This window comes from Cherax quadricarinatus, chromosome 52 (assembly GCF_038502225.1).
Source record: "Cherax quadricarinatus isolate ZL_2023a chromosome 52, ASM3850222v1, whole genome shotgun sequence".
NCBI classification, from domain to species: Eukaryota; Metazoa; Arthropoda; class Malacostraca; order Decapoda; family Parastacidae; genus Cherax; species Cherax quadricarinatus.
In genome coordinates this window covers 13,296,973-13,441,151 of record NC_091343.1, presented here as the reverse complement: position 1 = coordinate 13,441,151, position 144,179 = coordinate 13,296,973, and the positions used below count along the sequence as shown (strand labels likewise).

At 41.2% G+C, this 144,179-nt stretch overlaps 1 protein-coding gene and 1 long non-coding RNA gene across 2 annotated transcripts; one reads left to right on the top strand and one right to left on the bottom strand.

The window, feature by feature from the left end:
* Positions 1-38,523: 38,523 nt before the first annotated feature.
* Positions 38,524-127,043, top strand: LOC138854212 (uncharacterized). The gene is made up of 3 exons (XR_011393434.1): positions 38,524-39,180; positions 109,756-109,859; positions 126,849-127,043. It is a non-coding gene; the product is annotated as an uncharacterized lncRNA (long non-coding RNA).
* Positions 43,371-115,645, bottom strand: LOC128696825 (uncharacterized). The gene is made up of 3 exons (XM_053788210.2): positions 115,322-115,645; positions 95,840-96,596; positions 43,371-43,559 (listed from the first exon to the last, which is right to left on the bottom strand). The coding sequence occupies exons 1-3, from the start codon at positions 115,329-115,331 to the stop codon at positions 43,391-43,393; spliced, it is 936 nt and encodes a 311-aa protein (XP_053644185.2). The 5' UTR covers positions 115,332-115,645; the 3' UTR covers positions 43,371-43,390.
* Positions 127,044-144,179: the final 17,136 nt, after the last annotated feature.

The window sequence follows — 144,179 nt, the reverse complement described above, 5'->3', positions numbered from 1 at the left end:
TGTCAGCCAGTTTCCTGCGTGTTCCGTCAGCCAGTTTCCTGAATGTTCTGTCAGCAAATTTCCTGAGTGTTCTGTCAGCCAGTTTCCTCGGTGTTCTGTCAGCCTGAGTCGTTTTCTTTAACAAGTCAATATTAAAATACTTTTCTAAAGAAATTAAAAGTGTCATGAAATTAAGCCGCCTCATAATTTTGCCTTTGCGAGAGTGAATAAATTAACCTTTCTTTCGTTGCTCGGTGCTCCACACATTTCAATTTATCCAAACCTTAATGCAACAGTCCATAAGAGCGTCCTCACTGACGATTCCTGTGCAGGATAACTCAGCTCTAAACTTAAAGGTATAATAATCCTTTAATTCAGCTGGCATTTGTACTGCCTCAGTACACTACATAATTCACTTAAAAATATCTGACCCTCTCTCTCTCTCTCTCTCTCTCTCTCTCTCTCTCTCTCTCTCTCTCTCACGCACATCTGCTAACAATCTTCACTCCACCCTTAGGCTAGCTTCATTTCCTTTATATAAAAGTATCTTAATTTCTGGAGCGAAATTTTTGTTCTCGTCGTCGAGCGTTTTGAAAGCCGCGCAGGTCGCCAGACACACTTGGCTAGCATATTAAAACTTAAGAGGGATACACAAGGAAGGATGAAAGAATATTTTGCTATAGTCTTCTATTAGTTCAGCCAGTTAAGTTTGTTCTCAGAGGATTCTTTACTCTAGTGAGCCTTCAAGTCGCTCAACTAGTTGCTTCGTTACCACCAGCTTACACTGATAAGGTCTCTTAATGCAATTTTGCAGTGCTTTCAGAGCTAGGATCTTTTAGTGTCAGGATCTTTTCGTGCCAGGATCTTTCACTACTAGGATCTTTCAGTTTAAGGACCTTTCGGTGCCAAAATAATTTAGTGCCAGGAACTTTCAGTGCCAGGATTTGTGTGTCACTTTTAGTGCCAGGATCTTACAGTGTAATGGTTGTGACATGCCAACGACCGGTGTTGTGGGTTCTATCCTCCTGAGAGCCAGGCCTCCCTGTTCACTATCTAGTCAACAAGGCTGTTGGTGCTAGCAACCCTCAAGTCCACACAGCCATCACAACCAGATTGATCTTGCCCTTGTAAGAGATATTGGTCCAGTTTTATCTTGAAAACTTGTAATCCTTCACTTATCCACATATATATATATATATATATATATATATATATGTCGTGCCGAATAGGCAGAACTTGCGATCTTGGCTTAAACAGCAACGCTCATCTTGGCATATAGGACAAGTGAAAATTTGTGTATGCAATAATTTCGCCAAAATCATTCTGAACCTAACGAAAAAAATATATTTGATTGTGTTTGTTTAGTACTAAATTATTGTAAACGTATTTAAAATATATTTAGTTGGGTTAGGCTAAAATAAATTGTTCTTGTTATAATAAGGTTAGGTAAGTTTTCTAAGATTCTTTTGGTGCAAAATTAAAAATTTTTACATTAACGTTAATGAAAAAAATATATCTTTAAAAGTATAAGAGAAAATTTCAGAAAGGACTTAATTCTAATTGAGTTCTTGCTAATTGACCAGTTTTGCATATTCGGCACGACATATATATATATATATATATATATATATATATATATATATATATATATATATATATAATGTTGTACCGAATAGGTAAAATTTGCGATCTTGGCTTAAATAGCAATGCTCTTGCGGAATAAGGCAAGTGAAAATTTGTGTATGCAAAAATTTCGCAAAAATTATGCTGAACCTAACGAAAAAAAAATGTTTCATCGTGTTTATTATTACATTATTGTAAACTTCTTTAAAATATATTTAGGTGAATTAGGATAAATTAAATTTCGTTTATGAGGTTATGTAAGTTTTCTAAGGTTCTCTTGATAAGAAATTATTAAGTTTTACATTAATATAGATGAAAAAAAAATATATCTTTAAACGTATAAGAGAAACATTTTAGAAAGTACTTAATTTTAAATTTTTACCTATTCGGCATGACATTATATATATATATAAATATATATATATATATATATATATATATATATATATATATATATATATATATATATATATATATATATATATATATATATATATGCAATAAGATCACAGTAAACAGGTGATTTCAGAATATGCAAAACAACCACTCTGAAAGAATAGAGAAATTCCAAGCGCTTTCGTGACTACTCACATTATCAAGGAACTATGAAAGTAAAGCATCCAAGGAAGCTATATAAGGGGTCTGGCCAACACCTCACTATCAGATCCCACAACGGTTTAAACACCTGACGCGCGCCGACCCAACTTGGATAGGTCCTTTGCACAACTCACCCCACAAACTATTCTACCCAAGAAATAAGAAAATTTAAAGATCATTTGTCCAGTGTATTATTAAATTCTTCCCAAATTCTATTAATTATAAATGGATCTAATTTATATGAACCAGAGGAAATATTCATATTATTGTCAAAACTGCTTTTTATGAAACAAGATTCAATTATACTCCTGTCGACCATGGACTTGCTTGATACTACTTTCTCAACTTTTTGAAAATCAATTGGATGGTTAAAATCTCTTACATGAATAAATAGAGCATTGGAATCTTGTCCAGTTCTAATGCTATATTTATGTTGTTTTAATCTTAGTTCGAGATTTTTACCAGTTTGACCGTAATAAACTTTATCGCAAATTTTACAAGGAATCTTATAGACACATCCATCAGCATTTTGGGGGGAATTCTTTATCAAAAGTTTTTTTACTGTATCAATATTTTTAAATACAACTTTAATATTAAAAGTCTTAAGAAGAGAAGGCATATCAACCAGGTTTTCATGGTAAGGGAGAGCCAACATATTTTTAGTTGAATAAGGCTGGTTGTCCCTTTTTGGATTGTAAAAAGTATTTTTAGCAACTTTAAAAGATTTATCAATTACATTTCTTGGGTATTTTAAATCATTACCTATTTCATAAATTTTGGATATTTCCTCATCTATGAACTCAGGACTACAAATTCGTAAAGCTCTCAAAAACATTGATGAGAAAACAGACAGTTTGACTCTATCTTGATGCAAGGAATAGTAGTGGACATAGGAACAGTTCCTATGTCCACTATATATATATATATATATATATATATATATATATATATATATATATATATATATATATATATATATATGCAAAACAATCACGGAAGGTGTAGAATGATAGCTCTAGGCCTTTGTGTTGCAATCATCAGAAGCTTGCAAAATTGCAGAAAAGAGAAGGATGTCCAAGCAAGTACGTTCCCAAAGGGCGTCTTCACATGGAGTGAGTGAGAGTGTGAGTGTGTGTGTGTGTGTGTGTGTGTGTGTGTGTGTGTGTGTGTGTGTGTGTGTGTGTGTGTGTGTGTGTGTGTGTGTGTGTGTGTGTGTGTGTGTGCGCGTGTGTGTGTGTGTGTGTGTGTGTGTGTGTGTGTGTGTGTGTGTGTGTGTGTGTGTGTGTGTGTGTGTGTGTGTGTGTGTGTGTGTGTGTGTGAGAGAGAGAGAGAGAGGGAGGGAGAGAGAGAAGGATACCGGAAGTGCCCCCAGGCACACCAGCACCCACAGCCACTCACTCCATGTGAAGACGTCCTTCGGGAACGTACTGGCTTGGACATCCTCCTCTTTTCTGCAATTCTGCAAGCTCCTGATGTGTTGATTGCAACACGAAAGGCCAAGAGCTATCATTCTACTCTCTCCGTGGTTGTTTTGCATAATGTATCGCTTGGTTTGCGATATTTGCATAATATATATACACACACACACACACACACACACATATATATATATATATATATATATATATATATATATATATATATATATATATATATATATATATATATATATGGGTGTGAAGCTTGGGTGGTAAATGCAGCAGCGAGGAGACGGTTGGAGGCAGTGGAGATGTCCTGTTTAAGGGCAATGTGTGGTGTAAATATTATGCAGAAAATTCGGAGTGTGGAAATTAGGAGAAGGTGTGGAGTTAATAAAAGCATTAGTCAGAGGGCAGAAGAGGGGTTGTTGAGGTGGTTTGGTCATTTAGAGAGAATGGATCAAAGTAGAATGACATGGAAAGCATATAAATCTATAGGGGAAGGAAGGCGGGGTAGGGGTCGTCCTCGAAAGGGTTGGAGAGAGGGGGTAAAGGAGGTTTTGTGGGCAAGGGGCTTGGACTTCCAGCAAGCGTGCGTGAGCGTGTTAGATAGGAGTGAATGGAGACGAATGGTACTTGGGACCTGACGATCTGTTGGAGTGTGAGCAGGGTAATATTTAGTGAAGGGATTCAGGGAAACCGGTTATTTTCATATAGTCGGACTTGAGTCCTGGAAATGGGAAGTACAATGCCTGCACTTTAAAGGAGGGGTTTGGGATATTGGCAGTTTGGAGGGATATGTTGTGTATCTTTATATGTGTATACTTCTAAACTGTTGTATTCTGAGCACCTCTGCAAAAACAGTGATAATGTGCGAGTGTGGTGAAAGTGTTGAATGATGATGAAAGTATTTTCTTTTTGGGGATTTTCTTTCTTTTTTGGGTCACCCTGCCTCGGTGGGAGACGGCCGACTTGTTGAAAAAACAAAACAATATATATATATATATATATATATATATATATATATATATATATATATATATATATATATATATATCTTATCTGCTCCAGAGAGAAGAATGAGGTGCTGTGTGCGAGGGGGAGGGGGTCCAATAGTTTAGATAATTATTGATTCTATGCAGGCAGTATACGACCTATATATTTTCCCGCCCTGCTGTCCTCCCTGCCTTGAAACAACCAACAGTATTCAAGTCATGAGAGCAAAAGAGATTTGAAAAATACCTTCATTGGCGACGCATCTGTTTTGAAAATGTTTTTAACCTGTTTCTTACGTACTATATGGTCTGACAACACACTCCTACCCTTTCCCTGACAAAACTCCACACCTGACTACACTTCAACAGTCTCCCAACACACATCTCCCTTTCCCTTGACAACACCCACCCCTTACACCCCCGTTCTAACCTCCCACTCACATTCACCACTGGTGCCACAAGCACTTAAGGTGAGGAAAAATTCACGAATTATTTGTTTTACAGAAGTATCTAAAATCCAGCAAATCCTGATGTCAAAACTCAAAAATAAAGACATCAATAAAAGCGTCCTGGAGCAACCTGTTCTCTGATTAGTACGTTATTATTTAAATTAACGAAATAAGCTGAACTGCAACACGTGTATAAGTCACAGTGCAACATACTAGTTTCGCTACCAGACATAAGTCACATACGTAATTATAACATCATAATCAAGTGGCGGAGAGGGAAGGAAAACAGGTTTGATACACGGAGAGGGGAAATTTTTTTTTATTACTGAACGTAGAGACCGTCACCAGAATTAGGACATCCTCAGCATTCTTTGAAGAATGTCAGTCAAGAACTTTAATCAAACGTAAGTCATTCCCGGCGGCTACCTGTGCTATATTCACTCCTTCCTTGGATCAAACCTACTTTATATATTAACGTTTGTACGTATTCTTACATATATGACACAGATCAACTTTCTCTGCCCATCTTATCCTACTATACGGTATATAATGTTTTGTTTCTCCTCTTTGTCATGATGGAAATATCTTCCTAAAAATTCCATTTCTCCTGTGTGTGGGATAGGCCATCCTGAGACATGGTAATTCCCAAGTAATAGTAACTCCAGCTCTGCTGGAAGGAAACATTTGAAGCTGCCGCAGCTGATGAACCTTCACTGGAATACTTGACGATATTCTCATTGCCCTACTGAAGTCTACCAGTTCTGGATGGTAGATTTCAACACTATACATGTAAATCATCTTGTGTGAAATATGACAGGGAAACATGAATAACTTTTCTGACCACTATGTAACTATCAAACAGAATAGGTTAGCAGCACAATGGTGAAGTATCCAATTTTGCCAAATAAAATGACTATCTCCCATTCTCTTTCCTATAGTAGTTCCGCTTCTAGCGTTAAGCCAAACGGTTTAGCGCTGTCTGTGGCTATACTAATATTAACATAGCCAACGTCTGAGCAGTAGCGGGTGTCCAGCGCTGTGGCACTCATCACAGGGAAGTTGAACCTACAAAACAGGAGGAGATACTCAAAGTGACTTGTTCTCTCTAGACAGGAATACCGCTGTACACTAACAGCCATTTTTAAGACTAGCAAAATCACAGATTTGTTGAATGTACAGAGAACCTTTACTGCCAGTATAAATTCAATCAAGGAATGACTAATTCCTTGACCTGTAGGCGAGAAAGATAAATCATAATGTACAAATAGAAAATTCTGAAAGGAATGATTTACAAATCTGCACAACGAATTCACTTCCTACGAAAGCAAGAGTCTCGGCAGACGGTGCAAATACCTAAAATAAAAAAGAAGGGTTTAATGAATACACTGAGATAACTCAATAAATGTAAAGGGAGCAAGATTTTCCAACACCTTCCTTTCATACATAAGGGGAATTATCAAGACCCGTAGCTAGCTTCAAGAGCGAGATTAATACGTTCCTGATCAGCCGGGTTGGGGTACCTACGTTGGAATGCGCGCGGCCAGCACCAACAGCCTGACTGATAAGCCGTCAGCTGGGAGGTCTGGTCTGGGACCTGTCCACGGGGACAGTGACCTACCCCCTGGAATTGTATATAAGTAAACTACAAGTTAACCTGTTAAAACAGTCTCATTTCACAAAATTGTAGTCAGGAGTCATCCCGCATCCCATCACTGACAACTATCTGTGAGTCTACAAATTCACACTCCATCGCTCTGCAACCGCAACACTCTCAAGGCATAATTATTCCTGAAACACAGCACCTCAAATATCTACACAATTATTCGATATCTACTTTAAAAATTGAACATAAACAAGGAGAGTTTTGAGGTTTCTCTTTTTCAGGGTGGTTATGGCGCGTGTCCGCGCGTGCGAGGTGGGTGAGGTGTAAAACCTGAACACTTGGTGAGGTGGCTGACGGAGTCGATGACGGGAGGATGCACGTGCGGGAACTCAACCACTGCAACACCAATCACTGATCAAGCAGTCTCCTCCCCGTCACCACCACTATTCAGAATTCTCTTAAAATTCAACAACTCTGTTCCTTCCTTATTTTATACTCATGTATACTAATTGAAAGTATTTTTTCGGTGATAAAATTACTTGCAAATCATCTTTCAATGTTATTTGGACTTATAACTCATCTACACAAATATAACCGAACTTATAAATGACCTTCAATCACCGCTAAAAAATTATAGATTATCACTGTAAATTAAATTACTGCAATTACTGGAAAACAGTGAGTTCCTGTAATCACAATAATAATCCGGGAGTTCTATGATCCACTGTCTAGTGCTGCTTCACCAAATCACAAGCGCACATTCAAGGTACAGAAATGACGACTGCCACTCGGCCTCTCAAGATGGACGGCAGGACGATACTGACAGTGGACAAGTGGTTGAAGACGGGGTGACAGGGATAGTGCGGGTCCCTGTCAACTAGCGGAGGGGACGCAACAGTGTGGTCCTGGTGTATGCCAGGCGGATAGTGTCCAACTGGTGCCTGGTGCTGCTGCTGGCGCGCTCACAACACTCACACCACCGCCCCCACTGGATCATCTTACAATACTACACCCTCCTACACTATAACGTACTGCTCCAATCCCCCTCCCTCTGACTCTAATATCCCGCTGCTTACAGTTTACCACACACCACTACACCTGTTGCGTATACCCACTCCACTACCCTTATTACCCTCACTCACACCTGTTGCTCACATCCACATGCTGCCACTGTCTTCCCATCACTCTTGTGAGCTTGATGTGATTTCATAGCTTTTTTCATGGATGCATCTCATAACTAACCCACACTGTCAAGAGAAAACTATAGACGACGTTTCGGCCCGTCCTTGATCATTATCGAGTCGATGACTTGATAATGTTCCAGGACGTCCATAATTTTCTCTCAAAAGTGTGAGTGTGGGCTATTTGTGAACTGTTCCAGTCACTGCACTGTGACTATCATTCCTCTTTTTTTTATGGACAAGATACCTGTAACGTGATGGGTAGTCGAAGGACTAGATGCTCGTAAATGGTAATGGCTACAGGAACTAGCTCGAAGTCATTTTTCGCTAAGCAAATTATAATGACAACTATTATAATAGGAACTTGGATATGTGAAAAAAGTTTTTTCGTAATGTACAGAATTTTCCCGAACAGGCTATATCACATACAAACTTGTCAGATAATTATTACACATGATAAAAACGAAATAACTTAAGCTACTGTCGAGAAGTACAGACGAAGCGGCGAGTGAAGATAACAGCGGTCAGGAAAATACAATGTACAATTCACAACTGCTATTTGGAGAAGAAACTTTTGATGACGTATCCGTCAGTCCTGGATCAGTATCAAGATCATTATCATTAGTGACTTGATAATAGTCTAGAACGGACAAAAGAAAACTTCGTCTGAAGTTTCTTATCCAAACTCTGGGCTATTTGTTAATTGCTGCAGTCACAGTATTGTGACTTCTATTCTTCACAACAGTGTGGTAGTTTGTTCCACACACTGGCAAACTGAGCCCTCACAGTTATGTATTCTAACTTTAGCAGAAAAAAAAACCAATAATGAGAGGTGACTGCTACACGTACAACTGAACATACATGACACCCAGTCTCTCACCACAAGTGTTACCCTGGAATGATACACGTAAATGTAATATGCGATCCTTTATTCAATTAATTTCGCCCACACACCGGGTTTCTCTCACACCACAAACAAATCATTTTTTTGTGACTCGATAAAGCCCAGTGCGTGGGAGAAATGTCGTCAATAAAGGATATCATTCTGTACCGTGTCACCTTTTCCATCGTGTTGATATTTTTCTCCACCCGTGACACGCGTGTAAATATGAACATTTCTAGATGTTGCTTAGCCACCATACTGCCAGACGTGTACAGTCGTCTTATTAAAATTTGTTAGGTTTATGCAACATAACTTAACCTGGCCTAACCTACCTTAAAATAAAGAAAAGAACATTTATAAATTTACAAGGAATGTTCAGAAATTGACACTAAGAATCGAGTAGTAAAATGGACATAATGAAACAGAAGACAAGTTGAAATATGACGATAAAACTGAGACTTCACAGTGTTGCATTGAAGACTTAGCAACATACACAATCAGTGAGTGGTGCTGGCACAGGTCACCATATATGACAATGAGTATATATAACACATGATCTGAAGTGCCAGACACTCAGACCACCACTGAGTGCACCACGGGTAAGTCGGTGGTCACTGTTGTCGTAGTCCGCTATAGTGAATGTTTTCTGACAACACGTCCACCTAGTACATGTCTGCTGACACACAACACGTCCATCTAATACATGCTTTCTGACACACATGTCCACCTAGTACATGCTTTCTGACACACAACATGTCCACCTAGTACATGCTTTCTGACACACATGTCCACCTAGTACATGCTTTCTGACACACAACATGTCCACCTAGTACATGCTTTCTGACACACATGTCCACCTAGTACATGCTTTCTGACACACAACATGTCCATCTAGTACATGCTTTCTGACACACAACATGTCCACCTAGTACATGCTTTCTGACACACAACATGTCCACCTAGTACATGCTTTCTGACACACAACATGTCCATCTAGTACATGCTTTCTGACACACAACATGTCCACCTAGTACATGCTTTCTGACACACAACATGTCCACCTAGTACATGCTTTCTGACACACATGTCCACCTAGTACATGCTTTCTGACACACAACATGTCCATCTAGTACATGCTTTCTGACACACAACATGTCCACCTAGTACATGCTTTCTGACACACAACATGTCCATCTAGTACATGCTTTCTGACACACAACATGTCCATCTAGTACATGCTTTCTGACACACAACATGTCCACCTAGTACATGCTTTCTGACACACAACATGTCCATCTAGTACATGCTTTCTGACACACAACATGTCCACCTAGTACATGTTTTCTGACACACAACATGTCCATCTAGTACATGTCTGCTGACACACATGTCTATCTAGTACATGTCTGCTGACACATGTCCATCTAGTACATGTCTGCTGACACACATGTCCACCTAGTACATGTTTTCTGACACACATGTCCACCTAGTACATGTTTTCTGACACACATGTCCACCTATTACATGTTTTCTGACACACAACATGTCCATCTAGTACATGTCTGCTGACACACATGTCCACCTAGTACATGTCTGCTGACACACATGTCCACCTAGTACATGTTTTCTGACACACATGTCCAACTAGTACATGTTTTTTGACACACATATCCACCTAGTACATGTTTTCTGACACACATGTCCATCTAGTACATGTCTGCTGACACACATGTCCACCTAGTACATGTTTGGTGAAACATGAACGTGAGTAAATTTCTGAATGATTTTTACACAGACCAAAATTCAGTAATAGTTATTTACGGTTAGGTTAATTTTCTTTAGCCACAATTATCTTAAATTTACCTAAAGTTATCCACCAATTAACATATTAAATAAAAGTGAAGGCAAGTCTGGCAGTAAGAAAAACATCATTATCACTTATTTTAACTTAAAACAAGAGCTAAATCCATGCGAATCAACAGTATTATTGCTTAAATTGTTGGTAAATGTATGTTCGTTTTCTACTATGCGCCAATAAAATTATTTTTGATATGCTAAAAATAATTATTCTCTGTGGGCTAAGAAATCAGATATTTTCTATACCAGTAATCCCCAACCTTTTGGTATGAAAGGGCCAATTTGAAAAGTCAAATTTAAAGGAAGGCCGCAGTTGCCAGTTACATCCACATTAATCATGCGCACCTGAAGTGAAAGGTGGTTGTTAGAGGCGGCGATAAGGTTTTGATATAAAATGGCTTTAAATATTTTGTAATTGTTGCCACTGTACAGTGTGGAACCTACATAAAAGTGAATTCATAATTTCATGTGAGGGCCACATTCATTTCCTAGAAGGGTCACAAGTGGCCCTCGGGCCTCAGGTTGGGGATCCGTGCTCTATACGATCAAAGCAAATATTTGTGACATAAGTGTGACCGGTTTCTAGATTTATCGTACCCTGTCAGCCCAGCCTGGGGCGAGAGCTTCTCTGCTGATTTCCTGTTCAACCAGAATGGTGATGATACAAGTACAACTGTGACAATATCGACAAATGTGATAATGACGCATGCAACATTTAAAACAATTAGGAGATCCTAATTAATGTCTTGCTTCGTATGCGTCTTTATTCCACAGGTTGCTGGCGCTGGCAGCGCGCTAGTCTATGTACTGGCGGAGGTTACGTTAGGTAAGGTACGTCTGGAAACAGGACTAGTGTTTACTGACGCGGGTCTTAGTCATATGATGACCCACAGAATGGTGTAATTGGATGGTGATATCAACAAGTTGAAGGTAAAACACACACACACACACACACACACACACACACACACACACACACACACACACACACACACACACACACACACACACACACACACACATACATACACATACACACACACTGTACACCGTGTATGTCAGGCCCATACTGGAGTATGCAGCACCTGTTTGGAACCCGCACTTGATAAAGCACGTCAAGAAACTAGAGAAAGTACAAAGGTTTGCAACAAGGTTAGTTCCAGAGCTAAGGGGAATGTCCTATGAAGAAAGATTAAGGGAAATCGGCCTGACGACACTGGAGGACAGGAGGGTCAGGGGAGACATGATAACGACATATAAAATACTGCGTGGAATAGACAAGGTGGACAAGGACAGGATGTTCCAGGGAGGGGACACAGAAACAAGAGGCCACAATTGGAAGTTGAAGACACAAATGAGTCAGAGAGATAGTAGGAAGTATTTCTTCAGTCATAGAGTTGTAAGGCAGTGGAATAGCCTAGAAAATGACGTAGTGGAGGCAGGAACCATACACAGTTTTAAGACGAGGTTTGATAAAGCTCATGGAGCGGGGAGAGAGAGGGTCTAGTAGCAACCGGTGAAGAGGCGGGGCCAGGAGCTAGGACTCGACCCCTGCAACCACAAATAGGTGAGTACATGCACACACACACACGTCAAGAAATTAGAGAAAGTGCAAAGGTTTGCAACAAGACTAGTCCCAGAGCTACGGGGATTGTCCTACGAAGAAAGGTTGAGGGAAATCGGCCTGACGACACTGGAGGCCAGGAGGGTCAGGGGAGACATGATAACATATAAAATACTGCGCGGAATAGATGAGGTGGACAAAGACGGGAAGTTCCAGAGATGGGACACAGACACAAGAGGTCACAATTGGAAGTTGAAGACTCAGATGAATCAAAGGGATGTTAGGAAGTATTTCTTCAGTCATAGAGTAGTCAAGCCGTGGAATAGCCTGGAAAGTGAAGTAGTGGAGGCGGGAACCATACATAGTTTTAAGGCGAGGTATGATAAAGCTCATGGAGCAGGAAGAGAGAGGACCTAGTAGCAATCAGCGAAGAGGCGGGGCCAGGAGCTATGACTCGACCCCTGCAACCACAAATAGGTGAGTACAAATAGATGAGTACACACACACACACACACACACACACCTACACACCTACACACACACAACAGGCCTAGTGTCTAATCGACATGTGCCTAGGACAAAATGGTAACTAACTAACACACACACACACACACACACACACACACACACACACACACACACACACACACACACACACACACACACACTGATCAACGACATTTATTAAAGAAACGTTTCGTCACAAGTGACTTCAGTTTTCTTTTATTATTCCGTCAAAACTGAAGAAGCCAATGATGGCGAAACGTTTCCTTAATGTCTTGATCGGTGATGCGTGTCTTTTACCAATATAGTTCATTCATCACAACCTGGTTGATCAGGTACATAGCAGAGAAGTTTCTACCTGAAAACTTTTACACTTGTTCCGGCAGTATTTCTCATGTCTGCTGGTAGCAAGTTGAACAGTCTAGGCCCAGGGATGTTGATACATTGTTCTTTTAATGTGCTCATGGTCCCTCTACTTTTCATTCTTTTACACTTCAACTGTTCCCGACATCATATATGAAAGACAAAAATTGTAATAGTTTTCTGCCCCTGACAAAACAAGAACAACCCTTGAAGTAGTACTGTGAAATATAACTTACCAAACAGGTTTTGATGATACAATCTCTCAGTTATCTGCTGCAGTAATTATTCTTTGCTGTTTGTGATGTACAATAAGTCTTCACCAGCACATGTTGCAACTAATAACACTACCTAAAGGTTTATTATGATTTATATTCACGGGAAAACGCTAAACTTGTACGGGTCATACAACGCAAGGGGAAGATAATAATAGCTTTTTTTTTCTTTCGATCAAGAGACTTAAATATGAACATCAAAATGGTATACAATACCGACAGGTTGGTAGGTAAGACACATATGCAACAGTTAGGCAACTTTATTCTGAAACGTTTCGCCTACACAGTAGGCTTCTTCAGTCGAATACAGAAAGTAGGCAGGAACAGTAGAGATGTGAAGACGATGTAATCAGTCCATCACCCTTGAAGTCGTAGAATTTGAGGTTGTCAGTCCCTCGGCCTGGAGAATTTCAGTTCCATAGTCAGGAACTATCTGAATATCAAGCGACAGTGCGGAGACTTAAATACTGTCGGAAGGAGAGGTGCAGAGTAGTAGTAGTAGTAGTGAGAATGTAGCCACTGAGAGGTCATGTCCCTCTCACATCCAACAATTCTCACTTGAAAAACTTGTCCAAGGTGCTTTCTGTACCAAGATGCCATGTGTTTAAGTCTCCGCACTGTCGCTTGATCTTCAGATAGTTCCTGACTATGGAACTGAACTTCTCCAGGCTGAGGGACTGACAACCTCAAATTCTACGACTTCAAGGGTGATGGACTGATTACATCGTCTTCACATCTCTACTGTTCCTGCCTACTTTCTGTATTCGACTGAAGAAGCCTACTGTGTAGGCGAAACGTTTCGGAATAAAGTTGTCTAACTGTTGCATATGTGTCTTACCTAACAGACTTAAGTATCATAACGGCCTTCTTCGCTTTCCCCTCTCCCAGACATGGCTGGAGAGGGGAAAGATTAATGTGATAATAGTTGGGTGTGAGTAGGCCTTGCTTAACGTGCTCCATTTAGTCTGCTGTAGTGCTCCTTTATTCTCAGTTCTTGTAACCTTCCCTGAAAATGGTTCTCTTCTGCTGACCCAGCGAGGGAAATTGATGTATACGGAGGAAGGGGAGGCAAGAACAAGGGCAATGGAGTGCCACAAACAGGATCTGGATGAGATGTGCCAGGGAGGTGGCACCACACTCCCCCCGTCCCCAACATATCCATGGCCTCGATTCAGTGCAGACTCTCCTTACACTTGACCCTACCCACTTAACCCCTTACACACACACACACACACACACACACACACACACACACACACACACACAGGCCAGGAGCTCGGACTCGACCCCTGCAACCTCAACTAGGTGAGTACACACACACACACACACACACACACACACACACACCAGACACCTCCAACCCCCCTTAGTGCAAGTACTGTATTCATAGGCATATAACGTAGTTTTAAAATGTTGAGAGGATATTTGCAATAATAAAACTGCATAGTTTCCATACTAATGTATGTGTGACTTCTTAAGATACACGCGGGCAGATCGAAGTCTTTGCGTCCATTATTTTTCATAACAAAACTGCTATTACAGCCCCGATCTTGCCCTCAGAGATTTCCATGTGTTCGGGTCCCTGAAGAAGTTCACAGGAGGACGGTGTATCCACACAATGATGTCATGACGGCAGTTCATCGATGGTGACGTAATTGACCGACAGAATTTTATGGGGAAGGCATAAAGAAACTGACAAGTTGGGATAAATGCCTCGATAGGTTTGGTGATCATGTAGAGAAGCAACCAAAGAAGGATATTCAATATGGCTACACTGTATTTTTGTCAAGAAAAAAGTAATGAAGGCAAAAATGTTCAGGGTCAGGTGTTGTATGTTGAACCGCAGCTATCCTGAGAGTTGTAGCCCAAACAACAAGATTATAGTCATACTGGGTGTCTTCGTCAAACTTCACTGGACATATATTACTTACATCATGAAGATATTACAGTTATTTCATATATTACTTTATCTCCACTTAAAACAATTACTGAGTTAATTTTGTTAACCTGGCTACTGACTGGAAGGAAACTAGAGACGAAACGATACCAAAATTTCTGCCGATACCGATAAATGATATTCAATTTTAGATCGATACTGATACCATCAATATTAGCTGATATCCACCGATATCGATACCTTGTCACAACCCTAAAGGAAATACATTTGAATGACTAATTCTTGACATGGTTAACTATATAAACACAACCTGCAGTGTGCCAACAAATGGACTCAATTGTAGCGTTAAGAATTACCATCGTGACTTTTTTGTACATTAAGATGACACTTTCCTATTCATACCGCAGTCAAATATGACGAGGAACCTTTTTTTTAATTATTTAAAGCACAGAAGAGTTAAGATTGAAATTTCATCACCAAATTAAGGTCGAAATTTTGGGATCACTCCCCCCACCCCCACCCCCGTGACCGGGTCTCAGACCAGGCATTTAAAATTTAAAATTGATAACACAGGAAAGCAAAGTTAAGTGTATACTAAATGTAAATAGAAGCTTGTAAGATATAGACTCAGGGAAAAGAGATACGAGAACACTGAAAATACTCGTGATCCGAGACTACGCAACATGCTATCAACCGATAAAGTACTAGCAATATTTTCAGAGTGCAAAACATTTAACAAGCTTCCATTTCACACTCATGGAAGGGTGTTGTCTACTAACGTAGTACAAAAGCCTATGACACCATAGCAATTTCAAACAGACACTCAGAGGCTAAAAACAGAGAAAACTTTACAAATAAAATAGGAACTTTGTCTTAGCACTAGTACAGTAGAGCACAACAGTGCCTCCAAGCACCACGATTGCCCCTCCTCACACACACAAAACTCCACCCGTCTGCTTTCCCCGGCACCTCTGGCTATCACCTATCATCGTTAAGCACTCTCACTCGTCCAACAATCAGACACACCCTGGAGAATTAAACCCAACCCACAACCACTACTAAGACGCAATCGCCACCACTTCCACTGCCACCTCAACAGCCAACTCATCCCACCACTATTACAACCACAACCTCTCAAAACGATGTACAAAATATTATAGCTACGTAACTCTTTCGAAGGCACTTTTGCCAATAGCTGTACCCAGCATCAACATTAATAGACTTACTCCCATAATTCTTACATTCTCCAGTGTCTCCTTCCCTTTTACAGGAGCTATGAATGTTCTGTCAATCCCTAGGTGCCTTACTTTATGTCACACGTACAGTGGTTAGCGCGCTCGGTTCACAACCAAAGAAGCATGGAGTTAACCCCCCAAACGAGGCGGGACGTATTGGCAAGTCTCTTAGCACACACTGCACGTATTACCTAATAGTATACAGATACTTGGGAATGATTCAACTATTATGAGTCGCATACTCTTGGAAGACCTAAACCTATATTCCTACCTGCATTCCCTATCTCAGTCTTTCCTCACTACCCACACATGAAATTTCTAATTCCATTACCTACGTTTAGCAAATCAAAACACTCCTCCCTCTCCCCAGTCTCTCTCTCTTATCCATCATTTTCACTCATCAGACAAGAATATTTTTGTTCCTAAGTTTATTAACATTACCTGCTTCTCATTCCTAGCAAACCATACCACGGGTGGGGATAGAAACCGCGATCAGAGAGTCTCAAAACTCCAGACCGTCGCGTTAGCCACTGGACCAGCTAGTCACAATAAGATTCGTCCAACTAGGTATATTTCTACACCATTGGAAGGTTAGCATATATACCTAGTTGGACGAATCTTATTGTGGCTAGCTGGTCCAGTGGCTAACGCGACGGTCCAGAGTTTTGAGACTCTCTGATTGCGGGTTCTATCCCCACCCGTGGTATGGTTTGTTTGCAATCGTGTCATTACGATTTCGTGAGTCATTCCTAGCAAAATTTTAAGTCACACCCATTCTTTTCGTTTTGTTTCATCTCCCCTTTTCTCTATATACTTCACTCTCCTTGTGTCATTTTCACATTGTAAATATCTTTAGTGTGCTAACCTGTTCTTTTTTCTTAACTACCATATCCAGCTGGTCACTCCAACTTATCTTTCCACCCGCAACAACCAACTTGTGCATCATTCACTGACACCGCATCCTGAAATCCACGCCACATATCTTCTACATCCTCCTCATGACTAGCTCTACCAATACTTTCTTCTAAGAGTTCAACAACGATTCTCTCAAAGAGCTCGGAATTAAAAAAGTGAGTAATACCTGCCAAAAATCTCTCCTCTAAACACCTCTCACCACACATAAAATAATCATGAGTATTACCAACATTCACATCTTACTTTCATAAAGAAATTTTTTTTTAGTTCTCTAATACATCTAATTACTTAAAATTCTCAGTCAAATTCTCCCAAGCCTTTTAACTCAGAGCTAAGACATCCATCTTACTTTCATTCATAGAATCAATCAATAGTTTTTACAGTCATTAGTTTATTAACATTAGTACTACATGCACACACCTTCAATCAATAGTTTATTAATTAACATTAGTACTACTGTATATCCATACACACTCATACAATCCCATCTCAATATTTTTTTTTTTTTTGCTAATTTCACGGAGGAACAGGGATAAGCAGCTCCTGTTCCAGGGATTTTAATCATAAAGAAGTATGGCAACGGGAGGAGGATTCTAACTCATATTCAAAAGTATAAGCAGAAAGTAAACAATACGGGAATAAGAAATATTAAAAATAAACACACGTTCAAAATAATTTCATTACTTGCTATATATATATATATATATATATATATATATATATATATATATATATATATATATATATATATATATATATATATGCAATAAGATCACAGTAAACAGGTGATTTCAGAATATGCAAAACAACCACTCTGATAATGTGAGTAGTCACGAAAGCGCTTGGAATTTCTCCATTCTTTCAGAGTGGTTGTTTTGCGCATATATATATATATATATATATATATATATATATATATATATATATATATATATATATATATATATATATATATATATATATATATATATATATATATATATGTCGTGCTGAATAGGTAAAATTGGTCAATTAGCAAGAACTCATTTAAAATTAAGTCCTTTCTAAAATTTTCTCCTATACGTTTAAAGATATATTTATTTCGTTTATGCTAATGTAAAAAATAATTTTGTACCAAAAGGACCTTAGAAAACTTACCTAACCTTATTATAACAAGCGCAATTTACTTTAGCCTTATCCAACTAAATATATTTTATACAAATTTACAATAATTCGGCTCTTCTTCATAAATGGTTTAAGCAGTGTATACAGGGTTATATAAACACTGCTGCACATCAATACAAATATACTTTAAAGTGACCAACAGCCAAGTTTAACCAGTCCGGAATGTGACTCTGGCCAACACCTGATACTGGTGTTACTGGAGCTGCTCCGCCCAGCCTAGCCTTGCACAACTTAGCACATCTTTTACCAGACCATAATAATAGTTAAGCTGATTTTAATGTACACTGACTCGGCTGAAGCCTTCCCAGTTGATCCCTCTACCTGCATCCTTGCCTGCTAATGCTGATTTAATTGTTATAAATGTATTCAGGTAATGCCTGTGCAACTAATTCCTCAAAATACGATCTTTGGATGACTTACAAATGTTTATTTGGAATGAAATTACATGGGTTCATCAAAATCAGCTACTATGAAGTCATAAGAGAAGCTAGTTGGTGCCCTTACTTTCTGAAGTGTCACATGGTCAAGTCTTACCTTTTTAAATATCCACAATTATTCTCTTTCAATTAACCTGACTCACGAAATCGTAATGACACGATTGCAAACAAACCATACTTGATAATTTAGTCGGTTAACGACACACTATGATGCCGCGAGTTGTGGGAATCCAGTTAATGTGGTCCATCACTGGGACCCAGTTATATGATACTTGCGTGGACTATACAAGATCAAGTTGAGACAGTAGAGGCAAAACAAAGAGGAAAGCCGAAATTATATGTAAGCGAGTGCTTCAGTGATATTTCACCGACTTGCATAACCTCCTGCTACACTCACAACAAAGTATATCTGCCTTATTTAAAAACTTTTTCTATTATATATATATATATATATATATATATATATATATATATATATATATATATATATATATATATATATATATATATGTCGTGCCGAATAGGCAGAACTTGCGATCTTGGCTTAAATAGCAACGCTCACCTTGCCATATAGGACAAGCGAAAATTTATGTATGCAATAACTTCGCCAAAATCCTTCTGAATCTAACGAAAAAAATATATTTCGTTGTGTTTAATATTAAATTATTGTAAACTTATATAAAATATATTTAGTTGAGTTAGGGTAAAATAAATTGTTCTTATAATAAGGTTAGGCAAGTTTTCAAAGATTCTTTTGGTGCAAAATCATAAATTTTTACATCAATATTAATGAAAAAAAATATATCTTTAAACGAATAAGAAAAATTTTTAGAAAAGACTTTTTTTAAATGAGTTCTTGCTAACTGACCAGTTTTACATATTCGGCACGACATATATATATATATATATATATATATATATATATATATATATATATATATATATATATATACACATTATAGGATGGGGTCCACCTCTGGTGTAAATTGTGGGACCCATAATATATATATACATATATACATATATATACATATATATATATATATATATATATATATATATATATATATATATATATATATGCAATAAGATCACAGTAAACAGGTGATTTCAGAATATGCAAAACAACCACTCTGAAAGAATAGAGAAATTCCAAGCGCTTTCGTGACTACTCACATTATCAAGGAACTATGAAAGTAAAGCATCCAAGGAAGCTATATAAGGGGTCTGGCCAGCACCTCACTATCAGATCCCACAACGGTTAAACACCTGACGCGCGCCGACCCAACTTGGATAGGTCCTTTGCACAACTCACCCCACAAACTATTCTACCCAAGAAAATTTAAAAATTATTTGTCCAGTGTATTATTAAATTCTTCCCAAATTCTATTAATTATAAATGGATCTAATTTATATAAACCAAAGGAAATATTCATATTATTGTCAAAACTGCTTTTTATGAAACAAGATTCAATTATATTCCTGTCGACCATGGACTTGCTTGATACTACTTTCTCAACTTTTTGAAAATCAATTGGATGGTTAAAATCTCTTACATGAATAAATAGAGCATTGGAATCTTGTCCAGTTCTAATGCTATATTTATGTTGTTTTAATCTTAGTTCGAGATTTTTACCAGTTTGACCGTAATAAACTTTATCGCAAATTTTACAAGGAATCTTATAGACACATCCATCAGCATTTTGGGGGGAATTCTTTATCAAAAGTTTTTTTACTGTATCAAGATTTTTGAATACAACTTTAATATTAAAAGTCTTAAGAAGAGAAGGCATATCAACCAAGTTTTCATGGTAAGGGAGAACCAACATATTTTTCGTTGAATAAGGCTGGTTGTCCCTTTTTGGATTGTAAAAAGTATTTCTAGCAACTTTAAAAGATTTATCAATTACATTTCTTTAGGTAATGATTTAAAATACCCAAGAAATATAATTGATAAATCTTTTAAAGTTGCTAGAAATACTTTTTACAATCCAAAAAGGGACAACCAGCCTTATTCAACGAAAAATATGTTGGTTCTCCCTTACCATGAAAACTTGGTTGATATGCCTTCTCTTCTTAAGACTTTTAATATTAAAGTTGTATTCAAAAATCTTGATACAGTAAAAAAAACTTTTGATAAAGAATTCCCCCCAAAATGCTGATGGATGTGTCTATAAGATTCCTTGTAAAATTTGCGATAAAGTTTATTACGGTCAAACTGGTAAAAATCTCGAACTAAGATTAAAACAACATAAATATAGCATTAGAACTGGACAAGATTCCAATGCTCTATTTATTCATGTAAGAGATTTTAACCATCCAATTGATTTTCAAAAAGTTGAGAAAGTAGGATCAAGCAAGTCCATGGTCCACAGGAATATAATTGAATCTTGTTTCATAAAAAGCAGTTTAGACAATAATATGAATATTTCCTTTGGTTTATATAAATAAGATCCATTTATAATTAATAGAATTTGGGAAGAATTTAATAATACACTGGACAAATAATTTTTAAATTTTCTTGGGTAGAATAGTTTGTGGGGTGAGTTGTGCAAAGGACCTATCCAAGTTGGGTCGGCGCGCGTCAGGTGTTTAACCGTTGTGGGATCTGATAATGAGGTGCTGGCCAGATCCCTTATATACCTTCCTTGGATGCTTTACTTTCATAGTTCCTTGATAATGTGAGTAGTCACGAAAGCGCTTGGAATTTCTCTATTCTTTCAGAGTGGTTGTTTTGCATATATATATATATATATATATATATATATATATATATATATATATATATATATATATATATATATATATATATATATATATATATATTATATATATATATATATATATATATATATATATATATATATATATATATATATATATATATATATATATATATATATATATATATATATATATATATATATATGTGTGTGTATATATATGTCGTGCCGAATAGGCAGAACTTGCGATCTTGGCTTAAATAGCAACGCTCATCTTGCCATATAGGACAAGTGAAAATTTGTGTATGCAATAATTTCGCCGAAATCATTCTGAACCTAACGAAAAAAATATATTTCACTGTGTTTGTTTAGTATTAAATTACTGTAAACAAATCTAAAATATATTTAGTTGGGTTAGGCTAAAATAAATTGCGCTTGTTATAGTAAGGTTAGGTAAGTTTTCTAAGTTCCTTTTGGTGCAAAATTATAAATTTTTACATCAACATTAATGAAAAAAATATATCTTTAAACGTATAAGAGTAAATTTTCGAAAGGACTTAATTTTAAATGAGTTCTTGCTAATTGACCAGTTTTACATATTCGGCACGACATTTTATATATATATATATATATATATATATATATATATATATATATATATATATATATATATATATATATTATAGGATGGGGTCAACCTCTAGTGTAAATTGTGGGACCCATAGTTATATATATATATATATATATATATATATATATATATATATATATATATATATATATATATATATATATATATATATATATATATATATATATATATATAATATATATATAATATATATATTATATATATTATATATATTTATATATATATATATATATTTATATTATAGGATGGGGTCCACCTCTGGTGTAAATTGTGGGACCCATATATAATATATATATATATATATATATATATATATATATATATATATATATATATATATATATATATATATATATATATATATATATATTATGGGTCCCACAATTTATACCAGAGGTGGACCCCATCCTATAATATATATATATATATATATATATATATATATATATATATATATATATATATATATATATATATATATATATATATATATATATATATTATAGGATGGGGTCCACCTCTGGTATAAATTGTGGGACCCATAATATATATATATATATATATATATATATATATATATATATATATATATATATATATATATATATATATATATATATATTTCAACAAGCCGGCCGTCTCCCACCGAGGCAGGGTGACCGAAAAAAGAAAGAAAATCCCCAAAAAGAAAATACTTTCATCATCATTCAACACTTTCACCACACTCACACATTATCACTGCTTTTGCAGAGGTGCTCAGAATACAATAGCTTAGAAGCATATACATATAAAGATACACAACATATCCCTCCAAACTGCCAATATCCCAAACCCCTCCTTTAAAGTGCAGGCATTGTACTTCCCATTTCTAGGACTCAAGTCCGACTATATGAACAAAACCGGTTTCTCTGAATCCCTTCACTAAATATTACTCTGCTCACACTCCAACAGATTGTCAGGTCCCAAGTATCATTCGCCTCCATTCACTCCTAACACGCTCATGCACGCTTGCTGGAAGTCCAAGCCCCTAGCCCACAAAACCTCCTTTACCCCTTCTTTCCAACCCTTTCGAGGACGATCCCTACCCCTCCTTCCTTCCCCTATAGATTTATATGCTTTCCATGTCATTCTACTTTGATCCATTCTCTCTAAATGACCAAACCACCTCAACAACCCCTCTTCTGCCCTCTGACCAATACTTTTATTAACTCCACACCTTCTCCTAATTTCCACACTCCGAATTTTCTGCATAATATTTACACCACACATTGCCCTTAGACAGGACATCTCCACTGCCTCCAACCGTCTCCTCGCTGCTGCATTTACCACCCAAGCTTCACATCCATATAAGAGTGTTGGTACTACTATACTCTCATACATTCCCTTCTTTGCCTCCATAGATAACGTTTTTTGACTCCACATATACCTCAACGCACCACTCACCTTTTTTCCCTCATCAATTCTATGATTAACCTCATCCTTCATAAATCCATCCGCCGACACGTCAACTCCCAAGTATCTGGAAACATTCACTTCTTCCATACTCCTCCTCCCCAATTTGATATCCAATTTTTCTTTATCTAAATCATTTGATACCCTCATCACCTTACTCTTTTCTATGCTCACTTTCAACTTTCTATCTTTACACACATTCTCAAACTCATATATACGTACGTCATGCCGAATACGTAAAACTTGCGATTATGGCTTAAATAGCAACGAACTTCTTGCCGTACAGGGCAAACGAAAATCTGTGTATGCAATAATTTCGCAAAAAAAATCATTATTAAATATATTTAAATATCCCAACACCTGCTTCATCCAACACCCCACTACAAATCGAATCCTTGGTCCAATCTTTATCCAAAAATTTGCTCTAAACCCCACTTGAAGTCCTAAAATCTCTACTTCAACCCCAAATCCTACTCGTAACACCATTATTAGTCACTACCTCAACCCCTGTACTAAATGAGAACCATATATACCACTTTTAGTTACTACCTCAACCCCCCTGCTGCAACCCCTATTCACATCTACCCCATCTCACTATTTCAATTTATGTTGCAATGCTTACCTCACTTCCTGATACAATCAGAACCTACACCTCTACTCCCCCCCTAACCCCATACTCACAAACACTGAATACTTGCATTACAAATCCATATCAGAGGGCACCTCCCACCCAGGGCTGCTCAACTTACACTGCCGCCCCAGCACCCACCACTACACCTACAAAAACACTCACTAAAACACCGGGCCGCCAGGGCGATGATCACCCACCAAAATACACCCAATAAAAAACCACATTATATTTCCGCAAAAAGATATACTTTATTTCCAGATTACTTATACGCACACACACACACACACACACACACACACACACACACACACACACACACACACACACACACACACACACACACACACACACACACACACACACACACAAAAAAAAAAGTCGACTAAACATGCCTTCTCTTATTAAGACTTTTAATATCGAAGTTGTATTTGAAAATATTGATACAGTAAAAAAAAAATTGTGATAAAGAATTCCCCCCAAAATGCTGATGGATGTGTCTATAAGATTCCTTGTAAAATATGCGATAAAGTTTATTACGGTCAAACTGGTAAAAATCTCGAACTAAGATTAAAACAACATAAATATAGCATCAGAACCGGACAAGATTCTAATGCTCTATTTATTCATATAAGAGATTTTAACCATCCAATTGATTTTCAAAAAGTTGAGAAAGTAGTATCAAGCAAGTCCATGGTCGACAGGAATATAATTGAATCTTGTTTCATAAAAAGCAGTTTTGAAAATAATGTGAATATTTCCTTTGGGTTATATAAATTGGATTCATTTATAATTAATAAAATATGAGAAGAATTTAATGATACATTAAACAAGTAATTAACCTTAATTCTTGGGTAGAGCATTAGGGGTGTACATGAATGGTTCAGAGAACCGATAAGTTGATAAATTAGACAGAGTCGGGCGTCGTCGAGCGTGTGTGAGGTGTTGCTTTGTTGTGGGATGTGATGGTGAGGTGTAGTTATGACCCTTTATATGCCTTCCTTTGATGTATTGTTTTTATAGTTCCTTGATAACGTCAGAAGTCATGAAAGCGCTTAGACTTTCACTATTCTTTCACAGTGGTTGTTTTGCATATATATATATATATATATATATATATATATATATATATATATATATATATATATATATATATATATATATATATATATATATATATATATCGTGCCGAATAGGTTAAACTGGTCAATAAGCAAGCACAATACATTGACATACATCATACACTGACAAACCCCATACAATGACATACACCATACAATGGCAAACACCAAGCACTGACAAACAGCAAACACTGACAAACACCACACACTGACAAACACCATAACACCACACACTGACAAACAGCACACACTGACAAACACCATAACACCACACACTGACAAACACCACACATTGATAAACACCATAACACCACACACTGACAAACACCATAACACCACACACTGACAAACACCACACATTGACAAACACCACACACTGACAAACACAACACACCGACAAACACCAAACACTGACAAACTTCCTGAAGTGAATTTCGGAACATAAAACTCAACAAATAGCTAACGAAGTTAATACTTTATTTCCGCGTGTTAGGTCAAATATTTGGTTGAGTTTGGTTGGTGGAGCTGCCACAACACGTACAAGGGCTCCCACTAATTAACTTGTGCTCTCTTTCTTTCATCACTATACATTTTTCCACCATCCATTAATTAACAAAAGTTGCAATTAAATGTTTACCGGTATCAGATACGTACAGTAGATTCTCTTATAAAGCTCCTCTGTGATTTTGTATAAATGTGATCGAAAAAACTGAGTCCAATTTTTGAGTAGTGTGTTCCATGAAGGCCTTCCCATGTGCTTTTCAATTTTCAATATATTATTTACAATCGAATTTAAAGAGAAATCACATTATACAGAGGAGATTATAAGAGGGTATGGTACATGAGACACTTGTACAACATTCGGGTATCTTTATTCTAGACTAAAGATACCCAAATGTTTCACAGATGTCTCATTTATCAGTTTGTCAACTTTCTAAACCACATATACACATAAATATACTGTATTAAATGAAGAATAGTTGAAAATTTCCAGACACAATACCCTGAAGACTTCGGTATCAGTAGTCTGGTCACAGCCACTGACCCTCAAATGCAATCTTACTCCCAGTATACTACTGTATTATTGTCATACATTTAGGCAAGTACAAATAGGAAGCAAATCTGTCAGCCGCTCAGCAGACGGAGGATCAAGTCTCCACCACGTCATGAGTTTAACGCTTAATATGAATTATATAAAATGTATTATTGAATATCATGAAGCCTTAAAGCAGTGTGTGTAACGCAGCACCCTTCACTCACTAACAGCAGGCCGGGTTCTGATCAGTCAGATTGTTTACTTAGCTCAAGGAACAGCATGACTTCTTTTTGGTGCACCACAAATCATATTTAAATTACACCGTTTTGTCTGGTGTGAGGGAGAGAGAGCAGGGACTTAACTCGTTGAAAACTATAAGCTTGATATATGTGTAGTGAGTATGAGTTGTGTGATGACAGTAACGTAATGATATTGTTGGTATGAGGAGGTGTAAATGATGTGGTAGTAATGATGGAAGAGGTGGCAGTAGTGAAGTGGTGGCAGTAGTGAAGTGGTGGCAATAGTGAATTGGTGACAGTAGTGAAGTGGTGACAGTAGTGAAGTGGTGACAGTAGTGAAGTGGTGGCAGTAGTGAAGGGGTGGCAGTAGTGAAGTGGCGGTTGTAGTGGTGGCAATAGTGAAGTGGTGTCAATAGTGAAGTGGTGACAGTAGTGAAGTAGTGGCAGTAGTGAAGTGGTGACAGTAGTGAAGTAGTGGCAGTAGTGAAGTGGTGGCAGTAGTGAATTGGTGACAGTAGTGAAGTGGTGGCAGTAGTGAAGTAGTGGCAGTAGTGAAGTGGTAGCAGTAGTGAAGTGGTGGCAGTAGTGAAGTGGTGGTGATAGTAGTGAAGTGGTGGTGATAGTAGTGAAGTGGTAGCAGTAAAGTGGTGGTAGTAGTGAAGTGGTTGTAGTAGTGAAGTGGTTGTAGTAGTGAAGTGGTGGCAGTAGTGAAGTGGTGGTGGTAGTAGTGAAGTGGTTGTAGTAGTGAAGTGGTTGTAGTAGTGAAGTGGTGGCAGTAGTGGTGGTGGTAGTAGTGAAGTGGTTGTAGTGAAGTGGTGGTGGTAGTAGTGAAGTGGTGGCAGTAGTGAAGTGGTGGTGGTAGTAGTGAAGTGGTGGTGGAAGTAGTGAAGTAGTGGCAGTAGTGAAGTGGTGGTGGCAGTAAAGTGGTGGCAGTAGTGAAGTGGTGGCAGTGGTGAAGTGGTGACAGTTGTGAAGATGTGGAGGTAGTGAAGTGGTGGCAAAAGTAAATGGTTGGGTGAAAAAGATGTTGGAAGTACTTAGTTATGATGGTGAAAAGTGATGATGAGAGATTCTGAATGGTAGTGGAGTCGGCGATGATGAAAGTGATGAGGTGAGGGTAGCGGTGGTGGAAATGGTAATGGTGAGTAGGTCGTGATGGTGGAAATTGAGTTGGTTTTGGTAGAAATTGTTTCAGTATGAGCGGCTGCTAGTAACATGTGAGCATACAATATATCACAGGTGGTGCTATCATGCACCCATTTATTGACATGCAGAAAGAGGTAAAAAAAAGAGGTAGTAAAAGAAATAAGGTAGTGACCAGCGGTTGGCGGTCACTGCCACCACCCATCGTTGGCACTGCCACCACCCATCGTTGGCACTGCCACCACCCATCGTTGGCACTGCCACCACCCATCGTTGGCACTGCCATCACCCATCGTTGGCACTGCCACCACCCATCGTTGGCACTGCCATCACCCATCGTTGGCACTGCCACCACCCATCGTTGGCACTGCCATCACCCATCGTTGGCACTGCCACCACCCATCGTTGGCACTGCCATCACCCATCGTTGGCACTGCCACCACCCATCGTTGGCACTGCCATCACCCATCGTTGGCACTGCCACCACCCATCGTTGGCACTGCCATCACCCATCGTTGGCACTGCCACCACCCATCGTTGGCACTGCCATCACCCATCGTTGGCACTGCCACCACCCATCGTTGGCACTGCCATCACCCATCGTTGGCACTGCCACCACCCATCGTTGGCACTGCCACCACCCATCGTTGGCACTGCCACCACCCATCGTTGGCACTGCCACCACCCATCATTGGCACTGCCACCACCCATCGTTGGCACTGCCACCACCCATCGTTGGCACTGCCACCACCCATCGTTGGCACTGCCACCACCCATCATTGGCACTGCCATCACCCATCGTTGGCACTGCCACCACCCATCGTTGGCACTGCCACCACCCATCGTTGGCACTGCCATCACCCATCGTTGGCACTGCCACCACCCATCGTTGGCACTGCCACCACCCATCGTTGGCACTGCCACCACCCATCGTTGGCACTGCCACCACCCATCGTTGGCACTGCCACCACCCATCGTTGGCACTGCCACCACCCATCGTTGGCACTGCCACCACCCATCGTTGGCACTGCCACCACCCATCGTTGGCACTGCCACCACCCATCATTGGCACTGCCACCACCCATCGTTGGCACTGCCACCACCCATCGTTGGCACTGCCATCACCCATCGTTGGCACTGCCACCACCCATCGTTGGCACTGCCACCACCCATCGTTGGCACTGCCACCACCCATCGTTGGCACTGCCACCACCCATCGTTGGCACTGCCACCACCCATCGTTGGCACTGCCACCACCCATCGTTGGCACTGCCACCACCCATCATTGGCACTGCCATCACCCATCGTTGGCACTGCCACCACCCATCGTTGGCACTGCCATCACCCATCGTTGGCACTGCCACCACCCATCGTTGGCACTGCCACCACCCATCGTTGGCACTGCCACCACCCATCATTGGCACTGCCACCACCCATCGTTGGCACTGCCACCACCCATCGTTGGCACTGCCATCACCCATCGTTGGCACTGCCACCACCCATCATTGGCACTGCCATCACCCATCGTTGGCACTGCCACCACCCATCGTTGGCACTGCCATCACCCATCGTTGGCACTGCCACCACCCATCGTTGGCACTGCCACCACCCATCGTTGGCACTGCCACCACCCATCGTTGGCGCCCACCACTACCTTTGATATACCTTTGAAGAGTTTCGAGAGTTTGTCTACTCTCTGAGCTCAGCTCGTCTGGTGCTTGCCTAGTCAAACAGGCTGTTGCTGCTGGAGGCCCGCTGCCCCACATATCCATCACAGCCTGGTTGATCTGGCACCTTTTGAAGATACTTGTCCAGTTTCCTCTTGAAGGCTTCTACACTTGTTCCAGCAGTGTTTCTGATATCTTCTGGTAAGATGTTGAATAGTCTGGGACCCCGGATGTTGATACAGTGTTCCCTTATTGTCCCCACCGCACCCCTGCTCCTCACTGGGTTTATTTTACACTTCCTCCCATACCTCTCACTCCAGTATGTTGTTATGGCAGTGTGCAGATTTGGGACCAAGCCCTCGAGTACTTTCCAGGTATATATTATCATGTACCTCTCCCCCCTCCGCTCCAATGAGTACAAGTTCAAGACTTGCAGACGTTCCCAGTAGTTTAGGTTCTTTACTGGCTCAATGTGAGCCGTAAACAATCTCTGTATTTGTTCCAGCTCCGATATTTCTCCTGCCTTGAATGGGGCCGTCAGCACTGAGCAATATTCTAAGTGAGAGAGCACTAGCGATTTGAAGTGTCACCATCGGCATTATTTCCCTCGTTTTGAAAGTTCTCAACACCCACACAGTCATCTTCCTGGCTGTCGTGATCTTTGTCTTGTTATGGTCTTTAACCCTTAAACTGTCCAAGCAGATCTACGTTCACATGCGTAGTGCTCCAAAAGTAGATCTACATTTTTTTTTTACATATTTTCAAATACTATAACAAAAAAAAAGTTGATCAAAGTTTTTTACATGTTTTGAAATGTAAAAAAAAAAAAAAGATGATCTACTTTTTTTACATACTTTCAAATGTTGAAAAAACGTAGATCTACGTTTGGACAGTTTAAGGGTTAAAAGAAAGGTCCACTGACATAATTATTCCCAGGTCTTTTACGTGTTCCTTACGTTCTATTTGGTGACCCTCTTGAGTTTTGTATATAGTGCTCCTTTTGAGTTCTTCATTCTTTCCATACCTAAGCAGCTGGAACTTATCACCATTGAACGTCATGTTGTTCTCCACTGTCCACTGGAAAACCCTGTTTATGTCTTCCTGTACTTTTTCAGTGTCCTCTACCATACTGACTTTCATGCTTATTTTAGTGTCATCTGCAAATGATGATACAAAAGTGTGCCGGGTGTTTTTGCCTATGTCTGCTATGAGGATGAGGAACAGCAGAGATGCCAGGACAGTGCCTTGGGGCACTGAGCTTTTGACCTCACTAATGCTGGACCTTGCCTTGTTCACTACTACTTTTTGTGTTCTGTGTGTTAGGAAACAGAAAATCCATCTGCCTACCTTCCCCGTAATGCCCATGGCCTTCATTTTGTGCGCTATCAATCCATGATCGCATTTGTCAAACGCCTTTGCTAAATTTGTGTAAATCACATCTGCATTTTGGTCGTTTTCCAGTGCCTCCGCAATTCTGTCATAATGGTTCAGCAGCTGTGACAGACATGATCGTCCTGCTCTAAAACCATGTTGGTTCGGGTTATGTTGGTTGTGCTGGTCCATGAAATTTGTAACCTGCCATCTCATCACTCTTTCGAAGATTTTTATGATGTGAGAGGTTAGGGCTACTGGTCTAATTTTTAGCTAGTGCTCTACTACCTCCCTTATGTAAAGGAGCTATGTCTGCACTCTTTAAGGCCTCCGGTATTTCACCTAGATATAAGCTCTTTCTCCAAAGAATGCTGAGGGCTCGTGCTAGTGGTACTTTGCACTTCTTTATAAATAGAGCATTCCATGAATCTGGTCCAGGTGCTGAGTGAGTGGGCATGTTTTCCATTTCTTTTTCAAAATCTATGGGATTTGTACTAATGTCAGTTAGATGGTCTGTGCGGCCTTCTTCTGGAGTGAAAAACATTTCTGCATTTTCTACCTTGCTGTCATTCAGTGGGTCGCTGAACACCGACTTATACTGTTCTTTTAGTTTTTCACTCATTTCCTGTTTGTCGTCAGTATACGAGTCTCCTCTCAGTAGTGGTCCAATTCTACAGGAAGTTCTTAGCTTGAATTTTGCGTAGGAATAGAAATAATTTGGGTTTCTTGCAATAACCTGTATGGCCCTTTGTTCCCTTTGTCCTTCTGTGAGGTATGACATCCTAAGTTTTTGCTCTAATTCAGTGATCTCTCTGCTAAGTCTATCTTTCCTCTGTTGTAGCATATTTGTGTTTTTAAGCAGTTCAGTAACCCATTTTCTTCTTCTGTACCATCTCCTATACTCTCTCTCTATATCTGATCTTCCTCTGGGTTTCCTCAATGGTACATGTTTCATACATACTGTGTATGCTTCTGTATTCAGCTTCTCTAGGCACTGGTGGGAATTTAGGTCGCTCATGTCTGATTCCCAGGGTATGTCTGATAGCTCTTGGTTTATTTTTTCCCAGTCAATTCTATGGTTGTTAAAATTAAACTTACTGAACATCCCGTCTCTAACTTTAGCGATGCAGTTTCCTACCCCTGAGTTAATACTAGTTTGAACCTCTATGATGTTATGATCAGAGTAAATAGTTTTGGAAACTGTTATGTCTCTGATCAGTTCCTCGTTGTTTGTGAATATCAAATCCAGGATATTTTCATTTCTAGTGGGATCAATTACCTGTAGGTTTAAAGAGTACTTTTCACAAAGCCTCATTAGTTCCCTGTTATGTACCTGTTGAGCCAGAGTGCTTCCCGGAGATATTTCTGGTATAACATTACGTTGCACCATCTTCCATTTTACATGAACATAAGAACATATGAACGAAGGAACACTGCAGAAGGCCTACTGGCCCATGCGAGGCAGGTCCAAGTCTCCTACCGGCTTAAGCCAATGCACCCAACCTAGTCAGGTCAGGTCACATTGACTTAAGGGAGGAACACAGCAACCGACCTGGTAGCACAAGCTATCAGGTCCAACTCACACCCACCCACATCCACTCATGTATTTATCCAATCTATTTTTAAAGCTACACAACGTTCTGGCCTCTATAACTGTACTTGGGAGTTTGTTCCACTCATCCACAACTCTATTACCAAACCAGTACTTTCCTATATCCTTCCTGAATCTGAATTTTTCCAACTTAAAACCATTGCTGCGAGTCCTGTCTAGGCTAGATATTTTCAGCACACTATTTACATCCCCTTTATTTATTCTTGTCTTCCATTTATACACCTCAATCATATCCCCCCTAATTCTACGTCTTTCTAGAGAGTGCAGTTTCAGGGCCCTTAGTCTATCCTCATAGGGAAGGTTTCTGGTACATGGGATCAACTTTGTCATCCTCCTTTGTACATTTTCCAGAGCATTTATATCCATTCTGTAATACGGTGACCAAAACTGTGCAGCATAATCTAAATGAGGCCTAACCAAGGATGTATAGAGTTGAAGAACAACCTGAGGACTCCTATTATTTATGCTTCTTGATATGAAGCCAAGGATTCTATTAGCTTTATTGCGAACAATTATGCACTGTTGTCTTGGTTTCAGATTACTGCTAACCAGAACTCCTAAATCTTTTTCGCAATCTGTAATATTAAGATCTACATTATTTAGTTTATATGTGGCATGGTTATTGTCCTGTCCAACATTTAGAACTTTGCATTTGTCTATATTAAACTGCATCTGCCACTTCTCCGACCACTGCATCAGTCTATTCAAATCTTCCTGGAGTGCTCGAAAGTCCTCGTCAGAATGAATTCGACGGCCTATTTTGGTGTCATCGGCAAACTTGCCGATGTCGCTCTTTATGCCCTCATCTATGTCGTTTATGTAGATTGTGAACAGCAGGGGGCCCAACACTGACCCCTGTGGAACACCGCTCGTGACGCTTCCCCACTCTGATTTCTCCCCATTTATGCAAGCTCTCTGCTGCCTATTTGTCAACCATGCCTCTATCCAGGAAAAAATTTCTCCTCCTATTCCATGTGCCTTAATTTTCCTCAATAGTCTCTGATGTGGGACCCTGTCAAAAGCCTTACTGAAGTCCATATACACAATATCATATTCATTACCATGATCTACCTCCTCAAATATCTTAGTGAAAAAAGTTAATAAATTCGTAAGGCAGGAACGCCCCTTTGTAAAACCATACTGAGATTCGTTGATTAATTTATGCTTTTCAAGGTGGCTACGAACTGCCTCGGCAATTATTGATTCCATAAATTTTCCCACTATGGAGGTTAGGCTTATTGGTCTATAGTTCGAAGCTAAGGACCTGTCACCTGCTTTGAAAATAGGTATCACATTTGCCATTTTCCACTTATCTGGCACCATGCCAGTTTGTAGTGATATGTTGAAAAAATTAGCCAAAGGTTTGCTAAGCTCCTCTTTACATTCCTTTAGAACCCTTGCATACAGTTCATCAGGGCCTGGGGATTTGTTAGGTTTTAATTTATCTATTTGCCTAAGGACCATGTTACTTGTGACCCTAATCGTGCACAGTTTATTATCGTCCTGTTCTACATAATTTATCATTACTGGAATATCGCTGGTATCCTCCTGTGTAAAAACTGAGAGGAAGTATGTGTTAAAAATTCTACACATTTCTTTATCACTGTCAGTGAGCTGACCCGAGGAACTTTTGAGTGGGCCTATCTTGTCCCTGATCTTACTTCTGTATACCTGAAAGAATCCTTTTGGGTTAGTCTTCGATTCTCTTGCAACTTTAACCTCATAATCTCTTTTTGCTTTTCTAATTCCCTTTTTTATTTCTCTCTTTAACTGAATATATCGATTTCTTAATTGCCCCTCTCCTCTTTTGATTTGCCTATATATGCCTCTCTTTTGACCAATCAGATATTTTAATCTATTGTTCATCCATTTAGGATCATTTTTGTTTGATCTGATTTCCCTATTTGGAACATAATTTGACTGAGCAGCTAGAACTATGCCCTGGAAAGCATCATATCGGCAACCATCACCACCTACCTGACATTCCAGTTCAGCCCACCTAAGTAATTTTTCAGTCCTATGAAATCAGCCAAGCGAAAGTCAGGGACGGAGACTTGATTGCCATTATTAGGGGAATTCCATGATATATTAAAACTGAGTGATTTGTGATCACTTTCCCCAAGCTCATCATTAACCTCAAGATTATTAATTAGTGTTTCCCTACTGGCAAGAACCAAGTCAAGGAGGTTATTTCCCCTAGTTGGCTCTGTCACAAACTGTTTTAAAAAACAATCCTGGATCGTATCAAGAAAGTCACCTGACTCTAAATTTCCTGTCAAATTGCTCCAGTCAGTCTGTCTATAGTTGAAATCTCCCATTAGCACAACATTTTCGTATGTAGATGCCTTACGAATTTCGTCCCATAGAAGTTTACTGCACTCCCTATCAAGATTTGGGGCCCTGTAAATCACACCCAAAATTAGTTTTTCTCGGCCCTCGAGAAGCTGTAACCAAACAGATTCAGTGGCTGATGCTTCTACTTTTACATCTTGTCTAACACAACAATTTAAATTGTCTCTGACATACATCGCTACTCCACCACCATTCCTGTTGACCCTGTCAGTGTGGAATAATTTATAGCCTTGTATGTGACATTCAGAGGGCATCTCTCTATCTTTCAGATTGAGCCAGGTCTCTGTTATAGCAATAATATCTATGTTTCCTGCACTTGCAATTAATCTTAGCTTATCTATCTTATTTCTTACACTCCTGCTATTAGTATAGTAAACCTTAAGGGAGCTAGTCCCTTGCTGTCCTCTGCTGTCCCCCTTTGTTTGCTGACCTGATTTTCTAGCCTTTCCAGATAGCTATCTATCTTACTTAAATGATCTGTGAATTCCTCAGCAGTTGTCGATGGTGGTCTGTATACTAGGATAATTACCAAATTCCCATTTTCAACTTTAATGCCTAGAATTTCTACTAGTCTATCATTCGTAGAATTCAGCACTTCTGTGAAACAGAAAGTATCCTTTACATAGATTCCTACTCCTCACTGTGACCTATTGACACTCACTGCCAATTACCCAATGTTGGCATTCACTGCCACCACCCATCGTTGGCACTCACTGCCACCACCCATCGTTGGCATTCACTGCCACCACCCATCGTTAGCAGTCACTGCCAACCACCCACCGTTGGCACTCACTGCTACCATCCATCGTTGGCACTTACTGCCACCACCCATCATTGGCACTCACTGCCACCACCCATCGTTGGCATTCACTGCCACCACCCATCGTTAGCAGTCACTGCCAACCACCCATCGTTGGCACTCACTGCTACCATCCATCGTTGGCACTTACTGCCACCATCCATCATTGGCACTCACTGCCACCACCCACTAATCCTCCACAACACAATCGACTCCACTACTTTCCTCTAATCATAGACATTATTCCACTCTTGTAAAGGCAATCAAATGTTTAGACTGAAAAAGGCACCTTACAAAAACCTGACTTCAAAAGACGATACTTTGATGAAATGAGGTAATTTCTAAGCAGAGTGCCAAGGAAAAGGAAGCTAGACTGAAAGACAGCTAATGAAATGATGGATTATGTAGCTGGAAAGTGCCAGGAGGCAGAGAATTTCATACTCAAAGATAGAAGCAGCAAAGTCAAAAATAAAATGAGCCCCTGATTCACCCAGAGGTGCAGGGAGGCAAAAGCTAAGAGTACAAAAACATGGAAGAAATATAGGAAGCAAAGGACACCACAGAATAGGGAAGCAAGCAGAAGAGCCAGAATGGAACATGCAAGAGGAAGAGAGGCTGAATGGCAGTTTAAGAATGACAGCATCAAATCAACTGAAACAAGGCAGCTGCTAGAAGTCTGGAAAACAGTGAATGTAGTCCCAATATTCCAAAATAGGGACAGACAGGTGGCACTGAATTACATATGGGCTAGTGTCACTAACATGCATATATAAGGTTATGGAGAAAATTGTAAGAAGAGTGGTGGAGCTCTTGGAAAAGAGTGGTTTTGTAAGCATCCAATACAGTTTTCAAGATGGTAAATCCTGTCTCACAAATCTCCTAGAGTTCTTTGATAAGGTAATGAAAATTAGGCAGGAGAGATAGAGGGATGGGTGTACTTTATATTTTTAGATTGCAAGAAGGCATTTGACATAGAACCCCACAAGAGACTGGCACAAAAGCTAGGGTAGTAGGCAGGAATTATAGGAAAAGCACTACAGAGGATCAGGAAATACTTAATGCGAAGGAAACAACTAGTTACTATCAGGGTGATGTAGAAATAGGGGAGTGTGACAGGTGGGGTTCTGTAAGGGTCAATATTTGGACTAAAACTGCTTCCTCTGTATGCAAATGACATGACAGAGGAAACCAAGTCAGAGGTGTCCTTGTTTGCAGATGAAGTGAAACTAATGAGTACAATACAAATCAATCTGGACAAGCTGCAGGACTGGTCTGACAAGTAGCTATCATAATTTAACTGCAGCAAGTGTAAAGTTATAAAAATTTGAGAAGGGCAAAAAAATCCAGAAACAGAGTACAAGCTCATGGGACAAATTCTGTAAACCTCCCTGAAAGAGAGGGACCTTGGGGCAAGCATAATTCCTAGCATTTTGCCTGATTTCACATCAGAGGAATAACTGCTGCAGCAAATGCAAGACTGGCAAATTGAAAGAAAGCTTTCAGAAACATCAACAAATAGGCATTCATGACTCTACACATCTTGGAATATGCAGTTCCAGTATGGAACCCACATCCAATTAAGCAAGTAAGAAGCTGGAAAAAGTGACAAGGCTTGCAATGAAACTAGTCCCAGAGCTGAGGTGGCATGACCTATGAGAAAAGGCTCTTAAGGAGTTAACCTGATGACACTAAAGGAGAGAAGGACCAGAGGTAACATGATTATGACATACAAAATACTCAAGAGGAATTGACATGTAGAGTCTGTTTGAGAGGCGGGTCTCAGGTACATGAGGTCACAGCTGAAGTTAAAGGTACAAATGAGTCACGGAAATGTTAGGAAATGCTTCTTTAGTTTTAGTGGTCAGGAAGTGAAACAAACTAGAGAGTGAAGTGGAAGAGACAGAACCCATACATAGCTTTAAGAATAGGTATGATAGGGCTCATGCAGCCAGAACAATGTGAAACCAGAGAGAGCCAGCAGAGGCAAAGGACCAGAAGAAAGGGGAAGGGAAATCGGCCTCGTGACACTGGAGGACAGGAGGGTTAGGGGAGACATGATAGCGACATACAAAATACTGCGAGGAATTGACAAGGTGGACAGAGACAGGATGTTCCAGAGGTGGGACACAGAAACAAGGAGTCACAATTGAAAGTTGAAGACTCAGATGAGTCAAAGGGATGTTAGGAAATATTTCTTCAGTCATAGAGTTACCAGGAAGCAGAATAGTCTGGAAAGTGAGGTAGTGGAGGCAGAAACCCCACACAGTTTTAAAACAAGATTTGATAAAGCTCATGGAGCAGGGAGAGAGAGGACCTAGTAGTAATCAGTGAAGAGGTGGGGCCAGGAGTTATGAATTGACCCCTGCAACCACAAATAGGCAAGTACACTGTCTAATTCACTCTCACTATAACTAACCCACTATAACTAATCTCACTATAACTCACACTCTCATTCCAACTCTCTATCACTTAAACTCATCTAATTCTCTCTCTCTCTCTCTGACATGCTCACTCTTACTCTTACACATTACCTCACACACACCATTCTCCACATTCTCTTCTATTTTTTCTATTGCCTCTTTCTATTCATTCTCTCTCCCCTTACTCTCTTCTCTCTAACTGCTTTTCTCTTCTCTTTGTTTTCCTCTCACCTCCTAATATGGGGCTAGTTTCCTTATCTTATCATTTGTATCCTCTCTTACAAAGTTGCTGGCCTTAAAGTTCATCTGCAACGAGTATACTGAAGACCTTCAACCTTATGTGACGCGAGTTTCCTACTCAGTGCAGTGACAGTCTTACTCAGTGACAGTCCCAAGATAAAGTGCCTGCTGAACTAACATTCAAATACCCAACAAATAAGTCTTAAAAATGTAAGATATTCTGTTAAACTGATAAAAAAAATATTAGATTTTATTAAAATAGTATATTTACAAAGATAGTTCTTGTTGAGGTGTAACAATCACAAAATATAATATAGCAAACTAGAATATTGCTATGTTCGAGGGAAAGTGCTCAACCTGCAAAAGTCATGCAGCACCTGGGATATGGCAGGTAATAAAGTCTGAGCAGAATAGGGGAGGGTAGCCTAAGTTACTTTCATCACAAGCCTTTCACTAGCATCAAGGCAATCCTCCCCTCCCTCCTCCTAGAAAGTTCAAAATAAAACATGTAAGTACTAGACTAAACTAGACTTATATAATGGAAAGACTCTTGTGGGGGTGAGGTTGGAAGATGAGATGAAGAAAGAAAAGATTTTGTGAGAAGAGTGTCACTAGGACAGACAGAGCAAGGACTTAATGCATCTGCTGGGATTTATTACAAAGCTGGGTACCACAAGGTTGAACTTCAAACCTGAAACTACTTAAAAAATCTGCAACATTTTTGCCAGATGGTTCAAGAGCAGAAATTGAGGAGCAGTTTATGAGATCCTTGTCATTTTGGAAATGAAGGTGAGTACCTATTAAGACAAAAATATTCAGGAGGAAAGCAGAGATGCTTTGGGCTCAGAAATGTATGTTGAATAATGTACCTTACATAATCGATACTACATGTATGCAAAATTTCACTGTACAATACTGTAATACCATACCTATAATACAGCACTCACCAACCTCTTTGTGTAACCTATCTTTATCTAACTAATGTGAATTTTCTGAAGAGGTTAGCAGTGCCAATTCTTACAATTCATAAAACACTACGAAGACTATTTTATTTATTTTAAGTTATTAGATTGGGTTGGGTTACATAAACCTAAAAATCATACTGAACTATAATTAAACAGCCATGACACATCTAGCAGCCAATGCAGTGACTGAGTAACATGAAAATGTTCAAATCTGCACAAATATTACTGATTGTACAAGAATGGGTTGCTCTTTGAGGTACATTATAATGTACCAGATCCATCCTAAATAACAACAGAAAAAAAAGATTAGCTCAATGAAAAATATATTTCAATCCAGAACTGTATAATTAATGTTTTATATTGTACAGTATATATTACATATAAAACAATTCATTATACAGTTCTGGATTGAAATATATTTTTCACTAAGCTAATCTTCTTTTCGGTTGTTATTTAGGATGGATCTGGTACATTATAATGTACCTCAATAAGCAACTCATTCTTGTAAAATCAGTAATACAGTGGTATCCCGAGTTTTGGCCACCTCCCAACTCGAACAGTTATGTAAGTGTATTATTGTAAGTGCTTTTGAAAGTGTATTTTTGGGGGTTTGAAATGGACTAATATAATTTACATTATTCCTTATAGGAACAAATTTGTTTGGTAACAGCACTTGAACAGCGTTCTGGAACGAATTATGGCCGAAACTCGGGGTTCCACTGCATCTGTGCAGAATTGAACATTTTCTTGTTACACTCAGTCACTGTATTGGCTGGTTGATGTGTCATGGCTGTTCAATTGTGGTTCAGCATGATTTTTAGGTTTACGTAACAAAGCTCAGCTATATGCATTGTTAATAAATATAGCTAAGCTTTGTTGACACTTTTGACGAAGAGAATAATAAAATGCAATACAGATGAACCTTGAACAATATGGGTTTGAACTGTGTGGGTTCACTTATAAGTGAATTTTTTTTTGATAAATATGTATACTGGAAAATTTTTGCAGATTTGCGACAATTTGAAAAGTTCTGAAGATGTACTGTGTAGCCAAGAAACATTGAAAAAAATAAGAACAAGTTAGGTATGTCATGAATGCATTAAATATATGTACAAAAGCAAAAGACTCAGCAGGCGGTGCAACATCCCTCCAACAAAAAGCAGGGCCACCATGAATACACTAAGAGCTCAAATTTCAAGCTACTTCCAGTCCTGAAACCAATCAAAATTATCTCTATTTCAGTAATATGTCTTCCATTCTATCAAACAATAACCAAGAAACAGCCAATAAGATCATAAAAAAACATCCAAAAATACATGCAAAGTCACTAATTTAAACCATACACACAGTCAGTTTTTGTTTGTCCCATCTTGCACTGTGTGGCGCAGGATTTTTTTTTATATATAGACGCACACTAACTGCACAGACCCATTCTCTCTCAGCTAGGACAAAATTTACCACTCACTGCTTATCTGAGTGAGCTGAGCTCAAGTCACAGAACCATGCAGGGACCCTGGCCTCAATGACATAGTTCTATGTGACAGATAGCAAAAGAGTTAAGAAGACCTTGGTTATTCATTGCACAAGCTTGTGCAATGAATAACCAAGGTTATGACCTGAAAAGAATGACTAAAACATCAGAACAGCTAAATAAACGTAAAAGTTGTCAAACAAAAAACAGAAAGGTGCAATTAATTTCACCTTAACAAGGAAAAAATCCTACAATAAAATAGTGTGTGATGAGGAAAGAAAGTCTGAACAAGAGTGCTTGTTTAGTACAGGTTCGTTCCACAAGTTCAAATTGTGCAGTCGGTTGCATAATACGTAAATAAATTTTTGAGTGAAAGTGCTTCTACTGATAACACTGCTACATGGAATTTCCTTGCTGAGTTACAGGAAATTATTTCTGAGGGTGGCTATAAGTCACAGCAAATGTTTGATGCTGCATATACTTTCTCAGATTTTCCCTCAGTTGAGAGCTAGGTCCAAGTTGTTGTTCAGCTGGCAAGGAGAGTGCCAGGTGAGGGCTTTAAAGATATGCAGAAAGATGTGAATGAACTGTCAGAAGAAAGAAGTGCAGAGGAAATCTTGGCAGAACTAATGCCCATATACAAGGGAGACAGATAACAGAGAAAGATGAGGAAGAAGAATCTCTAGAAAAGCAGTTAACAGTGTCACATTTATGTGACCAGTTCCATGTCGCTGCTAAACATCAGACTTTTTCACTGAAGAGGGCCCTGATAAGTCTAAAAGCACTGCTCTGAAATGGGGATCTAAAGCAGCTGATGATGCCTTACCATCTGCTGTTTACAGTACTGCAGGGTAAGAGAGACCACAGGCCCATTACAGAATCCTTCAAAACTCTAGAACAGCCATCAACATTAGTGCAAGAACATCAATCATCCACCTCAGCTAACAATCCACAACCTTCCACCTCAGCTAATGATCCCCTGCCTTCCACTTCAGCTAATGAGCCACAACCTACCACCTCAGCATAGTAAGGCCATACCATCCCTCTCCACTCCTATCAAAATTATCGACATGTGCCAGCAACCAGAATTTAAGGCAAGAAGTAATATTTATGTAATCTTTGAAGGAACAAATATTTTATTAAATGTAACATTTCAATACATCCCTACACAATTACATTATCATTGTTTTTTACAATTTCCATTCCTATAAAAATTTGGTGATGGGGGGAGGGGTATTAACCCTTTGAGGGTCGACAGGCCCTCTCCGAGACTCATTCTCAGGGTCGGCCAAATTTAAAAAAAAAAAAAAAAAAATCTTATGAAAAGATAGAGAATCTTTTCCCGATCATAATGACACCAAAATTATGAAATTTTATGGAAAACTTACGGAATTATGCTCTCACAAAGATAGCGGTCTCGGCGATGTTTACGCATCGGCGATTTTGCCCACTTTGAGCCCCATTTTCGGCCAATTCCACTGTACTAGTCAACAAAAAAAACATGAATATTTCACTAGAACTCCATTTTTTCTATCGAATGAGTGCAAGAAACCACCCATTTACCAATTTCAACTACCCAGTACAGTGGTCAGAATTTAGCAATTTTGCCAATTTCACACAAATTTCAAAAGATGCCAATTTCCGAATAGGATCCAGAATAAACAAGAAAGACATTCCTGGCACTAAAATGACATTTCCTCTGTTCATTAGTCACGTCTCAAGGCCCCTCTTACATTCTTTTGGTTTCCACTTTGAATTTTTATTCTCACAAAAAATAGAAGATTTACTGTTATGCAGACTACTGCATTAGTGTAAAAAATGGTATAAATAATATTGGCGCACTTGCAGAAGAATATTAGACTCACCAGTTGATGTGTATTGGACGCTTGGCATGATTTGTTTACTTTTGAACTTAGGTAAAAATCAAACATTTCTGCTACTTTGAGCTCAATTTCAAGGTACTTTTCATTGTAAAACCAGTCAAAATCATCTCAATTTCTGTAATATGTCTTCCATTCTATAATATGAGACCAAGAAAACTAGAATACAACAATAAATACCACACGAAAATACAGTGCAAAGTTGCTGTTTTATTCCAAAAAAACGGTCTAAGTTTTTTTTTCTCATTATGCACTGTGTGCTGCAAGATTTTTTTATACTGTGCACACTGACCACACAGACCCATTCTTTCATATGTAGGCCTACCAGCTTTCTCCCAATAGATTTGAGGGCACTAGAATTTAGGTGTACTAATATGTCAAAAACCCTGGGTTGTAAGCCGTACTAGTACGGCCGAAACCCTCAAAGGGTTAAGAGTCAAATAAATATAACCTTATTTCCCACTATGTTCTTCACTTTAGTTTACACACATTTTTTATTACAAGTCGTTTCTGGGAATGCAATGGCCTTGTTATCCAACAGTCAACAGCAGTAAATCTTTGATATAAAGAACTAATAGAGGGGCCTACTGCAGTCTTACATTCTGTTGCTATGTAGGGAAACCAATCTAGATGCTTCCTAACAAGATTCAGAAACTATAACAACCACTTAATCAATTTCATGGTCACATGATTTGTTGCCAAAGACACAGAGAATTTACAAATACATTGAGAAAGACAAGAGTACTCACCTCTTCCTCTACGGGGTCGGTAAACATCTCTGTCAAACCGGAGTAGTCTGCTGTGCTGCCAATGCTTCCATACAGTCCAGACATTCGATTCATCTCCATCTCCCTAAAGCAAAGGCAGAATAAATGTAGTAGTGGTTACAATAGATAAGTAATGCAATATGCAGAAGTACCATTTATTAAAACATAATTAAACTACTGTTTGTACTATACAAACTTGTCAAGTACATTTCTTTATATTGTAGATAGTAGGTTGTAGACAGCAACCACCTAGGGAGGTACTACCGTCCTGCCAAGTGAGTGTAAAACGAAAGCCTGTATTTGTTTTACATGATGGTAGGAATGCTGGTGTCTTTTTTCGTCTCATAAGCATGCAAGATTTCAGGTACGTCTTGCTACTTCTACTTACACTTAGGTCACACTACACATACATGTACAAGCATATATATATACGCACCCCTCTGGGTTTTCTGCTATTTCCTTTCTAGTTCTTGTTCTTGTTTATTTCCTCTAATCTCCATGGGGAAGTGAAACAGAATTCTTCCTCCATAAGCCATGCGTGTTGTAGGAGGCGACTAAAATGCCGGGGGCAAGGGGCTGGTAACCCCTTCTCTTGTATAAATTACTAAATTTAAAAAGAGAAACTTTCATTTTTCTTTTTGGGCCACCCTGCCTAGGTGGGATACGGCCGGTTTGTTGAAAAAAAAAAACTTTATATACAATATCATAAACATGCTGTTGATGTTCATGCTCTTCTGACAAGATAGCTATTGAATGAGTGATGGTGAATGTGTTTCTTTCATTGGGTCACTATCTTAGTGAGAAAGTCATTGTGATAAAAATAAAATAATTAATATTATCTTGATCATAATGACATTGAAATTTCTATCATATATGGAGTATCCTGAAAAATTCAATACCGTACAAAAATTACCATAAATAATCTCTTGGATAGCAAATTCATGCTTTCGAGACATATTGCTTAAAAATGGAGATCATCACAAAATAGTACTGATATTCTTCTTTCAACAAACTGGCCGCATCCCACCGACGCAGGGTGGCCCAAAAAGAAAAACAAAAGTTTCTCTTTTTAACTTTAGTAATGTATACAGGAGGAGGAGTTACTAGTCACTTGCTCCCAGCATGTTAGTCACCTCTTACAACATGCATGGCTTATGGAGGAAGTAGTCTTTAGTCATTTTGAAAATAAAATGTTGCTTTCACTAAATACTTATTAATTTTTTGCTGATTCAGTAGGTTAGAAAAATATAACAAAGACTTGATCTGTAGGTTAGTAAAATATAACAGATTTGATTGTTAGGTAAGACACATATGCAACAGTTATGTATCTTTATTTTGAAATGTTTCACCTACACAGTAGACTTATTCAGTCAAGTACAGAAAAGTTAGAAGAAGCAGAAGTGATGTGAAGACGTTGTAATCAGTCCATCACCCTTGAAGACTATGGAACAAATACTTTTCTCCAGGCTGAGGGACTGACCACCTTAAAACTACATCTTCAAGGGTGATGGACTGATTACATTGTCTTCACATCTCTTCTGCTTCTACCAACTTTTCTGTACTCAACTGAAGAAGCTTACTGTATAGGTGAAATATTTCGAAATAAAGATACCTAACATTACTTTATATTACACCTCTATTTTTGTATTAAATTTATATTACTTTATATTACACCTTTCTTTCTTCTTCTTTCAACAAACCGGCCGTATCCCACAAAGGCAGGGTGGCCCAAAAAGAAAAACGAAAGTTTTTCTTTTTAAATTTAGTAATTTGAACAAGAGAAGGGGTTACTAGCCCCTTGCTCCCGGCATATTAGTCGCCTCTTACAACAAGCATGGCTTACGGAGGAAGAATTCTATTCCACTTCCCCATGGAGATAAGGGGAAATAAACAAGAACAAGCACTAGAAAGAAAATAGAAGAAAACCCAGAGGGGTGTGTGTATATATATATATGCTTGTATACATGTATGTGTAGTGTGACGTAAGTGTAAGAAGCAGCAAGATGTACCTGAAATCTTGCATGTTTATGAGACAGAAAAAGACACCAGCAATCCTACCATCATGTAAAACAATTACAGGCTTTCATTTTACACTCATTTGGCAGGACGGTAGTACTGCCAAATGACTACGGTGCTCTTCGCATCTACTCCAAGGTTGAGGGACTGATTACCTCATCTTCTGTACATAGTTCTACTGTCTTCAAGTTATGTCCTAGAATTTGTATTGATAAAGCCACTGCATGGCGAAACGTCTACAATAAAGATACCCAGATGTTGCACATGTGTCTTAATTTCATCAATATAAAGTAATATAAATTTAATACAAAAATAGAGGTGTAATATAAAGTAATATAAATTTAATACAAAAATAGAGGTGTACATCTAGTGTTTTTCAAATATAAATACACCTACCATCCGACTTACGACTGAGTTCAGTTCCGAGAAACCGGTCATAAGTCGAAATGGTCGTAAGTCAAACTTTACTACTGAATATCAACAAAACATTTTTGTAATGACTTTATTTTATTGTTTAACCCTTTGACTGTTTCAGGCCCCTCTCTGAAACTGTCATTCTATGTCGCTCAATTTTTGAAAAAAAAAAAAATTATTTTTTCTTATGAAATGATAGAGAATCTTTTCCCGATGGTAATGACACCAAAAGTTCGAAATTTGGTCGAAAACTCGTGGAATTATGCTCCCGCGAAGTTAGCGGTCTCGGCGACATATGCGTATCGGCGATTTCGCCGACTTTGAGCCCAATTTTCAGCCAATTCCGTTGTTCCAGTTGACTAAACTCATAGCTATTTCTTTAGAACTCCATTTTATCTATCAGCAGAGTACAAGAAACCTCCCATTTACTAATTTGGACTACCCAATATGGTGGTCAGAAATTGGCAATTTGGCCAATTTCACGCAAAATAAAAAAGATGCCAATTTCAAAATAGGGTCCAGAATAAACAAGGTAGACATTCGTGGCACTAAAATAACATATGCTCTGTTCATTAGTCACATCTCTAGGCCCCTCTTATATTATTATTGCTTTCTATTTTGATTTTTTATTCATACAAAAAAATACAAAATTTACTGTTATGCAGACGACTGCATTATTGTAAAAATGGTATAAATAATATCAGTGCACTAGTGAAAGAATATTAGACTCCCCAGTTGACGTGTATTGGACGTGTGGTGTGATTTATTTACTCTTGAACATTGGTAAAAATCGAACATTTCCGCTACTTTGAGCTCAGTTTCAAGGTCGTTTTCATCGTAAAAGTAATTAAAATCATCTCTATTTCTGTAATATGTTTTCCATTTTATCACCTAAGACCCTGAAAACGCGAATACAACGATAAATACTATACGAAAATACACCTCAAAGTCGGCGTTTTATTCCAAAAAAACGATCAGAGTTTTTTTTTTCTCATTACGCAATGTGTGCTGCAGGATTTTTTTTATGTGGTGCACACTGACCACACAGACCCATTCTCTCACATGTGGGCCTACCAGCTTTCTCCCACTTGATTTGAAGCTGCTAGAATTATTGAGTATATATACGTCAGAAACATTGGCTCGTAAGACGTATTTATACGTCGAAAACAGTCAAAGGGTTAATTTTGGTATTTCATGTTTTAGTTTACTTTTTTTTGCTGTTAGTACTGTATTTTATACTGAAAGGTTTAGGATAAACACTGTGTACAACACAAATAGTTGTTTATTTCCCAGAAATTTGGCATAAAAAACACGGTCGTAAGTCGAGTGGTCGTAAGTCGAGCAGGTCATAAGTCGGATGGTAGGTGTATGTACAGTATATTTAAAGGTGAAGACCTGAGCAATTATCCAAATTGTATGGATCAACCACCTGTCAAAATAGTCACATTTATTGCAGAAAACAGTTTATCCAGTACTGATTCATGACATAAGAACCTGAACCTTGTAAAGCCTTCTTTAACTGTGATTAATGTGTACAGTGGACCCTCGACCAACGATGGCATCGTCTAATAATAAAATAGCCAAACGATGCGTTTGAGTGTAAAAATTTTGGCCCAACCAACGATATTATTATTATTATTATAATCAAATAGAAGCGCTAAGCCACAAGGGCTATACAGCGCTGCAGGGTAGGGAAGGAAGCGAGGGTATTGGGCGGCAAAAGGGGGGAGGGATGATCAGTAGGTTACAGAAAACAGCGGGGCAGGGGATAGTGTGGGGGTAGAGGGTAGCAAGAGATTGAGGTAGAAAGGGCTAAAGGTATCATCAGAGTTTGTGAAGTAAGTCAGTTGTTGTCAAAAAGTCAATGAGAGAGTTCGGATGAAAGGTGGGTCCATCAGTGAGAAGGGAAGGTAAAGAGAGAGCAGTGGAGCGAAGATGACGTTGGGGGTATATTCTGCATGCTCGTTGATAAAGTGGGTAGTCTAGTAGAATGTGGCTAACCGATAATGGAACCTGACAATTCTCACAGAGGGGAGCAGGGCGCCTCTCCATGAGATAACCATGAGTAAGACGAGTACGGCCAATGCGAAGACGGGAGAGAGTAGTCTCCCAACCTCGACACTGGTGACAAGAAGACGGCCAGTAACCTATACTCGGTTTAATAGATTGAAGTTTGTTACTGAGCAGAGTAGACCAACGTTGTTGCCAACAGGTGTGAAGGTGGGTAGCTATTGCAGCAAAATAGTCCGTAAATGGAACACCTCGATATGAAACTGGTAGGTCATGTACTGCTGACTGCGCAGCAGTGTCTGCCTGTTCATTGCCCTGTACGTCAACATGACCAGGGACCCAACAAAAAAAATATCTTTATGCTTGGAAGAGATGTGGCATAACTAAAGTTGGATACAGAGGACTAAGGGGTGAGGCGTATCAAATTTCTGTATAGCCTGTAAAGCACTAAGGGAGTCTGAGACAACCACAAATGATGACACAGGCATAGATGCAATACGGATAAGTGCTGCAAGAACGGCATACAATTCAGCAGTAAAGATACTAGCCGAAGATAGTAAATGCCCTCGTATGATGCTGTCCGGAAATACTGCTGCGAATCCTACTCCGTCAGGAGACTTGGAGCCATCTGTGTACACTGCAACGGCATGAGAATGAGAGTGGAAGTGGTCAAGAAAAAGATAGCGGGAAGCTACCATAGACAGTTGGGCTTTCGAGCAAGGGAGTGAGAAAGAACAGACTCCAACAGCTGGAATTTCCCAGGGGGGTAGGGAAAAGTGAGATGCAACATGAACATAGAAAGGTGGTAATTGAAGAGAAGACAAGAGCGAATGTAGGCGAAGGGAGAAGGGACGGGGCAAACAGGGGCGGCGAACAAATAAAGAATGTCTACTAATATCAGTGACCATTCTATAAATGGAAGAATTGCGGAGATCATGAGAGTGTACATAGTTGCGAAAGCAATGGGCATCACGGCGATCGGATAAGTATGGAATGTTCGCTTCTGCATAGAGGCTCTCGACAGGGGAAGAACGAAAAGCACCAAGGCATAAACGTAATCCTTGGTGATGAATGGGGTTAATGCTAGAGAGAGTAGCAGGAGAGGCCGCTGAATAGATCTGGTCACCATAATCAAGTTTCGATAAAATGAGGGCGGAATGTAGGCGAAGGAGAGATCGACGATCAGCTCCCCATGAAAGATGAGCAAGGGTTTTAAGAAGGTTCAGCCGGCTGTGACAAGTTGCCTTCAGAGAGGTAATGTGAGATTTCCAGGATAACCTACGGTCAAAGAGGAGGCCTAGAAACCTGACTGTATCACGTTCAGGGATACGGGAGCCATAGAGGTACAAAGGATGATCGGAGATGACAGAGCGTCTAGTGAAAGTAATTTGGTGAGTTTTGGTACTGGAAAATTTAAACCCATGTGTGGTGGCCCAATTGGAAACACAGTCGACCGCATGTTGGAGAGAAACTGTAATGAGGTGACAGTCAGTGCATGCACATGCAATAGCAAAGTCATCAACATAGAGTGATGACCAAATATTGAATGGAAGACTAGAGGCCAAATGATTTATAGCAAGGAGAAAAAGTGTTGTGCTCAGAACACATCCCTGGGGGACACCTTCAGCTTGGATAAAGTCCCAGGAGAGCACATTATTAACCCGAACTTGGAAATGTCTCTCAGGTAAAAAGTTCTTAAGGAAGGATGGTAGATTGCCTCGAAGGCCTAAGGAGTGGGCTTGGGCTAAAATATTATACCTCCAAGTTGTGTCATATGCCTTCTCAAGGTCAAAAAATAAGGCAATAACTGAGTGGTTATTCGCAAAGGCATTACGAACATATGTATCCCAGCGTAGTAAGGGGTCTATGGTAGAACGGCCCTTACGAAAGCCATACTGATGAGTGGAGAGACTGTTGTGTGTCTCTAAATACCACACTAAACGTCTATTTAGCAGGCGTTCCATCACTTTGCAAACTGCACTGGTAAGAGCAATGGGACGATAGTGGGAGGCTTCATGTCCCATAGTACCTGGTTTGCGGAAAGGAAGAACAATGGCAGACTTCCACAGCTGTGGAAGAACTCCCTGTGACCAAATAAGACTGAAAAGGTGCAATAGGACTGCAAGGGCTGACTGATGTAAATGTTGTAGCATCCGAAAATGAATGTCATCGGGCCCAGCTGCCAATGATCGGCAAGCTGAGTGTTGCCTCCAGTTCCTGAAGTGTAAAAGGCACATTATACTGCTCTTCTCTGAGAGAAGAAAAGTCCAAGGGTGCTAACTCTCTGGCAGACTTTGAGGAAAGAAACGAGGGGCATAGATGGAGCCCCTGAGAAATACGGACCAGATGATTGCCAATTTCACTGTCAACATCCAGTGGGTTTGCTATATCAACACCAGCAACCCGCAGAACAGGAGCCAGGTCAGGAGAATATTTACCACTCAGTTTTCGTACTTTTTTCCAGAATGCACTCATAGAGGAAGCAGAGGTGATGGTGGAGACATAATCTCGCCAGCAAGTGCATTTAGCGTCACGGATGACACGGCGAGCGATCACACGCTTCTGCTTAAAATCAAGAAGTCTCTCCATGGTTCTATTGTACCAGTACCTGCCCCACGCAGAGCGTTTCAAACGTACTGCACGAGCACAAGCAGGAGACCACCAAGGCATGCATTTCTCAGAATGCCTGAATGAAGTTTGGGGTATAGAATGAGAAGCTGCGGTTAAAACGGAGGACGAGAAGAGGTGTAAAAGCTAATCAATGGAGGACAAAGAAGGAACCTCACTAAAAACAGTTAGTTGTTACGAAGAGGTGGTGAATATGAAGGGGAAGTAAGAATGATTGGGAAATGATCGCTGTCATATAAATCCGGGAGAACAGACCAGGTGAAGTCTAATGCGGCGGAGGAAGAGCAGACTGAGAGATCGATGCAAGAGAGAGTATGAGTCCGAGGATCAAAATGGGTGCGAGTACCTGTATTTAAAACATGGAAGGGGTGGGTAGCAAGAAAAGCCTCTAACTGAATGCCACGGGAATCACAGTGAGACCTTCCCCAGAGGAAATGATGGGCATTAAAATCGCCAAGTAACAGAAGTGGTGGCGGTAATGACGAAACAAGAAAGGCAATATCTGGGATAGATAATGCCCGAGAAGGAGAGAGATACAAAGAACGGAGTGCATACCACCTATGCAAGTGGATACAGGCTGCTGTGTAATGCAGCGAAGTATGAACAAATAGCTGATGGTACGGAATATCAGTGCGTAGAAGAAGGGCACTTTCATTAAAGGTCCCATCAGGAAAAGGATCTGAAGAATACAATAAATTATAGCCTCATCTTCACTAACAATGATGATCTGATAAGAAATGTCACCATATCAAAAACAATATACTCAGATCACAACATAATCGAGGTTCAGACATGTATGCGTGGAGCCCCAGACCAACATAATGAGACTAGTCACGAGGGAGCATTCACCAAGTTCAACTTCAATAACAAAAACATAAAGTGGGACCAAGTAAACCAAGTCCTAACCGATATAAGCTGGGAAGATATACTAAGCAACACAGACCCCAACTTATGCCTAGAACAGATTAACTTGGTGGCACTCAATGTATGCACAAGGCTTATTCCTCTAAGAAAAAGGAGGAGTAGATGTAAAATAGAAAGAGACAGGCGCTCCCTTTACAGGCGACGGAAAAGAATAACAGAGCGGCTAAAAGAGGTCAATATATCTGAAATGCGCAGGGAGACACTGGTCAGAGAAATAGCAAGCATCGAACTTAAGCTAAAGGAATCTTATAGGAGTCAGGAATCGCGGGAAGAACTAAAAGCCATAAATGAAATCGAAAGAAACCCAAAGTATTTCTTCTCCTATGCCAAATCAAAGTCGAGAACAACGTCCAGTATTGGGCCCCTACTTAAACAAGATGGGTCCTACACAGATGACAGCAAGGAAATGAGTGAGCTACTCAAGTCCCAATATGACTCAGTTTTTAGCAAGCCGCTAACCAGACTGAGAGTCGAAGATCAAAATGAATTTTTTATGAGAGAGCCACAAAATTTGATTAACACAAGCCTATCCGATGTTATCCTGACGCCAAATGACTTCGAACAGGCGATAAATGACATGCCCATGCACTCTGCCCCAGGGCCAGACTCATGGAACTCCGTGTTCATCAAGAACTGCAAGAAGCCCCTATCACGAGCCTTTTCCATCCTATGGAGAGGGAGCATGGACACGGGGGTCGTCCCACAGTTACTAAAAACAACAGACATAGCCCCACTCCACAAAGGGGGCAGTAAAGCAACAGCAAAGAACTACAGACCAATAGCACTAACATCCCATATCATAAAAATCTTTGAAAGGGTCCTAAGAAGCAAGATCACCACCCATCTAGAAACCCATCAGTTACACAACCCAGGACAACATGGGTTTAGAACAGGTCGCTCCTGTCTGTCTCAACTATTGGATCACTACGACAAGGTCCTAAATGCACTAGAAGACAAAAAGAATGCAGATGTAATATATACAGACTTTGCAAAAGCCTTCGACAAGTGTGACCATGGCGTAATAGCGCACAAAATGCGTGCTAAAGGAATAACAGGAAAAGTCGGTCGATGGATCTATAATTTCCTCACTAACAGAACACAGAGAGTAGTCGTCAACAGAGTAAAGTCCGAGGCAGCTACGGTGAAAAGCTCTGTTCCACAAGGCACAGTACTCGCTCCCATCTTGTTCCTCATCCTCATATCCGACATAGACAAGGATGTCAGCCACAGCACCGTGTCTTCCTTTGCAGATGACACCCGAATCTGCATGACAGTGTCTTCCATTGCAGACACTGCAAGGCTCCAGGCGGACATCAACCAAATCTTTCAGTGGGCTGCAGAAAACAATATGAAGTTCAACGATGAGAAATTTCAATTACTCAGATATGGTAAACACGAGGAAATTAAATCTTCATCAGAATACAAAACAAATTCTGGCCACAAAATAGAGCGAAACACCAACATCAAAGACCTGGGAGTGATCATGTCGGAGGATCTCACCTTCAAGGACCATAACATTGTATCAATCACATCTGCTAGAAAAATGACAGGATGGATAATGAGAACCTTCAAAACTAGGGAGGCCAAGCCCATGATGACACTCTTCAGGTCACTTGTTCTATCTAGGCTGGAATACTGCTGCACACTAACAGCACCTTTCAAGGCAGGTGAAATTGCTGACCTAGAAAATGTACAGAGAACTTTCACGGCGCGCATAACGAAGATAAAACACCTCAATTACTGGGAGCGCTTGAGGTTCCTAAACCTGTATTCCCTGGAATGCAGGCGGGAGAGATACATGATTATATACACCTGGAAAATCCTTGAGGGACTAGTACCGAACTTGCACACGAAAATCACTCACTACGAAAGCAAAAGACTTGGCAGACGATGCACCATCCCCCCAATGAAAAGCAGGGGTGTCACTAGCACGTTAAGAGACCATACAATAAGTGTCAGGGGCCCGAGACTGTTCAACTGCCTCCCAGCATACATAAGGGGGATTACCAACAGACCCCTGGCAGTCTTCAAGCTGGCACTGGACAAGCACCTAAAGTCGGTTCCTGACCAGCAGGGCTGTGGCTCGTACATTGGTTTGCATGCAGCCAGCAGCAACAGCCTGGTTGATCAGGCTCTGATCCACCAGGAGGCCTGGTCCCCGACCGGGCCGCGGGGGCGTTGACCCCCGGAACTCTCTCCAGGTAAACTCCAGGTAAACAAGAATTATTATTATAATAAAAAAGAAGCACTAAGCCACAAGGGCTATACAGCGCTGCAGGGTAGGGAAGGAAGCGAGGGTATTAGGCGGCAGAAGGGGGCAGGGATGATTAGTAGGTTACAGAAAACAGCGGGGCAGGGGATAGTGCGGGGGTAGAGGGCAGCAAGAGATTGAGGTAGAAAGGGGTGAAGGCATCAGAGTTTGTGAAGTCAGTCAGTTGTTGTCAAAAAGTCAATGAGAGAGTCCGGATGAAAGGTGGGTCCATCAGCGAGAAGGGAAGGTAAAGAGAGAGCAGCAGAGCGAAGACGACTACGGAGGTAAATTCTGCGTGCTCGTTGATAAAGTGGGCAGTCCAACAGAATGTGGCTGACTGATAATGGAATTTGGCAATTCTCACAGAGAGGAGCAGGGCGCCTCTCCATGAGATATCCATGAGTAAGACGAGTATGGCCAATGCGAAGACGGGAGAGAGTAGTCTCCCAACCTCGACACTGGTGATAAGAAGACGGCCAGTAACCTATACTCGGTTTAATAGATTGAAGTTTGTTGCCGAGCATAGTAGACCAATGTTGTTGCCAACGGGTGTGAAGTTGGGAAGATATTGCAGCAAAATAGTCCGTAAATGGAATACCTCTACATGAAACTGGTAGGTCATGTACTGCTGACCGCGCAGCATTGTCTGCCTGTTCATTGCCCTGTACGTCAACATGACCAGGGACCCAACAAAAAACAATATCTTTATGCTTGGTAAAGATGCGGCATAGCCAAAGTTGGATACGGAGGACTAAGGGGTGAGGTGTATCAAATTTCTGTATAGCCTGCAAAGCACTAAGGGAGTCTGAAACAACCACAAATGATGACACAGGCATAGATGCAATACGGATAAGTGCTGTAAGGATGGCATACAATTCAGCAGTAAAAATACTAGCCGAAGATAGTAAATGCCCTTGTACAACGCTGTCCGGAAACACTGCTGCGAATCCTACGCCGTCAGAAGACTTAGAGCCATCTGTGTACACAGCAATGGCATGAGAATGAGAGTGAAAGTGGTCAAGAAAAAGAGAGCGGGAAGCGACCGTAGACAGTTGGGCTTTCGAGCAAGGGAGAGAGAAAGAACAGACTCGAACAGCTGGAACTTCCCAGGGGGGTAGGGAAAAGTGAGATGCTACATGTAAGAAAGGTGGTATTTGAAGAGAAGACAAAAGCGAATGAAGGCGAAGAGAGAAGGGACAGAGTAAACAGGGGCGGCGAACAAATAAAGAATGTCTACTAATATCAGTGACCATTCTATAAATGGAAGGATTGCGGAGATCATGAGAGCGTACATAGTAGCGAAGGCAATGGGCATCACGGCGATCGGATAAGCATGGAACGTTCGCTTCTGCATAGAGGCTCTCGACAGGGGAAGAGCGAAAAGCACCAAGGCATAAACGTAATCCTTGGTGATGAATGGGGTTAAGGCTAGAGAGAGTAGCAGGAGATGCCGCTGAATAGATCTGGTCACCATAATCAAGTTTCGATAAGATAAGGGTGGAATGTAGGCGAAGGAGGGTTCGACAATCAGCTCCCCATGAAAGATGAGCAAGGGTTTTAAGAAGGTTCAGCCAGCTGTGACAAGTTGCCTTCAGAGAGGTAATGTGAGGTTTCCAGGATAACCTACGATCAAAGAGGAGGCCCAGAAACTTGACTGTATCACGTTCAGGGATACGGGAGCCATAGAGGTACAAAGGATGATCGGAGATGACAGAGCGTCTAGTGAAAGTAATTTGGTGGGTTTTAGTGCTGGAAAATTTAAACCCACGTGTGGTGGCCCAATTGGAAACACGGTCGACTGCATGCTGGATAGAAACTGTAATAAGGTGATAGTCAGCGCCTGCACAGGCAATAGCGAAGTCATCAACATAGAGTGATGACCAAATATTTGATGGAAGACTAGAGGCCAAATCATTAATAGCAAGGAGAAAAAGTGTTGTGCTCAGAACACATCCCTGGGGGACACCTTCAGCTTGGATAAAGTCCGGGGAGAGCACATTATTAACCCGAACACGGAAATGCCTGTCAGTTAAAGTTCTTAAGGAAGGATGGTAGATTGCCTCGAAGGCCTAAGGAGTGGGCTTGGGCTAAAATATTATACCTCCAAGTTGTGTCATATGCCTTCTCAAGGTCAAAAAATATGGCAATAACTGAGTGGTTATTCGCAAAGGCATTACGAACATACGTATCCAAGCGTAGTAAGGGGTCTATGGTAGAACGTCCCTTACGAAAGCCATATTGACGAGTGGAGAGACTGTTGTGTGTCTCTAAATACCACACTAAACGTCTATTTACTAGGCATTCCATCACTTTGCAAACTGCACTGGTAAGAGCAATGGGACGATAGTGGGAGGTTTCATGTCCCGTAGTGCCTGGTTTGCGGAAAGGGAGAACAATGGCGGATTCCACAGCTGTGGAAGAACTCCTTGTGACCAAATAAGATTGTAAAGGCGTAATAGGACTGCAAGGGCTGACTGATGTAAATGTTGTAGCATACGAATATGAATGTCGTCGGGCCCAGCTGCCGATGATCGACAAGCTGAGAGTGTTGCCTCCAGTTCTTGAGAGAAGAAAAGTCCAAGGGTGCTAACTCTCTGGCAGACTTTGAGGAAAGAAATGAGGGGCATAGATGGTGTCCCTGAGAAATACGGAGCAGATGATTGCCAATTTCATTGGCAACATCTAGTGGGTTTGCTATATCAACACCGGCAACCCGCAGAACAGGAGCCAAGTCAGGAGAATATTTACCACTCAGTTTTCGTACTTTTTTCCAGACTGCACTCATAGAGGAAGCAGAGGTGATGGTGGAGACATAATCTCGCCAGCAAGTGCGTTTAGCGTCATGGATGACACGGCGAGCGATCGCACACTTCTGCTTAAAATCAAGAAGTCTCTCTGTGGTTCTATTGTACCGGTACCTGCCCCATGCAGCGCGTTTCAAACGTACTGCACGAGCATAAGCAGGAGACCACCAAGGCACGCATTTCAGAGAATGCCTGCCCGAAGTTTGGGGTACAGAATGAGAAGCTGCGGTTAAAACGGAAGACGAGAAGAGGTGTAAAAGCTCATCGATGGAGGACGAAGAAGGAACCTCTTTAAAAACAGTTAGGTGTGAGTAAAGGTTCCAATTTGCCTGATCAAATTGCCAGCGTGGGATGTGAAGAGGTGGTGAATATGAAGGGGAAGTAAGAATGATTGGGAAATGATCGCTGTCATGTAAGTCCGGAAGAACAGACCAAGTGAAGTCTAATGCGGCGCAGGAAGAGCAGACTGAGAGATCGATGCAAGAGAGAGTGTGAGTCTGAGGATCAAAATGGGTGTGAGTACCTGTATTTAAAACATGGAGGGGGTGAGTGGCAAGAAAAGCCTCCAACTGAATGCCACGGGAATCACAGTGAGGCCCCCCCAGAGGAAATGGTGGGCATTAAAATCACCAAGTAACAGAATCGGTGGTGGTAATGACGAAACAAGAAAGGCAATATCCGGAATAGATAATGCCCGAGAAGGAGAGAGATATAAAGAACAGAGCGTATACCACCTATGCAAGTGGATACGGGCTGCTGTGTAATGCAGTGAAGTACGAACAAATAGCTGATGGTACGGAATATCAGTGCGTAGAAGAAGGGCACTTTCATTAAAGGTCCCATCAGGAAAAGGATCTGAAGAATACAATAAATTATAGCCTGAGATGGGAGAGATAACAGCAGAGTGTAATTTTGGTTCCTGTAAGCAAACACCAACAGGGGAAAACTGGGAGTGTAACATCTGAAGCTCACCCCGATTACCCCTGAGGCCGCGTATATTCCATTGTAAATAGGCCATGATTGGCAATGATAAAGATACCTGAAATCCGCAGGTAAGGGTTCCTACAGACTAGAGGGGTTAGAAAAGTCCACATGCGGAGGCAGTGGAAAACGTTCAAGCAGCGAAGGAACGGTGCGCTGTGAAGAAAGGAGTTGCGCAGATGGAGTAGAGGAGAGAGAAGGAGCGGAGGGTGGATCAGTGTCCATTGATGGTTTGGTCTCTGCAATATATTCAGAGATTGCGTCAAGTGTTTCAGAATTCAGAGACGTCGTATGGGAGACAATATTGGAAATGGTAGGGGGAGGATGAGTAAAGATTGGGTCTGTAATGGACTGTACCAAGGTAGGGGGGGGCGAAAGGGTGGAGGGAACTGAAGAAGCGTGGAAGGGGACAGAAGAGGCAGAAACCTGGGAGGTGGCAGAAGAGGAAGAAACTTGGGAGGGAACAGGGGAGGAAGGTACAGTACGAGGAGGGTGAACCTCTACACTTGTAACAGAGCCAGTGAGAGGGGACAAACCAGGTACAGAGACAGGGGAGGGAAAATGAGGAGGTGGAAGATGGGTAGGAGGTGTTAACGGACCTTTTTTTGACTTTTGAGAAGTAGAGGGACGATTGGGAGGAGGTGTCATACGAGATCTCGTCGCTACTGAGGCTTGTGAGAGAGAACACGAAGAAGCAAGATCAGACTGAGACGTTGAAGTAGGGACGTCTGAGCTGAGGACAGCAAAAGAATTAGCTACAGGAGTGACTATGGGAGAGGTAACCACAGAGATGGGTGCAGAAGATGGGATACCAGAAGTGGGGGGACGTTTTGAAACACGGGAATAAGAAACACGAGGTAGTCTCCCTTGGAGGCGGAGATGAGAAACTGCCATGGCATAAGGGAGACCTTCTGCCTCTTTGAGGTAACGGATTTCCCGCTCGTTTAAGTAGACCTGACAACGGCGAGAGTACGAAGGGTGAGCCTCATGACAATTAAGGCAAGAGGGAGGTCGATTGCAAGATGTATTAGAATGGTCATCGGCACCACAGACTGGGCATTCGGCGATAGATCTGCAATATTTCGCTGGATGGCCAAATCGCCAGCAATTTCTACACTGTTGCGGTGTAGAGATCACCTTTCGAACTTGTAACCGATGTCCTGCTACATAAACTGAGGATGGGAGTTCACGGCTGTCGAAAGTTAAACGAGCCACATTGCTAGGGTATAGTTACAGGAACAGTATCGATATGGGAAAGACGAGAAAGCTCATGAGCCTGGGTAGCATTCTGTACGGTGACGATGAGCGTACCGCTCTTAAGAGCATGAAAAGAAATATCTTTACCAACATGGCGTAGGAGTGCCTTGCCAATACTGTGGTCAGAAAGATAGGCAGTAGAGGAAGTCGGTCGTGAAGTGAAGAATTTAGTCCATTGTGCAGTCTGAAACTGAACGTGGAAAGGTAGTGAAGGACGTGTCGATCTTTTCTGAGAAGAATGAGAAGGTGGAGAAGTATCATCAGCAGGTAATTGTCGTTGTCGTTTAGGCGTGGGACCAGAGTTGGTCCGACGTGGAACAGGCCGGCGATTCGAAAATTGCCGCACCGTAGAGGGAGAGGCCAGAAGCATAGTCAGAGGAGAGCGAAGGTCAGATAAATCGAAGGAGTCAGTCGAGGCCTCAGTACCTGAAGCGGGTGAGGAAACAGCACCAGCAAGAGGTACAGAGGCATGAGGAGCGTCCAAAGAGTGTTCCAAAGACGAGGCGGGGTCAGAACGGGGTGCGGTATCAAGAAGGGGCCCGAGGGTAGCAGGTTCATGGACTAGGGCTGCCATGGTTAGGTTACTTCTTTCTTTAAGAAAAAAAAAGAAAGAAGAAAACAAAATAAAAATAAAAAAAAAATAAAAAGAGGGGGGACCGGGGAGGGATAGTTCCTAGGAGGAATGAAAGGGCCAGAAATCTCCCTCCGCGCCCAAGAGGACCTCAGCACCGCAAGTAGCGCAGATGCAGCATGGAACCCGTGCCATACCCTACCCATCATGCCAGTAAACCGGCAATCCGGGATAGCAACCTCACATCTGCCGAGCTACCTCGGTGGACAAAAGAGAGGGCGGCCGGAAATCCGCCACAAAGCATACCTCCTTCGGCCACCACCCCCGGAATCCAAAAGGTGGCTTCCAGAGATACACCCGTCGCCCGAGAGACTCCCAAAGCCACCCTCTGGGATACCAGAGAGGGATCAGGACATCCCCAGGCACTCCAGATTCCACAGCAAACTACACCACCGCCAAAAACCTCAACAGAATGGGATGGACCCCGGTACCCTTTTCCCTGCCTAGGAACTAGCGTGCCTGTGGAGAAAAAAAAAAAAAAAAAAGGAAGGGCAAAAGGGAGGGGTGGGGAGGAGGAGGAGGAAAGGAAAAAGGGGAGGATGGGATAGGGAACGGGGGATTGGGGGGTAATTAGGTTCGGTCTGAGGAAGTAGACTGACAGGTCTAATTCCTCAGACCAAGAGCCTCTTCACCATGCCAAGGAGCCCCCCTTGAAGAGATACATGAACATAGAAAGGTGGTAATTGAAGAGAAGACAAGAGTGAATGTAGGTGAAGAGAGAAGGGACGGACTAAACAGGGGCGGCGAACAAATGAAGAATGTCTACTAATATCAGTGACCATTCTATAAATGGAAGGACTGCGGAGATCATGAGAGCGTACATAGTAGCGAAGGCAATGGGCATCACGGCGATCGGATAAGTATGGAATGTTCACTTCTTCATAGAGGCTCTCAACAGGGGAAGAGTGAAAAGCACCAAGGCATAAACGTAATCCTTGGTGATACACTGGTAAGAGCAATGGAACAATAGTGGGAGGCAGCATGTCCCATAATTCCCGGTTTGCGGAAAGGGAGAACAATGGCAGATTTCCACAGCTAGGGAAGAACTCCTTGTGACCAAATAAGATTAAAGAGTTGTAAGAGGACTGCAAAGGCTGATGTAAATGTTGTAACATCCAAATATGAATGCTGTCAGGCCCAGCTGCCAATGATCGGCAAGCTGAGAGTGTTGCCTCCAGTTCCTGAAGTGTAAAAGGCACATTATAAGATTCTTCTTTGAGAGAAGAAAAGTCGAAGGGTGCTAACTCTCTCGCAGACTTTGAGGAAAGAAACGAGGGGCACAGATGGAGCCCCTGAGAAATATGGTCCAGATGATTACCAATTTCAATGGCAACGTCAAGAGGATTTGCTATATCAACACCAGCAACCCGCAGAACAGGAGCCGTGTCAGGAGAGTATTTACCACTCAGTTTCCATACTTTTTCCAGACTGCACTCATAGAGGAAGCAGAGATGATGGTGGAAACATAATCTCACCAGCAAGTGTGTTTAGCGTCACGGATGACACGGCAAGCGACCGCTCGCTTCTGCTTAAAATCAAGAAGTCTCTCTGTGGTTCTATTGTACTGGTACCTGCCCCATGCAGCACGTTTCAAATGTACTGCCCAAGCACAAGCAGGAGATCACCAAGGCACGCACTTCTGAAAATGCCTGCCTGAGGTTTGGGGTATAGAATGAAAAGCTGCAGTTAAAACTGAGGTCAAGAAGAGGTGTAAAAGCCCATCAACAGAGGACAAAGAAGGAGCCTCACTAAAAGCAGTTAGTTGTGAATAAAGGTCCTAATTTGCTCAATCAAATTGCCAGCGTGGGCTACGAAGAGGTGGTGAATATGAAGGAGTAAGAATGATTGAAAAATGATAGCTATCATGTAAGTTCGGGAGGACAGACCAGGTGAAGTCTAGTGCAGTGGAGGAAGAGCAGACCGAGAAATCGGTGCAAGAGAGAGTATGAATACGAGGATCAAAATGGGTGGGAGCACCCATATTTAAAACATGGAAGGGGTGAAAAGCGAGAAAAGCCTCTAACTGAATGCCACGGGAGTCACAGTGAGACCCCCAGAGGAAATGGTGGGCATTAAAATTGCCAAGTAATGGAAGTGGTGGCAGTAAGGACGAAACAAGAAAGGCAACATCCAGGGTAGATAATGCCCAAGAAGGAGAAAGATACAAAGAACAGATTGTATACCACTTATTCAAGTGGATACAGGCTGCAGTGTAATGAACTGAAGTATGAACAAATAGCTGACAGTACGGAACATTTGTGCATATAAGAAGGGCACTTTCATTAAAGGTTCCATCAGAAAAAGGATCCGAAGAATACAATAAATCATAGCCTGAGATGGGATGGATAACAGCAGAGTGCAATTTTGGTTCTTGTAAGCAAACACCAACAAGGGAAAACCAGGAGAGCAACATCTGAATCTCACCCTGATTACCTCTGAGGCTGTGGATATTCCACTGTAAATAGGCCATGATTGGGAACAAGAAAGTTACAAGAAATCTGCAGATAAAGGTACCTATGGACTAGAGGGGTTAGAAAAGTCCACGTGGCGGCAGCGGAAAACGTTCAAGTAGCGAAGGAATGGGATGCTGCGAAGATAGGAGTTGTGCAGATGGAGGAGAGAGAATATAAGAAAGAAGGAACACTGCAGCAGGCCTACTGACCTATGCGAGGCAGCTCCAATTCTCCCACTGGTTTAAGCCAACGCCTTGACCTAGTGAGGTCAGACACGTCACTTAAGGGAGGAGCAGTGCATCCGACCTAGTAGCACAAGCTAATCAGGTCCAACTCACACCCACCCACACCCACTCATGTATTTGTCCAACCTATTTTTAAAACTACATGACGTCTTAGCGTCTATGACGGTACTCAGGAGTTGGTTACATTTATCCACAACTCTTTTACCAAACCAGTGCTTTCCTATCAGTGTCCATTGATGGTTTAGTCTCTTCAATATATTCTGAGATAGCTTCAAGTGTTTCAGAAGACTAAGACACTGTAAGAGAGACAATATTGGAGATGGAAGGGGAAGGGTGAGTATAGATTGGGACAGCAATGGACTGTACCAAAGTAGGGGGGGATGAAAGGGTAGAGGGAACTGGAGAAGAAGTGTGGGAGGAGACAAATGAGAAAGAAACCTGGGAGGGGGCAGAAGAGGAAGAAACTTGGGAGGGGACAGGGAAAGAAGGTACAGTATGAGGAGGAGGGTGAACCTCCACACTTGTAACAGAGTCAGTGATAGGTGAAGTACCAGGTACAGAGACTGGAAAGGTAAAAGTGGAGGTAGAAGAAGGGAAGGAGGGGCTAAAGAAGATTTGAGCAATGGGGATTTTTTAGACTTCTGAGAAGTAGAGGGCTGATTGGGAGGAGGTGTACGAGGTCTTGTTGATACTGGAACTTGTGAGTGAGAACATGAAGAAGTGAGAACAGACTGAGGTGTTGAGGTAGGGACTTCTGAGTCCAGGACAGCAAAAGAATTAGACAGGAGTGACTATGGAAGGGGTAATTCCAGAGGAGGCTGCAGAAGATGGGTCCCCAGAGATGGGGGGACGTTAAGAGACCTGAGAATAAGAAATACAGGGTAGTCTCCCTTGGAGGCGTAGATGAGAAACTGCCATAGCGTAAGGGAAACCTTCTGCCTCTTTGAGGCAACAGATTTCTTGCTCATTAAAGTAAACTTGGCAATGGCAAGAGTAAGATGGGTAAGCCTCATGACAATTAAGGCAAGAGGGAGGTAGACTACAAGACGTATTGGAATGGTCATCGGCACCACAGACTGGGCATTTGGCCATAGACCTGCAATATTTCGCTGGATGAACAAAACTCCAGCAATTTCTACACTGCCGAGGTGTAGGGATCACCTTTCAAACTTTTAAACAATGTCCCGTCTCTGCCCGCAGGCAGGAAGGACATTAGTGTCTACTTTGAGGATTGGGAGGTCTTGGAGTTCCAACTATTCTAGAATGTCATCGCCACATGTCTGGAAATTCTGTTGGACAATGGTATGGGGCAGAAAGACAGTGCCACTACAAGAATTGAGGGAATGATGTTTTTCGATAGTGACAGAAATACAGTGGACCCCCGCATAACGATTACCTCCGAATGCGACCAATTATGTAAGTGTATTTATGTAAGTGCGTTTGTACGTGTATGTTTGGGGGTCTGAAATGGACTAATCTACTTCACAATATTCCTTATGGGAAAAAATTCGGTCAGTACTGGCACCTGAACATACTACTGGAATGAAAAAAGTTCGTTAACCGGGGGTCCACTGTAGTATCGATATTTGAAAGAAGAGAAAGGTCATGAGCTTGGTTAGCATTCCGGACTGTGATGATGCATGTACCACTCTTGAGAGCGTGAAAGGATATATCTCTACCAACATGGCATAGGAGCACCCTGCCAATACATGTACTATGGTCGCAAAGATAGGCAGTAGAGGAAGTCGGTTGTAAAGTAAAGAATTTAGTCCACTGTGCATTCCGAAACTGGGCGTGGAAAGGGAGTGCGTGACGTGTTGGTCTTTTCTGAGTAGAACGAGAAGGAAGAGGAGAAGCATCATCAGGCAACTGTCGTGGACGTTTAGGAGTGGGACCGGAATTAGTTTGACGTGGAACGGGCTGGCGATTTGAAAATTGCCGCATCGTAGAGGGAGAGGCTGGAAGCCACGCATCGAAGGAGTCATTCGAGACCCCGGTACCTGAAGTGGGTGATGAAACAGCACCAGCAAGAGGTACAGGGGCATTAAAAGTGTCCAAAGAGTGGTCAAAAAACGAGGCAGAGTCACAATGGGGTGCAGTATCAAGAAGGGGCCCAGGGGGAGCAGGTTCATGGATTTGGGACTCCATGGTAAGATCACTTCTTTCTGTTTGTTTTTTTAGAAAAAAAAAACAAAGAAAGAAGGAAAGAAAAAAAGGGGGGGTGGGGAAATATGGAGGAATAGCTCCTAGGAGGCAAAAAGGGCCATAAATCCTCTTCCACGTGCAAGAGGACCTCAGCACCGCAAGTAGTGCAGATGCGGCATGGAACCTGTGCCATACTCTACCCTTCATGCCAGTAAACCAGCAATCCAGGATAGCAACCTCATATCTACTGAGCCACCTTGGTGGACAAAAGAGTGGGCAGCCAGACACCCGCCACAAAGCATACCTCCTTTGGCTACCACCCTCTGGAATCTGATAGGCAGCCTCCAGAGATACACTCATCACCTGAAAGACACCCAAAGCCACCCCCCTGGAGACTGGAGAAGGATTGGGACATCCCTAGGTGATCCAGATTCCACGGCAAACTACACCACGGCCAAGGACCTCAATGGAATGAATGGAATGGGATGGACCCTGGTACCCTTCCCCCTACCTAGGACCTAGATTGCTTGTGGGAAGAATCCCAAAGACCGAAAAGAGGAAGGGAATTGGAGAGGGATGGGGAGGAGAAGGAAGAAAGGGAAAAAGGAAGTATGGGATACGGTAGGGGGGATTGGGAGGTAATTAGGTTTGGTCTGAGGAAGGAGATCAAAAGGTCTAATTCCTCAGACCAAGAGCCTCTTCACCATGCCAAGGAACCCCCCCCCTTGAAGAGGAAGGAGACCAAAAAGTCTAATTTCTCAAACCAAGAGCCTCTTCACTGCAGCATGGAGCCCCCCCCCCCTTGAAGAGGCAATTCATGTGTAAAGCCTGGGAATATTACTAATAAACAGAGGAAATGTTATTTTAGTGCCAGGGATGCCTGCATTGTTTATTCTAAACCCTATTTTGAAATTGGAATATTTTGATATTTGTGTGAAATTGACCAAATTACCAATTTCTAATCACTTTATTGGGTAGTTGAAATAGTTAATTGGGTGATGACTTATATTCAGTCTATAAAATGGAAGACATACTAGTGAAGTAGTGGAACCTCAAATATAGAACTTTCTTCGGTCCAGAAGGCTGTTCAAGTGTCGCTACCGAACGAATTTATTCCCATCAGGAATAATGTAAATTAGATTAGTCCATTTCAGACCCTCAAAAATACACTTATAAAAGCACTTACAAAAATACACTTACATAATTGGTTGAGTTGGGAGCAGTTCGATTTTTGAGGTTCCACTGTAGTTAAGAATTTGGTTGACTGGAACAATGTAATTAACACAATATAGGACTCAAGTTGGGTAAAATCACCAATGCATAAATATCACTGACCCAGGAAAATTCACAAAAGCAAAATTTCGTCAGTTTTCCATCAAATTTCATACTTTTTGTTTTATTACCTTCAGAAAAAGATTCCCTACCATCTCATAAGAAAAACAAACAACAAAAATTTTGTTTTGAAAATTCTTGGGCAGTGTGGACAAGATTCAGATCAGGGGTCTGGACAGTGAAAGAGTTAAGTCGCTGAGCTGCATTTGGTTGGGCAATAATGTAAATAAGTGGTTCTAGGACCCTGCCTTGCAATACCCCTAAGTTGAGGGATTGAGTTGTTGCATTCATAGTCCCACATTGGAGCCTGTCTTAGAGATATGATTTACACACAAGATTCAATTATCCAATGCTTTTACTGATTTGCAACCTACAAACAGATTTTATCACATGTTTTTTTCTGTGGAATCTTTGGTCAGAAGAAAGTTACTGTACAGTGAATGGATGCTGATGAGGAACCAGGTGATCCTAAAAGCTCCTGATCTATTATTATTATTATAATCAAAAAGAAGCGCTAAGCCACAAGGGCTATACAGCGCTGCAGGGTAGGGAAGGAAGCAAGGGAATTGGATGGCAGGAGGGAGGGGGGATGATCAGCAGGTTACAGAAAACAGCGGGGCAAGGGATAGTACGGGGGTAGAGGGTAGCAAGAGATACAAGTAGAAAGGGCTGAAAGTATCAGAATTTGTGAAGTAAGTCAGTCGTTGTCAAAAAGTCAATAAGAGAGTCCGGATGAAAGGTGGGTCCATCAGCGAGAAGGGAAGGTAAAGAGAGAGCAGCGGGGCGAAGACGACGACAGAGGTAAATTCTGCGTGCTCGTTGATAAAGTGGGCAGTCCAACAGAATGTGGCTGACTGATAATGGAGCTTGGCAATTCTCACAGAGAGGAGCAAGACGCCTCTCCATGAGATATCCATGAGTAAGACGAGTATGGCCAATGCGAAGACGGGAGAGAGTAGTCTCCCAACCTCGACACTGGTGATAAGAAGACGGCCAGTAACCTATACTCGGTTTAATAGACTGAAGTTTGTTGCCGAGCATAGTAGACCAACGTTGTTGCCAACGGGTGTGAAGGTGGGAAGATATTACAGCAAAATAGTCCGTACATGGAATACCTCTGTAAGAAACTGGTAGGTCATGTACTGCTGACCGCGCAGCAGTGTCTGCCTGTTCATTGCCCTGTACGTCAACATGACCAGGGACCCAACAAAAAACAATATCTTTATGCTTAGTAAAGATGCGGCGTAGCCAAAGTTGGATACGGAGGACTAAGGGGTGAGGTGTATCAAATTTTTGTATAGCCTGTAAAGCACTAAGGGAGTCTGAGACAACCACAAATGATGACACAGGCATAGATGCAATACGGATAAGTGCTGTAAGGATGGCATATAATTCAGCAGTAAAAATACTAGCTGAAGATAGTAAATGCCCTTGTACGACGCTGTCCGGAAACACTGCTGCGAATCCTACGCCGTCAGAAGACTTAGAGCCATCTGTGTACACAGCAATGGCATGAGAATGAGAGTGAAAGTGGTCAAGAAAAAGAGAGCGGGAAGCGACCGTAGACAGTTGGGCTTTCGAGCAAGGGAGGGAGAAAGAACAGACTCGAACAGCTGGGACCTCCCAGGGGGGTAGGGAAAAGTGAGATGCTACATGTACATAGAAAGGTGGTAGTTGAAGAGAAGACAAGAGCGAATGAAGGCGAAGAGAGAAGGGACGGAGTAAGCAGGGGCGGCGAACAAATAAAGAATGTCTACTAATATCAGTGACCATTCTATAAATGGAAGGATTGCGGAGATCATGAGAGCGTACATAGTAGCGCAGGCAATGGGCATCACGGCGATCGGATAAGGATGGAACGTTCGCTTCTGCATAGAGGCTTTCGACAGGGGAAGAGCGAAAAGCACCAAGGCATAAACGTAATCCTTGGTGATGAATGGGGTTAAGGCTAGAGAGAGTAGCAGGAGATGCCGCTGAATAGATCTGGTCACCATAATCAAGTTTCGATAAAATAAGGGTGGAATGTAGGTGAAGGAGGGTTCGACGATCAGCTCCCCACGAAAGATGAGCAAGGGTTTTAAGAAGGTTCAGCCGGCTGTGACAAGTTGCCTTCAGAGAGGTAATGTGAGGTTTCCAGGATAACCTACGATCAAAGAGGAGGCCCAGAAACTTGACTGTATCACGTTCAGGGATACGTGAGCCATAGAGGTACAAAGGATGATCAGAGATGACAGAGCGTCTAGTGAAAGTGATTTGGTGGGTTTTAGTGCTGGAAAATTTAAACCCATGTGTGGTGGCCCAATTGGAAACACGGTCGACTGCATGCTGGAGAGAAACTGTAAGGAGGTGACAGTCAGCGCCTGCACAGGCAATAGCGAAGTCATCAACATAGAGTGATGACCAAATATTTGATGGAAGACTAGAGGCCAAATCATTAATAGCAAGGAGAAAAAGTGTTGTGCTCAGAACACATCCCTGGGGGACACCTTCAGCTTGGACAAAGTCCGGGGAGAGCACATTATTAACCCGAACACGGAAATGCCTGTCAGTTAAAAAGTTCTTAAGGAAGGATGGTAGATTGCCTCGAAGGCCTAAGGAGTGGGCTTGGGCTAAAATATTATACCTCCAAGTTGTGTCATATGCCTTCTCAAGGTCAAAAAATATGGCAATAACTGAGTGGTTATTCGCAAAGGCATTACGAACATACGTATCCAAGCGCAGTAAGGGGTCTATGGTAGAACGTCCCTTACGAAAGCCATATTGACGAGTGGAGAGACTGTTGTGTGTCTCTAAATACCACACTAAACGTCTATTTACTAGACGTTCCATTACTTTGCAAACTGCACTGGTAAGAGCAATGGGACGATAGTGGGAGGTTTCATGTCCCGTAGTGCCTGGTTTGCGGAAAGGGAGAACAATGGCGGATTTCCACAGCTGTGGAAGAACTCCTTGTGACCAAATAAGATTGTAAAGGTGTAATAGGACTGCAAGGGCTGACTGATGTAAATGTTGTAGCATACGAATATGAATGTCGTCGGGCCCAGCTGCCGATGATCGACAAGCTGAGAGTGTTGCCTCCAGTTCTTGAAGTGTAAAAGGCACATTATACTGTTCTTCTCTGAGAGAAGAAAAGTCCAAGGGTGCTAACTCTCTGGCAGACTTTGAGGAAAGAAATGAGGGGCATAGATGGAGTCCCTGAGAAATACGGACCAGATGATTGCCAATTTCATTGGCAACATCTAGTGGGTTTGCTATATCAACACCGGCAACCCGCAGAACAGGAGCCGGGTCAGGAGAATATTTACCACTCAGTTTTCGTACTTTTTTCCAGACTGCACTCATAGAGGAAGCAGAGGTGATGGTGGAGACATAATCTCGCCAGCAAGTGCGTTTAGCGTCACGGCTGACACGGCGAGCGATCGCACGCTTCTGTTTAAAATCAAGGAGTCGCTCTGTGGTTCTATTGTACCGGTACCTGCCCCATGCAGCGCGTTTCAAACGTACTGCACGAGCACAAGCAGGAGACCACCAAGGCACGCATTTCTGAGAATGCCTGCCCGAAGTTTGGGGTATAGAATGAGAAGCTGCGGTGAAAACGGAGGACGAGAAGAGGTGTAAAAGCTCATCGATGGAGGACGAAGAAGGAACCTCTTTAAAAACAGTCAGGTGTGAGTAAAGGTTCCAATTTGCCCGATTAAATTGCCAGCGTGGGGTGCGAAGAGGTGGCGAATATGAAGGGGAAGTAAGAATGATTGGGAAATGATCACTGTCATGTAAGTCCGGGAGAACAGACCAAGTAAAGTCTAATGCAGCGGAGGAAGAGCAAACTGAGAGATCGATGCAAGAGAGAGTATGAGTCCGAGGATCAAAATGGGTGTGAGTACCTGTATTTAAAACATGGAGGGGGTGGGTGGCAAGAAAAGCCTCTAACTGAATTCCACGGGAATCACAGTGAGACCCTCCCCAGAGGAAATGGTGGGCATTAAAATCACCAAGTAACAGAATCGGTGGCGGTAATGACGAAACAAGGAAGGCAAAATCCGGAATAGATAATGCCCGAGAAGGAGAGAGATATAAAGAACAGAGCGTATACCACCTATGTAAGTGGATACGGGCTGCTGTGTAATGCAGCGAAGTATGAACAAATAGCTGATGGTACGGAATATCAGTGCGGAGAAGAAGGGCACTTTCATTAAAGGTCCCATCAGGAAAAGGATCTGAAGAATACAATAAATTATAGCCTGAGATGTGAGAAATAACAGCAGAGTGTAATTTTGGTTCCTGTAAGCAAACACCAACAGGGGCAAACTGGGAGAGTAACATCTGAAGCTCACCCCGATTACCCCTGAGGCCGCGTATATTCCACTGTAAAAAGGCCATGATTGGCAATGATAAAGATACTTGAAATCCGCAGGTAAGGGTTCCTACGGACTAGAAGGGTTAGAAAAGTCCACATGCGGAGGCAGTGGAAAATGTTCAAGCAGCGAAGGAACGGTGCGCTGTGAAGAAAGGAGTTGCGCAGATGGAGCAGAGGAGAGAGGAAGAGCGGAAGGTGGATCAGTGTCCATTGATGGTTTGGTCTCTGCAATATATTCAGAGATTGCTTCAAGTGTTTCGGAATTCAGAGATGTCGTATGGGAGACAATATTGGGAATGGTAGGGGGAGGATGAGTAAAGATTGGAACTGTATTGGACTGTACCAAGGTAGGGGGGGGCGAAAGGGTGGAGGGAACTGGAGAAGCGTGGCAGGGGACAGAAGAGACAAGAACCTGGGAGGTGGCAGAAGAGGAAGAAACTTGGGAGGGAACAGGGGAGGAAGGTACATTACGAGGAGGAGGGTGAACCTCTGCACTTGTAACTGAGCCAGTGAGAGGGGAAGAACTAGGGACAGAGACAGGGAGGGTAAAATGAGGAGGTGGAAGATGGGTAGGAGGTGTTACCGGACCTTTTTTTGACTTTTGAGAAGTAGAGGGACGATTGGGAAGAGGTGTCGTACGAGGTCTCGTCGATACTGAGGCTTGTAAGAGAGAACTCGAAGAAGCGAGATTAGACTGAGGCGTTGAAGTAGGGACGTCTGAGCCGAGGACAGCAAAAGGATTAGATACAGGAGTGATTATGGGAGAGGTAACCACAGAGGTGGGTGTAGAAGATGGGATACCAGAAGTGGGGGGACGTTTTGAAACACGGGAATAAGAAACACGTGGGAGTCTCCCTTGGAGGCGGAGATGAGAAACTGCCATGGCATAAGGGAGACCTTCTGTCTCTTTGAGGTAACGGATTTCCCGCTCGTTTAAATAGACCTGACAACGGCGAGAGTACGAAGGGTGAGCCTCATGACAGTTAAGGCAAGAGGGAGATCGATTGCAAGACGTATTAGAATGGTCATCGGCACCACAGACTGGGCATTCGGCGATAGATCTGCAATATTTCGCTGGATGGCCAAATCGCCAGCAATTTCTACACTGTTGTGGTGTAGGGATCACCTTTCGAACTTGTAACCGATGTCCTGCTATATAAACGGAGGATGGGAGTTCTCGGCTGTCAAAAGTTAAACGAGCCACATTGCTAGGGTATCGTCTCCGCCCACGGGCAGGAAGAACGTAAGTGTCTACCTTGAGGATTGGGAGATCTTGGAGTTCCAGCTGTTCTAGAATGTCGGTGCCACATGTCTGGAAATTTTGTTGAACTATGGTATGGGGCAGAATAACGGTACCACTACAAGAATTGAGGGAATGATGTTTTTCAAGGGTGACAGGAACAGTATCTATATGGGTAAGACGAGAGAGCTCACGAGCCTGGGTAGCATTCTGTACGGTAATGATGCGCGTACCGCTCTTAAGAGCATGAAAAGAAATATCTTTACCAACATGGCGTAGGAGTGCCTTGCCAATACTATGGTCAGAAAGATAGGCAGTAGAGGAAGTTGGTCGTAAAGTGAAGAATTTAGTCCACTGTTCAGTCTGAAACTGAGCGTGGAAAGGTAGTGAAGGACGTGTCGATCGTTTCTGAGAAGAACGAGAAGGTGAAGGTGGAGAAGTATCATCAGCAGGTAATTGTCGTTGACGTTTAGGCGTGGGACCAGAGTTGGTCCGACGTGGAACGGGTCGGCGATTTGAAAATTGCCGCACCGTAGAGGGAGAGGCCGGAAGCATAGTCAGAGGAGAGCGAAGGTCTGATAAATCGAAGGAGTCAGTCGAGGCCTCAGTACCTGAAGCGGGTGAGGAAACAGCACCGGCAATAGGTACAGAGGCATGAGGAATGTCTGAAGAGTGGTCCAAAGACGAGGCGGGGTCAGAACGGGGTGCGGTATCAAGAAGGGGCCCGGGGGTACCAGGTTCATGGACTAGGGCTGCCATGGTTAGGTTACTTCTTTCTTTTTGTTTTTAAGAAAAAAAAGAAAGAAGAAAAGAAAATAAAAATAAAAAAAAGAAAAAAAAAGGGGGGACCGGGGAGGGATAGTTCCTAGGAGGGATGAAAGGGCCAGAAATCTCCCTCCGCGCCCAAGAGGACTCGACACCGCTAGTAGCGCAGATGCAGCATGGAACCCGTGCCATACCCTACCCTTCATGCCAGTAAACCAGCAATCTGGGATAGCAACCTCACATCTGCCGAGCTACCTCGGTGGACAAAAGAGAGGGCGGCCGGATATCCGCCACAAAGCATACCTCCTTCAGCCACCACCCCCGGAATCCGAAAGGTGGCTTCCAGAGCTACACCCGTCGCCCAAAAGACACCCAAAGCTACTCCGGGATACCGGAGAGGGATCGGGACATCCCTAGGCAATCCAGATTCCACGGCAAACTACGCCACCGCCAAGAAACCTCAACGGAATGGGATGGACCCCGGTGTCCTTTCTCCTACCTAGGAACTAGCGCGCCTGTGGGAGAAATCCCAAAGGACAAAAAGAGGAAGGGCAAAAGGGAGGAGTGGGGAGGAGGAGGAGGAAAGGAAAAAGGGGAGGATGGGGAGGATGGGATAGGGGAGGGGAGATTGGGGGGTAATTAGGTTCGGTCTGAGGAAGAAGACCGATAGGTCTAATTCCTCAGACCAAGAGCCTCTTCACCACGCCAAGGAGCCCCCCTTGAAGAGGCTCCTGATCTAACTCACTCAATTTATACCAAGTAATGATTTCAGAGACATGAATAAATACTCATCTTCTATTTTGCGGAATATTGCTTGTAACACTCTTTCTGACATATATGATTGAACACAAGCTTATTAATAATCATACAGGTTTTTTTTTTTACCTCAGAAAATGCTGAATGTCCATATGAATTTTTTTTTTTTAACTTTTAGTTGTGTCATTTATGGTATGAAAAAACTGGAAAGCAGTGTATAATGAAGAGGCATATGAGAAAGGTTTTGTTATGTGTTGTGCTGAATTCACCCCATTTCTTTTCAGGAAAGATGGTACAGGAAATATATTAAGAAGTTTTGGAATTCATCTAGTATGGAACTGGGCATAAACCAATATTGAAAACAGTGCTGACAGAAGCCATTCACACATAAATCATGAATCTAATGATGTAGCCGTGTATCTACAGCACCACCTTTGATATACCTTTGAAGAATTTCGAGGGTATATCTACTCTCTGAGCCCGGCCATGGGCCAGGGTCGTCTGGTGCTCGCCTGGTCAACCAGGCTGTTGCTACTGGAGGCCTGCTGCCCCACATATCCATCACAGCCTGGTTGATCTGGCAGTGACAAAAGCAACAACAGCTACTGTACATATACCAAGATTTGAGTACTAGTGAGCTACAGACTCTTGTTCACGTCCTTTTCCCTGCTGCTTCTCTCTACCATCTGTTACTTTTTTCACTTAACTACCTCGATTAGTTTTTAAGCCTGCCATTCAGGCTAAGATTGGAACCACTTAATGAGGCTTGGGATAATACATTGTCAAGAGTTTAATGACATACAGTAGTTGCTTGGAAACATCCGTTTGAGCCAAGGGTCAAAGAATCTTGGGAGGCAAAAGGGGGCAACTGTTTCCTTCCTTTTTCCTAGAATTTTGAGGCAAAATACAATTTACCTGGCTACACTCGGTTTAAAGCTTTCTTCTACATACTGGTTTACCATATCTGCCTCCCATGAGAATTTACCCAGGCTACAGGCCTGGAACCATTCTTATTACATGTTCCAAACTTTTTTTACCTCTGGTAGGCCAGATTTTGTACCTTTTACACATACCAGTACCTTTCAATTTAGTCTTGCATGAACCTTTTATTTATTTATTTATTTTTATTTATTTATTTAATAATTTGAACATACATACAGAGGTACAAAAAAATACAGGTAAGAGCAGCATGCCAAAGCCATTTGTATGCACAGCATTAAGGGCAGGCTTAAAATTAACTTAAGATTAACTAAGCAATGATGTAATCAGTGATAAAACATTATTGTAAACAGATAACAATAAAGCACACATGAGTATTACAAAGACAGGTCATATGGTTGCATGCATTGCTGTGCATTCAGTAGAATGGAGTATTCTGTTAGGTAGTGTATTTAAAAAATAACAAAGTTAGATTGGGTCTTAGGTTTAACATTTATGTGATATAATTGTGAGAAACATTTAAGATACACAATTTATAAGGTTCAGTTATTCAGTATTTATTTGGTTTTGGGTGAGTAAGTGATCTTTGAGAAGAGACTTGAATTTATAAACAGGTAGTGCTTCTTTTATATTTACAGGTAATGAATTCCAGATTTTAGGGCCTTTTATGTGCATTGAGTTTTTGCATAGCGTGAGATGGACACGAGGAACATCAAAGAGTGATCTGTGCCTTGTGTTATGGTCATGTGTTCTGTTGAGGTTGGCAAGGAGATGTTTGAGGGGAGGGTTAATATCAGAGTTAAGTGTTCTATGTATGTAATAGGTGCAGTAATAAGTATGGATGTTTTGTATGGTGAATAGGTTTAGTGTTTTGAATATTGGTGGAGTGTGCTGCCTGTAGTGGGAATTTGTTATCATTCTGACTGCAGCCTTTTGTTGGGTAATTAGTGGTCTGAGATGGTTAATTGTTGTTAAGCCCCATGCACAAATTCCATAGGTGAGATAGGGGCAAACAAGAGTGATATAGGGCCAGGAGGGCTGACTGTGGAACATAGTACCGTATCTTCGATAGTATGCCTATGGTCTTGGAAATTTTCTTAGAAATTTGTTGTATATGTGTATGAAATTTGAGTTTATTATCAAGGTGAATTCCTAAGAATTTTCCCTCTGTTAGCTTTGTGATAGGTGATCCATTTATCATTATGTTAAGAGGGACATCTGTAGCTCTGTTACCAAACTGAATGAAGTAGGTTTTGTCAATGTTTAGTGTAAGTTTGTTAGTCCTCATCCAGGTAGATATTTTCTGTAATTCGGTATTTACAGTATTGGCTAGCATGACTGGGCTCGGGTGAGAGAAGACGTATGTAATGTCATCTGCAAACAGTGTGGGTTTGAGCAATTGCGAAGCATTTGGTAGGTCATTTATGTATAGGAGAAAGAGAAGAGGGCCAAGGACACTTCCCTGTGGGACACCAACTGTAATTGGTTGTGCAGAAGAGTTTGCCCCATTTGAGTACACATATTGGCTTCTGTTGCTGAGGTATGACTTGAGGTAGTTGAGGGAGTGCCCTCTTATACCATATTATTATTATTATAATCAAAAAGAAGCGCTAAGCCACAAGGGCTATACAGCGCTGCAGGGTAGGGAAGGAAGCAAGGGAATTGGATGGCAGAAGGGAGGGGGGATGATCAGCAGGTTACAGAAAACAGCGGGGCAGGGGATAGTACGGGGGTAGAGGGTAGCGAGAGATTGAAGTAGAAAGGGCTGAAGGTATCAGAATTTGTGAAGTAAGTCAGTCGTTGTCAAAAAGTCAATGAGAGAGTCCGGATGAAAGGTGGGTCCATCAGCGAGAAGGGAAGGTAAAGAGAGAGCAGCGGAGCGAAGACGACGACAGAGGTAAATTCTGCGTGCTCGTTGATAAAGTGGGCAGTCCAACAGAATGTGGCTGACTGATAATGGAGCTTGGCAATTCTCACAGAGAGGAGCAAGACGCCTCTCCATGAGATATCCATGAGTAAGACGAGTATGGCCAATGCGAAGACGGGAGAGAGTAGTCTCCCAACCTCGACACTGGTGATAAGAAGACGGCCAGTAACCTATACTCGGTTTAATAGACTGAAGTTTGTTGCCGAGCATAGTAGACCAACGTTGTTGCCAACGGGTGTGAAGGTGGGAAGATATTGCAGCAAAATAGTCCGTAAATGGAATACCTCTATAAGAAACTGGTAGGTCATGTACTGCTGACCGCGCAGCAGTGTCTGCCTGTTCATTGCCCTGTACGTCAACATGACCAGGGACCCAACAAAAAACAATATCTTTATGCTTGGTAAAGATGCGGCGTAGCCAAAGTTGGATACGGAGGACTAAGGGGTGAGGTGTATCAAATTTTTGTATAGCCTGTAAAGCACTAAGGGAGTCTGAGACAACCACAAATGATGACACAGGCATAGATGCAATACGGATAAGTGCTGTAAGGATGGCATATAATTCAGCAGTAAAAATACTAGCCGAAGATAGTAAATGCCCTTGTACGACGCTGTCCGGAAACACTGCTGCGAATCCTACGCCGTCAGAAGACTTAGAGCCATCTGTGTACACAGCAATGGCATGAGAATGAGAGTGAAAGTGGTCAAGAAAAAGAGAGCGGGAAGCGACCGTAGACAGTTGGGCTTTCGAGCAAGGGAGGGAGAAAGAACAGACTCGAACAGCTGGAACTTCCCAGGGGGGTAGGGAAAAGTGAGATGCTACATGTACATAGAAAGGTGGTAGTTGAAGAGAAGACAAGAGCGAATGAAGGCGAAGAGAGAAGGGACGGAGTAAACAGGGGCGGCGAACAAATAAAGAATGTCTACTAATATCAGTGACCATTCTATAAATGGAAGGATTGCGGAGATCATGAGAGCGTACATAGTAGCGCAGGCAATGGGCATCACGGCGATCGGATAAGGATGGAACGTTCGCTTCTGCATAGAGGCTCTCGACAGGGGAAGAGCGAAAAGCACCAAGGCATAAACGTAATCCTTGGTGATGAATGGGGTTAAGGCTAGAGAGAGTAGCAGGAGATGCCGCTGAATAGATCTGGTCACCATAATCAAGTTTCGATAAAATAAGGGTGGAATGTAGGCGAAGGAGGGTTCGACGATCAGCTCCCCACGAAAGATGAGCAAGGGTTTTAAGAAGGTTCAGCCGGCTGTGACAAGTTGCCTTCAGAGAGGTAATGTGAGGTTTCCAGGATAACCTACGATCAAAGAGGAGGCCCAGAAACTTGACTGTATCATGTTCAGGGATACGGGAGCCATAGAGGTACAAAGGATGATCGGAGATGACAGAGCGTCTAGTGAAAGTGATTTGGTGGGTTTTAGTGCTGGAAAATTTAAACCCACGTGTGGTGGCCCAATTGGAAACACGGTCGACTGCATGTTGGAGAGAAACTGTAAGGAGGTGACAGTCAGCGCCTGCACAGGCAATAGCGAAGTCATCAACATAGAGTGATGACCAAATATTTGATGGAAGACTAGAGGCCAAATCATTAATAGCAAGGAGAAAAAGTGTTGTGCTCAGAACACATCCCTGGGGGACACCTTCAGCTTGGATAAAGTCCGGGGAGAGCACATTATTAACCCGAACACGGAAATGCCTGTCAGTTAAAAAGTTCTTAAGGAAGGATGGTAGATTGCCTCGAAGGCCTAAGGAGTGGGCTTGGGCTAAAATATTATACCTCCAAGTTGTGTCATATGCCTTCTCAAGGTCAAAAAATATGGCAATTACTGAGTGGTTATTCGCAAAGGCATTACGAACATACGTATCCAAGCGTAGTAAGGGGTCTATGGTAGAACGTCCCTTACGAAAGCCATATTGACGAGTGGAGAGACTGTTGTGTGTCTCTAAATACCACACTAAACGTCTATTTACTAGGCGTTCCATTACTTTGCAAACTGCACTGGTAAGAGCAATGGGACGATAGTGGGAGGTTTCATGTCCCGTAGTGCCTGGTTTGCGGAAAGGGAGAACAATGGCGGATTTCCACAGCTGTGGAAGAACTCCTTGTGACCAAATAAGATTGTAAAGGCGTAATAGGACTGCAAGGGCTGACTGATGTAAATGTTGTAGCATACGAATATGAATGTCGTCGGGCCCAGCTGCCGATGATCGACAAGCTGAGAGTGTTGCCTCCAGTTCTTGAAGTGTAAAAGGCACATTATACTGTTCTTCTCTGAGAGAAGAAAAGTCCAAGGGTGCTAACTCTCTGGCAGACTTTGAGGAAAGAAATGAGGAGCATAGATGGAGTCCCTGAGAAATACGGACCAGATGATTGCCAATTTCATTGGCAACATCTAGTGGGTTTGCTATATCAACACCGGCAACCCGCAGAACAGGAGCCGGGTCAGGAGAATATTTACCACTCAGTTTTCGTACTTTTTTCCAGACTGCACTCATAGAGGAAGCAGAGGTGATGGTGGAGACATAATCTCGCCAGCAAGTGCGTTTAGCATCACGGATGACACGGCGAGCGATCGCACGCTTCTGTTTAAAATCAAGGAGTCGCTCTGTGGTTCTATTGTACCGGTACCTGCCCCATGCAGCGCGTTTCAAACGTACTGCACGAGCACAAGCAGGAGACCACCAAGGCACGCATTTCTGAGAATGTCTGCCCGAAGTTTGGGGTATAGAATGAGAAGCTGCGGTGAAAACGGAGGACGAGAAGAGGTGTAAAAGCTCATCGATGGAGGACGAAGAAGGAACCTCTTTAAAAACAGTTAGGTGTGAGTAAAGGTTCCAATTTGCCCGATTAAATTGCCAGCGTGGGGTGCGAAGAGGTGGCGAATATGAAGGGGAAGTAAGAATGATTGGGAAATGATCACTGTCATGTAAGTCCGGGAGAACAGACCAAGTGAAGTCTAATGCGGCGGAGGAAGAGCAGACTGAGAGATCGATGCAAGAGAGAGTATGAGTCCAAGGATCAAAATGGGTGTGAGTACCTGTATTTAAAACATGGAGGGGGTGGGTGGCAAGAAAAGCCTCTAACTGAATTCCACGGGAATCACAGTGAGACCCCCCCCAGAGGAAATGGTGGGCATTAAAATCACTAAGTAACAGAATCGGTGGCGGTAATGACGAAACAAGGAAGGCAAAATCCGGAATAGATAATGCCCGAGAAGGAGAGAGATATAAAGAACAGAGCGTATACCACCTATGTAAGTGGATACGGGCTGCTGTGTAATGCAGCGAAGTATGAACAAATAGCTGATGGTACGGAATATCAGTGCGGAGAAGAAGGGCACTTTCATTAAAGGTCCCATCAGGAAAAGGATCTGAAGAATACAATAAATTATAGCCTGAGATGTGAGAAATAACAGCAGAGTGTAATTTTGGTTCCTGTAAGCAAACACCAACAGGGGCAAACTGGGAGAGTAACATCTGAAGCTCACCCCGATTACCCCTGAGGCCGCGTATATTCCACTGTAAATAGGCCATGATTGGCAATGATAAAGATACTTGAAATCCGCAGGTAAGGGTTCCTACGGACTAGAAGGGTTAGAAAAGTCCACATGCGGAGGCAGTGGAAAACGTTCAAGCAGCGAAGGAACGGTGCGCTGTGAAGAAAGGAGTTGCGCAGATGGAGCAGAGGAGAGAGAAAGAGCGGAAGGTGGATCAGTGTCCATTGATGGTTTGGTCTCTGCAATATATTCAGAGATTGCTTCAAGTGTTTCGGAATTCAGAGATGTCGTATGGGAGACAATATTGGGAATGGTAGGGGGAGGATGAGTAAAGATTGGAACTGTATTGGACTGTACCAAGGTAGGGGGGGGCGAAAGGGTGGAGGGAACTGGAGAAGCGTGGCAGGGGACAGAAGAGGCAGGAACCTGGGAGGTGGCAGAAGAGGAAGAAACTTGGGAGGGAACAGGGGAGGAAGGTACATTACGAGGAGGAGGGTGAACCTCTGCACTTGTAACTGAGCCAGTGAGAGGGGAAGAACCAGGGACAGAGACAGGGAGGGTAAAATGAGGAGGTGGAAGATGGGTAGGAGGTGTTACCGGACCTTTTTTTGACTTTTGAGAAGTAGAGGGACGATTGGGAGGAGGTGTCGTACGAGGTCTCGTCGATACTGAGGCTTGTGAGAGAGAACTCGAAGAAGCGAGATTAGACTGAGGCGTTGAAGTAGGGACGTCTGAGCCGAGGACAGCAAAAGGATTAGATACAGGAGTGATTATGGGAGAGGTAACCACAGAGGTGGGTGTAGAAGATGGGATACCAGAAGTGGGGGGACGTTTTGAAACACGGGAATAAGAAACACGTGGGAGTCTCCCTTGGAGGCTGAGATGAGAAACTGCCATGGCATAAGGGAGACCTTCTGTCTCTTTGAGGTAACGGATTTCCCGCTCGTTTAAATAGACCTGACAACGGCGAGAGTACGAAGGGTGAGCCTCATGACAGTTAAGGCAAGAGGGAGATCGATTGCAAGACGTATTAGAATGGTCATCGGCACCACAGACTGGGCATTCGGCGATAGATCTGCAATATTTCGCTGGATGGCCAAATCGCCAGCAATTTCTACACTGTTGTGGTGTAGGGATCACCTTTCGAACTTGTAACCGATGTCCTGCTATATAAACTGAGGATGGGAGTTCTCGGCTGTCAAAAGTTAAACGAGCCACATTGCTAGGGTATCGTCTCCGCCCACGGGCAGGAAGAACGTAAGTGTCTACCTTGAGGATTGGGAGATCTTGGAGTTCCAGCTGTTCTAGAATGTCAGTGCCACATGTCTGGAAATTTTGTTGAACTATGGTATGGGGCAGAATGACGGTACCACTACAAGAATTGAGGGAATGATGTTTTTCAAGAGTGACAGGAACAGTATCGATATGGGAAAGACGAGAGAGCTCATGAGCCTGGGTAGCATTCTGTACGGTAATGATGCGAGTACCGCTCTTAAGAGCATGAAAAGAAATATCTTTACCAACATGGCATAGGAGTGCCTTGCCAATACTATGGTCAGAATGATAGGCAGTAGAGGAAGTTGGTCGTAAAGTGAAGAATTTAGTCCACTGTTCAGTCTGAAACTGAGCGTGGAAAGGTAGTGAAGGACGTGTCGATCGTTTCTGAGAAGAACGAGAAGGTGGAGAAGTATCATCAGCAGGTAATTGTCGTTGTCGTTTAGGCGTGGGACCAGAGTTGGTCCGACGTGGAACGGGTCGGCGATTTGAAAATTGCCGCACCATAGAGGGAGAGGCCGGAAGCATAGTCAGAGGAGAGCGAAGGTCCGATAAATCGAAGGAGTCAGTCGAGGCCTCAGTACCTGAAGCGGGTGAGGAAACAGCACCGGCAATAGGTACAGAGGCATGAGGAATGTCTGAAGAGTGGTCCAAAGACGAGGCGGGGTCAGAACGGGGTGCGGTATCAAGAAGGGGCCCGGGGGTACCAGGTTCATGGACTAGGGCTGCCATGGTTAGGTTACTTCTTTCTTTTTGTTTTTAAGAAAAAAAAAAGAAAGAAGAAAAGAAAATAAAAATAAAAAAAAGAAAAAAAAAGGGGGGACCGGGGAGGGATAGGTCCTAGGAGGAATGAAAGGGCCAGAAATCTCCCTCCGCACCCAAGAGGACCTCAGCACCGCAAGTAGCGCAGATGCAGCATGGAACCCGTGCCATACCCTACCCATCATGCTAGTAAACTAACAATCCGGGATAGCAACCTCACATCTGCCGAGCTACCTCGGTGGACAAAAGAGAGGGCGGCCGGATATCCGCCACAAAGCATACCTCCTTCGGCCACCACCCCCGGAATCCGAAAGGTGGCTTCCAGAGATACACTCGTCGCCCGAAAGACACCCAAAGCTACTCCGGGATACCGGAGAGGGATCGGGACATCCCCAGGCGATCCAGATTCCACGGCAAACTACGCCACCGCTAAGAACCTCAACAGAATGGGATGGACCCCGGTATCCTTTCCCCTACCTAGGAACTAGCGCGCCTGTGGGAGAAATCCCAAAGGACAAAAAGAGGAAGGGCAAAAGGGAGGGGTGGGGAGGAGGAGGAGGAAAGGAAAAAGGGGAGGATGGGGAGGATGGGATAGGGGAGGGGAGATTGGGGGGTAATTAGGTTCGGTCTGAGGAAGAAGACCGATAGGTCTAATTCCTCAGACCAAGAGCCTCTTCACCACACCAAGGAGCCCCCCTTGAAGAGGTCTTATACCATAGTGTGACAATTTTATGTGGAGCAAGTCATGGTCAACTGTATCAAAAGCTTTACGTAAGTCAATGAAGATCCCCAGTGGGACTTCTTTTTTCTCTATTGCAGTGTATATATGTTTTAGCATGTGTATAATAGCATCATTAGTATTTTTATTAGGCCTGAATCCAAATTGGCAGGGGTTGAGCATGTTTTGGGAGATGAGGTAGGAGTAGATTCGTTTATGAATTAATTTTTCGAAGATTTTTGAGAGAGGGTGTAAGTTGGATATTGGCCTATATTTATTCAACTCTGTTTGGTCTCCTCCTTTATGGATCGAGGTGACCCTTGCTATTTTGAGAACTGTAGGGAAGGTAGAGGATTCAATGGATTTGTTAAAGTGTGTTGCAATGATTGGTGATAGCACTTGTGACAATTTTTTGTATATAAAGGGTGGTAAGGTATTTAAATCTCCTGCCTTGTTTTTTAGTGTGTTGATAATAAGGGAGACTTCGTATGGGTTAGTCGGAGCTAGGAACAGTGTGTTCGGGTAGTTGCCAGTGAGGTAGTCATTTGGTGGGGTATCTGAGCTTGGGATTTTATTGGCAAGGTTTTGTCCTATAGTGGAGAAGAAATCATTGAGTCTGTTTGCTGTTTCTGTTGGTGGGAGTTGGGGTTCATCTGATTTTGCTAATTTTATTTCGCTATTTCGTGATATCTTTTTTGTTCCTAGAATTTCTGATAGGGTTTTCCAGGTCTTTTTTATATCACCTCGTAAGTTGGATAATCTGTTCTCATAATACAATTTTTTTGCCCTTCTTATCAGGCTGGTTAGGATTGACGAGTAACGTTTTGTTTGGTCTCTGGTTATGTGACCCATTCTGTACTGTTTTTCATATAGGTGTTTTGTATTTATGGATTTGAGAATGCTGGGTGTTAGCCAGGGACTGTTCAGTCTCTTAGCTGTCATCTGTTTAGTTTTTTTAGGGCAGTGCTTGTTATAGAGGTATTGGGTCTTTTTTAGAAAATTATTAATACATTCGTCAATATCTGTATAGATTTCTAGCTCAGTGTGCCAGTCAATGTTTGTTACTGCTGTTGTGAAGTTATTAATGGCTGCCTCATTGTGAAGTCTGAAGGTGACTTTAGTAGTGTCTTGGGGTAATTTACCAAGAGTTGTTATGAGGAAAGTAGGGTAGTGGTCTGTGGTATTATCTGTGATTATGCCTGATTTTAAAGGGGATATGGTGTTGGTCCAGATGTGGTCAAGTAGGGAAACACTAGTCTCTGTAACTCTTGTAGGTTTTGTTACTGTTGGTAGCAACATGCAGTTACTCATTGTGTTTGTGAATTCAGTAACGTGTGGGTCCTGGTCTTGCAGGAGATTTATATTGAAGTCACCTGAGAGTAGTAAGTGATCTTTGTTCATGCGTGCATCAGTTATCATACTTCCTAGGTTTTGACTAAATTGGCTAATGTTTGACTGTGGAACTCTGTAGATGTTTATCAATGTGAGAGGTTTTTGTAGGTATTTGGATTTGAATTTAGCTATTATATATTCCCCATGTTCATCCCTTGTGCAAGTATTAGTGATACATTCTAGTTGGTCTGAGTAGTATATAGCTGTGCCACCCCCTTGTTGGTCTGGCCTACAGTTGTGTATGGCTGTGTAACCAGGAATGGCATAGACATCAGTAGTATCAGGCTTTAGCCAGGTTTCAGTTAGTGTAATGATGGACATATTGGCATGCAAGGAATTTAGTAATGCTATGAGGTCATCGTAATGCTTGCTTAAAGATCTGATATTGTAGTTAAAGACAGTTATGTTGTTGTTGGCTCTGAGGAGTGCCTTTGATTGTTCTGCTGTGTAGTAATTACAGTAACTGTTTGATTCATTTAAGTCATTAAATAAGAGGTTGGTATCAGGATCAATGCTTGTAATCATAAGATTTGTAGTGAATCTATAGTTAGAATTAAGTATAAAACAAAGTAAATATTCTAAAGCTAAAAAATAGCACCTGAATTATTTAACAAATGTAAAAATAATGAGCTAAGGTAGTTTTTTAAAGCTAAAATAAAGGAGACAATATAAAAGGGACTAAAATAATTTGTGGTGAACAAATAAAGTGATGATCAAATAATGGAGCTTGGGAATATGATAGTAGGTAGTACTTTAAAGGTAATTCTTTAAAGTTAGAATTAGGGAAAACAATATAAAAGGGACTAATATAAGTTGTGGTGAACAATAAAGTGGTAATCAAATAAATGAGCTTTGGAATATAATGGCAAAATAGTGAACTTATTACACTTTAGCACCTGAGAATAGCACCTTGATTATTTTAACAATTGTGAATATATGAACTAGGGTAGTTATATAAAGCTAAAATAAAGGAGAAAATATATAAGGGACTAAATTAAGTAATGGTAAACAAAGTTAAATGGACAGATAGTCACTATGAAATAATATTGGTTTAGGAGTAAGATCTGATTTGTAATATTAAATAAGTTGAGCAGTTTATTGCACAATAAAAAGTAAAAAAATATGAGGTAGTTGGTACTAGCTAGCAAAAGATAGTTTTGGGACTTGCAAAAAAGTAATTGGAATATACACTAATTGCACACACAATAAAAAGTGACTAAAACAAGTAGTGGTAAACAAAATTAAATGGACAGGTAAGAACAATGAATAATATTAATTTGGAGTAAGATTTGACTTGTAACACAAAATTATGAGCAATTAATAGCAGTAAGAAAGAAGTATAAAGTATTGGAGGTAGTTGGCATTAGCTAGTGATGAAAAATAAAAAAATAATAATGCACAATATAATAGTAACGTACACTATATGCACCACACGTATATATGTATTAAGGGCACTTATCTAATCTGTTACAGAAATGTCAGCTTTTCTAAGGAAGGTAGAGAAATCATGTTCATTTGAGATGGTATATTGTTGTCCTGTTGATGTTTTCCTTACTAGTATTTTCCCATCTCGCGTGAAACACTGATGTATTTTGTTTTCCTGTTTAAGTTTTCTCAGCCTGAACAGAAGGTTTTGACGTTTTCTTGTTAGACACTCATTTATGTACACTCCATTTTTCATTGTAATTGCTGATTTAATTAGGTCCTTTCTTTTATCATATGAATGAAGTCTGATCATTATACTGTGTTTACTACCTGGTTTTCCTAGCAAACGTGTTTCTTTGATTTCATTGTTTTGCACGATGACTTGTACGTGGTCCTGTATTATCCTGATAGCAGTTTCTTTGCACTGTGCTTGGGTTATGTCACTAGGAATGTGTGGACTGTTTATTATAACTGCATCAGACAACTTGTCTTGTTCAGTTTTGTCGTCCTGGAAATCAAGGTCTTCATTTAGTCGAGTGTGCATGTTCTGATTCCAGTCCTTGATTGCTTCTTCAACCTTCATATTTATTGTTGTTATTTGTTCAGTGTGACTGGCTATAGCTGCTTTCAGAGTATTTTCTGTGTCAACACTTCCCGATGTAATCTTCTCTTCAAGGTTTTGGATCTTGTTCTCGAGGTTGGTTATCTTGGATTCTCGTCGCGCGAGTGTTGCTTTGATATCTTTGATTTCGTTTTCTAGAGCAACGATGTAGTCCTTGATATTGTCAGGAATAATCATACCTGAGTTATCATGGGTGAATCCTTTGAAGGGAGTGGAGTTGGAGGGGGAGTCAGCCATGTTTGTTGTTGTTGTTCCCTGGGTGGCAGTGGTGAGGGGGGTTGATGATACACCGGCGTCCTGCTGGGTAGACAAGTTGAGTTCTAGGGTCCTTGCTGTTATTCTTTTATTACTGATGTTGTTTCTTCTGTGATATCCTTTCATAGTATCACTGAAATAGATACTGTGTAGCTATGGAGGAGAAGGCTTGTTTTCTCAGAGCTTGGGTTAAGTGGTTGTCTGGCAGCGGAGGCAGTGTTTGGGTTAGCAGGGCTGTCTTCCTTAGATCTTCTAATTTTGTCAAGATTTGGGTTACATTCTTAGTATCCTTGGGTCATTTTGTGGTCTACGTGGGTTCAAGTAGTTGTACTTTCACTTAGGCCATCACAAGTTTTGATGAGCGATGGTTTCTTGAAGAAGAAGAGCTGGTAGGATGCCGCTGCTGCTGCCACAATTTCTAAGAGTATCCAGGTCTCGTGATAATTATAATCTACAATATTCTTAAATTCACAAAGCTTTATACACTCCACTGAATTATTAGGTACCTCTGATACACCTTTGAAGAGTTTCGAGAGTTTTGCTATTCTTGGAGCCTGGCCATGGGCCAGGCTCATCTGGTGCTTGCCTGGTCAAACAGGCTGTTGCTGCTGGAGGCCTGCTGCCCCCACATATCCATCACAGCCTGATTGATCTGGCACCTGGTGAAGATACTTGTCCTGTTTCCTCTTGAAGGTTTCTACACTTGTTCCAGCCATGTTTTTGATGTCTTCTGGTAAGAAGTTGAATAGTCTGGGACCCCAAATGTTGATACAGTGTTTCCTTATTGTCCCCAATGCACCCCTGCTCCTCACTGGGTTTATTTTGCACCTCGTCCCATCTCTCTCACTCCAGTATGGTGTTACAGTAGTGTGCAGATTTGGGACCAGGCCCTCGAGTACTTTCCAGGTATATATTACCGTGTATCTTTCTCTCCTTCACTCCAATGAGTACATGTTCAAGACTTGAAGGTGTTTCCAGTAATCTAGGTGCTTTACTGGCTCAATGTGAGCCGTAAACGATCTCTGTAATTGTTCCAGCTCTGATATTTCTCCTGCTCTGAACAGGGCCATCAGCACTGAGCAATTTTCTAAATGAGGGAGCACTAGCGATTTGAAGAGTGTCACCACTGGCACTATTTCCCTTGTTTTGAAAGTTCTCAATACTCACCCCGCCATCTTCCTGGCTGTCACGATCTTTGTGTTGTATGGTCTTTAAAAGGAAGTTCAGCTGACATAATTATTCCCAGGTCTTTTACATGTTCCTTTCATTCTATTTGGTGACCCTCTTGAATTTTGTATAGTGTTCCTTTTGAGTTCTTTCTTTCCATACCTAAACAGCTGGAACTTATCACCACTGAACGTCATGTTGTTCTCCACTGCCCATTTTTAAGTGTCCTCTACCGTAGTGACTTTCATGCTTATTTTAGTGTCATCTGCAAATGATAATACAAAAGTGTGATGGGTGTATTAAAAACCATTTGTCTCCATTCACTCCATTCATCTGCAAATGATAATACAAAAGTGTGATGGGTGTTTTTATCGATGTTTGCTAATGAGGATGAGAAACAGCAAAGGTGCCAGGACAATGCCTTGGGGCATTGAGCTTTTCACCTCATTGATGCTGCATCTTGCTCTGTTCACTAATACTTTTTGTGTTCTGTGTGTTAGGAACTCAAAAATCCATCTGCCTACCTTCCCCGTAATGCCCATGGCCCTCATTTTGTGCGTTATCACTCCATGATCGCATTTGTCAAATGCCTTTGCAAAATCTGTGTAAATCACATCTGCATTTAGGTCATCTTCCAACACCTCTGTAATTCTGTAGTAATGATTCAGCAGCTGTGACAGGCATGGTTGTATATCTCTAAAACCATGTTGGTTCAGATTATGCTGGTTGTGCTGGTCCGTGAAATTTGTAATCCGCCGTCTCATCACTCTTTCAAAGACTTTTATGATGTGAGAAGTTAGTGCTACTAGTATACGTGTATGTAGTAGCTAGCAGCAACTTTCTTTAGAGTGCCACAGAAAGTGCTTTTAGCAAAATTCTCAAGATTTCTCTCTTGTCCGAAAGTATCTCATAGTATCTTGTTGGTACCCCACTACTGCCATGCTCCTTATCTATATAATGCATATACAGTGGACCCCCGAGTTTCGGCAGCATCGACTTTCGGCAATTTTTTTCGGCAAAATTTGGCCTCGTGATTTGGCGACCGTCTGGTATCCGTCCGCCCATCACAGCGCACGAAAAGCCAGTCTCCCACGCCATTCATGCTCAGTGTGCCATTGTTTACCAACACGTGACCATCACCCCACGGGTTCATACGTAATAATCCATTGTTTTTTGTGATTGCAACTGCTAAATAAGTCGCCATGGGCCCAAGGAAAGCTAGTGCAAGCCCTTTGGTAATGAAAGCGAAGAACATGATCCAGAGGGATTTTGAAGGGTTTGAGGCAGACCCTGACCCTGCCGACCCTCTGCCTTTTGTGGAAGGTGTTGTGGCATTGGGCAACTCCATGGGGTTGGAGGTGAGTGATGGGGATGTGGAAGAGTTGGTGGAGGACCACAGGGAAGAGCTAACCACTGACGAACTGCAAGAGCTTCAACTGGAACAGCATCAGACCACAGCTGAGGAACTTGCTTCAGAGGAGGAGGAAAAGAGAGTGAAGGAGGTGCCTTCTTCAGTGATTAAGGACATGTGTTCAAAGTGGAATGAGTTGCAAAGTTTTGTTGAAAAGTATCACCCTGACCAAGCTGAAACAAGCCATATCTGCAACACGTTCAGTGGCAAAACCTTGTCCCACTTCAGGCAAATCATAAAGAAATGCCAGAAACAGACCTCTCTGGACAGATATTTTGTGCAAGTTGTTCCCAGTGGCATTAAAAGAAGAAGGGAAGTAACCCCAGAAAAGGACTTGCTAGCTGAAGTCCTAATGGAAGGAGATTCTCCTACCAAACAATAGTGTACACCTTCCTCCTATCCCCTCCTCCCATCTTCCATCCACCCAGAAGTCTTCAGTAAAGGTAAGTGTAATGTCATTATTATTTTTTATATGCATGTACTTGATTTCTGATTGTTTTCAGTATGTAAATCTTTATTTAATTTGAAAAAAAAAAAAAAATTATTTTAATATTTTTGGGTGTCTGGAATGGATTAATTTTATTTCCATTATTTCTTATGGGGAAAATGGTTTCGAGTTTCGTGAATTTCGACTTTCGGCAAGCTCGGAATAGATTAATCACGAAACTCGGGGGTCCACTGTACAGTGGACCCCGCCTTACGAACGCATCATGTTACGTTAAATCCGCCATACGAAGCATTTGAATGCAAAAATTTTGCCTCGCCTTTCGTGATTCGTCCAGGACGTGTCCCACGTGTGGCCTCAGCGCCAGTGTTTACAAGCCAGCCAGTGCGGTCGCATCTACACATACATTCGGCACATTTCACATTATCCCAGTGTTTTTAGTACTTGTAACTGCAAAATAAGTCACCATGGACCCCAAGAAAGCTTCTAGTGCCATCCCTGTGGTAAAAAGGGCGAGAATTAGTATGGAATTGAAAAAAAGAGATTAAGGAAATGTGTGCAAAGTGGGTTGAACTGCAAACCTTTACGGATGAAAATCACCCTGACACAGCTACTGCAAACCGAGTTGGCAACCTGTACAATGACAATGTTATGGCCCATTTTAGGAAAGTTTTAAAGGAACGGGAGGTACAGAGCTCTATGGACAGATTTGTTGTGCGACAGAGGTCCAGCGACTCTCAAGCTGGTCCTAGTGGCATTAAAAGAAGAAGGGAAGCAACCCCGGAAAAGGACTTGCTACCTAAAGTCCTAATGGAAGGGGATTCCCCTTCTAAACAATAACTTCCACACTCTCCCCTCCTCCCATCCCATCAATCATCACCAGATCTTCAATAAAGGTAAGTGTCATCTATTTTATTCTTAGTAGAGTAGTAATTGTGCATGTCTTCTTCAGTTTGTGTGTTTTTTTTTTATTTATCACACCGGCCGATTCCCACCAAGGCAGGGTGGCCCGAAAAAGAAAAACTTTCACCATCATTCACTCCATCACTGTCTTGCCAGAAGGGTGCTTTACACTACAGTTTTTAAACTGCAACATTAACACCCCTCCTTCAGAGTGCAGGCACTGTACTTCCCATCTCCAGGACTCAAGTCCGGCCTGCCGGTTTCCCTGAATCCCTTCATAAATGTTACTTTGCTCACACTCCAACAGCACGTCAAGTATTAAAAACCATTTGTCTCCATTCACTCCTATCAAACACGCTCACGCATGCCTGCTGGAAGTCCAAGCCCCTCGCACACAAAACCTCCTTTACCCCCTCCCTCCAACCCTTCCTAGGCCGACCCCTACCCCGCCTTCCTTCCACTACAGACTGATACACTCTTGAAGTCATTCTGTTTCGCTCCATTCTCTCTACATGTCCGAACCACCTCAACAACCCTTCCTCAGCCCTCTGGACAACAGTTTTGGTAATCCCGCACCTCCTCCTAACTTCCAAACTACGAATTCTCTGCATTATATTCACACCACACATTGCCCTCAGACATGACATCTCCACTGCCTCCAGCCTTCTCCTCGCTGCAACATTCATCACCCACGCTTCACACCCATATAAGAGCGTTGGTAAAACTATACTCTCATACATTCCCCTCTTTGCCTCCAAGGACAAAGTTCTTTGTCTCCACAGACTCCTAAGTGCACCACTCACTCTTTTTCCCTCATCAATTCTATGATTCACCTCATCTTTCATAGACCCATCCGCTGACACGTCCACTCCCAAATATCTGAATACGTTCACCTCCTCCATACTCTCTCCCTCCAATCTGATATTCAATCTTTCATCACCTAATCTTTTTGTTATCCTCATAACCTTACTCTTTCCTGTATTCACCTTTAATTTTCTTCTTTTGCACACCCTACCAAATTCATCCACCAATCTCTGCAACTTCTCTTCAGAATCTCCCAAGAGCACAGTGTCATCGGCAAAGAGCAGCTGTGACAACTCCCACTTTGTGTGTGATTCTTTATCTTTTAACTCCACGCCTCTTGCCAAGACCCTCGCATTTACTTCTCTTACAACCCCATCTATAAATATATTAAACAACCACGGTGACATCACACATCCTTGTCTAAGGCCTACTTTTACTGGGAAAAAATTTCCCTCTTTCCTACATACTCTAACTTGAGCCTCACTATCCTCGTAAAAACTCTTCACTGCTTTCAGTAACCTACCTCCTACACCATACACTTGCAACATCTGCCACATTGCCCCCCTATCCACCCTGTCATACGCCTTTTCCAAATCCATAAATGCCACAAAGACCTCTTTAGCCTTATCTAAATACTGTTCACTTATATGTTTCACTGTAAACACCTGGTCCACACACCCCCTACCTTTCCTAAAGCCTCCTTGTTCATCTGCTATCCTATTCTCCGTCTTACTCTTAATTCTTTCAATTATAACTCTACCATACACTTTACCAGGTACACTCAACAGACTTATCCCCCTATAATTTTTGCACTCTCTTTTATCCCCTTTGCCTTTATACAAAGGAACTATGCATGCTCTCTGCCAATCCCTAGGTACCTTACCCTCTTCCATACATTTATTAAATAATTGCACCAACCACTCCAAAACTATATCCCCACCTGCTTTTAACATTTCTATCTTTATCCCATCAATCCCGGCTGCCTTACCCCCTTTCATTTTACCTACTGCCTCACGAACTTCCCCCACACTCACAACTGGCTCTTCCTCACTCCTACAAGATGTTATTCCTCCTTGCCCTATACACGAAATCACAGCTTCCCTATCTTCATCAACATTTAACAATTCCTCAAAATATTCCTTCCATCTTCCCAATACCTCTACCTCTCCATTTAATAACTCTCCTCTCCTATTTTTAACTGACAAATCCATTTGTTCTCTAGGCTTTCTTAACTTGTTAATCTCACTCCAAAACTTTTTCTTATTTTCAACAAAATTTGTTGATAACATCTCACCCACTCTCTCATTTGCTCTCTTTTTACATTGCTTCACCACTCTCTTAACTTCTCTCTTTTTCTCCATATACTCTTCCCTCCTTGCATCACTTCTACTTTGTAAAAACTTCTCATATGCTAACTTTTTCTCCCTTACTACTCTCTTTACATCATCATTCCACCAATCGCTCCTCTTCCCTCCTGCACCCACTTTCCTGTAACCACAAACTTCTGCTGAACACTCTAACACTACATTTTTAAACCTACCCCATACCTCTTCGACCCCATTGCCTATGCTCTCATTAGCCCATCTATCCTCCAATAGCTGTTTATATCTTACCCTAACTGCCTCCTCTTTTAGTTTATAAACCTTCACCTCTCTCTTCCCTGATGCTTCTATTCTCCTTGTATCCCATCTACCTTTTACTCTCAGTGTAGCTACAACTAGAAAGTGATCTGATATATCTGTGGCCCCTCTATAAACATGTACATCCTGAAGTCTACTCAACAGTCTTTTATCTACCAATACATAATCCAACAAACTACTGTCATTTCGCCCTACATCATATCGTGTATACTTATTTATCCTCTTTTTCTTAAAATATGTATTACCTATAACTAAACCCCTTTCTATACAAAGTTCAATCAAAGGGCTCCCATTATCATTTACACCTGGCACCCCAAACTTACCTACCACACCCTCTCTAAAAGTTTCTCCTACTTTAGCATTCAAGTCCCCTACCACAATTACTCTCTCACTTGGTTCAAAGGCTCCTATACATTCACTTAACATCTCCCAAAATCTCTCTCTCTCCTCTGCATTCCTCTCTTCTCCAGGTGCATACACGCTTATTATGACCCACTTCTCGCATCCAACCTTTACTTTAATCCACATAATTCTTGAATTTACACATTCATATTCTCTTTTCTCCTTCCATAACTGATCATTTAACATTACTGCTACCCCTTCCTTTGCTCTAACTCTCTCAGATACTCCAGATTTAATCCCATTTATTTCCCCCCACTGAAACTCTCCTACCCCCTTCAGCTTTGTTTCGCTTAGGGCCAGGACATCCAACTTCTTTTCATTCATAACATCAGCAATCATCTGTTTCTTGTCATCCGCACTACATCCACGCACATTTAAGCAACCCAGTTTTATAAAGTTTTTCTTCTTCTCTTTTTTAGTAATTGTATACAGGAGAAGGGGTTACTAGCCCATTGCTCCCGGCATTTTAGTCGCCTCATACGACACGCATGGCTTACGGAGGAAAGATTCTTTTCCACTTCCCCATGGACAATAGAAGAAATAAAAAAGAACAAGAGCTATTTAGAAAAAGGAGAAAAACAGTACAGGCAGACCCCATTTATACAGCAGGTTAGATTCCAAGTTACTGCTGTAAAGCAAAAATTGCTATAAAATGAAACAGCCTTTTTCACTTTCAAATGCATATAAAAGCCTGATAATATGTTTACACTATCATATATTTAGTAAGTAACAGAACTAGGCCTAAAAAAAAATGCATATACAGTACAAACATTACTTACCTTAACCCTTTACCAGGCCTCGAGAGGGGTAATTACCCTTTTCCACTCTTGATAAAGGGTTAATTACCCTTTACCAGGCCTGGTAAAGGGTATTAAAATACTTTCATCTTTAGCTTACAGTGAGTGGTGAACATATTTATTGTATTAAGTATGAATAAGTATGGATATAACTGAAAACAGCTGTATTACCAAAATGCCACAAAGTGAAGCACTGTAAAACTGAGCCCTCCTGTAATTCAACTACGGTGTATTTCTGGCCATAAGTTGCAATTAGCTGTAAGGCATGGGGGTACACTATTTTAAGGCCTTGCAGATGGGAGTAAATTGAGGTTTTCTGCATTAATAGTCAATACATGCAATGTTTTAATATTCTGTGAGCTCAGCAGTAAGCCTACTGGCCTATGCTATGCAGATTCTAATCAGATCCAACCCTCTCCATTCATAAATTTATTCCACTAATCTACAATATTGTAGATTAAATAGTACCATTTTATAGTTATATTTATGATACCATTTTATAGTTTATAGGTAGTAGGTTGGTAGGCAGCAACCACCCAGGGAGGTACTACCGTCCTGCCAAGTGAGTGTAAAATGGAAACCTGTCATTGTTTCACATAATGGTAGGATTGCTGGTGTCTTTTTTTTCTGTCTCATAAACATGCAAGATTTCAGGTACGTCTTGCTACTTCTACTTGCACTTAGGTCACACTACACATACATGTACAAGCATATATACTATATATATACAGACACCCCTCTGGGTTTTCTGCTATTTTCTTTCTAGTTCTTGCTCTTGTTTATTTCCTCTTACCTCCATGGGTAAGTGGAACAGAATTCTTCCTCCGTAAGCCATGCGTGTTGTAAGAGGAGACTGAAATGCCGGGAGCAAGGGGCTAGTAACCCCTTCTCCTGTATATATTACTAAATGTAAAAGGAGAAACTTTCGTTTTTCCTTTTGGGCCACCCTGCCTTGGTGGGATATGGCCAGTGTGTTGAAAGAAGAAAGATTTTATAGTTAGATTTATATTTATGACTGGAGGAGCACTGCACTTGCATAGTGATCAATGCTAGGCAAGACCTCAAATTCAACATTTTTCACCTATATAGTAGATAAGAATATAAGGCAGTGTCACAACAGTGATAATACCTATATTCTGCCGAATATGGGCAAGCAGGTATACTACAGTGCTCCTTCATTCTTAACCCCTTGACTGTCACAACCCCCAATCCTGAGGTGTCTCCTGGTGTCGCAAAATTTCAAAAAAAAAAAAATTATTTTTTCTTATGAAATGATAGAGAATCTTTTGCCGATTGTAATGACACCAAAAAAAACGAAATTTGATGGAAAACTGACAGAATTATGCTCTTGCGAAGTTAGCGACCTCGGCGATATTTACAAATCGGCGATTTCGCCCACTTTGAGCCCTATTTTCGGCTAATTCCTTTGTTCCAGTCGACCAAACTCATAGCTATTTCTTTAGAACTCCATTTTTTCTATCGATTGAGTACAAGAAACTGCCCAGTTACCGATTTCAACTACCCAATAATGTGGTCAGAAATTTGCAATTTGGCCAATTTCACGAAAATTAAAAAATATGACAATTTCAAAATAAGGTTCAGAATGAACAATGCAGACATTCCTGGCTCTAAAATAACATTTTCTTTGTTCATCAGTCATGTCTCCAGGCCCCTTTGATATTACTCTTGCTTTCTATTTTGAATTTTTATTCAAACAAAAAATAGAAGACTTACTATTATGCAGACTACTGCAATACTGTAATAATTGTATAAATAACATCAACCCATTCATGACTGCATATTAGAATGGCTAGTTGGACATTTATTGGACAATGACATCATTTGTTTACTTTTGAACATTGGCAAAAATCAAACATTTCCCCTACTTTGAGCTCCATTTCCAGGTTCTTTTTATAGTAAAACCAATCAAAATCACCTCTATTTCTATAATATGTTTTCCATTCTATCAAATGAGATGAAGAAAACGAGAATACAACCATAAATATTATATGAAAATAGACCACAAAGTCGGCATTTTAATTAAAAAAAAACAGTCAGTTTTTTTTCTCATTATGCACTGAGTGCTCCAGGATTTTTTTTATATGGTGCACACTGACCACACAGACCCATTCTCTCACATGTGGGCCTACCAGCTTTCTCCTGCTTGATTTGAAGCCGCTAGAATTTATGAGTATATATACGTCAAACACGGTACCTCATAAGACGTATATATACGGTCGCGACAGTCAAAGGGTTAACCTCTTGCCTGCTTTTTTCATTATTTTGACTATTTTTACATATTTCTTCGGGGGGTATTATGTGCTCATAAGACATGAGGTATAACTCTAAGCACGTTTATTTAGGAAAAAAAAAAAGTGTGATTTGTGCCTGGAAATATACGTTATTTAGGAAAACACTAATAGTACAAGTAGGACTGTACTAATCTATGATCATACAACATCTGCAAATAAATATTATGAATGATAATTAAGAGTATTCAATGAGAGTTTCATTAATATACAACCGTACAGTATTCCGAACACTAAATATTCTCCAAATTTTCAGCTCAGAACTAAGGCAAAATACTATAGTGTACTTATACAATAATGAGCAACATAAAGTATTAATGCAAATGTTAAATTATATTTAAAAACTTTCAAATTAATAAAATAAAAAAGAATAGAAATTTAGAATATATTATAATACTATCATTATCAAAAATAAGAATCTAAAATAAGTGACTATGACAACTTTACCTACCTATTAGAAAGTTTGGGAGATGTGGAGATAAACTGGTTGAGTGTCGACTTGTCATAAAATTCCTTAAAGGAATTTACTGAATGTAAGGAGTGTATAGAGTTAAGGGAGTGCTCTCTGCGGTGATGGATCCCTCCAACAGCACCGCTTTCATCGTGGGGTGGAGGGGGAACCGGTGGTGGTCCAGTACTGCCATATATACTCCCAAGAGAAGCAGAGCCACTATAGATACCCGATGAAGGGTGACTGCCACTATAAAGGCACCCTATGCCACTGTAAATGCCGGACATCGAGGGAGGACTGCTACCATAGGCAGCATGCAGGGCGGCATCAGAGCTGGGTGGAGGTGGTGCAGGAGGAGGAGGGGGTTCATCTGTGTCATGGGAGTCATCCTGACCAGAGTGTTGACTTGACAACCCTGGGGACGGAGGTTCACTCTGACTCTGACTTGAACCCATAGCATCTATTGAAGGCTTGGCAGATGAAGTGGATGGTGGACAAGGAGAAGGATTATCAGAAGGCTGTGGAGGAGGAGTGTGAGTAAGGATGGGTGTTTTTGGTGAGTTTGGTGGGGTGTGTGCTAAGTTGGGCACAGTTGCAGAAGCATCAGGACTAGCAGCACCATCACTGCGGTCTATACTGGGAATGCTGTGCAAGGAGAGGCGGTCAGCCAGGGAGGCTACATCATCTTTGGTGCTGGGTGGCGTTTCATCTTTGGATTCACTAGGAACCAGGGGTTCTGGCGACTGTCTTGTTTCTACTGCAATACATAAGCCAACATTAGTTAAGCATAAGCATATCAGACTGTAATAGCTTAAGTAAAATCTAAAATTTAAAAGCACTACCCCTACAAAAGTACACACCATACATAGTACCTAAGATAAATTTAGAGTCCAGGTAATTAAAAAACTAATTGAAAAGTTATTTAAGCACCATAAATTTATTATTAAGCAATGATAAAATGCTGTTAATAAAAAATTCTGAAAAAATGAGACAAAAAATGTTAATTATCATCATATATCTTCAAAATGTCAAATACTACAGGGAGCCCATAAAGTTCTATTCAGACTTTAAAAATTTATTATAACAAGAAAATGCAGTTCTTTGCATGTGATGGAGTAATTATCTTAACATGGAGTTTCCTGATAGATGGACTGGGTGTGAGTGCCCCATTAAATGGCACCCATGCTTCCCTGACATTATGTTTGTAGACTACTACTTGTAAGGTGTGAGAAGTATTATGCTTACCAGATACCAATAGCTGACATTAAAACACTGCTAGAATAAATAATGGAATAAGAAATGTTCTACTAGATAAGTTGGCCACCAGAGGTGCACACAGAATTGCATAAATTTGACATGTGAAACTGTATAAAAACTATTATTCAGCTTCTCATATGCAAAAAATTATTTTCATATTTGTCACCATTTTGTTGCCAAAAAAAAAAAATTAAATTTGAAAGGACTTTGTGGACACACTGTTTATTACAGAGAATATGAATATTTTATTTCTTTATAGTGTAATTATTTTTTGTAAGTTTAAAAAAAAGGATTCAGTGGCCTAAAAAATACAGTGTGGCTTGGTTAATACAAATTTTGCTAATTCAGGGTTGTTCTTTTTTTTTTGATACATAAAACATATAATGCATCTACAAAATGGATAAGTACACGTACACAGTAGTGTGCCAACAGGTAGTCCAAGCTTGCGAGCATGTATGTGTGTGCACTCGTGTGATAGAGTGTACTCACCTGTTTGTGGTTGCAGGAGTTGATTAGCAGCTCCTTACTCCCCCCTTCCCCCTCGGTGTGTACTCACCTAGTTGTGGCTGCAGGGGTAGAGTCACAGCTCCTGGCCCTGCCTCTTCACTGGCCTCTAATTGGTCACTCTTCCCACTCCATGAGCTTTATCATACCTCATCTTAAAGCTATGTATGGATCCTGCCTCCACTACATCACTACCCAAACTATTCCACTTCCTGACAACTCTGTGACTGAAGAAATACTTCCTAACATCCCTGTGGTTCATCTGAGTCTTCAACTTCCAACTGTGGCCCCCTTGTTGCTGTGTCCCATCTCTGGAACATCCTGTCTCTGTCCACCTTGTTGATTCCTCTCAGTATTTTATATGTCATTATCATATTCCCCCTATCTCTCCCGTCTTCCAGTGTCGTCAAGTCGATTTCCCTTAACCTCTCCTCGTAGGAAATACCCCTTAGCTCCGGGACCAGTCTTGTTGCAAACCTTTGCACATTGTCTAGTTTCCTTACATGTGTGTGTGCATGCGTGTGCATGCACACATGTAATGAACGCTTGTCAATGTTCAATAATAACCCACATGGAGACAGAAACACAGAAATATAAAGACCAATTAATCTTGTGTGTTTTTGTCTTCATGTGGGTTATTACTGAATGTGTGCATGCACACACGCACATGCATGCACATATACACATACCTACATACATACATACATACATACACACACATGTGTACCACTAACAACAATCTTCAACACATCTATTGAAACAAGGTAACTACTTGAGGTATGGAAGCTAGCAAATGTAGTCCCAATTTTTAAAAAAGAGGACAGACACAAAGCATTAAACTACAGACCAGTGCCATTGACATGTATAATATGCAAAGTCATGGAGATTATCATGAGGAGAGTGGTGGAGCACCTAGAAAGGAATGAGCTAACCAATGGCAATCAGCACGGTTTCAGGGATGGGAAATCCTGTGTCACAAACCTACTGGAGTTCTATGACAGAGTGACAGCAGTAAGACAAGAGAGAGGTGGGTAGATTGCGCTTTCTTGGATTATAAGAAGGAGCTGGACACGGTTCCACACAAGAGATTACTGCAAAAGCTGGAAGACCAGGTAGGGATAACAGGGAAGGCGCTGCAATGGATCAAGGAACACCTGTCAGGAAGACAACAGAAAGTCATAGTGCATGACGAGGTGTCTGAATGGGCACCTGTGACTAGTGGGGTTCCACAAGAGTCAGTCCTACGACTGATCCCTGGTACTAGTGGGGTTCCAAAGGGGTCAGTCCTAGGACTGACCCCTGGTACATGTGAATGACATGGCAGAAGGAATAGACTCAGAAGTGTCCCTGTTTGCAAATGATGTTAAGTTGATGAGAAGAATTCAACTGGACAAGGACCAGGCAGAACTACAAGGGGATCTGGACAGGTTGCAGGCCTGGTCCAGAAACTGGCTCCTGGAGTTCAACCCCACCAAGTGCAAAGTCATGAAGATTGGTGAAGGGCAAATACAACTGCAGATGGAGTACAGTCTAGGGGGCCAGAGGCTACAAACCTCATTCAAGAAAAAAGATCTTGGGGTGAGTATAACGCTGGGCACATCTCCTGAGGCACACATCAACCAAATAACTGCTGCAGCATATGGGCGCCCAGCAAACCTGTATTCTGTATTCCGACATCTCAATAAGGAATTGTTCAGGACCCTGTACACCGTGTATGTCAGGCATATATCGGAGTATTCAGCACAAGTTTGGAATCACACCTAGCCAAGCATGTAAGGAAAGTAGAGAAAGCACAAAGGTTTGCAACAAGACTAGTCCTGGAGATATGGGGCATGTCCTACGAGGAGAGGTTAAGGGAAATCAACTTGATGACACTGGAAGACAGGAGAGATAGGGGAGATATGATAACAACATATAAAATACTGAGAGGAATCAACAAGGTGGACAGAGACAGGATGTTCCAGAGATGGCACACAGCAACAAGGGGTCACAGTTGGAAGCTGAAAACTCAGATAAACCACAAGGATGTTAGGAAGTATTTCTTCGGTCACAGAGTTGTCAGGAAGTCACTGTAACTTGCTCGAAGTACAATAAATTATCATATTTTAACCTAATGCAAATGTTGAATAACAAATATTTAATAGACATATAACCTATTGTATAATTAGTGCAACCTTATCAAACTATGTTTTGTACATCTAGTGTTAAGTACAGTAATCAGTAATGTATTAAGTTTAGATTGCCCGTAATGCCAAGGCATGATAGTGGCTCTCTTTGTACTAAAAACCATTGTAAACCCTCACTGTAAACTACTTATGTAAATACACTTCCTAAAATATGCCAACCACATTGTAAACTTGCAAGGAAATACTAAAGGAATTTGAATTTGAAGTGATGTAGTGGAGGCAGGATCCATAAATAGCTTTAAGAAGAGGTATGATAAAGCTCATGGAACAGGAAGAGTGACCTAGTAGTGACCAGTGAAGAGGTGGGGCCAGAAGCTATGACTCAACCCCTGCAACCACAACTAGGAGAGTACACACATACATATGTATGTATATGCATGTATATATGTATGTATGCATGTATATGTACTTTATATGTACAAAACTGTAGTGTACTCTACTTACACTATGCAATTTTAGTTATACATACTAAAGTTTCATTTCAGTGTGGACAAAAAAACTGTACGTACTTAAAATATACTACCAGGACATGTGCAAAAGTCTAAAAGATCAACAAATGTCACTGTTTTAAAATACCACAGGGATGGACTGCAAAATATTATTCTGTATAAAAAATAACTACTTGAATGAGGTGTAGTTCATGGGTAAATTTAGCATGAATGGAGATGACATCTTATCATCTTTAGTCATCTGTGAAAATACTGTATTTTAAATATAAATAAAGTAAGATGGCTACCGAGATTACACTAAGAAGAAAGGAGGGATGACAGTCTTTAAAGCCTTAAAGAATAGAGAGAAGTGTGGGAGGCAAGAAACCTTCATGAGGGCATACATTGACTCTGAGCAGTAGATCATAACAAGTGTACTTTATATCTTTGAGGTACTACTAAAAATAAGAAAAAATATGAAAAGTGATGGGGCATGTAAATTACCACCTCATGAAAGTGATTAATGATATAATGCAGTACACTAGTAATGGTAATGGCAAGTGGCAGATTACGATAATAGGTTGCATCAATAGCATCCACATGTAATCCATGGGTTAAATGCGGCTCACCCCACTGCTGAGTGCAGCCTGCATGAGGTGTTTTGCACACAAACTACTAGGTCAAGAGAGCATAATTTTTGCCACAACTATTCTGTAGCCAACAATTTAAAAAAAAAAAAAAATCTAAACAGCTAACGAGGCATACTTCACAGTTGCTAGTATAGCCTCTCCTCATTTAACGATTGAGTTGTGTTTCTAAGACCACGTCGGTAGTGGGTCTGTGTCAACCATCTTTGATATTGTTCTAATGTCACCTTTACACCATTTATAACATTTTTAGTATATTTTTAAATGTTTGTACAGTAGTGTACTGTATATTGTAATAAACAGAATAGAGGAAATCAGCTCTAATATATATTATTTAGGCATGCATACTGGTCAGAGAGCCCATCCTAAGTCCGAGTCATCGGTAAACGAGTACGTCACTAAGTGAGGAGAGGATGTACATATAAAAAATCAGTGGCCAGCACACATGGTTTTCTAGTTCTGAGTCTCACTACTGCAATACACTCTTGGCTTATATGAATGTGGTGCTGTTGTAGCAATGGTGAGTGACACTGACTGTGATACTGATAGGTTACATGAATGGAGTACTGCAGTAGCAAAGAAAGTGAGTGACAGTAATTGTTATGATGATAAGTTACAATAAATGTGGTACTGCAGAAGTAATGATGGTGAGTGACAGTGATGATGATGATAGGTTACAATGAATATGGTACTGTACTGCAGTAGTAATGATGATGGTGTGTGACAGTGACTTGTGACGATAGGCTGCACAATTTATTTAAGATACGCAAAGTGTTAAGGCCAACTGAGGTATGGGTGAAAACAGTACCGAACAAGAATGATACTGATAAAATGAAAGACATAAAATGGAAGACGTAAAAAAAGTTACAAAGGCAAAAGTACATAGTGACTATATACAATAGAGATAAATTTCTGTATAAATCACAAGAAGGAACTGAAGATAAATTTTTAATAAATAAAAAAGTATGAATTAGCCATCGTAAATACAATACAATATAGGGATTAACCAATCTTTTTACCTATTTGTAAACTCTTGTTGTATTTCATCATTTCATCTAGTACATTAACAAGACTCACAAAACTGTAATAACACGATTGAAAAAAAATCACAAAACGGATTCTGTGATTTGAGTACATTACCAAAATATGATATTTGGCTGTACTCCTTCAGTATCCATCAGCTGTGTTTGATGCCTTATTTCCTATTGTCCACAGAAGGGTTCGTTGAGCTAAGATCTACACAAAGTTTAATGACAGTATTCACAAGGTTGGCTCCCACAACCCTAAGTAATGCACAGGATGTACTCTACTGCTAGTATACTCAGCTCACACACACTGAGGTCTGGGGGTCGATCCCTGGTATGGCTGGAAAACATTAGAATGTGTTTCCACAAGACACCTGCTGTGCATGTTCAACCATCAGTAAAATGGGTACCTGGGTGTTAGCCTGAGTCGCATCCTGGGACAAAATTGACCTAATTTGACCAAAATGCTCTGTATAACAAGTGGCTTTCTATACAGTAGTGTGTCACTGATGTCAGCTAAACTTTTATACCTTGTATATGTACTTGTAGAAATAAGGATTTATTATTGTAACAATTTTCTTTTGCTTTTCATTTTTATTTAATTATAGTTAATGCTTTGCAGCTCTGTAATTTCATGGCAGAGCAATTTCTATACAAAATAAAGTCAAGGCCAGATGAAAATACAATAAGTCTGATTAGCAGGTGCTGCTCAGTGGGATTATGTGAACTAGTAGTCTAAGTAGTCTGTAAGCATTAGTACTAGTCTGCCCAAAATGTGCTGTAAATTAGTGGCTTTCTTTCGTGCTTAACAATATTTTATTACATGTAAATGACATTCTGTGTACTGCAGAAAAAAATAAAGTTGTTTGTTTGCTTGTTGTGGCCCAATTCAAGAATCATCCTGCCAACCTTGCCACTAATACCTGTCATACTGTGCCTCTTCTGGCATCAGTTACTTTGTGTTTATCAACATTTTTGTTTTATTTCACCCCTAATCACTGCCTACTAGCCATGGCACACAAAAGGACTGCTAGTGATATTTGAAGTGAGGAGAATAATACTCAATAATCTGATGATGATACGTGAAGCTGCTGAGCAGTATTTTGCTTAGTGCAGCTGCTGAGCAGTACCTTGATGAGATTTTCCAGATTTTTCTAGACCACAATTATAATTAGTGGGTTTTAGTCTGGGTTCACTGGAACCTCTAGGAACTTATAATCGGTGAATATAGAGAGATTACTGTATCGTACAACTTCTCACAGACATCATACATTATATGCATTTGTACTACTAATAAGGTATTAAAAGGACCCCAGTGGAAATAAGTCACTCTGACTTTTTTTGGGTTATCCTAGTTCTTTACACATATGCTGTTTTGTATGATAATCTATGTAACTGTATTTGCACATACCTGAATAAACTTACTTATAAAATGACCACAAAATGTTGAACTAATACTATGTTTAAGGATGGGCTAGAGGAGTCTGGAATAAATTTCTAATTTCCTCCTGAAATGTAGATTCCATATCCAGAGTGTGACCTCGTATGAGTTTTTTTTGGCTCAACATATTTCTCTTGGATGCTGATGGAGTACAGTATGGCACTCATAATTTGCATTTTTTGAAAAAAAAAATCATTGTGTATTTTTCACAGTTATTATTTATTTATTTTAAGACAACAACACAGTAAAACAAGTTGCATTCTCAGAGTTTTCCATATTTTCAGTCATAGATCAGAGAGAAAATTGAGCAAATAGTAAATATTTTAGTGGCTGGGAATTTTTTATTTGCTGTCACATAACTGGTTATGTTTGAGGTTAAATGCATGAATTCTGTTTAGTTACTAACTGTACTTACTTCATAGGTATGTAAATTTTAATCAGATACAATAAAAGTTAATATACAGAAGTAGAATTTGTTTTTAAGGTGGTTCATTTTTCAGAGTAAATTACCTCAACCACAATATATACTTTTTTCTATATACTGTATGTTATCCTTGGAGTTATTAAACTAGTGCCCTTTAAACAAAATTTATGCAAATATCTGTTGAAACAACTATATTCACTAAAAAAAAAGTAACACTGTTATAATTAAGAAGGATCAAAGTAGTGTGAGATTCCAATGGTAAATTTGAGGACACTACCATAAACTATACATTGCTAGTTCTGGCTGATCTGAATTTGAATATGTGAGCATATAACACAGTTCTTGCATACTTTCACATTTCACTGCCCACTAATTAAAAAGGCATGAGTAATGTTTAAATACTACGTAAAATATCCTTCTCTTCAAACTAAATATCCTTCTCTTCAAACTATGATTTTGAAGTATCTAGTATTGTACTCATATTATTCCTCTATCAATTCACTGACTCAGCACTAACCAGATTGAGAGCTTTCCTCAGATTGCTGTTTTTTCACACAAAACTCTATATAACCCTTCAGTTTTACATGAAGTGTGATATGAGGTAGCATCGAAGATTTATGTTGATATAAAATTAACAGTCTGAAATACTCTGCATCATCAATCCAAAAGCAAAGGTTATGCTCCACTTCACCTTTGACATACACATCTACTGAGCAAATTACTTGATTAAGCTCAAATTATATTTCAGACACATGCTATCCAAGTCACAAATAAAGGCAACCTACCCTACATATATCATTCACTATTTCAAAAAGAAACTGAAGCATAAACAAGTTTTAAGGTTCAATCCACTATCCACAGCCCAAAGCTTAACATGTATTTAACCTAACTGATGTAAAAGTTCAAGAGTTATACCCTTCTTTTATGTAAACATTCTCTTTTAAGGAACATTATCATCATTATGGGGAGTGCTAAAATGTAAGGTTTTAAAGAACAAAGTAACAGTAACTGTTAGAGTCTGTTACATGGATAATATATAACTAAACTACATAGACCGTGGATAAAGATAACTGTAGCCCTTTGGCCTGCAGATTTTGTGAGGATAAATACCATAAACTGCATCAAAAATGGTGAATTCAGTGAACAAGGTATACATATATGTAAATGCTTTCCTTATTTGTTCCTTATAAAAATTCATACCTATAATGTATGCACAACTATGAAAGAAACTTTATATATCAACCATGGTATACTATCTGTAAAAGAATATTTCAGTAATGCAATCAGAATAATTTTGAAACTAGGCTTGTGTTCTACATAAGTAATAAATATAGTATACTGTAAAAAAGTTTATATCTAGTGTACCTACTAAACCGCCTTTGCAAAGAATTTATTCATATGCAGTGCTTGTCTAACTTTCTAGAGTAAAATAGAACAAAAACATATAATAATACATTTAGCATATACATACTAGTAAATGATACCTGTAATGAGCAGGGTAAATAAATCTTTCTGAAAAAAAATATATAGCTGAAATTGAAGTTGCTCAAATAAGCTTGCTTTTTATTATATATTGATTATCATACACCAATGTCACAACACATTCCTAAAATGCAACTGATGAGTCCTTTAACCCTTTGAGGGTTTTCGTCGTACTAGTACGTCTTACGCGTAGGGGTTTTTGACGTACTAGTACTCATAAATTCTAGCGGCCTCAAATCTAGTGGGAGAAAGCTGGTAGGCCTTCATATGAAAGAATGGGTCTATGTGGTCAGTGTGCACAGTCTAAAAAAAATCCTGCAGCACACAGTGCATAATGAGAAAAAAAAATACTTTTTCCATTTTTTTTTAATAAATCAGCGACTTTGCAGTGTATTTTCGTATGGTATTTATTGTTGTATTCTAGTTTTCTTGGTCTCATTTTATAGAATGGAAGACATATTGCTGAAATTGAGATGATTTTGACTGGTTTTACAATGAAAGGTGCCTTGAAATTGAGCTCAAAGTAGCAGAAATGTTCGATTTTTACCAAACTTCAAAAGTAAGCAAATCGTGCCAAGCGTGCAATACATGTCAACTGGTGAGTCTAATATTCTTTCACAAGTGCACCAATAATATTTATACCATTTTTTACACTAATGCAGTAGTCTGCATAACAGTAAATCTTATATTTTTTGTGAGAATAAAAATTCAAAGTGGAAAGCAAAAGAATATAAGAGGGGCCTTGAGACGTGACTAATGACTAGAGGAAATGTCATTTTAGTGCCAGGAATGTCTTTCTTGTTTATTCTGGACCCTATTCCGAAATTGGCATCTTTTGAAATTTGTGTGAAATTGGCAAAATTGCTAAATTCTGACCACTGTACTGGATAGTTGAATTTATAAATGGGTGGTTTCTTGCACCCATTCGATAGAAAAAATGGAGTTCTAGCGAAATATTCATGTTTTTTGTCGACTAGTACAGTGAAATTGGCCGAAAATGGGGCTCAAAGTGGGCAAAATCGCCGATCCGTAAACATCGCCGAGACCGCTAACTTTGCGAGAGCATAATTCCGTAAGTTTTCTATCAAATTTCAAACTTTTGGTGTCGTTATGATCGGGAAAAGATTCTCTATCTTTTCATAAGAGAAAATAATTTTTTTTTTTTTTAAATTTGGCCGACCCTGAGAACGAATTTCGGAGAGGGCCTGTCGACCCTCAAAGGGTTAATTGCATACTGTGAATCATGCTTTGAAAGTAATGAAGTGCAAATATTCTTCATTCAACTTGCAACCAAATAAACGACTGATAATAATACCTTTGTATCAATTTTGTATTACATTTATCACTTGCTAATATTATTAAATATACATACAATCATACAAACATGACAACCAAAAATAACCTACATTTGCACCTAATGTGCACATGTATTGTACACTACACAAAATAAAATAACTTAATTTCCTTACACAGTATTACCAGTGCTTTTATTTATTATAAGAGACATGGTGCTAATTTACATCTGCTTATTAAATGTGCAAGTGCAGGTATCATATTTAACAAAGTTCCTAGTCATCTTACATGAAGAAATTAGTATGAACAAATTAAGAGAGCCATTTTGTTCTAGTAAATGAATAAAAGAAATACTTTATTAGCCAGAGAAGCTTTAGCAAACTGAAGCCCAAATATGAGTGTGATATCATCTAATGTTAGTTTTCAAAAAATGCTTATGCTTAACTACAATGAAAATGGTTATCAATCTCAAATTAATTTTATCAGAATATTCCTTAAGATCACAACATTTTCTCAATTAAAATGACTATGACTAACATCAAGAAATACCTGACCTATTGGTATGCCAAAGTCTTGGGACAAAATATGTCCATTCTAAATACTAAATATACACACAGTTTTAAAAAATGGAAGGCAATGAAAATCACAGCAAACACTCGGATGACAATATGTAGAAAGTGTGAATGGAGACAAATATTTTTTAATACTTGATGTGCTGTTGGAGTGTGAGCAAAGTAACATTTATGAAGGGATTCAGGGAAAGGACTTGAGTCCTGGAGATGGGAAGTACAGTGCCTGCACTCTGAAGGAGAGGTGTTAATGTTTCAGTTTAAAAACTGTAGTGTAAAGCACCCTTCTGGCAAGACAGTGATGGAGTGAATGATGGTGAAAGTTTTTCTTTTTCGGGTCACCCTGCCTTGCTGGGAATCGGCCAGTGTGTTAATAATAATAATAATAATGTATAAAAAAACTGGAGAAAGGACTATAAATGCCTTTTACTAAGTTTTAATAATTATTTCACAGAAGTTGCAGTACAAGAAAATTCAAAAACAACATGATGCTTTGGAACATAGAACAAAGTACAGAATATTCTGAATATTGCTGTCTACAACTTGACAGCAACCTGAAATTCAACACCCATATCCAACACACAACAAAAAAAAGTATCTAAAACAGTTGGCATCCTTTCAAAGATACATTACTATGTACCACAAACAGCATTAATTACACTATATTATTCACTGATCTACCCCTACCTCACCTATGCAATTTGTGCCTGGGGCTCCACAACAACAAATCACCTAAAGTCAATAATAACCTAACAAAAACCTGCGGGGCTAATGATCAAACATTCCACAGCTAGACAACACATTCCCTCACTTTTCAAAGACCTAAACCTACTCACCATACAATACATCCACTAGTACTACTGTGTAAACTACATTTACAAAATAATCAATTCTAATATAAATCCTGACATGAAGTGCTTTCTTGACAGTTGCAACAGGACCCATGGACACAAAACCAAACACAAAAATCTCTATGGCACTGCAAAAATCTCCAGAACCACTGGCTCAGCTAGCATTTTTAAAACTACAGTTAGAAAACACCTTATCTCCTTAACCTATCCTAGCCCATCGTAAATAAATATGTAAAAACCATACGTGCAGGTAAAACAATATCTGTAATCTTCTCAAATGTAATGTTAATCATTCCATTGTGTTCACCTTAGGTTAATAATCAAAACTGTAATTCTTTTCTAACAAACTTTATAAAGCCATATAGCATGAACTAATAGAATATTCAGTTTTCTTGTGATCATTGTAATTCACACAATGACCATATGTACAGTTATTACACTGTTATTACCTTATAATTAATCTAAAGTTAGTCTTGAGTTTGCTGAAATGCTCTGCATATAAAGAGGCTTTTGGCATGTACACCGAACTGTTATACTCCTTTGTACAAACGTGAAACATGCTAAAATAAACATTATTATTATTATTATTATTACATAATGCAAGATTCCTGCATAAAGAAAATTATCCTGTTAAACAAAAGGAATTTTAAGAATTCTGTCAGGTATTATATGTGGAAAAAAGTCAAGCACTCAAGTAGACAAAGCAGTTATACAGGCAATGACAGTATGAAAAGCATATAATTCTGCTGTGTAAATACAGTTTTACTATATTTGACTGCAACAATCATTTTTGGATCATACAATTAGGAAAAAAGCTGCTTACTATATTCCATCAGAGGATTTTGAGCCTTGGTGTATATAGTACTCAATAGTTTAAAGCTGAAAAATGAGACTGCAGTCACTGAATAAAAATAAGGCACCTCTTGATCTAAGGAGTTTTCCACTATATGAGAGAAAAGAACAGAGAGATAAGGTAGACCAAAACACAAACAAAAAGGGGGACAATGGTAGAAAGTAGCCCATTAATTTTACTACTGTAACATCTAAGAGAATTCTGAGGGACCTGGATTCACACCCCAGCACTGGAAAAACACTGGGCATGTTTCCTCACACCTGCTGCTTCTGTTCAACTAGCAGTAAACAAGCACCTGGGGTGTTAGTGAACTGTTGTGGGTCACACCCTTGGGGACAAAACTGAAGAACCCCAATTAAAATAAAACTAACAGTCCCAATGATGCACTGACTTTACTGGGTTACCCTGAGTGAGTGGAAAAACCCTTCAGGTTAAAAATTTGAACAAAATCTTATTGTATCTTATCTTAATGGTGCCAATGTTGTCAAAGTTTTTTTTATAATCTGTTATAGTTGGTTTTCTCAATTTTCCAGTAACGGAATAATTTAAATTTGTCCTCACTGAGTACCATATTGTTTTTTGTGGTTCACCTGAAGACTTGGTTTATACTTGCTTGAAGATTTGAAGTGTCCTCCATGGATGCCACTCTCATGTAAATTCTAGTATCAACTACAAAGAATGATAGATGATATGATTTGTGTCAGATATGAGGATGAGAGAAAAGGATGTGAGCATGTATGTACTATGTTTTGGGAAACAGAGCAGTTCACTATGGCAGCCTCTGCCTCTTGACTTAACCCTGTTTACTATTACTCTTTGTGCTCTATTTGTTCAAAAGTTAAAAATCCATCTGCCCATTTTCCTGTTATTCCTTTTGCATATACTGTAATTCATGCACTATTACAGACATTGGCAATTTGTAACAGAGTAATTTCCGCATTTTGTCTGTTTTCCAGGACATTCAAGACCATGCCATAATGGTCCGGTAGATGCAAGAGGCACAAGTTATCTGCTCTAAAACCATGCTGCCCTTGGTTGTGCAAATTTTGTGAATCCATAGGTTTGTAATCTTGCTTCATAAAATTGTTTCAACAATTTTTATAATGTGAGACATCAGTTCTATTCTAGTGCTTTGCTGCCACCTTTGCTAACTGGGGCTATATCCACTGATTTTAACACGTATTGAATGGCCCCAACATCTAGGCTCCCTCTCCATAGAATGAATCCTTTTTCTGTTTTTCAATGTCTCTCTTCAAAATTTAAAGTAAGCTTTAAACTGTATAAAGGGAATGTGTCAGTTACCTAAGTTTAATAATAGAGTGAGGTTGTTGTGCAAGTTCTGATCTACAATTTTAGACATTAAATTTCCGGAATGAGTGGGGCAAGCAAGTCCTAAAACTTACAGGCCAGTGTGCTATCCACTGGACCATACCAGCCTAAAGCTAAAACATTGGCCCGAGAATGTTAGGACTCATTTCCCATGGGTTTGAGGCCCCACCTGATGTGAGATTTGTTTGCAATCATGTTATTACATTTTCGTAAGTCATAATGGTGGCTTTGAGGGGAACTTGAGCTAGAGCATGCCATAACCATGGTGTGAAATTCATCAGTAAAAACCTGCATGTGTGATCACAGTGGGGACCATGCTACCCTTCCTATAGTGAATAGAAATATACTTAGTTGGATGCATCTTATTAGGCTGGTATGGTCCAGTGGATAACACACTGGCTTGCAAGTTTTAGCACTTGCTTATAATGGATTCAAGCCCCACCCGTTCTGTTTGTCTGCAATCGTGTTTTTGTGATTTCGTGAGTAATAATGTGCTTTTTCAACTTTCAAAATATTTTTCAAAGCTTTAAATAAACAATATCATAACATGTTTAAAATTTAAAATAAACAATATTATATTATTTTTTAAAGCTTTCAATAAAGAATATTATGAGTGTTAGATGTTTAAGCTTCACGTTTAATATAACAGGAAAGTTTCAAACTTCTATTTTCATAAATGATTTTGGATTATGTCATAATTAGATTACTAAATAGTACTGGATTGTAGATGGCTTTTGATATTTTGTTTTCTTTTTTTCTATTTGTAAGTATCACAGAGGGGTGCCTGTAATTAATAATGACATTCACATCTCAGAGCAATTAAGTCATCTGATATTTAAGCTCCTTTTGTTATTTAATACCTAATGAGCAATAAGCATTCTCTTATACACTGAACACAGTTACCAAAGGTTTAAAAATAAAAATTAATGAAAAAGTAGAGGTATCAATATTGCCCTAAAACTGCCTATTGGCACTGACAAAAATTTTGGCATTGCCCCATCCCTAAATAGAAATATACAGAAATGGGAAAGGATAAGGCACTGTTTGAAAGTTATAGAATTTACTTTGGATATAAAGAACCTGGAGCCATATAATATGGCTTGTAATGAGGCAGCAAAAATCTGACTTGGCCATACCATCATAGGCAATGGTGAAGTCATCCACATACAGGTTAGAACAAAGCCTGTGAAAGAATTAAGGAGCATCCATTTATGCTCATTAAAAACAAGGTATAGCAGACCAAGTACTGCACACCAAGTTTGCAAAAAGGCTCTTATTAAGTAGAACACAAATTTGTCTGTGAACAATGTCTTTAGAGAAAATGGTACTATAATAGGCTACGAAGGCCAAAATAATGGGCCTGAAAAAAGATGTGATATCACCAGTGTCAAACTTGAACTAGGATGAAAAAGATGGACACAAGTCAGTGTTCAGTAGAGGCATTACAAATGTACAGCATCACAATGTAGTAAAGAATCAGTAGTGGAAAAGCTCCTCCAACAGCAAAAATAATTGCAAAATTACAATTATATTCACAGGAAAGTGTTAAACCCAAATGGGCTATACAAAACACTAGCCAAACTAACAAGTACAGACAACTCTAGATCTTAAGGTATTGTAAGTATTTTGTAATGTTTTAAAAATTAGTAATGGAGCATGGGAATATGCAAATCATCCACCCCAGTCACTTTGAGCTAACATCTTGATAATGATACAGTTTCAAGGAATGTAAATGGTAAGATTTAGGGTTTTTCAGTAAGAGAGGTGAAATCTAGAGTGGAGTCCTGTAAGAGTTTACACTGAAGAAAGTTAGGAGACAAATGTATTTATCACTTGTCTTCCCAAGGCAGGAGTGCAGCTATGGTGGGGAAGGCTTGTGTTGTTTCTATATCTGTGACTGGTATCGAGAGTTTTTCAACCTTCACGGCTGGCCTTGGACCAGGCTTATCTGTTGATTGCTTGTTCAGTCAGGGTGTCTCTGACCCACTTATCACAGTCTAGTTTATCTGGCACTTGGCGGAGGTCGTGATCCAAGTTTCCTCTATCGAAAGAATGAGTATTATTTTCCAAGAAACTTCATGAGTATGAGAAAACAGAAAAGATACATGAAAAATAGAATCGCACAAGCAGGGGGTTAAAAAAAATAATGCAAACTACAGTAATTATTTAAAAGGTGATCTAAAGCTGGAAAAAATGTGCCAATCAAATGGTGGCAGTGCAATGTGTGTGTAGCAAAGAGCTATCATTGACAGAAAGGAACAACTCTGCTTTCCAAAAGCAGTACTTCTATGATCAAGTGGTGCCAACCAGGCTACTAATTCAAAAGTTTACTTAATCGTAAAAGACTCAAGAACTATACAATATACTTTCATTATAGTATTTCAAATCATCATCTAACTTGAGAATTCCTTTTACAATTAGCACCTGTATCTAAATTCAATTCTAATATAGTGACTGGGGTAAACTTAAACAAATCAGAAATGTACAAAAAACACTTAAATGTATATAATCACCATGCAAGTGCCTATTTTCCGAGTGACAATTAAAAGAACAACAATGAAAAATTTACGTGAAGAGATTTTCCGATTATCATCATATGCAATATCAACCCAGCACAAAAGAAAAATTTTAGTTAGATTATTTAACACCCTATACAGTATTATAAGTCACTTTTTCTCTATTTCAAGAATAATTATTATAGTAGTTATAAATATGCATGAAATGCTCTATGTTGTTATACAGTACTACTAAACAGCCAAGTAAAATGCTGTATACACTGATGACCATACAATGGTGTCTGAAATACTGTATACATTTAATATTGTATACTAAAACTTTTCAACTGTGCAAGTTTAAAAACCACAATGTCCAAGTCCATTACCAGTATCACAAACATTAAATGGTAACTATCACTCAAGAACTATGTGCAGGTACAGTATTCTATTTCTTATTACAGTACTGTATTTTTAGTGTTAAGTGACAATACTGTATATAATTATGGTGCTAAAACAAGCAAATTACAATGGTAATTATTTCATACTATGTATAGATATCGTCCTGTGTAACGTTAATGTTGCTAAACACTGCAGGATTATACTTTATGACTATATGAAAGATAATTTTATCACTAAAGACATTATCACATGCATTTAGTTATAGCTCATTATCTAGTGAGCAAATTTATTTACTATACTGTACATGGGATCTACTTACAAAAGTCTGGTTACTAACCAATGATCTGAAGTTGTTTATCCAATACAGCAAACGTCAAGCAATGGCGAGTAAGTTGCAAAGATTAAACTCCATGATTTAGTTTTCAATACAACTTTTATTTATATAGTATTTTATTAACTAATTATTTTAAATTATCACTGCATGAAATAACCCTGAGTAATACTGAAGTAGGTTATACTGTCAAATGTTTTGTTTGTTTAATGTTGCATAACTGACTATCTCACAAAGAGATCAATTTTGTGGTACTGTACTGTACATAGTGAGGTAAATTCAGTCAGATCAGTTAATAATTTCTATAAACATTATAAGTTTGAAATGATACAGATACTGTATGGACTTGTTATAATTGTATGCTCATAACATATTCCAGTACTGTACAATACTGTATCACTGATCTGACTTTCCACAATTTGATTTTCAAGTTAGTCAAAATATATCAGAATTTACCAATCTCTTCTCATATGTTGTTTATCTGCTTTTAATTCTACTACATAATGCTATGCTGTCTCTATTTTTAAATTCCACAAACACTTTATGGAAACAAACTATTGTACCCCTTAAAAAATAACACTCTTAGGTTATACTGGGTAACATTTAGTTCATTTTAATATAAAGGCCTCCCACAAAATAACCACGGGTTAACTATTAATAAATGTTTTATTAATTATTAACCTCTTAATTGCTTAAGGAGTATCATCATAATTTAGTACGTAATATAACCAAGAAAACGTCACCAGCTCTTAACAAATCTTGGTAATATGTGCAATCCTCTTTACCCCAGTGTAAAATTTCAGACTGTATATTCAACAACAAAGTGAGACTCTTGAATCTCAATTAAACCAATGCCTTTTCCAACATTAAATAACAAGTTGAACCATGAATTTTAGTGGTTCAATTTCAAAATATATCATTGCTGCACCGGTGCAGTACAAAAAATGTAAGATATTGTACTCATTATTTATTAGAGATTTTGTCAGGGAGCAAGTTTAAAAGCATATTAGCAGCCTATATAGAGTTCCAGTTATTTAAACAGCTTAGCATCTTGTAATAATGATCTCATAACATCTACTGCCATGGAGTACTATGCATAAGCACTGAAACATTTCATTTCAAATTTAGATTTTTAGTTATCACTCTATTAAAAAAGAACTTAATAGGGTTTAAATCCCAAAGGGCCAAAAGGTTTGCTTAACTGCACAACAAAATTTAATCAGATAAACAGAGCTGGGATATCGGTAATCATGAGTAAATATTGCACATCTTGTTAAATCATGAAACTAAATACTCTAAATAAAAAACATAATTTTTCATGATGAAATCTGCATACAGAATACAATACAAATAACCAGTATTCATTTCAATTTCAGATTCCCTAAATAAATTTATAATCATACAGATTTCACAAAATCATAAAATTCAAAAAATACCTATATATTAATGTATGACACTTAATGGAACAAATATTATTTGCTTGTAAATTATCCAAAAAAAAAAACATTTATAAATTTACAAAGTACAACATCTATCACAAAATTGCTTTGTTCAGTAATACTGCACTTTCATATTTTTCATTATATCACAAGTGTCATCTGAAAGCCTTTCTTGTAGCAAACACAAAATATCAGTAAAATAAGACAATCACGTTAGAAACTATTATGTTAAAAAACAAGGGCTAAACCCAAATGTTATGAAACATTGGAGTATAATATATGCGTTCTTATGTCAAGTTGTTCAGTTATTGTAATTAAGTAAATCATTAATATATCATCTTCTGCAGACCATTTTCCCTCATATGAGAAGAGTAATGTAGCTAAATTGCCAGCCTGTCATTATAATAAGTGTAGTGGTGACTGACGCAACATACCCTAATGTGAGGGCACAGAGGGCAGGGAGGCCCGTGTCAGCTCTCACCTGGCCTCCACAGGAAGAAACAAGCACAAGTGTGATGTAGATACTCACTGTTGTCCATCTTTGGTACAGTTAGCGGGGGCGGGAGCCACAGAAATCAGAAGACGAGGGGACAATGATGATGCGGGTGCTCAATTGTCATTTCCCGTTGCTGATCGCTCCCTAACTCTTCACTGATTTGTGTTCATTCTTCCCCCAAAATTCACTTAGATTTTCCTTCTATGTGCGCAGGGTGTATTTAAAAAGTGGTATTTAGTGCCAACATACTGCAAAACGAGGTAAAGACTAGCAAGTTATCGATTTTCCACAAACATCTTCGAACAGGACCTTCGGACTCTCTTCTTAACCATTAATTTTGTTTGGATTGCATTTCCTAAAAGATACTGACACCGAAATATATTAACATTTGTGATTATTTTTGTTTAAACTTACAAATATTAGCTAAGATTAATGTTATCAAGTTACAGTTAAAGCGTGAAACGCAGGGAAAGAGAACAATATAAATATTTGTTTTCGTGTGAAATGCGCGTGAGTTGCGCGTCAAGTTAGCAGAGGTCAAGAGGCGACACAAGTCATTATACTTCCCTGTTTCTCCTCCATCACTCTCATGATCATCATAAAAAATATAACCCTTAATGGGGGTTACCTTTATGTTGGTAAAGGGCCTGTGATCCAAGGAATTGGAGTTATCTTACCCTTCCGTGAAGGGGACTATTATGTGGCCCGGTGGCCTGGTGGCTAAAGCTCCCGCTTCACACACGGAGGGCCCGGGTTCGATTCCCGGCGGGTGGAAACATTCGACACGTTTCCTTACACCTGTTGTCCTGTTCACCTAGCAGCAAATAGGTACCTGGGTGTTAGTCGACTGGTGTGGGTCGCATCCTGGGGGACAAGATTAAGGACCCCAATGGAAATAAGTTAGACAGTCCTCGATGACGCACTGACTTTCTTGGGTTATCCTGGGTGGCTAACCCTCCGGGGTTAAAAATCCGAACGAAATCTTATCTTATCTTATCTCCCATTCCCCCGGCGCAGTATGGCCCATAAGGGTTTTGTGTTTCCCCTTAATATGATATATAATATAAAAATATGTTAGCTCATTAAGTTTAAGTTCTATTGACTGTATGTGGGTTATTAAAACTGCAAAGTTGCAATACACCTCTACACTTAATATCATGAGCCATCTATTCCACATAACAGAGGTTAAACTCTGTGTATGTACACAGAGATACACATATTACTGTATAAAATCAGTGGTCATATTATTAAAAAGGACGTTTTATAATTAATATATCAACATAATATAATGCGGTTGGCAACGCTCTCGCCTCACACACTTAGTGTCCATGGTTCAATCCCCGGCACGGGTGGAAACATTGGGCGTGTTTCCTTACACCTGCTGTCCTTGTTCACTTAACAGTAAGTAGATACCTGGGTGTTAGCCGGCTGGTGTGGGTCGCATCCTGGGGGACAAGATTGAAGGATCACAATGGAAATAAAACAGACAGTCCTCAAAAACACACTGACTTTCTTGAGTTATCCTAGGTGGCTAACCCTCTAGGTTAAAAATCCGACTAAATTTTATCTTAACGATTATTAAAGAAATCGGAAGAAAAAATAGTTATAATTACATGATAATAGTGGAACATAATAAATAAAATGTGTAGGATATTCCTTGTATATCCTACATACCATAAATTAGCTAAGCACAGCTGAATACTCATACGGCTTTGATGCTCATTGTGTATATTACAAACTGGAAATGCGTGAAATCCTCGAACTGGACTCCATGGAATGTAGGCGCAAGAAAAATACATCATACTATATACCTAGAATATTCCAGGGAAACTGGTCCCAAATCTGCACAAAGTCATTCCTTACCAGAGAAAAAGGCTTGTCAGGTGGTGCGAAATACCTCCACTAACAAGGGGGGATGTAGTGAGTACACTAAGATAATCCAGTAAGTGTAAAGTAACCAAGACGCTTCAATATACTCCTTTCATATTAAAGCGTAATATTACTAGCAAACTCTCAGTTGTCTTTAACAGGGTACTTTATAAGTTCCTCAAATAAATTTCTGATCAGCCAGGCTGCAGTGCACACGTTGCCCTGCGTGCGGCTAGCACCAACAACCTGGTCGATCAGACCAGTAACCGGGAAGTCTAGTCTGGAACCGGGTTGTGGAGGCACTGAGAGCCGAAATCGTCAAAAGGAAATGTAACAGTATGAACAAGAGATGACTGTTAACAGTATGAACAAGAGATGACTGTTAACAGTATGAACAAGAGATGACTGTTAACAGTATGAACAAGAGATGACTGTTAACAGTATGAACAAGAGACGACTGTTAACAGTATGAACAAGAGATGTCTGTTAACAGTATGAACAAGAGATGACTGTTAACAGTATGAACAAGAGACGACTGTTAACAGTATGAACAAGAGATGCCTGATAACAGTATGAACAAGAGATGACTGTTAACAGTATGAACAAGAGATGACTGTTAACAGTATGAAAAAGAAATGACTGTTAACAGTATGAACAAGAGATGACTGTTAACAGTATGAACAAGAGATGACTGTTAACAGCATGAACAAGAGATGACTGTTAACAGCATGAACAAGAGATGACTGTTAACAGTATGAACAAGAGATGACTGTTAACAGTATGAACAAGAGACGACTGTTAACAGTATGAACAAGAGATGCCTGATAACAGTATGAACAAGAGATGACTGTTAACAGTATGAACAAGAGATGACTGTTAACAGTATGAACAAGAGATGACTGTTAACAGTATGAACAAGAGATGACTGTTAACAGCATGAACAAGAGATGACTGTTAACAGCATGAACAAGAGATGACTGCTAACAGTATGAACAAGAGATGACTGTTAACAGTATGAACAAGAGATGACTGTTAACAGTATGAACAAGAGATGACTGTTAACAGTATGAACAAGAGATGACTGTTAACAGTATGAACAAGAGATGACTGTTAACAGTATGAACAAGAGATGACTGTTAACAGTATGAACAAGAGATGACTGTTAACAGTATGAACAAGAGATGACTGTTAACAGTATGAACAAGAGATGACTGTTAACAGTATGAACAAGAGATGACTGCCTTGGGAACCAGAGACGTACAAGAAGGCTGCAAACTTAAGTATGTTCTTCAGACATTATTATTTACATCACAAGTCCCAGCTAGTGTTTTAGTAACCTTTTACCTGCCTATGTTTACCTGAAGTATACCTGGAGAGGATTTCGGGGGTCAACGCCCCCGCGGCCCGGTCCCTGACCAGGCCTTGTGGTGGATCAGGACCTGGTCAACTAGGCTGTTAGCATCAAACAATCTTAATTAAAGACCGATACATCTTAATACACACTAAAACAACCAAAAGAAAAAGTTAAAGACAAACTGAACACGAAGTATTTTCCCGACCACTCCTTGTTATGACGGTGGCCAGCTTCATGGTCTTGGACCACTGTGACCAGCTTCATGGTGTTGGACCACTGTGACCAGCTTCATGGTCTTGGACCACTGTGACCAGCTTCATGGTGTTGGACCACTGTGGCCAGCTTCACTGTGTCTGGTGACCACTGTGACACTGTGGCCAGCTTCATGGTCTTGGACAACTGTGGCCAGCTTCATGGTCTTGGACCACTGTGGCCAGCTTCATGGTCTTGAACCACTGTGGCCAGCTTCATGGTGTTGGACCACTGTGGCCAGCTTCATGGTCTTGGACCACTGTGGCCAGCTTCATGGTCTTGGACCACTGTGGCCAGCTTCATGGTCTTGGACCACTGTGGCCAGCTTCATGGTCTTGGACCACTGTGGCCAGCTTCATGGTCTTGGACCACTGTAGCCAGCTTCATGGTGTTGGACCACTGTGGCCAGCTTCATGGTCTTGGACCACTGTGACCAGCTTCATGGTGGTGGACCACTGTGGTCAGCTTCATGGTCTTGGACCACTGTGGCCAGCTTCATGGTCTTGGACCACTGTGACCAGCTTCACGGTCTTGGACCACTGTGGCCAGCTTCATGGTCTTGGACCACTGTGGCCAGCTTCATGGTCTTGGACCACTGTGGCCAGCTTCATGGTCTTGGTCCACTGTGGCCAGCTTCATGGTTTTGGACCACTGTGGCCAGCTTCATGGTCTTGGACCACTGTGGCCAGCTTCATGGTCTTGGACCACTGTGGCCAGCTTCATGGTCTTGAACCACTGTAGCCAGCTTCATGGTCTTGGACCACTGTGGCCAGCTTCATGGTCTTGGACCACTGTGGCCAGCTTCATGGTCTTGAACCACTGTGGCCAGCTTCATGGTCTTGGACCACTGTGGCCAGCTTCATGGTCTTGGACCACTGTGGCCAGCTTCATGGTCTTGGACCACTGTGGCCAGCTTCATGGTCTTGGACCACTGTGGCCAGCTTCATGGTCTTGGACCACTGTGGCCAGCTTCATGGTCTTGGACCACTGTGGCCAGCTTCATGGTCTTGGACCACTGTGGCCAGCTTCATGGTCTTGGACCACTGTGGCCAGCTTCATGGTCTTGGACCACTGTGGCCAGCTTCATGGTCTTGGGCCACTGTGGCCAGCTTCATGGTCTTGGACCACTGTGGCCAGCTTCATGGTCTTGGACCACTGTGGCCAGCTTCATGGTGTTGGACCACTGTGGCCAGCTTCATGGTGTTGGACCACTGTGGCCAGCTTCATGGTCTTGGACCACTGTGGCCAGCTTCATGGTCTTGGACCACTGTGGCCAGCTTCATGGTCTTGGACCACTGTGGCCAGCTTCATGGTCTTGGACCACTGTGGCCAGCTTCATGGTCTTGGACCACTGTGGCCAGCTTCATGGTCTTGGACCACTGTGGCCAGCTTCATGGTCTTGGACCACTGTGGCCAGCTTCATGGTCTTGGACCACTGTGGCCAGCTTCATGGTCTTGGACCACTGTGGCCAGCTTCATGGTCTTGAACCACTGTGGCCAGCTTCATGGTCTTGAACCACTGTGGCCAGCTTCATGGTCTTGGACCACTGTGGCCAGCTTCATGGTCTTGAACCACTGTGGCCAGCTTCATGGTCTTGGACCACTGTGGCCAGCTTCATGGTCTTGGACCACTGTGGCCAGCTTCATGGTCTTGGGCCACTGTATGCACAAGGCTTATTCCTCTAAGAAAAAGGAGGAGTAGATGTAAAATAGAAAGAGACAGGCGCTCCCTTTACAGGCGACGGAAAAGAATAACAGAGCGGCTAAAAGAGGTCAATATATCAGAAATGCGCAGGGAGACACTGGTCAGAGAAATAGCAAGCATCGAACTTAAGCTAAAAGAATCCTTTAGGAGTCAGGAATCGCGGGAAGAACTAAAAGCCATAAATGAAATCGAAAGAAACCCAAAGTATTTCTTCTCCTATGCCAAATCAAAATCGAGAACAACGTCCAGTATTGGGCCCCTACTTAAACAAGATGGGTCCTACACAGATGACAGCAAGGAAATGAGTGAGCTACTCAAGTCCCAATATGACTCAGTTTTTAGCAAGCCGCTAACCAGACTGAGAGTCGAAGATCAAAATGAATTTTTTATGAGAGAGCCACAAAATTTGATTAACACAAGCCTATCCGATGTTATCCTGACGCCAAATGACTTCGAACAGGCGATAAATGACATGCCCATGCACTCTGCCCCAGGGCCAGACTCATGGAACTCTGTGTTCATCAAGAACTGCAAGAAGCCCCTATCACGAGCCTTTTCCATCCTATGGAGAGGGAGCATGGACACGGGGGTCGTCCCTCAGTTACTAAAAACAACAGACATAGCCCCACTCCACAAAGGGGGCAGTAAAGCAACAGCAAAGAACTACAGACCAATAGCACTAACATCCCATATCATAAAAATCTTTGAAAGGGTCCTAAGAAGCAAGATCACCACCCATCTAGAAACCCATCAGTTACACAACCCAGGGCAACATGGGTTTAGAACAGGTCGCTCCTGTCTGTCTCAACTACTGGATCACTACGACAAGGTCCTAAATGCACTAGAAGACAAAAAGAATGCAGATGTAATATATACAGACTTTGCAAAAGCCTTCGACAAGTGTGACCATGGCGTAATAGCGCACAAAATGCGCGCTAAAGGAATAACAGGAAAAGTTGGTCGATGGATCTATAATTTCCTCACTAACAGAACACAGAGAGTAGTCGTCAACAGAGTAAAGTCCGAGGCAGCTACGGTGAAAAGCTCTGTTCCACAAGGCACAGTACTAGCTCCCATCTTGTTCCTCATCCTCATATCCGACATAGACAAGGATGTCAGCCACAGCACCGTGTCTTCCTTTGCAGATGACACCCGAATCTGCATGACAGTGTCTTCCATTGCAGACACTGCAAGGCTCCAGGCGGACATCAACCAAATCTTTCAGTGGGCTGCAGAAAACAATATGAAGTTCAACGATGAGAAATTTCAATTACTCAGATATGGTAAACATGAGGAAATTAAATCTTCATCAGAGTACAAAACAAATTCTGGCCACAAAATAGAGCGAAACACCAACGTCAAAGACCTGGGAGTGATTATGTCGGAGGATCTCACCTTCAAGGACCATAACATTGTATCAATCGCATCTGCTAGAAAAATGACAGGATGGATAATGAGAACCTTCAAAACTAGGGAGGCCAAGCCCATGATGACACTCTTCAGGTCACTTGTTCTATCTAGGCTGGAATATTGCTGCACTCTAACAGCACCTTTCAAGGCAGGTGAAATTGCCGACCTAGAAAATGTACAGAGAACTTTCACGGCGCGCATAACGGAGATAAAACACCTCAATTACTGGGAGCGCTTGAGGTTTCTAAACCTGTATTCCCTGGAACGCAGGAGGGAGAGATACATGATTATATACACCTGGAAAATCCTAGAGGGACTAGTACCGAACTTGCACACGAAAATCACTCACTACGAAAGCAAAAGACTTGGCAGACGATGCACCATCCCCCCAATGAAAAGCAGGGGTGTCACTAGCACGTTAAGAGACCATACAATAAGTGTCAGGGGACCGAGACTGTTCAACTGCCTCCCAGCACACATAAGGGGGATTACCAACAGACCCCTGGCAGTCTTCAAGCTGGCACTGGACAAGCACCTAAAGGCAGTTCCTGATCAGCCGGGCTGTGGCTCGTACGTTGGTTTGCGTGCAGCCAGCAGCAACAGCCTGGTTGATCAGGCGCTGATCCACCAGGAGGCCTGGTCACAGACCGGGCCGCGGGGGCGTTGACCCCCGAAACTCTCTCCAGGTAAACTCCAGGTAAACTATAGCCAGCTTCATGGTCTTGGACCACTGTGGCCAGCTTCATGGTCTTGAACCACTGTGGCCAGCTTCATGGTCTTGGACCACTGTGGCCAGCTTCATGGTGTTGGACCACTGTGGCCAGCTTCATGGTGTTGGACCACTGTGGCCAGCTTCATGGTCTTGGACAACTGTGGTCAGCTTCATGGTCTTGGACCACTGTGGCCAGCTTCATGGTCTTGGACCACTGTGGCCAGCTTCATGGTCTTGGACCACTGTGGCCAGCTTCATGGTCTTGGACCACTGTGGCCAGCTTCATGGTCTTGGACCACTGTGGCCAGCTTCATGGTCTTGGACCACTGTGGCCAGCTTCATGGTCTTGCACCACTGTGGCCAGCTTCATGGTCTTGGACCACTGTGGCCAGCTTCATGGTCTTGGACCACTGTGGCCAGCTTCATGGTCTTGGACCACTGTGGCCAGCTTCATGGTCTAGATAATACTTTAGTTTTCAACAAAAAGTAGACTTTTAAAAGTGTAAGTTTTTCAAGAGAAGTGAAAATAAAATTATATTCGTGCAGATTATGCAGTTCTTCTTCCTGCCGGGAAGAAAAACTGCATCATCTGTAAAGAAGAGTTGTTATTGTTATTATAATCAAAGAAAGCGCTAAACCGACAAGGAACAGAAGATTTGTATGCAGATTAGTTCCAAGTTCCGCCTCCAGTATGTGTCCGCCATCCTGCCTCTGTTGCATTTGTAAAGCTTGGCAATACGCAGGTGTAACATCTCTCAATAATGGTACACAGGTGCTGCACATGTATCTCACTCATCAGCTTGTCAGTATTATACCTGAGATGTCATATCAATGTGTATGGTGAGTGTGTATTATGAGAGGTATTGTTGGCGAGTGTGATCATTAGCCTAGGATGAAAGTAAAGAGGCATGAGTGGAGGTGACAGGGGGGAGTAGATGACATTCTCTCCAATAACACACGTACACACACACACACACACACACACACACACACACACACACACACACACACACACATACACACACACACACACACATACACACACACATACACACACACGCACACACGCACACACACACACACACGCACACACACATACACACACACACACACACACACACACACACACACACACACACACATACACACATACACACACACATACACACACACGCACACACACATACACACACACACACACACACACACACACACACACACACACACACACACACACATACACACACACACATCACGACACCTGCTTTATGAGTCATATGAGATACTACTGTTGGATGATGTAGTGGTGGTAACTGTTGGCAGAGCTGTGTGGTGGTAACTGTTGGCAGAGCTGTGCGGTGGTAACTGTTGGCAGAGCTGTGTGGTGGTAACTGTTGGCAGAGCTGTGTGGTGGTAACTGTTGGCAGAGCTGTGTGGTGGTAACTATTGGCAGAGCTGTGTGGTGGTAACTGTTGGCAGAGCTGTGTGGTGGTAACTGTTGGCAGAGCTGTGTGGTGGTAACTGTTGGCAGAGCTGTGTGGTGGTAACTGTTGGCAGAGCTGTGTGGTGGTAACTGTTGGCAGAGCTGTGTGGTGGTAACTGTTGGCAGAGCTGTGTGGTGGTAACTGTTGGCAGAGCTGTGTGGTGGTAACTGTTGGCAGAGCTGTGTGGTGGCACATTTACACATTATAACTGTCTTTTTACACATACACACGACTGAGTATACACACAGTGATGGTATACATACAAAAGACTGAATACACACACACACTGTAGTGGTATACATACGCATGACCGGGTGCAGTGTTGCAGGAGCTGGTAGGGTCTTGCTCGACTTGCATGTCGTCACTCAGGAGCTGAGACTCGATCCCTGCAACCACAATTAGGTGAGTACTCACCTCGTATGTGAGTACTGAAATAACAAATGACTGTTGTATTGTGGCGATCTGGCTCCTTTCCTACCTTACACTCTATTCTTAATATATATTCATGGAAAACGCTAAACCCTGGTGGCTCTTACACTAAATTTTGCTCTCTTCAAGAGCTCTTGATCAAAGGAATCAGAGCTGATCCCCATTTCATTGGATGACTCTTGATTGCCTACCATTACTTGGTCGCTGTATGCGGGTTTACCGCTCTCCGTGAATATACTAACAGATAACAATAACTTTATCCAGCGGTTGTGCAGATGTCTGACAGTTCTTGCGTCTCTCAGTGATGTATTGAAGACCTTGACAAGTGAATAATTCGGAGTTGTCGTTCCCTCTCAATACTCAAGTTGATATCTTGTCAGGTTCCATTGAATTTGAAGTGTTCAAATGTGTCATCATTCGTAGCAGCTCACTTCTCTATACATTTCCTAATTCTGTGCTCTATGTTCTTATTATTGTTCCAGGTAGTGTTTCCTGTTTCGCTGTCCAGGCTCTGAAATATTATTTTCATATTACGGGCAACAGGGCTGTAAAACTTGTCTGATACGAGTCCAGGTCACGATCCGGGGACGGGGGAGCAAGCCTCCACCATTCCTTGCACTGAAAGACCCACATGAGCGTTAGGCTTCACATAAATTACAATAATAATGAAAGAAGAACAATTTCTCTTTAAGCAACCTGTACATACAACCTAACTTGATCTTCAAAAATTATGAAAGAAAATGATGGAAATTTTCAAACAGAAGTGACTTACATTGTTTGGATGAAGTAGCTAATATTAGGCTGTATAACATCTTTAACAATGTTTGTAATGCATTTACTTTTATTTTGATATTTTAAGTCTCGTCAGTGAGAATAATAAATGTATTTGTACTAAATAATAAATATATTTGTATTGTGTACCTGTGTTGTATGGTGCCTGGTAAACTTCACTGTATCTGTGTTGTATGGTGCCTGGTAAACTTCACTGTATCTGTGTTGTATGGTGCCTGGTAAACTTCACTGTATCTGTGTTGTATGGTGCCTGGTAAACTTGACTGTATCTGTGTTGTATGGTGCCTGGTAAACTTGACTGTATCTGTGTTGTATGGTGCCTGGTAAACTTCACTGTATCTGTGTTGTATGGTGCCTGGTAAACTTCACTGTATCTGTGTTGTATAGTGCCTGGTAAACTTCACTGTATCTGTGTTGTATAGTGCCTGGTAAACTTCACTGTATCTGTGTTGTATAGTGCCTGGTAAACTTCACTGTATCTGTGCTGTATAGTGTCTGGTAAACTTGACTGTATCTGTGTTGTATAGTGCCTGGTAAACTTCACTGTATCTGTGTTGTATGGTGCCTGGTAAACTTCACTGTATTTGTGTTGTATAGTGCCTGGTAAACTTCACTGTATTTGTGTTGTATAGTGTCTGGTAAACTTGACTGTATCTGTGTTGTATAGTGCCTGGTAAACTTGACTGTATCTGTGTTGTATGGTGCCTGGTAAACTTCACTGTATTTGTGTTGTATAGTGCCTGGTAAACTTCACTGTATCTGTGTTGTATAGTGCCTGGTAAACTTCACTGTATTTGTGTTGTATAGTGCCTGGTAAACTTCACTGTATCTGTGTTGTATAGTGCCTGGTAAACTTCACTGTATTTGTGTTGTATAGTGCCTGGTAAACTTCACTGTATCTGTGTTGTATGGTGCCTGGTAAACTTCACTGTATTTGTGTTGTATAGTGCCTGGTAAACTTCACTGTATCTGTGTTGTATAGTGCCTGGTAAACTTCACTGTATTTGTGTTGTATAGTGTCTGGTAAACTTGACTGTATCTGTGCTGTATAGTGCCTGGTAAACTTGACTGTATCTGTGTTGTATAGTGCCTGGTAAACTTGACTGTATCTGTGTTGTATAGTGTCTGGTAAACTTGACTGTATCTGTGTTGTATAGTGTCTGGTAAACTTGACTGTATGTGTTGTATAGTGCCTGGTAAACTTGACTGTATCTGTGTTGTATAGTGTCTGGTAAACTTGACTGTATCTGTGTTGTATAGTGTCTGGTAAACTTGACTGTATCTGTGTTGTATAGTGTCTGGTAAACTTGACTGTATCTGTGTTGTATAGTGTCTGGTAAACTTGACTGTATCTGTGTTGTATAGTGCCTGGTAAGCTTCACTATATCTGTGTTGTGTGGTGCCTGGTAAACTTGATTGTATCTGTGAAGAAATGCATTTTAATGTCTTTTTTAATCATTCATAGGTGAGGCCACGATGCTGTTGTAAGGTTTCTAATTGAAGAAACTAGAGCTATTCTTCCCTTCCTTGGATTAAACCTGATTGTCTCCCAGTCCCCAGGCACTGTATGACCACGTCTACGGCCACATGCTGTACATTCTACAAGACTGATGGACTGAACACATCGACTCCAGGCTGAGGGACTGATTACCTCAAACTCCTCCTCTCCTTACATCTTTCTGTTTTGTATTGGACTGATGAAGCCACTGTGTGGCGAAACGTTTCCTCAATAAAGACTCCCATATGTTGCATAAGTGTCTCAATCTTCAACTTTTCGGTTTTCAAAACCATTCATCACATTCATGTTGATAATGTTCCTTTTACTTCAACTTACTTATCTAATTTACTAAGTAGCTTTACATGTCAGACAGAATTAAGTACCTTCTTATATTATTGCAGTCTAGGAATAGACAATCCACCCTTCCTTCTCTTCCCTGTCTGACCTTTGTTAATCAATCAAATGTATTTAAAATGTCAGGCATGGCCGTCCATATCTGAATCCACGTTGTTATTTTGAGAGAAATCTCGTATTTTGAAGAATTTCAAAAATGTTTGTGTATAGTTATCTATTTGTGATTCTCTATTTGTTATTACCCATTCATGATTACCTCACTGTGACAGCTCATTTGCAGCTACAGGGGCAGAGCAACGCTTCTGATGTCCGTCTTCAGTAAACAGTACAGTTTACCGTGTAGTTTTCTAAAGTTTCCAGTGGGTAGAGCACTGGATACTACAGAAGTTTTTACGAGAGAGAGAGAGAGAGAGAGAGAGAGAGAGTGTGTGTGTACTGTGGTTGCAGGGGTCGAGTCACAGCTCCTGGCCTCGTATGTGGGGTGTGTGTGTGGGTGTGTGTGAGGGGGCGTGGGAAGGACACCAGGCTGCCTCACTCAACTTTCACATTATACTGCAGTAACCTGGCCTGCATATTACGTATCTCTTCCTCACCTGCCTCTACCACCTCCTCTCTCTCTCTCTCTGGCTGGCGCACCCCTTACCCTACTCTCTCTCTCTCCCTTTCCCTCCTCACCTTCCTCTCTTTCCTTTCCAGGTTTCTTCCTTCTTTCACTCTACTCGCTCTTCCACCTCTCCCTCGTTTCCAGGCTTCCTTCCTTCCTAATTCCCTTCCTCCCTCCCTACCCTGCCCCCTCTTTTTCTACCCTGCTCCTCCATCTGCCTCTCTACTTTGCTCTCTCTCTCTCTCTTCCACCCTCACGTTTCCTCTGTCCATGTGTTTTGCTCCCTGGTTGGTCCTGGTTGTGGTCCCCGTGTCTTGTTCCCTGGCCTTTCCTGGTTGTGGTCCCCGTGTCTTGTTCCCTGGTTGGTCCTGGTTGTGGTCCCCGTGTTTTGTTCCCTGGCTGGTCCTGGTTGTGATTCTCGTGTCTTGTTCCCTGGCTGTGGTCCCCGTGTCTTGTTCCCTGGCTGGTCCTGGCTGTGGTCCCCGTGTCTTGTTCCCTGGCTGGTCCTGGCTGTGGTCCCCGTGTCTTGTTCCCTGGCTGGTCCTGACTGTGGTCCCCGTGTCTTGTTTCCTGGCTGGTCCTGGCTGTGGTTCCCGTGTCTTGTTTCCTGGCTGGTCCTGGTTGTGGTCCCTGTGTCTTGTTCCCTGACTGGTCCTGGCTGTGGTCCCCGTGTTTTGTTCCCTGGCTGGTCCTGGCTGTGGTCCCCGTGTCTTGTTCTCTGGCTGGTCCTGGCTGTGGTCCCCGTGTCTTGCTCCCTGGCTGGTCCTGGCTGTGGTCCCCGTGTCTTGTTCCCTGGCTGGTCCTGACTGTGGTCCCCGTGTCTTGTTCCCTGGCTGGTCCTGGCTGTGGTCCCAGGACTCTCATAAACTAAGTTAACTGCCGCTCTCAGTACTTCAAGCAGGGGAAGAAATTGTCTGACTATTAAACTACAGATTTCGGGAGAGATTTTCCCCCCTGCTTTACAATTTTGCTTCTAAACTTTTAACATGTTAAAATAAAGGAAACTTTTATTATTGTTTTGCAAATAAGAAAGTAACACTTGAAAGTTTATATAACTGTTTGATACATATAATGTACGTATATTTCGTGGCGAATAGGTAAAACTGGTCATTTTCCAAGAACTCATTTAAAATTAAATCCTTTCTAAAATTTTCTCTTGTACATTTAAAGATATATTTTTTTCATTTATGTTAATATAAAAATTAATGAAATTGTACCAAAAGAACCTTAGGAAACTTACCTAACCTTATTATAACAAACGCAATTTAATTTAGCCTAATCCAACTAAATATATTTTATATAAGTTTACAATAATTTAATAAACAAACACAATGAAATATATTTTTTCGTTAGATTCAGAATGATTTTTTGCGAAATTATAGCATACACAAATTTTCGCTTGCCCTATTCAGCAAGAAGAGCGTTGCTATTTAAGCCAAAATCTCAAGTCCTACTGAATCGGCACGACAGAAATAAAGGTGACAAAATACAAAATTCAATTAACCTTGGCAGCATCCCAGCAGAGCAGCGAGTTCACTGGAATTCACATCGTCTTCACTAAGTTATCCGAGGGTAAATCTGCACGTAAGTCAAACAAACTTTTATTTTTCAAAAACAGTGTAAGTAGCAGACTCTTTTATAAAGCTCCTCTACATAGTGAGATTTTTGCAAATGAAACTAAAAAGTGTATTATGAGGCTCCTCTCACATGCTGTTAAATTTTTATGCACTTTATCGACTGTATTTACAAAAAATGCACTTTAAATAGGAGCTTTACAACTGAGCTGATTGTTCATATAATTTTTGGCAATGTAATATATGGTATTGACACAACATGTTTGTCCTTAAGCCCAGTAAAAAAAAAACGAATGTTTTGTATACAACACTTAAAAACCTTGATGTGCCTTTGTTTTGTAGGGTGGAAAACCTTGCGGTACATCACATGATGTGACCTTTATGTTTTATGGAGAGACACGGAAGCCAGCTGAAGGGTCCGGTCCTAATAATAATAATAATAATAATAATAATAATAATAATAATAATAACCTATATTTCTACAAGTACATGTACAAGGCATACAGTCCTAGCTGACATCAGTGACATACTACTGCATATAAAGCCGCTTGTTATGCAGAACATTTCGGCCAAATTAGGTCAATTTTGTCCCCAGGATGCGACCCACACCAGTCCATTAACACCTAGGTACCTATTTTACTGCTAGGTGAACATGGACATGGCCAGAGCTTGCTACCACCTGCAGTTCACAAGACTGCCATTCCTACGAGCTTCCCTAGGGCTGGGAAGATGGCAGACTAGACGCCTAGCTTCTTACAAGACCCGTGAGGACGGGGATTTATTATTATTACAATCAAGGGGGAAGCGCTAAACCCGGAGGATTATACAGCGCCTGGGGGGGATGTGGAAGGCATTCAGGCTTAATTCGGGGAACTGGAGCATAGATCCAATTCCCTAAATCAAGAGCCCCTCACCAACATCAAGGAACCTTCCTTGAGGGGTGTGAGGACGGGGAATGGGGCTAGGCCTGGGGACAGTTTGTCCCAGAAGATGAGGAGGTACTTGTACCACCTCCTATGGCAGACATAGGTCTCAGACACTCCCAAGACAGAGAGCCAAGGCCGGGTCACCATCTGGAAAAGACCCGGGCCGGGAGAGTACCGGCGAATCAAGAAGAAGAATGAACATAGCGGGTGTCTTAAGGAAACACGTCCTAATGTTTCCACCCATACCGGGAATCGAACCACGGACCTCAGTGTGTTACCTCAGTGCGCTAGCACTCGAGCTACGGGACAACAAAAAGCTTCATTGAGTAGATCATCATATGACAGCATCGCTCAAAAGTACAGCGATCAGTTACTCAGAGTAAGTGTTTGTGTGCACGGTCACACAGGAGAGCAAGAGAGTAACAAGAAGAGACGTGTACCAAGAGAGTGAGAGAACAGGAGAGACACAAGAAAGTTGCTGGTGACAACAATTTATGAAGCTGGTGACATCACATTATGTTAATTGTGACAACACGTTATGTTGCTGGTAACATTACATTATGCTGCTAGCGACATCATATTCCATTGCTGGTCTACCTACCTGGACTACCTGGAGAGTATTCCGGGGATCAACGCTCCCGCGGCTCGGTCCACTACTAGGCCTCCCGGTGGATTAGGGCCAGATCAACTAGGCTGTTACTGGAAATATAAACACATATGCAGTATAATGTGATCCTTTATTGACTACGTTTCGCCCACACAGTGGGCTTTTTCAAGTCACAAACAGAACTACCTGGGGTGGAAGGAACGCGAGTATTTATAGTCCAGTTCAGAATGCTGAGGTCAGGTGGAGAATGCTGCATCTGATGATGTACCGAGTGGGGTTATAGAGTCTAAAAACTTGGGTAGCTTGGAAAGGAGATTGGATAAGTTTGTGAGCAGACCTTCTACAGTGTTCTTATGTGGGATAGCGATGAAGAAGTTTCTTGGCAAGTGGTTCAGCTATGTTATAGAAGCCACTATTCTGGTTGAAGTTGTCGGATATAGAAATAAGTGATGATTCCAGGATTCTTCGGTATTGAGTGTTGTCTTCTGTGGCGATAAGTCTTGAGTTTCTGTAGTTTATCAAGTGGTTGTGTGAATTACGGTGTTGTACGCAGGCATTCCTGGTGTCGTCAGACCTGCTTGCGTATTGGTGTTCTGAAATACGTGTTTGGAGGTCCCTTGATGTTTCGCCCACGTATAACTTGTTGCAGTCATTACAAGGGATTATGTATACCCCTGCAGAGGGTGGAAGCTTGTCCTGTCTATCACTGGTAATGTCCTTGATGGTCGTGGTTGTGGAGGTAGATACTTGAAATGAGGTATTGGAAAAGATGTTGGAAACGTGTTTGGCAATGGAGTTGGTGGGGAGGACTATGTATCTCTTCTCGGCTGTTACTGCTGGCCGCACCTAGTCCAACGTACGAACCACAGCCCGGCTGATCCGGCACTGACTTTAGGTATCTGTCCAGCTCCCTGTTGAAGACAGCAGGGGTCTATTGGTATTTCTCCTTATGGCTGGTGGGAGGCTGTTGAACAGTCTTGAGCCCTGGACGCCTTTGGTGTTTTCTCTTATTGTATTAATGGTGCACTTAGTTTTCACTGGGGGTATGTTGCATCGTCTGCCAAATCTTTTGCTTTCGTAGGGAGTGATTTGCGCGTGCAGATTAGGGACCAGTCTCTCTAGGTCTAGGATTTTCCAGGTGTACATTATGATGTTATATCTCTCTCGCCTGCGCTCCAGCGAGTACAAGTCAAGTGCTTCCAAGCGTTCCCAGTAGTTAAGGTGTTTGATGGAATTGATATATGCAGTAAAGGTTCTCTGTACATTCTCTAGATCTGCGATTTCACCTGCCTTGAATGGAGATGTTAATGTACTGCAGTATTTCAGCCTAGAGAGAACAAGTGATTTAAGAAGGATCATCATTGGTGTTACGATTAAGGGTTTTTTGTACAGCTAGTAAATTATTCTGACCTGTAATTAAGATCACCCAATCTTGTAACAAGATATTGGAACAATGTCTAGTCTAGTTATCATTTTAGAAAATCAGTTTAGTGATAAAGGTTTAATTTCAGCTAGGAAATAAGAATCCAACAAATATAAAATTAACGATCTTAATATTTCAGTATTTAAGACACAATACTTTCTTTTTCTCTTATTAATTTATATTCAAAAGTACTCAAGGTACCTTATTACTGAAGGTACAAGATTTACGATTGTCTTCGTAAATATCTTACTTTAAGGTAACTCTTAAGTCATGAATTTACAAAGAAGTTATAAATACATAATAATTTCAGTGGAAGTAAGACATTATCCACATAAGGACGGATCTTATGATATAGTCAAACAATGGTCCTAAATCTCAAACTCAAATTAAGAGTTTGCATAACACTATTACTTCTATTGTCAGGATCAATGAAATGAAAGTAGTGACAGTAACTGTGGGTCTTTCTATAGAATACCGAATCTAGACTCAACACAGATTATTACAATCTATGTCTTAGCGTAGTTGTACTCAAAAATAAGATCTATGTTCTATAATTTAGGAAATAGACATACTTAAGAGTGTCTGAAAGACATACACCTTAAGAGACAGCGCAAATGACCAAGTCTATTAATAACTGTCTTGCCACCAATACAGAGTTAACCAGGAGTCACCAACGGCACCGTTTCTTGAAGAAACTTGAAACTTTACCAGACAACCAGAGGAGAGAGAGAGATATGTTTACTGTGCTTAGGGCTGGACAAGACTCCCTGAATCTAACTTAACATCAGGTCGGATCACGTGACTCAGTCAGCAGTGAGCTAGACCCTAAACCAACTAACAGTAGTTGGCATGATTGTTTCCCACCCTCAGTAGTTTGTTCTCCTCATTTAACAAAAGAAACACATCCTACCTATTTACATAGCTAATAATAATAGCAATAATAATAATAATAACAATAATAATAATAATAATAATAATAATAATAATAATAATAATAATAATAATAATGATAACTGATGAGACATAATAATATAGAGCCAAGCATCTTCATTTTAGTGAAGATATTCGTGATATAATATTAAGTGAGAGTTACATTACACACATACAGTATTTAAATACAACATTGGGTCCCATACAAGGGGCGCAACAATTGGCTTAACATCTCTTGTCTTGAATGTTCTCATTATCCATCCTATTATTTTCCTTGTAGATGTGATAGTGGCACTGTTATGATCATTGAAGGTGAGATCCTCAGACATTACCACTCCCAGGTCCTTCACATTACTTTCCCGTTCTAGTGTGTGATTCGAGGTTGTAGTATACTCAGTCCTAGTTATTATCTCCTCCAGTTTTCCATATCGGAGTAGTTGGAATTTGTCTTCATTGAACATCATATTGTTCTCCGTTGCCAACTGGAAAACTTGGTTTATATCATCTTGGAGATTTGCCGTATCCTCAATGGATGACACTCTCATGCAGATCCTAGTATGTCTAATATGAGGAAGAGGAACAGGATAGGGGCGAGTACTGCGCCTTGTGGATCAGAGCTCTTCACTATGGCACCTTCCGATTTAATTCCGCTTGTCACTACTCTTTGTGTTCGATTGGTTAGAAAGTTGATATATCTGCCCAGTTTTCCAGTTATACCTTTAGCACGCATTTTGTGTGCTATTACACCATGATCGCACTTATCAAAAGTTTTAGCAAATCTATATATACTACATCTGCATTCTGTTTGTTTTCCAGTGCATCCAAGATTATATCATAGTGATCCAGCAGTTGCGAGAGGCAGGAGCGACCTGCTCTGAACCCATGTTGCCCTGGATTGTGCAACTGTTGGGAATCCAAGTAGTTTGCAATCCTGCTTCTTAGAACTCTTTCAAAGATTTTTATGATGTGGGACGTTAGTGCTATTGGTCTATAGTTCTTAGCTATTGCTTTGCTGCCACTTTTATGAAGTGGGGCTATATCCGTTGCTTTTAGTGACTGTGAAATCTCCTTCTCCATAGCATACTTAGAGCCCACGAGAGGGGTTTCTTGCAGTTCTTGATGAAAACAGAGTTCCACGAGTCTGGGCCTGGGGCTGAGTACATGGGCATGTCGTCGATGGCTTTCTCAAAGTCTAGTGGAGTTAGGGTTATGTCAGAAATTTGGCGTACACTAACAGGGTTTTGAGGCTCATTCATGAAAAAAAATATTTGCATTGTCTATCTTTAGACTGATTAGTGGCTCGCTAAACACAGAGTCGTATTGAGATTTCAGTATCTCACTCATTTCTTTGTTGTCATCTGTGTAAGATACATCTTGTCTGAGCAGGGGCCCTGTACTAGATGTGGTTTTTGCCTTGTTTTTGGCATATGAAAAGAAATATTTCGAATTTCTTTTAGTTTTAGTAACTGCTTTTAGCTCCTGTTGTCTCTCCTGGATCCTGTATGAGTCCTTTAACTTAAGCTCAATATTTTCCACTTCCCTGGCTAACGCTTCCTTCCTTGTTTCTTGCATTCTTGAGGAGCTCAGTGATTCTTCGCTTTCTCCTGTAGAGAGAGCGTCTTTCTCCAGTTTATGCCTTGAATATATTTCAGCTACCAGGAAGCTGATCTTCTTAAGGCACTGATTAGGATCCATGTTATTTACGATATCTTCCTAACATGTTTCATTTAGGGCATGGTTTACCTGGTCCCAGTTGATGTTCTTGTTATTGAAGTTGAATTTGGTGAAGGTACCCTCACAGCTGCATGCACTTTGCTGATCAGGACTCCTGTGCATGTAAGTCGGGACTTAGATTAGACTGTGATCAGAAATAGTTATTTTTTATATTGTTATATTTCTTACCAGGTGCTCATTATTTGTGAAAATAAGGTCTAGTGTGTTCTCCAGTCTTGTTGGCTCCACTATCTGCTGACTTAGGGTGTGTTTATTGCAGAAATTAAGCAACTCATGTGTGTGTGACTTTTCATCTGAGCTTCCTCCAGGGGTTATTTCTGCTACATTATTTGTTACATTCTTCCATTTTTATGTCTTAGATTGAAATCACAAGCAGCAAGATGTTTGGGGATGGGGTTGGAAGATTTTATAGACAGTAGTCAATTTTCGACAGCTGTTCCTTGAACTGTTTGGAAGTTGCATCTGGTGACTTGTATACAAGCACAATGACTAAGTTTTGGTTCTCAATTTTTATTGTTAGAACTTCAACTACATCATTTGTGGTATTCAGTATCTCCGTGCAAATGAGCGACTCTCTGACATACAGGCCAAAACTCCTTCCCCCTTGTTTCCTGTTCTTTCTGTCACATCTGAAAAGGTTGTACCCAGTTATCCACATTTCACTGTCAAAGTAATCTTTTGCGTGGGTCTCTGTGAAGGCTGCAAACATTGTATGTGACTCCTCTAGAAGTCCACTGATAAAATGTATTTTGTTAGTGGATGGTGACAACTCTTTATGATGCTGGTGACAACATTACAAATACATCTCACACTCCTGATTTAGTGACAATGAACAAATTATTTAATATTCCCTGAGAGTAGGCAACATGGTGGATAGGGGGGGAGGAGGAGGGGGTGATGGTGTTGACCTGTATGTTAAGGACTCGCTCATTGGCACACAGTTACTAAACACCACAAATGATGTAGTTGAAGTTTTAATAATAAAGATTTAGAACCAAAATCTAGTCATTGTGCTTGTATATCAGCCGCCAGATACAACTTCCTAACAGTTCAAGGAACAAGTACTGAAAATTGATTACTGTCCGGAAAATCTTTTAACCCCAACCTCAAATATCTTGTTACTTGGTGATTTCAATTTAAGACATTTAAAATGGAAGAACGTAGTAAATTGTGTAATAACACAGATAATCCCAGGAGGCAACTCAGAACATTCTCACACAAATTTCTGACATAACATTAACAATGCTGGACTTCGAATAAGCCACTGATTCTATACCTGATACTATGCACTCTGTCCCAGGCCGAGACTCCTGGAACTCTATGTTCATCAAGAACTGTAAAGAACAAAAAGACACAATACCGTGATGAAACAATATACAAATAACTCGCACATAGGAGAGAGAAGTTTGATGGCGTTTCAGTCCGACTTAGATCATTTACAAGTTACAGTGTGACGGGCTATTTGAGTTTTGTGTAAGAACTGTAAAAAACTCCCATCACGTGCTTTAAATATTCTGTGGAGAGCCAAGACACTGGGGCTATCCCACAGTCTTTAAAAATACACGAATGTAGCCCCACTCCACAAAGGTGGCAGCATCGGCAAAGTATTATAGATCAATAGGACTAATATCCCACTTATAAATCTTTGACAGGGTCCTAAGAAGTAAGATCGCCAACCACTTGGATTTCATACAACTGCATTAGAGGACAAACAGAATGTAGTTGTGATATACACAGACTTTGCGAAAGCCAAATGTGATCATGGTGTAACAGTGCACAAAATGCGTGCAAATGGAATAAATAAAAATAAAATGAAAAGAGTATTAGTAAACAGACTAATGCTCTTAGGAAACAGCGCTTTTCACAGGCTGCTACAATGAAAAGCGCTGTTCCCCAAGTACTCGCCCCTATCCTTTTTCTCATCCTCATATTTGACACAGAGACGTAAATTATAGCACAGTATCATCCTTTGCAGATTATACTAGAATTTGCATTGAGCGCACGGTAAATCTCTGAGCGCATATAAACCAAGTCTTCCAGTAGGCCGCAGAGAAAAGTATAATGTTAAACGACGACAAATTTCAGTAGATCCGTTATAGAAAATTGAGGAGTATAAAACAAAGTCTAACCATTCAGTAGAGCGAAAACTAATGTGAATGATCTCAAAGATCACAACAATCACTGTCACAAACTCAAGAAAATTGATAGAATAGTTAATAAGAACCTTCAACACAAGGGAAATCAAGCCGTGATGACCCTCTTAATGCCCTATGAGGTCTCTTGACCTGAGCTTCTCGAAAAGCAGGTGAGAACGATACATCATAATTTACATCTGAAAAAAATAGAGGGAATGGTCCCTAATCTGCACATAAAAATCACTCCCTACGAAAGTAAAAGGTTCTACAATATACTTCAAATGTAAAGCAGGGAGTATATTGCAAGGGGTACACGACTACTCAACAGTCACCCATCATACATAAGGGAATTGCCAATAGACCCCTGACTGTCTTCAAGAGGAAACTAGATAGGTTCTTAAACTCAGTTCATGACCAGTCGGGTTATGTGAACGTTCGTACGTTGGACTGCGTGCGACCAGCAGTAAAAGACTACCAGTCATGGACCGGGATGCGGGGGTGATGACCCCCGAACACTCTCCAGGTAAACTTCAGGTGTAATCTGAGGCAGGTAGATGGCAAACACAGGTACAAGGGAAATCAATTAAATACACAGGCAGGATCTAAAGATGCAAGTGACAGATGTAGTCAGGGGAGAAAGCAGGTAAGTGGTCAGTAAGTGACCAGGTAAGTGGTCAGGTAAGTAGCAAGGTAAGTGGTGAGGTAAGAGGGAAGGAAATGAAATAAACAATAAAGTAGGAAAGATGGCAAGAGAGAGTAGGTAAGGAATATGATAAGGATGAGATGGAGTGTTGTGGATGACCCATCAACCACAATGTTGTGGTGGTGAGAGCACTACCACAATGTTGTGGTGGTGAGAGCACTACCACAATGTTGTGGTGGTGAGAGCACTGCCACAATGTTGTGGTGGTGAGAGCACTGCCACAATGTTGTGGTGGTGAGAGCACTACTACAATGCTGGGGTGGTGAGAGCACTATTACAATGTTGTGGTGGTGAGAGCACTACCACAGTGCTGGGGTGGTGAGAGCACTACTACAATGCTGGGGTGCTGAGAGCACTACCACAATGCTGGGGTGATGAGAGCACTACCACAATGCTGGGGTGATGAGAGCACTACCACAATGCTGGGGTGGTGAGAGAGCACTACCACAATGCTGGGGTGGTGAGAGCACTACCACAATGCTGGGGTGGAGGAAGGAGCACTATAATGCTGGGTTGGAGGAGAGACTACCACAATACTGGGGTGGAGGAGGGATTACCACAATACTGGGGTGGAGGAGGATTACCACAATACTGGAGTGGAGGAGGACTACCACAATGCTGGGGTGGAGGAGGACTACCACAATGCTGGGGTGGAGGAGGGACTACCATAATGCTGGGGTGGAGGAGGACTACCACAATACTGGGGGGGAGGAGGACTACCACAATACTGGGGTGGAGGAGGACTACCACAATACTGGGGTGGAAGAGGGACTACCACAATGCTGGGGTGGAGGAGGGACTACCACAATGCTGGGGTGGAGGAGGGACTGCCACAATGCTGGGGTGGAGGAGGACTACCACAATGCTGGGGTGGAGGAGGACTTCCACAATACTGGGGTGGAGGAGGACTACCACAATACTGGAGTGGAGGAGGACTACCACAATGCTGGGGTGGAGGAGGACTACCACAATGCTGGGGTGGAGGAGGGACTACCATAATGCTGGGGTGGAGGAGGACTACCACAATACTGGGGGGGAGGAGGACTACCACAATACTGGGGTGGAGGAGGACTACCACAATACTGGGGTGGAAGAGGGACTACCACAATGCTGGGGTGGAGGAGGGACTACCACAATGCTGGGGTGGAGGAGGGACTGCCACAATGCTGGGGTGGAGGAGGACTTCCACAATACTGGGGTGGAGGAGGACTACCACAATACTGGAGTGGAGGAGGACTACCACAATACTGGGGTGGAAGAGGACTACCACAATGCTGGGGTGGAGGAGGGACTACCATAATGCTGGGGTGGAGGAGGACTACCACAATACTGGGGGGGAGGAGGACTACCACAATACTGGGGTGGAGGAGGACTACCACAATACTGGGGTGGAAGAGGGACTATCACAATGCTGGGGTGGAGGAGGGACTACCACAATGCTGGGGTGGAGGAGGGACTGCCACAATGCTGGGGTGGAGGAGGACTACCACAATGCTGGGGTGGAGGAGGACTTCCACAATACTGGGGTGGAGGAGGACTACCACAATACTGGAGTGGAGGAGGACTACCACAATGCTGGGGTGGAGGAGGACTACCACAATACTGGGGTGGAGGAGGACTACCACAATACTGGGGTGGAGGAGGACTACCACAATACTGGGGTGGAGGAGGACTACCACAATACTGGGGTGGAGGAAGACTACCACAATACTGGGGTGGAGGAGGACTACCACAATACTGGGGTGGAGGAGGACTACCACAATACTGGGGTGGAGGAGGACTACCACAATACTGGGGTGGAGGAGGACTACCACAATACTGGGGTGGAGAAGGAGTACCACAATACTGGGGTGGAGGAGGACTACCACAATACTGGGGTGGAAGAAGGACTACCACAATGCTGGGGTGGAGGAGGGACTACCACAATGCTGGGGTGGAGGAGGGACTGCCACAATGCTGGGGTGGAGGAGGACTACCACAATACTGGGGTGGAGGAGGACTACCACAATACTGGGGTGGAGGAGGACTACCACAATACTGGGGTGAAGGAGGACTACCACAATACTGAGGTGGAGGAGGACTACCACAATACTGGGGTGGAGGAGGGACTACCACAATGCTGGGGTGGAGGAGAGACTACCACAATGCGAGCAACTCTACATGTAGGGCAGAGACGAAGGTAGGGGCGTGGGTGGCCGGGGGTGGGGTAAAGCGGAAGGGCCTCGGGGGTGGGGAAGAGGGAGGGCCTCGGGGATGGGACAGGTTGAGGCGTGGGTGGCTGGGTAGGGGGAAGAAAGGAGAGGAGGGGGTTGGGACTGGGGGTGGTGGGGGGTAACACAGCGTCAATAAATCAATAGTGGTGCTTACAGTGCCACCCGTACACCGCTGGCACTGATGCCACCCTGGACTGCATGCCACTGTCTGCCGCACCTCACCGCCTCTTCCTGCCTCATCACAAACCCCTCGTAAAATTTAACCAATGGCACTGATCACACTGTCTGGTGGCACTGTCTCGTGGCACAGTCTCGAAGCAATGTCTTGTAGCACTTATTTGTGGCACTGTCTAGGATAACTACCTGCTCTGCGGCACTGCCCAAGTCGTGGAACTTAAACCATTGGGACACTGCCTACATAAGCGAAGTACCTTTGGCGAAGTACTGCATGACGGCACTACTCTGTGGCATTACCTGTGTGTACTACGATATGTCAACCTAACTTGTGGCACTACGTTATGTCAGTAACGTGTAGCACTACATTATGGCATTTCATTATGGCACTACCTTCTGGTATAACGTAACGACGCTGCCTAATAACACTACTTAGTGGCACTACTTGAGGGAACTACCTGTATCATGACACTGTATCCTGACACTGCTTGTATCATGACACTGATTATATCACGGCACTGCTTGTACCATGACACTGTATCATGACACTGCTTGTATCATGAAAATGCTTGTATCATGACACTGCTTATGTCATGACACTGCTTGTATCATGACACTGTATCATGACACTGCTTGTATCATGACACTGCTTGTATCATGACACTGCTTGTATCATGACACTGCTTGTATCATGAAAATGCTTGTATCATGACACTGCTTGTATCATGACACTGCTTATGTCATGACACTGCTTGTATCATGACACTGTATCATGACACTGCTTGTATCATGACACTGCTTATGTCATGACACTGCTTGTATCATGACACTGCTTGTATCATGACACTGCTTGTATCATGACACTGCTTGTATCATGACACTGCTTGTATCATGACACTGCTTGTATCATGACACTGCTTGTATCATGACACTGCTTGTATCAAGACACTGCTTGTATCATGACACTGCTTGTATCATGACACTGCTTGTATCATGACACTGCTTGTATCATGACACTGCTTGTATCATGACACTGCTTGTATCATGACACTGCTTGTATCAAGACACTGCTTGTATCATGACACTGTATCATGACACTGCTTGTATCAAGACACTGCTTGTATCATGACACTGCTTGTATCATGACACTGCTTGTATCATGACACTGCTTGTATCATGACACTGTATCATGACACTGCTTGTATCATGACATTACTTGCATTATGATACAGCTTGTATCATGACACTGCTTGTATCATGACACTGCTTGTATCATGACACTGCTTGTATCAAGACACTGCTTGTATCATGACACTGCTTGTATCATGACACTGCTTGTATCATGACACTGCTTGTATCATGACACTGTATCATGACACTGCTTGTATCATGACATTACTTGCATTATGATACAGCTTGTATCATGACACTGCTTGTATCATGACACTGCTTGTATCATGACACTGCTTGTATCATGACACTGCTTGTATCATGACACTGCTTGTATCATGACACTGCTTGTATCATGACACTGCTTGTATCAAGACACTGCTTGTATCATGACACTGCTTGTATCATGACACTGCTTGTATCATGACACTGCTTGTATCATGACGCTGTATCATGACACTGCTTGTATCATGACACTGCTTGTATCATGACACTGCTTGTATCATGACACTGCTTGTATCATGACACTGCTTGTATCATGACACTGCTTGTATCATGACACTGCTTGTATCATGACACTGCTTGTATCATGACATTACTTGCATTATGATACAGCTTGCATCATGACACTGTTTCATGACACTGTATCATGACACTGCTTGTATCATGATACTGCTTGTATCATGACACTGCTCGTATTATGACACTGTATCATGACACTGCTTGTATTATGACACTGTATCATGACACTGCTTGTATTATGACACTATCATGACACTGCTTGTATCATGACACTGCTCGTATTATGACACTGTATCATGACACTGCTAGTATTATGACACTGTATCATGACACTGCTCGTATTATGACACTGTATCACGGCACTGCTTGTATCATGACACTGCTCGTATTATGACACTGTATCATGACACTGCTTGTATCATGACACTGCTCGTATTATGACACTGCTTGTATTATGACATATGTATCATGACACTGCTTGTGTTATGACACTGCTTGTATCATGACACTGCTTGTATCATGACACTGCTTGTATCATGACACTGTATCATGACACTGTATCATGACACTGCTAGTATCGTGACACTTCTTGTATCATGACACTGCTTGTATCAAGACACTGCTTGTATCATGACACTGCTTGTATCAAGACACTGCTTGTATCAAGACACTGCTTGTATCATGACGCTGCTTGTATCATGACACTGCTTGTATCAAGACACTGCTAGTATCGTGACACTGCTTGTATCATGACACTGCTTGTATCAAGACACTGCTTGTATCATGACACTGCTTGTATCAAGACACTGCTTGTATCAAGACACTGCTTGTATCATGACACTGCTTGTAACATGACACTGCTAGTATCGTGACACTGCTTGTATCATGACACTGCTTGTATCAAGACACTGCTTGTATCATGACACTGCTTGTATCATGACACTGCTATCATGACACTGCTTGTATCATGACACTGCTTGTATCATGACACTGCTTGTATCATGACACTGCTTGTATCATGACACTGTATCATGACACTGCTTGTATCATGACACTGCTTGTATCAAGACACTGCTTGTATCAAGACACTGCTTGTATCATGACACTGCTTGTATCATGACACTGCTAGTATCGTGACACTGCTTGTATCATGACACTGCTTGTATCAAGACACTGCTTGTATCATGACACTGCTTGTATCATGACACTGCTTGTATCATGACACTGCTTGTATCAAGACACTGCTAGTATCGTGACACTGCTTGTATCATGACACTGCTTGTATCAAGACACTGCTAGTATCATGACACTGCTTGTATCATGACACTGCTTGTATCATGACACTGCTTGTATCATGACACTGCTTGTATCAAGACACTGCTTGTATCATGACACTGCTTGTATCATGACACTGCTTGTATCATGACACTGTATCATGACACTGTATCATGACACTGCTAGTATCGTGACACTGCTTGTATCATGACACTGTATCATGACACTGTATCATGACACTGCTAGTATCGTGACACTGCTTGTATCATGACACTGCTTGTATCAAGACACTGCTTGTATCATGACACTGCTTGTATCATGACACTGCTTGTATCATGACACTGCTTGTATCATGACACTGCTTGTATCATGACACTGTATCATGACACTGCTTGTATCATGACACTGCTTGTATCAAGACACTGCTTGTATCAAGACACTGCTTGTATCATGACACTGCTTGTATCATGACACTGCTAGTATCGTGACACTGCTTGTATCATGACACTGCTTGTATCAAGACACTGCTTGTATCATGACACTGCTTGTATCATGACACTGCTTGTATCATGACACTGCTTGTATCAAGACACTGCTAGTATCGTGACACTGCTTGTATCATGACACTGCTTGTATCATGACACTGCTTGTATCATGACACTGCTTGTATCATGACACTGTATCATGACACTGCTTGTATCATGACACTGCTTGTATCAAGACACTGCTTGTATCAAGACACTGCTTGTATCATGACACTGCTTGTATCATGACACTGCTAGTATCGTGACACTGCTTGTATCATGACACTGCTTGTATCAAGACACTGCTTGTATCATGACACTGCTTGTATCATGACACTGCTTGTATCATGACACTGCTTGTATCAAGACACTGCTAGTATCGTGACACTGCTTGTATCATGACACTGCTTGTATCATGACACTGCTTGTATCATGACACTGCTTGTATCATGACACTGCTTGTATCAAGACACTGCTTGTATCATGACACTGCTTGTATCATGACACTGCTTGTATCA

Coding starts and splice junctions, on each gene's coding strand:
- LOC128696825 (XM_053788210.2), bottom strand. Junction 43,560..95,839: donor TCTCCCAAACTTTCTAATAG/GTAGGTAAAGTT, acceptor CCTTTGCTTTAG/GGAGATGGAGATGAATCGAA.